This window comes from Hyaena hyaena, unplaced genomic scaffold, assembly GCF_003009895.1.
Source record: "Hyaena hyaena isolate Hyena2069 unplaced genomic scaffold, ASM300989v1 scaffold_214, whole genome shotgun sequence".
NCBI lineage: Eukaryota > Metazoa > Chordata > Mammalia > Carnivora > Hyaenidae > Hyaena > Hyaena hyaena.
The window spans coordinates 1,661,551-1,805,729 of NW_024080842.1; the positions used below are offsets into that span (position 1 = coordinate 1,661,551).

The following is a 144,179-nucleotide window of genomic DNA, read 5'->3' on the forward strand; positions in this document are numbered from 1 at the left end:
ACTAGTCATTAGGTAGATGCAAATCAAAACCACAGTGAGATACCCCTACACATCCATTACGAAAATAAAAACAAGCAAAAACAAAACATTAGGTGTTGGCAAGGATGTGCAGAAATTGGAACCCGTGATCCTTGGTGGTAGGAGTCAATGGTGCCGCCTCTGCGGAAAACAGGATGGCGGTTCCTCAGAACAGAAGACATAGAATTCCCATGTGATCCAGCAATTCCACATCTGGGTATTCACCCAAAAGAAACAAAATCAGGGACCCAAAAAGATACTTGTACACCATGTTCATAGCAGCCTTTTCACAAGAGCCAAAACAAGGGAGCTAGCTACCCAACTATCCATCAACAGATGGATCAACAAACACAATGGACTCCTATTCAGCGTTTAAAACAAAACGATCTTCTGCCACATGCTACAACATGGACGAACCTTCAAGACTGTGCTGGCAGTTCAGAGCCTGGAGCCTGCTTCAGATTCTGTATCTCCCTCTCTTTCTGCCTCTCCCCTGCTTGTGCTCTATTTCTCTCTCAATAATAAACATTTTTAAAAAATGTAAGGAAAGATTAAAATTGTACATTTTATGTCTCATGTGTATTTTACTACAATTTCTTTTTAAAGAGTAGATCTGTGTTTATGCCCCCACCTTATCCAGAGTGGCATCCAGAGGCAGGTGTCCAGGAGTCTCAAGGGCTGAGCCACTTGAGGTAGTCTGCTGTGTTGGAAAATGATTCCCTACAGCCCTTTTTAATCACAGCTCCATGGAGGCCCCACTGACAGCTAATCCCCAAGAGGCCCTCACCTCACTCTGCATCTCTTTGTACAATGTAGCAGGAAGACCCCAGTAGGGACATGTCCCCTACTGAGTAACCACTATGTGCCCAAGAGAGTACAACTGTTGTGCATGATTTTTGTCTATAAGTTTAGCATAAAATTGAACAATAGGTTTGTCACTGTCAGAAAACTACCATATATTCATAGCTCTATACCATCATGTATATATTCACATATATATTCACACATATATTCATATGTGTTTTCATATATTCATATCTATTCATACATGCATTCATATATGTATATTCATATATATCCACATATATTTATATGTATATTCAAGTATATTTTTATATTTTCATACATTCATATATTCACATATGCATTTATACATTCATCCATAGTCATATATAGATTCATATATGATACTCATATATATTCATACATACCTTTATACATGCATAAGTATATTCATATGTATTTACACATATTCATGTATATATATTCATATACACATTCAAATATATTCACATCTATACATTCATTATATATGCATATATATGTATTATATATTCACCCACAATGCATATATATTCATATGTGCATTCATATATGTATATTCATCTATTTTCATGTATGCATTCATATATGTATGTTAATATATTCATATATACACAATTCATGTATATGTGAATATATATGTTAATATATTCCTATATACACTCATATAAATATTCATGCATACATTTATATATGTATATTCATATATACATTCATATATTTTCTCATATATATATGAATACATATATACACATATACTCATATATATTCATATTCTCATATTCATACAGCAAGGGTTGTTTGGTTTTGGGCGGGGGTGGGCTCGGTAGCAAGGACAGGGCTGATCCGTCAACTCCGTTGGCCCCGGAGGTGAGAAGAGTCGTGGGGGTTTACGTGGATGATGGCGTCGGCCGGTGGCGTCGAGGTCTGTTAGGTGGTATCAGTCGGGCCTCTATCACGTGCGGGCAACACTGTGCCGCGGCCAGGGTCGGTGTAGACGTTTTGGCCGTGCTTCCCCCCCTCCCCTCCACCGGATCTCCACCTCACCCGCCCCCACCCTATTCAGGTACCTAGCGCGTCCTGGAGCGGACATTTAAAGACCCTTCGATCCCGTCCACCTTGGGTTGTGGTGTTCGGTCCCCTGGGGAGTCGTGGAGGCTGGTCTCTCGCTCTACCAGCAACTGCGCCGCCCACTCCTGGCCCCCACTGCCGCCCAAGCCCACTCCACTGTCCTTCCCGGATATATGAATATTTATATGAATATATATGAATGTATCTATGAATATATCTATGAATATATCTACAGATACATGAGCGCAGTACCATTTTTTCTCTTACATATGCACAGGGAAGTATCTTAATGTACATGACGTGTTAACACCACCTACCTTGGGGTGGTGGGAAATGAGGGATTTTTTTTTTTTCGTTTGTCCATTCCAAATTTTTGGCACTGAGCATGTGTTACTTTTGCAATGATAACGTGAAACAATAAATATGATTTTAAAAATACAAAGACCTATGATCTGCAGGACAGGGAGTGGCCTGCCTGCAGGTGCCTGTCCTCACCCCAAAAGTATCAGTCATCACCTACCTGAAATGACTTGTCAACCCTCAGGATTCAGCCTCATTTAGGGGGCAGTCCGGTGTGACAAGTGCCAAGGAGCCCTTTACTGTCAGATTTTTACAGAAACGAAATTTTTGTATTCAAATACATTCTTCTTTAAGTGGATGTCAAATTAAGAGGTGCCAAGAGGAATGTTCTGAAAGAAGAAGACGAATTTGTAAGGCTTTTTTTTTTTTTTTTGCACTAAGAAAAGAGGACTCAAGTTTTTAAAACAACTGTCATAGGCACGGAGACCATCCCTGTCCCTTCTGTCCCCTCACTGCATCCTGATCTCTACCCCCAATCCTCCAACGCAGCAACCTCTTTGCACTCCTACCTAGCCCACAATACACACACGCACACGCACATGCACACACATGCATGCAGGGTGTGGCTGCCAGCCAGCATGATCATGGAATCTTTATTAAAGAGGTCCAAATTACCAAGGTTTTACTACACTACTAAAAATAGTCATGCTTACTTAGCCTGCTTAATAAGCACACCATTTCTAATTTTTCTGCCTGAGTAAACTGAAACATCATTCCAGAAATACATTTTTACTGAAACAAGAAGACTTGTTTTTTCTTCTTCGATCATACATTTTCCCCCTTTCCCCTTCTCCCTCCTCTCCTCCTCTCCCCATCCCTTGTGCCCCCCTCAGCTCCCCACCCCTACCCATTTTTAAATTTCAAAACATAAAGGGGAAAGTAACAGTAATTTGGACTTGGCTTTCACACAAAATGGACCAATTTTTTTAAGTGTTGGTAATTTGTCCTGAAAATGGATATAGGGAGTCGGGCTGGGAGGCTTTGAAGAATGGGATTTTATGAGAGGAAAATGAGGCCTGAGTGTGTGGGAATGTACCTCCCCTCCGTGCCTGGAACAGTGCAGGCACGTGTAATAACCACAGCTAATAGCACCATTATTGCTATTATCACATTATAGTATTATTATTCATCAGAATCAGACAAAGCATATTAGCCCATTTAATTGAACCAAGGGCTTAACGTCCCGGTGACTTCACGGAAAGTGCTTGGCAAACTCCCCCAGACGTTTCAGCCACAAAGCAGCCGGCCACTTTGTCGCTTGCCAGCCTGTGGCAGGGCCCTGCAAAGGTTTCCCCCAACTCTTCCCGCCTGTGGCCTATCTGGGAACTTTCCAGGACACACTGGGATGGATGCATATCCCCACCCTCACTCCAGCCTTTTCGTGCACATACCTCTCTGTCCTTGTGGATAAACTCGACTTAATAAAGGGGAGATTTACACGGAACACTCATGCGCACAAACGCACACGGTGTGGCCAAGGACCCCTCCTCTATCCCCCAAGCTGGCACTCCTTTTGAATCACCCAGACTGGCACACACAATTCATGGTGAACACCTGGCTTCTTTTTTTTTTTTTTTTTTTTTTTTTTAATTTCTGAGAGAGACAGTGTGAGCAGGGGAGGGTCAGAGAGAGAGGGAGATACAGAATCTGAATCAGGCTTCAGGCTCTGAGCTAGCTGTCAGCACAGAGCCAGACGCGGGGCTCAAACCCATGAACTGCGAGATCATGACCTGAGCTGAAGCCGGACACTCAACCGACTGAGCCACCCAGGCTCCCCAACACCTGGCTTCTGAGCTCGGCACCCAGTGCTCCAAAGCTTCTTCACTCTCCCACAATCGAGAGAGTGGGTGAGGGCGCCATGGCCACCTCCGGCAGCCCCCAGTCTCAGGGAGACGGACCCAGGCCAGACAGGGAAGGATGCAAGTGGAGCTGCAGCTGCCAAAGGCACCCTCTGGCTCCTTCTCCCTGGGGCCCAGCCTTCCCTTCATGGAGCCTCAGTTTCCCCCTCTGCCAAATGGGCAGTGGGTCTGCCTGCTTGCCTCCTGAGAGGTTCAGTATCAAGGTCTGAAAGGACGCTGGGTGTGAGCAGTATGTAAAGCTTTCAGGTAGGCTATTGCTTCAGAGGCACAAAATTGTTCTTTATCAACAGCTGTTAGCTGGTCCCCAGGCTCAGCCTTCCTCCCCTCCAGATTCCTCCACAGTGGGGCTGCCAGCTGGCCCTGTGGGGAAGCATCTCGCTTTATTTCACTGGGGATGATGACACCCCCGAGGCCTCAGGACTGCTGTGATGCACCCCGATCCCCCACCGGATCAGGAGCTACCACCTGAGATTGCACCACCTTTCCACCCCGAAGTCCATTTCCACTGGGCCTGGGGCAGCAAGGTGCAGAAGGGCCCCACCGCAAGCCCCAGCCAGCCAACCTTCTTGGGGGGAGGGCGCAAGACCAGCGTATCATAGAAGTTAAGAGTACGGGCTCGGGAGTGAGAGGGAACCTGGGTTCTAATTTCAGGGCCACCGCATACTGCCACATTAACCTCTCCAAGCCCCAGTTTCCTCATCCACAAAATGCGGCTCGTTGTGAAAAGGTAGGTACAGTATTTGCCACAGTGCCTATGACATAGGCTCCAGATCACCCCTGGGTCTCCGCTGCCCGTTCCTCCTCCATCCCCCGGGACTCTAAAACTGGCACGTCTTAGGCAGTCGTCACTGGCACCCAGCTGTGAGGCCAAGATTCCCAATCCATGGTCCTCCCCAACCCGGGCTGGGAGAGGGAGTACCTTTGGGTGGAGGAGTTAAGGTCTGAGTTAAGGTCAGGTATAAAAGGCCAAGGGTGAGAGTATGATGAAAGAGAAATCAAGACTATCCAGAGTAACCTGGGAGGGCTTCCTGTTATCACAGGCCCTGAGCCTTGAAGGATCAGCAGGTTCGGAATGGGTGTGTAGGAATGGAGGTGAGAGAGTCCCGACAAAGGGAGCCCTGAGAGATATGGGGAGAAAAAGGGGGAGACAGACTAGGGGAGCCTTAAGTGCCAAGGGAGAGAGATAAGGCCTCTCAGGCAGCAGAAATCAAATCGGGACAGGTTACTGCCCCACTTCTACACTGGCAAGCTGAGTGCTCACGTCCTTAGAATCTGGCCCCAATCTACTTGCCCAACCCCCAACGCCCCACCCTGCCCTGCAGGCCACACCAACTTCAGTGTCTGCTAAACCCTCTGCTGCTCTACCTTCGGTTCTTCGTTTCTTTGTGCACGTGGTTCCTTCTGTTTGCAACGCCCTCCCACCCACCACAGCTGGGGGTGCACACATACACACTCCACTTAACACTTTTCATTCAAGGTGAAAATTGTGTTACTTGCCCTGATTATACATATGTTCGTTCTTAAAATTTTAAAAGTTCAGAAAACCATGAGGATAAAAATAAAGACCACCAAAAAAGACCACTATTTTTCCTTTTTTAAAAAATGTTTTTAATGTTTACTTATTCCTTAATTTACATCCAAGTTAGTTAGCATATGTTGCAACAATGATTTTGGGAGTAGATTCCTTAATGCCCCTTCCCCATTTAGCCCAGCTGCCCTCCCACAACCTCTCCAGTAACCCTCTGTTTGTGCTCCATATTTAAGAGTCTCTTATGTTTTGCTTCCCTCCCTGTTTTTATGTTCTTTTTGCTTCCCTTCCCTTCTGTTCATCTGTTTTGTATCTTGAACTCCTCATATGAGTGAAGTCATATGATATTGGTCTTTCTTCGACTGACTGATTTCGCTTAGCATAATACCCTCTAGTTCCATCCACGTAGGTGCAAATGGCAAGATGTCATTCTTTTTTATTGCTGCGTAATACTCCTGTGTGTGACTGAGTGAGTGTGTGAGTGTGTGTGTGTATGTGTGTGTGTCTGTCTGTCTGTGTGTGTATGCCATATTTCCTTTATCCATTCATCCATCAATGGACATTTAGGGTCTCTTTCTATACTTTGGCTATTGTTGATAGCGCTGCTATAAACATTGGGGTGCATGTGCCCCTATGAAACAGCATACTTGCATCCCTTGGATAAATACCTAGTAGTGCAATTGCTGGGTCATAGGGTAGTCCTAGTTTTAATCCTCTGAGAAACCTCTGCACTGTTTTCCAGAGAGGCTGCACCAGTTTGCATTCTTACCAGCAGGGCAAAAGAGATCCTCTTTCTCGCATCCGGGCCAACATCTGTTGTTGCCTGAGTTGTTAATGTTAGCCATTCTGACAGGTGGGAGGTGGCATCTCATTTGTATTGAGATATCTGAATACAATGTATCTCATTGATTTGTATTTCCTTGATGATGAGTGATGTTGAGCATTTTTTCATGTGTCAGTTGGCCATCTGGATGTCTTCTTTGCAGAAGTGTCTATTCATGTCTTTTGCCCATTTCTTCACTGGATTATTTGTTTTTTGGGTGTTGAGTTTGAAAAGTTCCTATAGATTTTGGAAACTAATCCTTTATCCGATACATCATTTGCAAATATCTTCTCCCATTCTGTCAGTTGCCTTTTAGTTTTGCTGATTGTTTCCTTCACTGTGTAGAAGCTTTTTCCTTTGATGAGATCCCAATAGTTCATTTTTGCTTTGGTTTCCTTTGCCTTCGGAGACATGTTGAGTAAGAAGTTGCTGCAGCTGAGGTCTAAGAGGTTTTTCCTGCTTTCCCTCTAAGATTTTGACGGCTTCCTGTCTTTTTTTTTAAAAAAATGTTTTATTTATTTTTGAGAGAGAGAGATAGAGACAGCACGAGCAGGGGAGGGTCAGAGAGAGAGGGAGATGCAGAATCTGAAGACAGGCTCCAGGCTCTGAGCTAGCTGTCAGCACAGAGCCCAACACAGGGCTCGAACCCACAACCTGTGAGATCCTGACCTGAGCTGAAGTCTGATGTTTAACCGACTGAGCCACCCAGGTGCCCCTCATGGCTTCCTGTCTTAACATGTATGTCTTTCATCCTTTTTCAGTTTTTTTCTGTGTATGGTATAACAAAGTGTTCCAGGTTCATTTTGCTTCATATCGCTGTCCAGTTTTCCCAGCACCACTTGCTAAAGAGACTGCCTTTACTCCATTGAACATTCTTTCCTGCTTTGTCAAAGATTAGCTGGCCATACGTTTGTGGGTCCATTTCTGGGTTCTCTATTTTGTTTCATTGATCTGAGTGTCTGTTCTTGTGCCAGTACCATACTGTCTTGATGATAACAGCTTTGAAATACAGCTTGAATCCAGGATTGTGGTGCCTCCAGCTATGGTTTTCTTTTTCAAGATGGCTTTGGCTATTCGGGTCTTTTCTGGTTCCATACAAATTTTAGGAATGTTTGTTCTAGCTCCGTGATGAGTGCTGGTGTTATTTTGATGGGGGTTGCACCAAACCACCATCAATGACACCCTTTCAGACATCCCTCCACCTGCACATATGTGAATGTACACATGTGCACACACTATTACATAAATAATACCCGGTCACATGTTGCTCAAGAAGCCACTTTTTCTGGTCAGTATAATATCAAGAACATCTATTCTTACCAAAAAAAAATCACAGTTTTGAAGGGCCACATATAGATTCGTAATAATTTAAGCATCATCCTCACCAAATGGGCATTTAGGTAACTTCCTATTTCTTTTATTGTGTTTCTATTATAACAGGCCACAGTAACATTCTTCCCCGTGCATCTCTGTGCATTAGTCAGCTGGCACCTTAGAGAAACTTCAAGAAGCAGAACTGTTGAGGGGGGACCTGGGTGGCTCAGCTGGTTGAGGGTCTGACTCTTAATTTCAGCTCAGGTCATGATCTCATGGTTAATGAGATTGATCCCTACCTTGGGCTCCGTGCTGACAGTGTGGAGCCTGCTTGGGAAACTCTCTGTCCCTCCCCAGATCTCTCTCTCAAAAAGTAAATTAAAAAACAAAAAAAAAAAAAATTTAAAAGGAAGAACTGTAGAGCCACAGGAATGTGTACATAAAATCCAACCCAGTTGTCTGGACTCTTGAGGGTAGAGACTGCCAGTTTCAGGAAGTGTAAAATACACATTTTTTAGATAAAAAATACATAAATATATAAACAGACAAACAATAAATTTGACTACTTAGGAGAAGGCCACAGCTATGGACACTGCCAGAGAGGACAAGGTTGCCCGTTCTCCATACTCTGGCCAATATTAGGTTTCATCTATCATCTTTGCCAAACCTGGAAGGGACCAAATATCTCAGTGCCACTTTGTGTGTGTGGCCTTATTTCTCCTTTTTTAGAAACAACATACAGATGGTGTCATGTATGTACAGTTCTGCGACTGGCTTTTTCCACCTGCCAATTTTCACTCCTTTTTCCACTTTCTCATACAAGGGTCAGGTAAAAAGCCACCTACTCAAGCTCAGAGACTCCCAAAGTGCCCCATCTGGGTGCCCACAGCTTCCACCCTTGCTGATGAGTTATCAGTGGGTGAAGGAGCAGGCAGAGAGCCAGAAAGTATGGACCTCAAGGTCGCCACCCAAGAGGCCAACGTCCCGGGCACAGGGATGGCTGAGGATGCACGACACGGCACAGACAAGGCTAGCTCATCCCGCCCGCCTCACGCCTGCTCCGCACTTCCCACCTGCGGGCCAAGCCTCCGTGTGGGTCTGCTTCACTGAAAGCCAGGGAAGGGTGACTTGTAAGCCAAACCCTCTTCTGCCCAGGCTGTAATTTCCTGATTAGGCGCCAGAGTCAAAACCCATCTGCCCACACGGATTGCTTCCTGCCATGTTCTCATCTCTGGAGCTCCCAGTGCCAAGCCGCGAGCCACTGGGCCGGCGGACTGCAGCCCCGGGCCCCGCTCGGAAGGCAGTTGTGGCTTGACTTTTAAAGTTCAAAAAATAGCTTTGAAAAGAAAAACTAAGGTTGCTGTAAGGCTGTAGAGCAGAGACGTACCTGTGTAGCCTGAGTTCAAATACTGACTCCACCCATTAATGACAATCGTGGCCAAGTGACAGTCCCTCTGAGTGCCTGCTTACCCACCTATACAATGGAGCTAACGATTCCATAGAAGACTGTTGCACAGCATTAGAGCAAGGTGGTAACAAAGCCAGGCTGCATGGTTTTGAATCCTGGTTCTTCCTCTTAGTTGTACAGACTTGGGTAAGGTTACATCACCTTTTTGAACCTCAGTTTTACCACCTGTTTCATGGGAACAATGAAAATACCTAAGTGTTGTGACAAGATTCAGATCATGCACGTGGAAGTATCTTGTAAACAGAAATAATGGCAACACAGAAGGAGGTGTTTCTACTGTCAACAAAGAGAATCAGCTATATCTTTGGAGCCTGGGCCGGAACTCTGCCTGGATTCCTCCTCCTCTGGGCCGATGGCAAGATGTGAAGAGGTCTTCTTACCTCAGACCGCCATTCCCAGCATCACGGTCCTGCTGGGGAAAGGAGGGAGTTGAGGGCCACATGTGCTGAACGGTGAGGCAGTGGGAGCCTCTGCTGGGAGCACGGCACTGTCCCATCGCCCGTTTCCAAAGACTGGGGTCAGCTCCCAGCTTCCCAGGAGTTTTAGAACAGACACTGCATCTCCCTTTGGTTTCTTCTCCACTTTCTTTGGAGACTTCATTTTACAAAAAGCCAGCCACACGTGGGTGCCCCCGCCCCCTGGGGTGCCTCTGCTAGAAGTTTCTGAGCTCATTTTGGGGTCCAGGTAGTGGTTTGTAAAGCCCTCTTAACATTTCCCAATTTTAGCCTGAGAGGTCTCTATTACACGGGACGATCTTTAGGCCACCTGAACACATGGTCAAATCTATTCATGGGGTTCCATTTTTAAAAGGTACAATCAGCAACCAAAAATTGTCTTTAAAGGATTCCAACTGAGGCACCTGGGTGGCTCAGTCAGTTAAACGTCCAACTTTGGCTCAGGTCATGATCTCATGGTTCGCGGGTTTGAGCCCCGCATCCGGCTCTGTGCTGAGAGCCAGCTCAGAGCCTGGAGCCTGTTTCAGATTCTGTGTCTCCCTCTCTCTCTGACCCTTCCCTGCTCATTCTCTCTTTCTCTTTCTCTTAGAAATAAATTTTTAAAAATAGAGGATTCCAACCATGACTTGCCTATCACAGAGAACATCAGAGAGGACCCGGTTCTCACCCCACGAGGACCTGTCATCCCCCTTCCACCGCTTTGCAGCCCTAACACTCCAGTTGGGTCAGAACCTCTAAGAGTCTTTGATTCTTGGGGGCACCTGGGTGGCTCAGTTCGTTGAGTGTCCAACCCTTTTTTTTTCTTTTTGAGAGAGAGAGAGAACGAGTGAGGAAGCACACAAGTGGGCAGAGAGGGAGAGAGAGAATCTTAAGCAGGATGCACTTTCAGCTCAGAGGCCAGTGTGGGGCTGGATCTCATGAACATGGGACCATGACCTGAGCCAAAATCAAGAGTTGGATGCTCAACCGACAGAGCCACCCAGGCACCCAGAGCCTCCAACTCTTGATTTTGGCTCAGGTCATGATCCCAGGGTTGTGGGATCAAGACCAGTGTCAGCCTCCACACCAAGTATGGACCCTACTTAAGATTCTCCCTCTCCCTCTCTCTCTCTCTCTCTCCCTGCCCCACCCCACTACCCCACTCGCATGCTCTCTCCCTCTCCCTTTGTGTACACACACTCTCTCAAAATAAACAGACAAACAAATAAAGTCTCTGACACTTAGCCCTCGGCTTTTACTTCCTTCTTCCCTCCCTGTCCCAGCTCCTGATTGTGTAGACCCATCAAGCCTGACTGGGCTCTTCATTTTCCCTGTTTTGCCCATTACCCTGACTCTCCATCATGGGGGAGATGAAGAAAGCACAAATGCTCCCCCTCCTTCTTTTCGGATCCAGACCTGGCTCTCCCCGGCCCTCCTAGTGCTGCATCACCCAGAGCCTGGAATACAATCTGAGCTTGAACTCGAGGATGGTGAGGCATGGGGCTGACCAAGCCCAGATGAGACTCCTGAGGGCAGAACGTGGGGGAAGAACAAGGCTCTCAGATGTTGACAAATCTTCTCTCTGTCACACCAAGCCCCCTTCTCCCCATTTCCCAAACCCTGCGGCCAGAACTGGCAGCCATCACCTCACCTTGCTGAGCAGCCTGCTTTGGAATTCAGAGCCATCTTCTCTCCTGAGAGCCGGGGAGACGAAGGAGCAGGCCTGGGCAACCTCGGGCCAGGGACAGAGACCAAAACAGGAGACAGACCACTGAGGGCAAAGCCTGACTGGGTGAAGGGCGCTTTGATTTAGGAGGCGTCCCGTCTCACCCACATTTGAAGAAAATACAATGTATGCAGTTCCCAGCTTCTCCGTGTAGGATTTCTAAGGGCTGTTGGAATAAGTAGGAGAGTTTATATTCTCACTCACTGCCTGCATCCCCATAGTATAGGGACTGCTTCCTGCTGGTGGAATCAACAAGCTGTTAAAAAGAAAAAAAAAATCCGGCCACCTTCCAAACACCTCCAGCCCCGGGTTCCAGCTCCTTCCCACAGGAGCTGGGGGAGGGCCTGAGCATGACCAGAAGACTCGAGCCCAGGTCCCCTCCATCCCAGGGCAGCTACCAAACCTCCAGGCTGGCAGGATGGAGACAATCAAGGCATCTGGGGACGGTTCTGCTGCATCAAAGGGCTGGGGGAACGGTGAGGAGGGTCCTGCTTTCCACAACCAGGCCTGGGCAAGCAGAGCACTTCTGCCCCAAGCAAATCAACTGAAAGCTGTGGCCAAGCCTGTTTGAGTTGGTGAGGGCCCAAGTGGGAATTCCAATCTGCCAGTGTTTGCTCTGCAGACGAATAGAGCCAAACAGAAATACTGCTTCGGGACTTTGCGCCAAATATCCGCTGGCTTGTTCTGCCAGCAGAGCTGGGCCAGCCCTCTGAACGTCACCCTCTCCCAGCTCTCCGCTCAGGGACAGCCTTCTGCTGGTGCCCTGAAAGGCAGCTTGCCCTCCCATGCCACAGCCCAGGGCCCCATACCTGGGGCTTCCCTGAGGGGGCCTGGGCCTTTGGGTCCCATGCCATCTGCCCATCCTGCTGTGCCAGGTCCCCATAGAGACCCCTTCACCACCAAACCCCAACGCAGCTTCCAGACTTCTGTTGCCTACTCTCAGCACCATACTGTCACCCTGACATCGGCGCCTTCCTTCTCTGTCCCGCATCAGCGTGGCCCACGGCAACCGGCCGCCCAGCAGAGGCAGAGCGGACAGCAAGCACACACCGGCCACATCTGACTGCATCTTTTTCATGCTCTCACACGCATTGCATGTGATCCTTAGAGTGGGTCCGTTTTTTCAGCCCATTTCTCCGCAGAAATAGCTGAGTTTTTCAGAAGATCAGACCTCCTGGCGCAAGGTCACCCAATTAAGGAATCCAGGTCTCCTCACTCCAAAACCATGGGACTTTCCAACTTACCTGAGGCTCATTTTTTCATCTTGTGTTCACTTCCAGAGGCCTAAGGCAATTCTTAGGATTCCTAGTGAGAGGAGGGGAATGTGTGTCCACATTCTCCCCAGCAACGTGGGCACACGGCATGCCAACAGTATGCACAACAGTGTGAGCAGCTGGCAGTGTTTGCTGTGTCCCAGGCCTGAGGCCCGCCTGTCCTACAGACAGGGCTGGGCCCCCAGAGGGGGCACTAGGCCTTCAGGTTCAGGCTCTGTGTGCAGTAGGCCCTGGCCTTCTCCTGCTCCATGAAGGGCACACATACCCTGCTTACGTCTGACCCACCTCCCAGGACACTGGCATCAAGATTTCTGCACCTCAGGGGGCGCCTGGGTGGCTTAGTCAGTTAAGCGTCCGACTTTCGCTTAGGTCATGATCTCGCGGTTCGTGGGTTCGAGCCCCGCGTCGGGCTCTGTGCTGACTGCCAGCTCAGAGCCTGGAGCCTGTTTCAGAGTCTGTCACTCCCTCTCTCTCTGACCCTCCCCTGCTCACGCTGTCTCTCTCTCTCCTAGAAATAAATAAAAACATTTTAAAAAAAAAAAAAAAAAAAAGATTTCTGCACCTCAGGAAACAGCGAGGCTATAACCCCCGCCCTCAGAGGGCTCCCCTATAGCACGGTGGTGGGCCTCACACTCCACGGCAAGCCTTCTTGGCATTTTTACACAATTCTCAGTTTGGCCCTGAGAGTGTGACCATTTGCGAACGGCAATGATATGAGTATCTTAGAAGACTCGTGCTCTTTGCCTCCAAACAACGGTCACTTCCTCAGGGAAATTTCCTTCATCCAGTCCGGCTGGATTACGGTTTCCCCTACATAACGGAGGGCCCCAAGAAGACCAGGACCAGACCGTGGGTTTCTTGTTACGGCACGCGCAGCGCCCAGCACAGCTCAGGAAATAGTAGTTGGATGTATGAACAAAACTCCGAGGAAGGGGTTCCACGTGCCCTTGTCCTGTGGCCTTGGAAGAGCTGTCACCCACACCCGGAGATCCTGGGCCCACCCAGGGGACCCTCTGTCCAGCCGCTCTCAACCTTGCCCATGTGTTTTCTTCTCTGACTCCTCCGTGTGGGTGTGAGGCCTTTCTTCCCTCAGCTCTAGGTGCCGCTGTCCGACTCCCGCTCCAACCAGAGCTCACTCCTCCCTCCGTCAGAGGTGGCGCTGCTAAAGGGATGGGCCTCAAGGATACGCCCCCAGCAATGGGAGCAGGGGGGTACTGCAGAGCAAGGGGTGTCAGCCAACCCTGCCCTCCCTGTCCCATCGGAAGATTCCATCATGGCTGCATCAAGGTAGTGCCAGGTCCTTGCCAACTCTGCTTGTCATCTGGCCAAAGAATGACACAGAAAATGCTACCTTTTAAAGTGAAGTGTCGGGGCGCCTGGGTGGCTCAGTCGGTTAAGCGTCCGACTTTTGCTTAGGTCATGATCTAGCGGTTCGTGGGTTCGGGCCCCGCATCGGGCTCTGTGCTGACTGCCAGCTCAAAGCCTGGAGCCTGTTTCAGTCTGTGACTCCCTCTCTCTCTGACCCTCCCCTGCTCACGCTCTCACTCTCTCTCTTTCTCCTAGAAATAAATAAAAAAAAAATAAAAAAAAAATAAAGTGAAGTGTCTTGGGGCACCTGGGTGGCTCAGTCGGTTGGGCATCCAACTTAGGCTCAGGTCATGATCTGCAGTTCGTGGGTTCGAGCCCCGTGTCGGGCTCTGTGCTGACAGCTAGCTCAGTGCTTGGAGCCTGTTTTCAGATTCTGTGTCTCCCTCTCTCTCTGACCCTCCCCTGCTTATGCTGTCTCCAACTCTCTCTCAAAAATAAGTAAAACATTTTTAAAACTTTTTTTAAAAATAAAATAAAACAAAACAAAATAAAACAAAGCAAAATAAAACAAAACAAAATAAAATAAAACAAAATAAAAATAAAGTGAAGCAGCCTCACTAACCATGGGGGGGGAGCAGCCCAAAGCGCCTGATCCTGCTGCTTCTTTGACCCTCATACGAGGTGCCCTGGCACAGCTGGTAGGCCACTCCCTCAGGTTGGGCCACCGTGAGCTCCCGGCCCACACAACACAGTCCTGCCAGTCACAGCTGCACCTGCTGGGGCACCGCGACCACTATGAGCCTAGAGGAAAGCAGAGACAAAGTCCCAAGCGGGGTCTCCGCGACAGCAGGTCCACAGCCAGTGATGTTGCTCTGCCTGGCGCTCCCCCACCGAAACGAGCCCAGCTTCGAGAGGTTCCAAGACCAGTGGTGTTACACAAGCTCAAAGGGGCCGCATACACTTACGGGGCTGCCGGAGGCCCTCCCTGGTCTAGGGGTCCAGAGGTGGCTTTCCCAGTAGCCTAACAAGTCTTCGGGGCTGACGTCAAGGGAGGAGACAACTGCTATGGCCCCTGGATGTGGCCTCGGGTCAAGGGCAATTCTTGAGCGTCCCTCTCCCCACTCCCCAGGCCTGGCTATATCATGTTGAGGGAGCAAGCAGTCCAGGCAATTGGTCTTCACAGTCACCTACCTAGCCCCACCCCCAGCAGCAGGGAAATACCATAATCCAAATTAACTGCAGAGAGGTCAATTCAGAGAGCTTGTGTTTTATGGCAGGGGCCCCATCACGCCCTGCAAGGCACCCTGGTGCCCAGGAGCCCATGCCCCCATACGTCTCATTGGCCTTTTCGGAGGACTATGACTGTTTCTTCTGCGGCAAGTCTTCAAGCATCAGGCTCAACACGTGTGCGATCTCGTAATACAGCTCCTGAAGCCTGGAAGTGGAGGCAGGGGAGAGGGGCCTGAGCTCGAGAGAGGATGTGGGGGTGCTCCATGCCACCTCAGCTCTGCCTACCACATGCCTGCACCCGTGGGTTCACCACACCTGGTAGGTGTGGGTTCAAGGGAAAGAAGGACTGCAGGCCAGATCAGGCCACTCTGCCTGTGGCCCCTGGAGTAAGTTACTTTATAACGCATGTGTCAGGTTGGGGACTATGAATCCTGGCTGTAAGTGAGGTGACTGTGTGGAGGTGACCAGACACTGCCTGGCCTACTCTTAGGCCAAAAGTGGATGTTGCCTGACCCCCTCCTTTGAGTTTCTCCAGTCCATGAAGTCCTCCAGGGGGCTTTTGTCAAGAAGCCAGCCTACTGTGTCCTTCCTTGTTCAAGAGCCCATGTAGCTCCTCAGTGCCACAGCCGGCTCTTTCCAGCTCGGTAACAGACAGGTATAACCCCAGCTAATGCACACGGAGCACAGCCCTGGGCCAGACCAACTCAAACCTCCACATGCTGTTCTTATACAATCAGCCCAGAAGCCTCTGGTGTGACAGGTGGGAAAGGGGCAGAGACCTCCCCAGAGTCACAAAGGAAGATAGTTGTTGGAACCAGGCCAGAAGCCTCAGCTCCTGCCTTGCCAACCAGTGCTCTTTCTTCTGACTTCTGTAAAGGGGGTCATGAGGAAGGGCCTGCAGAGTCTCAAGGACCAGTCAGAGCAGGCCTGGGAGCGGCAGGGGAGCAGAGGCCCCTATGCCCCAGGCCCGTCCACACAGCCCCTGCACAAACACGGAGTCATGCATTTCCCAAGAAAGGCCTCCCTGCACTCACCCTGCATGTCAGCCACCGCCCCCCTGCTCTCCCAGAGTATCCGCCAGGGCCCCCACCCTCGAGGAAGCCTGGGGGCCAGGAAAGGCCTAGTGTCCCTGGGCCAGCGTCAGCGGGGCTGAGACTGACCTGCAGATAGTAGTGTCCTGGTTGTCCAGGGTGGAAAAGTAGACATCGATGAAGGGCAGGCTAGTGCCGAAATCATCCAAGACCATGGGGTCAGTGTGCCGCAGGGTCTTCTTGAAGTTCTCTACCAGCTCACTGAAATTGCCATAGTTCCCTTTTTTCTAGAGAGGGAAGCATAAAGAGGGCAGTGAAGAGGAAGAAGTGATACCCCAAGCGGCAGAGACCCAGAGATGCTTCGTGAGGCAAAGGCCTGACGCTAGCCCCAGGATGAGTCTTGATCTTTGTCGCAGGTTCTCCCTGCCTCTGTCCAAGCCTCAACCCACCCTGACCACAGGAGCCTCATGAGCCACCATCACTGACGTGAGGACAGGTGACATAGAAAGGAACGAGCCTGAGTGTGACTCAGCATGGTCTCACCATGCCCTGGACAAACTGGGCATAGTCAAGACAAGCAGAGGTCTGCAGCTCAGAGAAGGGGCTGAGGAGGGAGGCTCTGACTACACAGCAGAGGGAGGGCAGGGGTTCAAACCCAGCAGAGCACTCAGGGCATGGCATGATTTGCTTGGAGAGCCTGGGCTGAGAAAAGAGGCTCTCTCCCAGGCTTTCCCCATTGTAGCATGTTTGACAGAGATCTCCAGCCCGTCATGCTCATCTCGCTTCTACTTTAGAAAAACCAGAGTTTAGGGCTCAGTCAATTGAGCACCTAACTTCAGCTCAGGTCATGATCTCATCGTTCATGAGTTCGAGCCCCACCTCAGGCTCTTAGTGCAGAGAGCCTGCTTGGGATTCTCTTGCTCTCTCCCTCTTTCTGCCCCTCCCCTACTCACACACTTTCTCTCTCTCTCAAAATAAATTTAAAAACTAAAAAAAAAAAAAAAAAAAGACCTAAATGGAAAGAAAAACCGGAGTTGAACAGTGTCTGTCAGGACCTCCACAGCCTCCCCCCACGGGGTGGACAGTGGCTGCCTGGTGTCCAGGGAGCCTCAGTAACAAAAATGCTCCAGGCAGAGGGCCTGGCAGTGAAGCTGTGCCCAAGAAGAAGGAAGAAACTATAACTATGGTACTCAATTCTCTAGGAGATCCAGAGAAATACAAAAATAGAGAGAAATAAGCCTGACTCTGGAAAATACAGGGTATAGGTACCTGCCTCACCTAAGACCAGAGATGTCTGAGGCCACCTGGCCAGAGGGCCCTTTGTGACCACTGCTTCAGCCCTGACTGTCCACAGAGCTGTTTATGCACCTGCCTGGGGAGATCACCTACCTGTGTCTCCATCAGCCTGCTGACCTCCTCCTGCTGCCGCTTCACAATCACCTGCTTCTCCTCCATGAGCATCACATGCCTCTCCACCATCAGCTCCCGCTCAAACTTTTTAATGGAGTCCTAGAGAGAGGGAACACGGAGGTAAGATAAAGCCTCTCACTGCATACCCATGCCCCTGTCTTTCTTCTTCCCTAGTCTTGCATTGCTGCTAAAGCCTTTCAGCAGGAGGATCCCCCCATCCAGGGCCAGCCCCCAGCTCAAGCTGCCATCTGCGGCTGCCATGACTCTCCGAGCCCCCGGCCTGCCAACCGCCATCCCAAGGCAAGGAAATGCACCGGCTCAGGGAGAATAGAGGGCCCAAATGGAAGCCTCCTCCCTGCCGCTAGAGACTTGGCCTGCAGCTCTGCCTGCCAAAGCTGAGCCCCCGGTCCTTACAGGTGCAGCTGAGCCAACCCCCAGTCCTTACAGGTGCAGCCTCACCTCAGTGTAAAAGATCATCACACCCACGAACATGCTGAGGAAGACGAAGGAGGCAAGCAAGATGAAGATGATGGTGAATGCCCGGCTGAGGGCCAAGTCCCGATTATCCAACTGTTCCTGTAGGTCTGTCCAGCCATCGACCTGCTCAGGCAAGGCAGGGCATGTCAAGTGCCAAGGTCCAATGGAGCAGGCCTCCTCCTCACCTGCCCTAGGGGAGCCCCAGCCCCACTGAGAATGCGGCCGGCTCTGCCTTCACATCAGTCTCTCCCCACCAGCCGCCATCCAGTGACTCCAGCCCACAGAGGGTGGCAGGGGATGCAAGTGCAAGGCACCACTAGGTACAGACACTGGAGGCCAAGGTGCCCAAACGCACCCTATCCTTCCAAAAAAGACACCGCATCTCTGCAAAGCCCCCTTTGGAAAGACCCCAGAGTCTACACTTCTAGACTTGGGCTTTGCAGGCTGATTCTGACTGGATGTGTGACAGCCTAGTCCCAGAAAGCCTACGTGACATGGCCATCATTTCTAAAGGAAACTTAATCCAAATGAGTTTTCTTTTGAGAACTCTTGACAAGTTTTACAACCGTGTGGGACAAATAGGAATGCTTTAGGGAGTCGCAAGATTAGAGAGAGAAATGGACCCCTGGTCACAGCCCTGGCCTCCGCTTCGTCCTACAAGGCCAGCCTTCAGCTTCGCCAGCCCAGCTGAGGACCTGAACATGAGTAGGACCCCACGGGAGGCCCAGCCTGTCCCCACACCCACATCAGCTGCCGCTCCCTTCTCAAGGCCCCCATCCCCACCACTGTTCCCAAACACAGTACCGTGGCCAAGCTGAAGAGGGTAAAGAAGGCCACAGCGAGGTTGCCCCAGTTATTGAGGTCACCCTTGTCTGGGACTCCAAACAGGCAGAAGCCCAAGATGGCGAAGATGAACATGAGGACGAAGAGCAGGATGATCACGGAGGCCACAGTGTAGGCCGTCTGCCCCACGGCGGTGATGAGCGTCTGCAAGGCAGAGGCACTGGGGCTAGGCCAGGCTGCCGGGCTGGGGGCGGCTCAGAGGACAGGCCCAGTGTGCCCAACCACAGCTGTCCCCTGCATCCAGTGCCAGCCCTGGCACACAGCAGACGCTCCATAAAGGCTTGGGTGAATGATGGATGAATGAATGAATGAACAGGAACCATGCCCAGACTGAGAGCTGGACCAGTCCAGTGGTGGGTGAACAATGCCTGGCCTCCACCCTCAGTCACCCAGGGGCAGACTGTGCGTGCCACCTCGGGCCTGGGTGTCTGTGCCCACCAACCCCTCCCCTCGAGCCCCGCCTGCCTCTGTGGCCTTCCCAAGGGGGCCCGCCCCTTCTTCTCAGCTGAAGGCCAGCCCTGACTATTCTTCCGAGCCGAGGAGGAGTCGGAGAGCTACCCTAGGAGAGGGAGTGATAAAGGCTAAGAGGAACGTGACTTCCCATTCTTCCTGGGTCCTGTTCCCCAGGCAGGTCTCCAGCTTGTGACCTCAGTCTTCCCCTATGAAGTGGGCATTGGGCTGACCTCACAGTATGTTCACTTCTCCAGGGGAGCACAGTGTACGGCTCTTTACCATTCATTCTCCATGCCCCCGAGCACTGCATGTAGTAGGAGCTCAAGACGTGCTCACTTACCTACACGCCGCCACGGACATCGTTTCCAGGCAGGTGGCTGTTCTCATGCATCACATTCCAAGACAAGGAAGCACGGTCTCAAAAAAGCAAAAAGCCTTGGCCGGCATCACGCTCCAATGCAGCAACTGAGCTAGGACCAGCTCCCAAGCCCCGTGCCTTGGGTCACCAACCTCAACCACGAAAGCCTCTTTTTCCAAGTGAAGAAGCCATTTACTGGCTTAACACTGGGAACGGAGGTGCCAGGGAGAGCCGGGCCACAGGACAGGGACGCGTTGGCAATCGGGGATAATTTGGGAAGCAGAAAGGCAAGTTGAGCCCCCGGCGCTACCCTGCATGTGCACTGGTCTGAGAGCTGGCTGCAGAGGGGAACGCTGCCTCTCCTTGGGGGAAGAAAGTCAGTGTTCGGGGATTAATGCCGAAAGAGGTGAGGTGTAAAGAATTGTCTTCCTCCCCGCGAGACAGAGATGGAGGTCCCTTCCCAAGAACTACCACCACTGGAGGGACCACAGCCCTCATGAGAAACACTGCGATGGGACCACGCAGTGTGCAGAAGAGGCCTGCTCAGGCGGCCAGGGAAGGGGCGGCTGGGAGTGGGAGAACAGAAACACCACGGAAGGGGCAGAGGACAGGCTCCAGCTGGGTGTCCGATGCCCAGGCCGGCCCGAGGCCCAGTGCACCAGTGGCCAAAGCCGAGCAGCCTCGAGAACAGCAGTGGAGAAGAGGTCATGCTCTCCAGAAGCCTTGACATGTGGGAACCCTGACAGCTGGCCTTGACAATGCTATTCAAGCACAACCCGGGCAGGCCCCCTTGGTCTGCAGTCCAGTCCCAGCAGATGCTTGCCCAGAACCCACAGGCTGGAAGCTCCTTCCCAAGGGAGTCCTTAGTGGCTGGCTTTGAATTCCCAAATTCTTTGGAGAAGCGAGTCCTAGCCCCTAGTCTAGTTCTCCCAAGTCCTGGGTCAAACCACGGCTACCCTCCTGGCCCTGGGGCATTCAGGGTATGGCAGGTGCCTAGGATCGGCCACTCTTGAGAAAGCCCTTCTGCGCAGCTGCTCTGATATGTGGAAACTGGTGAGGCCCAAGGAGCCAAAGCCCCAGCGTCTCCCAGGTTGTCCCTTTGGCTGAAATGCAGACGAACAGGGGCAGTGTGGCCCTCGGGTGCCCAGCTGACAGAAGCTCTCTGTGTGCAAAACAACAAGGAACTATTTCCTCGTGGTACAGGTTTGTTGCCATGTGGTGGAAGACAGTGTCATTTTATTTAATCAGAGGACAGGAGCCAAGAATGGGCTAGAGTGCCAGCTCTGGGCTCTGAGGCTATGACTCTGTTAAAGCCACGTTTGGGCTTCAACGAATATAAATTAGCACAGAGGTGCAGGTCCTCCCTCTGGCACCCCCAGCCCCACCTGGCCAGTGTACAGAGGATGTATAATCTAGAGTCGTTTCTGTCCCCCTACAGATCTGGGCTCCAAATCCAATGATATCCCAAAGGCCATAGATAGGCAAGCCACAGCCAAGTGGCTGTTCCCCAAGCCAGGGAACAACTTTGGGATACAAGGTTTTGCTTAATGACAGAAACCTCTGAGGTCAAACACAGGCAACATGTCTGTGTAAATATTCCATCTGCATGTCCTGGGTCTCTGCTCATGTCTACAAGAACCAAAGGCTGAGCAAAGGTCTGCAGTCACAAAGCAATCCAGGCTGGGCCCTGGGACAGACCTTGGTCGGCAGGGAGGGCTATCCTCTGTTCCCAGGATCCCTGCCCAGGAACGATGGGCTGGCCCTGCCAGGCCCTGAACCTCAGGCATCTTCAGGCCTTAGCCTCTGACCAGGCTGCACGACACAGCTCATGCCCTCAGCTTCACAAGGTGTCAGCGGGGTCACTGTCCCTCCCCTACTCCAATACCCAACACCTCTGATACTCCCCTCTCCTGTTTCTAGGACACATTATAGGGTTTCTCTCTAGCCTACAAACAAGGGGAGCCACTCTCCAGTTTGAAAGGAAGGCCATTGTGACTTGATTTACCCTTTAAAGATTCTCCCCAGCTTCAGGGACATCTGTGCCCCAGGGCTCTCTCAGTAGTGTGGGAAGCCGGTGCAGAGTCCTGATGAAGATGGGTGGTGATGGAGGAGAGATGATGGCTTGTAGGAGTGAAAAGATGTGGACAGGTCACTAACTACGTAGGAGGCCGTGCAAGAGGACTTTGAGACAGAGGCGTTAATGCCGACACTCAAATTTATGGCCTGGCAGTTGAATGGGGGTGGGGTGCACCCTTCACGAAAGGACACAATGCAGGAAGAGGAGCTGGGGTTGGGGAATGAGGGTTGCGGTCAGTAATGACTTCTAGTTTAGACAAGTGTGAGTTTGAGATGTTCAAGAGGCTGTGGGTCTGAAGGGCAGAGAGGTATGTGGGAAGGTGAAGACCCCTGAAATGTGGAAAAGATCACCCAAAGAGGAGGCGAAGAGAACTCAGGACACAGACCGGAGAAAATAGCACATTCGGGCCAGGTGAAGAAAGCACACATCTGAGCAGTCAAGTCGTGCTCAAGAGGCTGGAGGAAAACCGAGAGAAGGCAGCGACAGGGAGGCCAGTGGAAACGGCCAGTGGATTGGTGACAAGGAAGTTGTTGGCAACCTCAGGGCGATGAGTTCCTTTGGAGGGAAGAAGCCAGAGCACAAATGACAGGTAAGGCAGTCGGGACTAGAAGTACAGATACCTCTTTCCAGAAGCCTCGCCGCGAAGGGAAGGAGAGGAGGCTCGGCCTATGCTGTTCGGGAGGGGCACACAGGCACGTGACTGCATGAGAGCATGGAATGAAATGGGGATCTGTGGCAGCAGCGTGATCTATTCAACACCCTCCTCATCTTCTCCCTCAGGCCTGGGGCTGCTGAGTGTAGGGCCCAGGTCCCAGACAGACACGCAGGCTGGGCCAGGGGCACTGTGTCAACAGAGCAGGCTGACACACAGCCTGGCTGGTCAGATGGGTCCAAAGCAACCCCTCCTGGAGAAGCATGGATATGGGGCACCGAGCCAGGGCAAACACACTGTGCCCAGGATGAGCACGTAAGGGCAGCATGGGTCAGCTCTGAGGTTGTTTTCTGAAACCTTCTGAGCCAAAGAAAGACTAGTCACCCCACGACCAGTACTTCTAGAGGTATCTGAACAAAGTCATGAGACCATTCCCATCAAGAGAGGCAGCAGATATTTCATCATATGGGGGAAGCAGTGAGTGGCCAGAGCCACCAAAAAGCTGGGGACTCCTGGGAATGTAATTCAAAGGGTCTGTACCATAAGAAGTCAGTGCTGGGGGAGCAGGTCATGATCTCGCAGTTCTTGAGTTCAAGCCCTGCATTGGGCTCTGTGCTGACACCTCAGAGCCTGAGCCTGCATAGGATTCTGTGTCTCCCTCTCTCTCTGCCCCTCTCCCAGGTGTGCTCTGTCTGTCTCTGTCTCTCAAAAATAAACATTAAAAAAAAAAAAAAAAAGGCAGCATGGGAGAGAGGAAAGGTTCAGGTGGCCACTGGAGTCAGACTGGAGTCAGAGAAATCTCATCTGTGGCATCTAACTGCAGAGTGACCATGGGTCTCAATTTCTTCATCTGTAAAATGGAGCTAATAAGACTCTTCCTCAATTGTTTCAAGATTAAATGAGATAATATTGGTAAAGATCAACCTGCCATATGGTAGGATTCAGTAACTGGATGATGGTAGGAGAATTATTATTTTGTCTGAGGCTGGTGGACCGATAGGCCCTGTTGCCTGCACTAGACCAGCATGCCCCCAGGTCACTCACCCGGATGCCACGGCTATAGGTGATAAGCTTGAGGATGCGCAGGGACTGGATGCCGTCAGCAATGTTGAGGTAGGGGTAGTGCTTGCCCTTGAATTTGTGGAGAGCATAGGGGATGAAGATAATGACGATGATGATTACATCCAGCAGGTTATAGCCATCCTTCCAGTAATCGATGGGGTCCACGTACAGCTTCATGCAGAACTCGGAGCTATAGATGGACACAAAGAGGAGCTCAGAGACCTGCAGGGGTGCCAAGGTTGGAGAGTCAGGCCAAGCCTCAGAGCCCCATAGTCCCGCCCTCTCCTTGCCTGAGGCACCCAGTCACGTGTGTGCATTGTCAAGGGGGCGGTACTCCTAAGTCACCCACGTGAAAGAGAGCCGGGGCAGAGTCTCAAGCACACAGTAGACACACAGCGTGCCTCATTCTCCTCTTTCGGAGTCTTCACTCCCTGCAGCCCTAAGCCCAGGGCTAGGCCGGACCCAGGGCGCTTAAGAATGACGGACTGACTGGCAGACAGAGTGACCATCTAAGCCCTGGAATCAGCAACGGGACATGTCAGGTGACCTGAAGCTAAGCTTTCCCAAAGAGAAGATCCCAGGTTTTCTAGGCAACCTGAATATCCACATTTTTAGTATCAGAGATGAAATACTCAAGTATCTACTAATATGTATCAATCACACATCCTGAAACCAGTGAAGTGAACTATTTCTGAAGAACACTCTGCTTTTTTCCTCACTTTTATACTTTGTGAAATAATCTTATTCAAATTCTTCTCATGCTTGTACAACTCCAGTGCCTTTGATTTTACCAAAAACAACAACAGCTTCCCGAGTCATCTTTTTCTTTATCATCAGTGCATTGATTCACTGAAGCAGCTTTGTTGACTAAGCATCTCCCATGAGGCAAGCAAGCACTGTCTGGGCATGGGAAAATGCAACAGTGAACAAGACAAAAAACATCCAGGCCCTTCCAGGAAGCTTATGATCTGGTAAGGGAGACAGAAATGAATGCTCAAATACATAGACAATGTATCAGACAGGAAGGAAAAGGAGAAAAGGAAACAGCCAAAGGGGATAGAGGGAGTGGTCATGTCAGGAAGGGAGAGTCATGGCAGCCATGTTAGAAAAGGTGGTGGTGAGTGGAGGCCTTGGAATGGAGCCATCATAAAAACTGGGACAAGGTTCCCAGATGTCAAGTACAAGGGTCTTAAGGTGAGAAAGATTTATTCAAAGAACAGCAAAGTAAGCATGGCTAGAACAGAATGGGGAAAGCAGCACAGATGTTGTCTTTGGAGAGACACGGAGAGTGGCATCTAACTGCAGAGTGACTGTGGGTCTCAATTTCTTCATCTGTTAAATGGGGCTAATTGAGCTTGCAAGAAGAAGGACTGGGAGGTGGCTTAGGGAGGAGGTGACAGATAGCAGAATTATTTCTCACAGTCAGCCAGCAAGAGGTGAGGTTAGACTGGACTGGATCGGGGTGGAGGGTGGTGTGGCGTTGAAGAGAAGAGGCATGCCAAGGAAGCGCTTAGTAGGTTGACATCTCAGAACTCCCTGGGGCAGGGAAGACTCTAGAGCAACTGGGTAAGCGGGGATGCCTTTCCTGAGATGAGTTTGGGGTGGGTTGAAGTGGGCTGGAGAGAGGCTCTGGAGGGAAACAGAAAGGTTTCGGAGGGGCGCCTGGGTGGCTCAGTCGGTTGAGCCTCTGACTTCAGCTCAGGTCATGATCTCACAGTTCAGGGATTCAAGCCCCACGTCAAGGCTCTGTGCGGCCAGCTCAGAGTCTGGAGCCTGCTTCAGATTCTGTGTCTCCTTCTCTCTCTGCCCCCTCCCTTGCTCATGCTCTGTCTCTCTCACTTTCTCAAAAATAAATAAAAACTGAATGTCCGTTTTGTAATTTTTTTTCTAGAAAATTATGTCAGCTAGGTTTTCAATTTATTGGCATGAAATTATTAGATTTCTGCTATCTACGTTATATATAATTTTCCTTTTAAAACTCTAATATAATTGAGGGCTTCTTGATTATGCAATGAATAAAGGTATTTTATAATTGTTTTCTGAGATCTAATTTTTGGCTTTGTTGATACCTTCTATTGAATCTTAATTTTCTATTCATTAATTTTTGCTCTTTACTATTTCTTTTCTACTTTCCTTCTTTTTTCTTCTCCTTTTCCTTCCTTTTTCCTTCTTTTTGATTTTATTCTGTTGCTCTTTTCCAACAGGTAATTAATTTTTTAAGTGGAGATATAATTCATGTACCATAAAATTCATTATTTTACAGTATAAAATTCAGTGAGGGTGTGAGTTGTATTTATAACTTTTGTTTTTGTTTATAGGAAAATATATATATAACATGAAAATTATATTTAACCCCTTTTAGGTGTACAGTCAATGCACTGGAATTAAGTGCATTCACAGTATTGTATAACCATCACCACTATCCATTTCCAGAACTATTTCATTCTCCCAAGCAGCTCTGTAGCCATTAAACAGCAACTTTACACACCCTCTCCCCTATCTCCTAGTAAACTCCATTCTTACTTTGTATAAATTTGCCGATTCTAAGTACTTCATGTAAGTGAAACCATATGATAATTTGCTCTTTTATATACTGTATACTAAGTTTATTTCACTTAGCATAATGTATTCAAGGAGTATCTGCGTTGTAGCATGTATCACAATTTCATTCCTTTTTAAGGCTGCATAATATTCCATTTCATGTATACACCACATTTACTTTATCCATTCATTGGCCAATGGACACATGACTTGCTTCCACCTTTTGGCTACTGTGAACAATGCTGCTATGAACACTGGCATACAAGTAACTTCTTGAGTCCCTGTTTTCAGTTCTTTAGAGTACATACCTGGTGGTATTGCTGGAGCATACGGCAATTCTATGTTTAATTTATTGAGAAATTGTTTTCTAAAGTGGCTACCTGATTTTACATTCCCACCATGCACAAGTGTTCTAATTTCTCTACATCCACATCACCAACACTTGTTATTTCCAATTTTGGAGTTTTTGTTTTTATAACAGCTATCCTAGTGGGCGTTGTTTTCATTTGCATTTTCCATTTTTTTAAATATTCATTTTGGAGACAGAGAGAGAGAGACAGAGCATGAGCAGGGGAGGGACAGAGAGAGAGGGAGACACAGTACCTGAAGGAGACTCCAGGCTCTGAGCTGTTAGCACAGAGCCCAACACGGGGCTCAAACCCATCGACTGTGAGATCATGACCTGAGCTGAAGTCAGATTCTCAACCAACCGAGCCACACAAGTGCCCCCTTTGTGCATTTTTTTATATTGGGTTGTTTATTTTGTTGTTATTACAGTTCTTTTGTTGCCCGTGCTTTTGGTGTCAGGCGTAAGAATCTACTGACAAATTGAAGGTCATGACCATTTTCCCCTATGTTTTCCTCTAAGAATTCTATCTTTTATACTGATGATAACGATCCATTTTGAGTTAGTCTTTGAATGTGGTGTGAGGTAGGTGTCCAACTTTACTCTTTGCATGTGGATATCAAGTTGTCCCAGAACCGTTTGATGAAGAGGCTATTTTTGCCCCAAATGAATGGTCTTGGTACTCCTGTTGAAAATCAGTTAGCAAAAAAAAAAAAGAAAAAAGAAAAGAAAAAGAAAATCAATTAGCCGTACTTATTTGCTTTTATCTCTAGGATCTCAATTGTATTCCATAGGTCTATGTGTATGCTTATGTCAGGATCACACTGTTTTAATTACAATATCTCTGTAGTAAGTTCTGAAGTCAGAAGTGCACGTCCTCCAACTCTGTTCTTCATTTTCAATACTATTTTGCCTACTCAGGGCACTTTGCACATCCATATGAATTTAAGAATATACTTTACATTTTCTTTTTTTTTAAAAAAGGCTATTGTAATTTTGATAGTGATTGCATTGCATTTGTAGATCACTCTGGAAAGTCTTAGTAACAAATCTTAACAAGTCTTCTAACCCATGAATATGGGATGTCTTTCCATTTAGGTAGATCTTATTTCTTTCAACAATGTTCTATAATTTTCAGGACATATATCTCTCATCTCCTTGGTGAAATCTAATCCTATGTATTTTATTATGCTTTTCATTAAGTACTTTGGATGCTTTTTATTTTTTTATTTTTTTATTTTTATTTTTTTTACAAATAGTTTATTGTCAAATTAGTTTCCACATAACACTCAGTGCTCATCCCCAAAGTGCCCTCCTCCATGCCCATCCCCCCCTCCCCCCCACATCCCTCAGTCCTCAGTTTTTGTCAGCATTCAAGAGTCTCTCATGGTTTGCCTCTCTCCCTTTCCCCCACCATTTCCGCCCTTCTTCTCCCCCTTGGTCCTCTGTCAAGTTCCTCCTAATCCTCCTATACGTGCAAACATATGGTATTTGTCCTTCTCTGCCTGACTTATTTCGCTCAGCATAACACCCTCAAGGTCCATCCATGTTGCTACACATGGCCAGATTTCATTGTTTCTCATTGCCATGTAGTATTCCATGGTATAGATAAACCACATCTTCTTGATTTGGATGCTTTTTAAATTAGTATTTTAGAGAGAGAAAGAGAGAATGTAAGCAGGGGAGGGAGAGAGACAAAGAATCCTAAGCAGACTCCACACTCAGCATGGAGCCCAGTGCAGGGCTCAATCCCATGATCTTGGGATCATAACCTAAGCTGAAATCAAGAGTCAGATGCTCAATGGACTAAGCCACCTAGGCGGCTCTTGGCCTCATGGATGCTTTTCTAAATGGAATTTTCTTAATTTCCTTTACAGATGGTTCATCGTTAGTATATAAAAATACATCTTATTTTTGTTGTTGATCTTGTGCCCTGCAACTTTGCTGAATAGTCCTAATAGTTGTGTGTGTGTGTGTGTGTGTGTGTGTGTGTGTGTGTCTGTGTGTATTCTTTAGGATTCTCTATACATAAAATCAAGTCACATGCAAAAAAAGATAATCTTAATTTTTCCTTTCCAATTCAAATATTTTTTTTCTTTTTCTTGGTTAATTGCTCTGGCTAGAACTTCCAGCATATTTTTTGGTGAAAGTAGGCATCTTTGCCCTGATCCTCATCTTAGTTAGATTAGAAAGATTTTCAGTCTTTCACTACTCTCACGTTAACTGTGGATTTTTTCATAAATACCCATTATCAGTTTAAGGAATTTCCCTCTATTTCTAGTTTGTTAAGTTTGGGGTTTGTTTGTTTGTTCTTTATCATGAAAGGTTATTGGATTTTGTCAAATGCTTCAGCAAGAACTGGTGCAAACATAGATTTTTTACCTTAATTCTGTTGGTGTATAGCATTGGTTGACTTTCATATGCTGAAGACATTCTTGGGATAAATCTAAGAATGAATCGTGGTTTTATGATCATGGTGTATAACCCTTTTAAGTATGATGCTCAATTCAGTTTGTTAGTATCTCCATGAGGATTTTTTTAAATCTATATTCATAAGGAATACTTGTCTGTAGTTTTTTTTCTTGTGATATCTTTGTCTGGCTTTGGTATCAAGGTAATCTTGGCCTGATGTAATGAATTCAAAAGTGTTCCATCCTCTTCTATTTTTTGGAAGAATTGGAGAAGGATTTGTGTTCATTCCTATTTTTCAATTTTTTTATTTTTTTATTTGAGAGAGAGAGAGAGAGAGAGCAGAAGAGGGGCAATGGGAGAGAGAGAATCCCAAGCAGGCTCCCCAACACAAGGCTCGATCCTATGTCTCTGAGATCATGACCCAAGCCAAAATCAAGAGTTGGACACTCAATTGATTGACCCACCTAGATGTCCCCATTCTTCTTAAAATGCAGGAGAAAATTAACTAGTGAAGTCACCAATATCTTTGTTGGGAGGTTTTTGATTAGTGATTCAACCTCTTTATATAAAAACTAAAAAAAAATAGCTTTCTATTTTTTTCTCAAGTCAGTTTTGTCATATGTTTCTAGGAATTTGTTAATTTCATCTAGGTTGTCTAATTTGTTGGTGTACAACTGTTTATAGCATTCTCCTATAAACCTTTTTATCTCTGTGAGGTGAGTAGTATTGTCCCAACTTTCATTTCTATTATTAGTAATTAGAGTCTTCTCCTATTTTCTTTAGTCAATCTAGCTAAAGTCATCAATTTTGTCAATCTTTTCAAAAAATGAAACTTTGGTTTTGATTTTCTCTATTCTCGATTTCATCTCGCTCTCATCTTTTTTATTTCCTTCCTTCTGCTACCTTTGAGTTTGGTTTGCTCTTTTTCTAGTTCCTTAATGTCTAAAGTTAGATTGTTAATACAAGATCTTTTTTCTTTCTTAATGTAGGCATCTACTGGAATGTATTTCCCTCTGAGCACTGCTTTTGCTGCATCCTGTTTTATCATGCTTTTTACATTGAAGTATAATTGAAATACAATATTAGTTTCAAGTGTCCAACAGTGACTTGACATGTATATACATTGTGAAATGCTCACCATGGTAAGTGTAGTTACCATGTGTCACCATACAAAGTTATTACAATATTATTATTACAATGTTATTGACTTCCAGTTTCATTCCATTGTTGTCAGAAAAGATACTTTGTACAATTTCAATATTTTTAAATTTATTGCAGCTTGTTTTGTGGCCTAACATATGATCTATCCTGGAGAATGCTCCACATGCACTTAAGCAAAATTATTGTATTTTCTTGATTAATTGACCCTTTTGTCAATACATAATGTTGTTTCTTGTAACAATTTCTGTCTTACTATTTTATCTGATTCTGGTACAGACAACCCAGCTCTCTTTTCATTTATACTTGCATGGGATATCTTTCCTCATTCTTTTACTTTCAACTTATTTGGTTTTTTTTTTTTTAACGTTTATTTATTTTTGAGAGAGACAGAGCATGAGTCTGGGAGGGGCAGAGAAAGAGAGGGAAACACAGAATCTGAAGCAGGCTCCAGGCTCTGAGCGGTCTACACAGAGCATAATGCAGGGCTCGAACTAGGGGACTGTGATATCACGACCTGAGCTGAAGTTGGATGCTTAACCAACTGAGCTACCCAGCACCCCTACTTTCAACCTATTTGTATCTTTGGGTCTCAACTAAACCTTTGGTAGACAGCATATATTTGGATTTTAAAAAAATCATTCTGTCCTAATTGGAAAGCTAAACTCCTCTGCATTTAAAGTAATTACTGAGAAAGAAAAAATACCTCTGCCATTCTATTTGTTTTATATATGTCACACTTTTTTGTTCCTTAATTCCTCCAGTACTGCTTTCTTTGGTGTTGTTTTTTTTTTTTTTTTTGTAGTTTACCACTTTGATTCCTTGCACATTTCTTATTCTGTACATTTTTTAAATTATTTTCTTGGTGGTTACTCTCATGATTAAATTAAGCTCTTAAACTTGTAACAATCTATTTTTAGTTAAGACAACCTTAGCTTCAATAGTATATAACTGTGTTTCCTTAAAGCTCCATTCCTCCCCCTTTTGTTTTTGTTGCTACAAAATACACTTTTTAAATTTTTGTAATGTTTATTATTTTTGAGAGAAAGAGAGACAGAGTGTGAGTGGGGGAAGAGCAGAGAGAGAGGGAGGGAAACACAGAATCTGAAGCAGGCTTTAGGTTCTGATCTGTCAGCATGGAGCCTGACACAGGGCTTGAACTCATGAGCCATGAGATCATGACCTGACCTGAAGTCAGAAGCTTAACCAAATGAGCTACCAAGGCTCCCCACAAATATGTTTTTATACATTGTGCACCGATTTACTATAACTGTTTTATGCATTTATATTTTAAATCATATATATACATACACACATATATACAAACATATATATACACACATATAGTTACAAACTAAAAATACAATAATACTGACCTTTATATTTACCTATGTAGTTACTTCTATCAGTGGCTTCAAGCTACTGTCTAGTTTCATTTCCATGTAAAGAACTATCTTTGGCACTTCTTTTTTAATAACTTTTTTTAAATGTTTATTTTTGAGAGAATGTGAGCAAGGGGGAGGCAGACTGGGACAGAAGATCCAAAGTGGGCTCCACGCTGACAGCAGTGATATCACACTGAGCAGCCCAATGTGGGGCTCGAACTCATGAACTGTGAAATCATGATCTGAGCCAAAGTCAGATGCTCAACTGAGGGAGCCACCCAGGTGCCCCAGGGCAATCTTTAGCATTTCTTGTAGAAGAAATTCTACAAGCTCTTATGTATCTGGAAATGTCTTAATTTCTCATTCATTTTTCGAAAGACAGGTTTGCTGGATATTGAATTCTTGGTCAACAATATTTTTCTCTCAGTACTTTAAATCTGTCGTGTCATTTCCTTCTGTCCTCCAGTTTCTGAGGAGACATCAGCTGCTAATATTATTGAGAATTCCTTATATGTGATAAACTGCTTCTCTCTTGATGCTTTCAAGATTCTCTTTGTGCTTGGTTTTTGAGAGTTCAATTATGTGTCTCAGTGTGGAATTCTTTGTGTTTGTCCTGGGAGTTTATAGAGATTCTTGGATGTGTATATCCTTTATCAAATGTGAGAAGTTTTTGGCTATTATTTTTTTCAAATTTTCTGTCTCTTCTCTTTCTTCTCCTTCTGGAACTCTCAATATATATATGTTGATATGTATGATAGTATCCCACAAGTCTCTCAGACTCTGTTCATTTATCTTCATTCTTTATTCTTTCTGCTCCTCAGACTAAGTTCAATAGATCTGTCTTCAAGTTCAGTGATTATTTCTTCTGCCTGCTCACATCTGCCCTGGAACTCTCCAGTGAATTTTCAGTTATTGTACTTTTCAACTCCAGAATTTGCCTGGTTCCTTTTTATAATTTCTATCTCTTTATTGATATTCTCTCTTTCTTGAGACATTGTTCTCCTGGTAACCTTTAGCTCTTTTCCCCTGGTTTCTTTTAGCACAGTGGACTTACTCAATTTTTCTTTCCTTATACTTTAATTGTTGATGAACCCAGGCAGTCTGACTGGTAGAATTTGCCAGTCAGGATTTTGCTGACTGCACACTCATGGTGTAGCTCAGCATTCTCCTCTGTCCTCTGTTTCCCGGAAATGGGCAGGTGGATCCAAAGGCTAGGTCAGAGTCAGGTTTCATCTCTTTGGCAAGATTGTATGTTCTGTTCTTTCACACCAGGCATATAAAGTGTGGCTGTCTCTCCTTTTATGACAGTAGCAGACACTGATGCTCATGGCCTAGATCCATTACTTCCCTGGGAGCTGAAAATAGTGATATTCTAATTCTGTCATTTCTTTTTATTAACTGGGATACTTCTTTTTTATTATAAACATGCTTTATTTTATTTTTTTTAGTGTTTATTTTTGAGAGAGAGACAGAGCACAAGCAGGGGAGGGGCAAAGAGAGAGGAGACACAGAATCTGAAGCAGCCTCCAGGCTCTGAGCTGTCAGCACAGAGCCTGACATGGGGCTCGAATCCACGAACATGAAATCGTGACCTGAGCCAAAGTTGGGCGCTTAACCGACTGAGCCACCCAGGCGCCCCCACTAAGCTGACTTCTAAAAATGGTTTTAAAATGTTTTGCATTAACTCTCCCCAGTCTCCCCCACTTAGTCATAGTGTATCTTCCCTGTCAGAGGATAGACTCATTATATGCTGGGATCTCTCTTGTTAACCCACAATCATGATTAGTTCTACAAATAATTATATGTTTAATGCTCATCTGCATCCTTTTTTTAAAGAAATTTTTTAATGCTTATTTATTTTTGAAAAACAGAGAGACAGAGCGTGAGCAGGGGAGGGGCAGTGAGAGAGAGAGGGAGATAGAGAATCTGAAGCAGGCTCCAGGTTCTGAGCTGTCACCACAAAGCCCGACATGGGACTCGAAACCACGAACTGTGAGATCATGACCTGAGCCAAAGTCGGCCACTTAACCAACTGAGCCACCCAGGTACCCCTGCTCACCCACATCCTAATGTTGATGCATCTCTAGTCCTTTTGGTTGGCTGAAACTTATTCTTCACCAGATTTCAAAGGAAGGGCTCAAGGGAACACTATCACCCAGGTGTTTTAATGATCAGTTACGATTTCTCTGTGTGGATGATACTTGGAAGTCAGTTATACTGCATGTAGAATTCTTGGTTCACATTTTCTTCCCTCAAATATCTTAAATATGTTACTCTTTTTTTCCTTTAGCATTATCAGAACAAAGTCTGTCAAACATTTTCTTTTCCTTACCAAACTGAGATGCTCACAATGTCCTGCACCTCTTTCCTTTAGAGTCCAGTACTTTTACTAGAAAGTCCTGGTGTTTGTTGTTCTCAATCCACAGTCTCAGCAGTGTGTGCTCTTTCAGTATAGAATTTCAATTCTTTAATTTCAGGTAACGTTTCTAAATTATAGGTTTATGTTTGTTCTGTTCCTTTGTTTTTGTTTCAAATTCAGGGACTCCTATTATCCTTATGTTGGATCTTTTCTTCCCCTGTTTTCAATATTCATCATTTTCTCTTGAACCCTTTTTATTTCTTCATTTCTTAGGGATTTTTATAAATCTCTTCCATTAATCTAATATTTCACTTAAGCTATTACCTGTTGTGTTTAATCGCTCTTACTTGCATCTTTAACTTTTTTTCCTTTGAAAGAGAGCACGCAAGCAAGAAAGAGAGCAGGGAAGGGACAGAGAGAGAGAGAGAGAGGGAGAATCCCAAGCAGGCTCCATGCTCAGCATACAGACCAATGCCAGGCTCAATCTTACACCTGTGATATCATGATCTGAGCTGAAATCAAGAGTCTGACACTTGTGTTCTGTGGGTTTGAGCCCTACATCAGGCTTTGTGCTGACAGCTGAGAGCCTGGAGCCTGCTTTGGATTCTGGGTCTCCCTCTCTCCTTGCCCCTCCCCCCTTCATGCTCCCTCTCTCTCTCAAGAATAACCATTTTAAAAATTATTTTTTAAAAAAAGTCTGACACTTAACCAACTAGGCCACCCAGGTGCCCTAAATCTTCATTTTTGAAATGACTTTTATTTCTAATTCTTTCCTGAGTTTTGTCACTTTGCCTGTTCTTTCCTATCTCGTATCATTTTCTTAAACATCTACCTCGGTCTGAAATAACATGCTCCAGTTCTCATCTGTTTTGTGGACATATCTTCGTGGTGGGCTTCCAGTATCTACAGGGGTATTATGCTTCACTTTATTCTCTTTTCTCACTTCATAATTCTCTGTGGGATTTTATCTCAATCTCTTTCTAGTATACTCTCTTATATGATATTAGTTTTCCAAAACTTTTATTTTTTAAAAATCTTTATTTTTGAGAGAGAGAGAGCACATGTGCAAGGTGGAGGAGAGGCAGAAAAAGGGAGTCAGAGGATCCAAAGCAGGCTTTGTGCTGACAAGAGAGAGCCCGATGCAGGGCTCAAACCCATGAACTGCGAGATCATGACCTGATCCGAAGTCAGATGCTTAACCAACTGAGCCACCCAGGTTCCCCTTCCTGAACTTTTAGAAGGTGTGGTTCTAACTTCATAGCTCCCTCTTCTGTTTTTGTGTTGTGTTTCAAGGTGTGGTAGCTTCAGGTCATGATCTCACAATTCCATGGGTTTGAGCCCCACAGTGGGCTCTGTGCTGACAGTGCAGAGCCTGCTTGGGATTCTCAGTCTCCCTCTCTCTGCTTCTCCACCACTCACACGGTCTACTTCTTTCTCAAAACAAGTAAAAAATAAACTTTAAAATATTTTTTAAAGATGTGGCTTGGTTTAAGATTTCTTTGTTCTGTTTCCCTCCTCCAATTTTATCTGGACCTTTTCCTCCTTCATCTCTGGGTCTCTATCCTGTTCAGTTTTTATTCCGCTCCCAATATTTCTCCTATGTGGGCAGGGTGTGGGACAGTGCTCTCCCTGAAGGGAGCCCTGGCTGGTCAGTCTTCAAAGTTTACAAGTCCAGACTGTTCCAGACCCTTCAGAAACTATCAAGAACCTCTTGCACTAAGCCAGTTCTAGAATGAGCAATACCCTACCCACCATCAAGTGTTGTTCTCACATCAGCCCATCATACTCTCCAATGAATATTTATTGAGTGCCCTCTGCTTCCTCTCCTTCAGAGGCTAACACTGTGCAGTCGTGGCTCTTAATAAAGATACCTTTTTAACCAGTTTGGATTTCAAGACTGCCCATAGGTTTTTACTTCTGCTCTCAAACTGCTCCAATTTTAAGAGGAAATTCAGGGAGATTAAAAAACAATGTCACCACTGCTACTGTTGCCACCATCTTCCCACATTTTGGAGTAGATTTTTTAAGCCTGTAGAATTTTTCTATGGAAAATTTTCTTGAACAAAATGCCTTAAATATCTTACAACATTTTTACAAATAAAACACGTGAAACAGAAGAAAATAGATCCATTTTTGTCTGCTTACCTCATAAAGGGCGAATAAGTTGTATCTTGTATTATAATCAGTCCACAAGACCACAAAAAAGGCATTCAGGGAGATGATACTAATCATAATTATCTTAAAGAGACGACTCGTTATAAGTCTCTTCACAAATGCCTGACATTGAGTATCTTTCCTTCTGTCAAAAAGTTGAATAAGAGGTACAATTATCTTACAACAGAACTAGATCCCAAACATTACACATTTTTGTAGGGATGAGGGTCTGCTCTCTCCCCTCTGTGAATATAAATTTAAATATACTTTCACATTGCAACACAGCATGAGACTCCTGGCTGGCTCAGTCAGAAGAGCATTGACTCTTGATCTTGGGGTCATAAGTTCGAGCTCCAGGTTGGGTGTGAAGATTACTTAAATATTATTTAAAAATTGCAACACAACACTAACTGAATAACCACTAAAATATGTATAATGATCCATAAATTGTTCTGTCTCCACTCAGCCACTTAGTTCCTTCACTTTAGACCTCTGGGCAGGCAGTGGGGGGCGGGGGGGGGGGAGGATGGGGACAGGAAGAGTTACCACTCCTTCTCAAGCAAAACAAAGCATCGTCTACATTTACTCATTCAACACATGTTTATCAAGTGAGTACTACATGCAATATAGCAGATACTGTGCATATAAGGTGAACAAAACTCAATCTTGTCAGTCTAGTAGGAAAAACTGGTAATAATCAAATAATCATCCAGACAAGTATTCACAAATTAATGGTAAAAAACAAACAAACAAACAAAAAACTGGACACTTGAGGGGAAAAAAAGGCAAACACACAGTCAATTTATGAAATAAATACAAATGGTAATGAATGTTCAGTAGCATTACTAACCAGGGGGATGCAAATTAGGTAAAACCATTATTTTTGCTTATAAAGTTAGCAAAGACTTAAACGTAACAGCATTTAATGCTGATAATAGTATAGTGTGATGAGGCATTCTCATAAACTGCCAAGAGGAATTGGCAGTAAACTGGCCAGCTCCTCTGAAAAGCCTTAGCACTGCAGGTAGCCTCTGATCCAAGGCACCTACCTACCCCAAAAGAATACAATCTAGAATGAGGTGACTTTGGCCAAACACATGCATCCCAGCATTATTTACAGTAGTGGGAACTTGCAAACAATTTAAAAGTCTAACTTAAAAGAGTGGTTAAGTACACTATGGCATATCTATCTCATGAAATATTATATAGATACTAAAGCATATCTATGCATTTTTGATGGTTTGAACAAAATGTTGATGATCCACTGTATAGCAAAAGACGAAAACAAGATACAAAATTCTCTACTCAGAATTATCTCAACTGTACAAAAATGGGTAGAAAAAACTAAATAGGAAACATGACAAAATGTCGCTAGTATCTGCCTATGGAAAGTGAGCTTACAGGTCATTCTTTTTCTTGGTTATTTATATTTATCTGTGCTTTGCAATCTTTCTCAAAGAGTATGTATCCTTTTTCCCATTATATGTAACAAATGAATATACTCTCCTAACAGTAAATACAGAATATATATACTATTATAATCTATAAAAACAACATGTATAATTTTTCACTGTCTGATGGAGATCAGGTCTATTACCCCCCCCCCAAAATCTTCAAAATTTCTAACACAGTAGCTAATGAAAGTAAAGTAAAAAGAACAAAAAGGTAAAAAGTAAAAAAGGAGAACAGAGTCAAGTTCAGTATACGCATCAAGTAAGAGCACAAGTGAATGTTGACTTAAATAGCCAATCATGGTATTAAGGCCAAAGAAGCAAAGTGTTTGGCTAAACCTCCATCAACCTCACCAGCCAGAGAAGGCAGATTCTCAAGGGCACGAACTTTGTTTTGGGCAGTGGAAGAGTGTGTACGGGAAGAGGCTAACAGAACATTGATACCTTGCCTCCAAACTGCCATTCACACATTTCTTAACAAGCAATAGAAATAAAGAATATTTACTGAAAGCTCCCGAATCTCGAATAGAATTGTATTGATATGGTATCCAACAGCGAGCTTGAAACGACTCTGGTCTCCTTCGGGTAATGAAATAGTTGAGACATTGTCCCCCCCCAAATTTTCAATTTTTATTCTTTGCTTTAATCATCCAAAAGAAAATCTCTGCTTAGAGATTCCCTTCGCATCTAGATCCAGACAGGCCACCAGGCAGGGCCCACAAAAGGAACCCTTGCTTTATGAGGTCATTGTTGGGCATTCCAGTATATGGCCAGTCTGTGGTTCTCTGGAGTAAAATCCTCCCTAGCTGATCTATGCAGAGAGCCTGTCTTCCCCGGGAGACAAAGCGCCTCAGTTCAGCCAAAGGGTTAGGAGTACACAGGAACTATGAAGCTCCAAGCTAAAGCAGACTGAAGATACTTCTTCAGAAGTATCCCCATCTGACAGACAAAGTCCCTTAATGTGTTAGAATGACTTAAGGGTCATATAAGAGGGAAAAACAAAGTTCTCTGGGTTCTAGGAGCCAAGAGCGTAAATCTAGGCACAAGACTAGACTGGAAACACTAGGAACGACAGAAAAGATTTCGATGAGTTTGGGGCTAGAACACAAGAAAACAGAGAAACAGAGCTTAGCCATGCCCAGCCCTAGCTAACTGCGGGATGTAATGTGCGCATATGATCCTCCTAAAGAAAGCTTAGGGGATGAGCCTGTGGGGTAGAGATACTTCATGTGCATGAGCAATAGGCTTCTTGCTCTGTTCAATTCTTAGGATTAATATATTCACCGTGCTTTCCTTTTCCTAATCCCTTTGGTTTCCAAGGCAAATCTAGACAGAGCAATCTCGAGGTGCCCTGTGTGGTGCTAAATCTTTAGTGGCTAAATTGGTCAAATTTGTGGAAATCGAAGTGCTTGATCCCTAAGAAAAGGAAGTAACCACTTCAATGCCTCTGTTGTGACAGGCACTCTAAAACAAGTGTACATGACTGTTCCTGGTAGGAAAATACTCTTATAGGCAACCAATACACTGAACTGGGAAATAACATCTGATTCATTCAGATTTCTTTCATTTAAAATCATCGACAGTGAAACATGAAGAAACACTCTTATTAATGTCCCCAAGATTCATACTTCAGCTTCATCTCCTTCCTCTACAGTCTCTCCCTCAGGGCTCAGCTCCTGCTAGACCTCCTGCTGCCATCTTTGGTCGTATGCCCCCTAAAGTCTTCTGGGCTTCTGTCTGACATTCCTATTGCAGTCTCCTGGAGAAGCTGCTGGGAGACAGCCTGGATCAGTTCTCCATCTGAATCTGTTCCCACCTGCCCCATACATCAATGTGCCCACTCCTGCTGGGGGACACAGAAGGTCCTTTGCAGGTGTGTGCTGCAGGAGTCTACAAATGAATGGCATCAGGGCTCCCCATGCTCACTCAAGTAGCTGAGTGTGGTGCAATTCTATCCCCGGGAACCCCAGTGGTATTACCTCCATGCCTTCCCTCTTGAAGCATCAAACCACACTTTAGGGGAGAAACAGAGAGGAGATGAAGAATGTAAAGAAATCTTTCATGATGCTCACAGGGGTAAAGAAAGATGGCCAGCTGCAAGCAGCAGAGAAAAGTCCATTTGTTCTTAGTATACATTATCATCACAGCTAAGCACAGCTGAATGTGGTTTCTGAAGTCATGGATGAAGACATCTAGCCTGGGACTGCAACTCCAGCCAGTGAGCAGAATCAGAGGTGACAAATTCCTCCAGGGTCCACGGAAATCATCCATATTTTCTCATGGGCAGATGGGCAGAACAGCCACCCTAGGATGAGAAGCCAAAGGGCTACCTCTTCTGCCCCCCTGGCAGCAACCCACACTCGGCCCCACTTGGGCACTCACACAGCCGAGCACGGCAGCTTGGGGATTCAAGTCTTCTGGCCACGAGTCATTCCTTTACTTGTCCCACGTAACTGGCAGTGAAACAAAAAGTTCCCATATTCTAGCCAAACCCTTTCACAGCTCTTGCTGTTTTGTAGAAAATTTCACAAAACTCAAAGTTATATAGTTCAACCAGCTTATTTTCGAACACTGGATGAGAAAGCATAGAGCCTTGCCCCGTACCTCTACGAGTCCTGCAATTGTTCAGCACTCTAACGGGAGGCAAGTTTGTGTCCAACTACAATATACCTGCTTTCTGTCTAGAGCAAAAACAAGAAGAATCATACTTATTCTGCTGATCCAAAGATTTCCTAACTCCTACCAGCACTAGAAAGTAACCTTTGTCACAACTTTCATTAACTTCAGTTTAGGAAAGGAACTGTCAAACATGCTGGCACCTGGTTTATTACCTATGGAGGTCATACAAGGGTAGAGTTCACGTCTGTTTAACTCCTCTCTTCTCCAGGGATCATTTAGAAAGAAAATGGAGGGAAACCGAAGTTGACTCCATCAGAGAAACCACTGCCATCACACAATTGTTTCGAACAGAAGGGAGTTTGGGAGCCTTCAACTTGGACAGTGTCTTTTTAGGCTGAAATGTCAGTTACTTAAAGAATGTCTGGAGATTCATTCTGTTGGAATTTACCACAATGAGTATTTCCACAGCCTTCTCATATGGGATCTCTGATTCTCTATAGTTTGTGAGTTCCAGCAGATGCAACAATGCTTAACAAGGACCTTATGTCAAACCCTCATGTAGCTGCTAATTAGCAGATGCATTCTTGGGTCTTCACCACTGCAATTACAAGCCATATCCTGCTCTCTCCACTGTGCTAATATGTGGTGCATGTTAACAGCCAACAAGCTGAGACCCTCAGGCTTACATTCAAAATAAGAGGAAAGGTTTCCATTCAGGGTACAGCGAAACAAGTTAAATGACACCAAAGGGAGCAAACAAAAAAAATCAGAAGCTGAGATACTCTACAGGACACCTGATCCCATTTATACAACAAGTCAATGACATGGGGCAAAGGAGGAAAGAAAGGAGAGGAGCTTGCTCGCTCTAGACTGAAAGAATAAAGAGAGCACATGTGATGGGGAGACTTCACATGGATCCTAATTAGAACAAAATTACTGTCCAAAGGCATTCTTGACTTTCCGAGAAATTTGATTTTGCCTGGGTATTGGGTGATAACAAGGAATCATGGTTTATTTTGTTAGGTATGATAGTGGCATTATGGTTTATACAAGAAAATGACCATATTTTCTGGAGATATTTACTGAAGGATGTAAGGGCAAAATGACATGCTATCTGAAATTTTAAGTTTTTAAGCTATTTTAAAGCTTTTAAATGCTTTAGCAAAGAAAAGAGAAACAGGGGATTATATGAAGTAACTGATGTAAATTCTTGGTAACTGTTAAATCTGAGTACATAAGGGTTTAATGTACTATTCATTTTATTTTTAAATGTGCTTAAATTTTTTCATGTTTAAAAATTCATGTGAAAAAACTGAAGCACTGAGCTAAAAATCTTTGGTAATAAAATGTATAAAAGTTCCTAAAGCTAGAATATAGGAAAGACTTTATAAAAAAAAAAAACAAAAAAACACATAGTAGGGCACCCTGCTGACTCAGTCGGTAGAGCATGTGACTCTTAACCTGGGGGTTGTGAGTTTGAGCCCCATGTTGGGTGTAAAGATTACTTAAAAAATAAAAATCTAAAAAAAACAACGGCTTTGCCTTTTCCTCTATAAAAAATTCTAAGAAGCACAAGTTCTGGATTTCACAGCAGCCACAGAACCGGGGTGGCCCTTATCTCTCTTCCCTCCCTGCACACTCCATATCCACAGGGTGAACTGACAATACCTGTCTCACCCAGACCCAGAGACCCAGCCAAGAACTGGCTTTCCAGATTTTTCTGGTCTCTGAAATGAGGCGGACTACAAAGATGATCCCTGTTAAATCCTGCTACCATAATGCTTCAAGGGATTAACACGTGTTCCTTGGACAGGAATATATTCCGATGACAGATATATACAGATATACATATATATATGTGTGTGTGTGTATATACATATATATATGTTCTTTTTTATATGTTTTCTTTCTTTCTTTCTTTCTTTCTTTCTTTCTTTCTTTCTTTCTTTCTTTCTTTCTTTCGAGAGCACGCCAGAGGGGCAGAGAGAGAGGAGGGAAAGAGAATCCCCGATGGGGGCTCAAACTCATGAACTATGAGATCATGAGCTAAGCCGAAAACAAGAGTCAGATGCTTAACTGACTGAACCACCCAGGCACCCCTATATGTAAGTTCTTTCAATCTACATTGTAATCTCATTAATAAGTACATTCCTAAGTTCCTTCAAAGAACAGTATTGCAATTTTTAAATAAGAGATTACCTTATATTCCATTTTACTCTTGTCAGTGACACCCAAAATAAATAGAGCTTCTCATTAGATAAAAGCTCAGTAACTTCTAACTCAGTGGCTACAGACCCTCAGTTCAGGAGTTATAAATAGCAAATCATTTTTAAAAAATGACCCTTTGTTCCTCCTTAACTCGGTAAGTCAAATAATGAACTGGCAAGTTGGTCGCTGTGACAGTGAGTCCTTACACTGCCCCCACGTTGCCAGAAACCATGGATACGACAATTGTTCTCTACTTCAACTCCCTGTCAAAAATGATAAAACAGAAGAAAGCTTACCCAATTTTTGTGACTTCTGTAATCTAACTAATGAGTAAAGTAGCAGCTAAAATCCAAATCAACTTTGGCATCCTAAGAATTATTATGTGCAGTTAAAACACTTCACCTACAGGGTTCACTGTTCTTCTACCTTATAACTATTCTCCAAGACAATGCATTGGTAAAGTCACCATAATCACTTGGATTTCTGGGTTATAAAATGTATGAATACTCCTCCAACACCCATTCTTAAGGAATGCTATTCCTCGGGGTGCCTGGGTGGCTTAGTCAGTTAAGCGTCCCACTTAGGGACATCATGTCACAGTTCATGAGTTCTAGCCCCACATCGGGCTTTGCGCTGACAGCACAGAGACTGGAGCCTGTTTGAGATTCTGTGCCTCCCTCTCTCTCTGCCCCTCCCCCACTTTCTCTCCCCAAAAATAAATAAAAACAAAACAGAGAAAGAATGCTATTTTTCTCTTTGAATATTACGAATATAATTACCTGGGTTGGTTTACCCCATGTATACAATTAGAAATAATGAAAAATGCCTCAGGGTCAAGTTTAAATCATTTTGTAATTAAACACAGATTGTACAAGACTGGGCAAAAGGTGAGCTTAAATTTACACCTTAATTTGTTCATGTAAATTGCCTTCAACATACAAGACAGCTAAGATGTGTACAGGGTTTGATGTGCATTTTGGAAGAAATCACACAGAAGCAGCTGCTTTTTCAATAAACTTGGCGAGCTTCACATCTCTCTTGGTCAGTCCACCACAGTCATGCGAGGTGAGGGTTATCTGCACCTAAGAGACACAAAGGTAGTTTTTATAACCCAGAGCTTGCAATGCATGCTACTTATCTTTGGGGGTTCAGAAATCAATCTATTACTCAACATTCACATTTGAGAACTGGGGAGATTAAATGATTTACAAAATATTACATTATGAATCATCACAGCATTTCCAAAACCCAGTAAACCCAGGGGCAGAGCCTGCTTCAGGCTGGGCCCAGCAGCAGCCCAGCGATAAAAAGGTCCTCTCATGTGAAGGGCAATTCAGCTGCCAGCATCTCAAATCTTGTCTCTCAAAAAAAAAAAAGAGAGAGAACGCAAGACTAAGGTTCCATTCTAACTCCCATTACTTTAATTACATGACTATTTTCAGGCCACTGAGAAAAACCAAGCTATCAAATGTAATATCTTAGCAACTACGTTCAGAAAAGTCCATTTCAAAATTAGGAAAATGGGGTGGGGGTGGGGTGGAGGAACAGAATGTCACTTCTTGAAAAACCAATTAAAAAGCAAAGGCAAAATTATGGACAAAGAGAGGCAACTAGGAAAGAAAAGTTTATTGTGGTACCTACATGCTCTGAATTATTCCAATAAATCACAAATACATCAGGAAATTTTCTCTTTTTTCAAAGAGGACTTTTAAAGAGAAAACAGAACTGCATAGAAATCTAGAGGATAAAATAGATATTCCAAATGTCATAGCCATAAAGGCAAAGACATGGGGGGGGGGGGGGGCAGTGATTCTTCTTACTGTGCCCCTAAAAATCTACTTTAAAATCTTTTTCAGCCTGCTCTTTGTCTTAAGAAAGCCAGTTCCCACTTAGAATACAGAATTTAATAAACAGTTATTATTTAAGGCACAGTTCTTGAGCATATTTATTTCAATAAGATAAATGAGGCCCTATCTTTCTTATTTGCTACCATTTCTTTCACAAATTTATCTGCCTGGCTGATTTTCAAGTTTAATCCAGGAGCCTAATTTGGCCCAACTTGCTCCTCTTAGTTTCAAAAGAAGACAAGCATGAAAACAGAGCTTTGTCATTGCTCTCTTGAGCGACCTAAAAATTTGTTACTAATTTGCCGTAATACACAGGGATTCTCGGCAAAAGAGTAAGAGGGCACTTTCCTAAGCACAGTGACTCTTGGCTGCAGAGGATGACAAGGAAGAATGAAGTTTCCTAAACTCCAAAGCTAAGGTGATCCCCAAATAAGGCAATTTAGTTACCTTGTTGTACACATTGAACCATTCCGGGTGATGATTCATCTTCTCGGCTTGCAGGGCAACTCGGGACATAAAGCCAAATGCCTGCATGAGATGGAGCTGAAACTGATTAGTGGCACTGCCCTCTACTCTGAACCTGAGACAGAGAGAGACCAGAGCAATTCAGCCAGATAAAGACAAAGCTAGGATCCTTAAGGAAGCCTGGAGAAATCAAATATGAAAGGGACAGCTTTCCAGAGAGCTGAGGGAATGGTGTAGCAGGACCATGACCTGCTGCTCAACGGTGAAAAACAATCAGGTTCAAATAAACAAACCAGGAAATTGGTCTCACCCAGTGACCTGTCTGGACTGTTTAATTGTCCTGGGGACAAGACTCTCCAAAATAGCACGGGAATAATTTCCCTTCAACCTAGTGCCCTGGATCTCACTACCTGGCCTCCAACCTTATGGGCTACTTTTCCTCACCACTGCTTTTGTGTTTGGTGGCTGGGTTGCTAACTAAGGCAATGACCCCAAGACTATGGAAAAATAACTTTCAAGTGTGTCTTAAGCAAAAGCACTGGCAGATACGAACAACTTCCCCATCCCATCTCCCAGAGAAGAAAGGAAAGATAAAAGACTATTTTTTGACGTCTAGAATGAAACAGCAAAGACTGTCTGGCCTGCTCTAGGTGTTCTCGCTGCTTCCCAGCACGGCCATGAGGAACTGAAAGCACCCTTCCTCGGGGCACAGGGCGGCAGATCCGGCCACGGGCCTAAGTGCAGACCTGCAGGGCTCCATCTTCCTACCACAGGGAAAGTGCACACCTAACTGTGCTAACCAGAAGGCAAACTTGTTCTGAGAGGAAGATGAACTTTTTTTCTTTTGCCTGTTTTCCAATTTTTATGAAGGTAATCGCAAACAGTATGAGGGTCTGTCTCTCATGTGTCTAGAAAGCAGAAATACTCAGTAAGACTCGAAGATAATGGCATATTAACTACAAATTTACAGTAGAATTCACAGGGCAGTACCCATTGTAGCCACATAAACAAATATTTAACTTTATTACCCATACCCAGAAAAACCAATCTGATTATTAGCTGAGCTATATTTTTTAGATCGCCAACTGACAGAAGAGTGGATTTCTAAGTTAATAGTGAGAATTACAGAAGATGCCATTTTAAACCATTCTGTGTCATTCATAATGGTGCCTATCTCGGAATGATCTTATTAAGGATAAAGACTCCCATTTTGATACCAAAGGCCTGAAGGTTTTACCTGTCAGGAAACAGAAAAACCTTCAAGCAAAATCCACTTAACTACATGTGGAATTATTAGTGGAAAACAATATTCACTACCTCTTCTCATTTCATAATCTGATTCTCTAGGTTATGTGAGGGGAAGGAATAAGTCAAAAGTGAAAGTCTGTTTTACTTATTTAAATACAGGGCACCTGCATGGCTCAGTCAGTTGAGCACTGGTCTTGATTTAGGCTCAAGTCACAATCTCATGTTTCATGAGATCAAGCCCCTTGTCGGGCTCTGTACCAACAGCACATAGCCTGCTCTGGATTCTCTCTCTGCCTCTATCTATGCCCCTCCCCTGCTCGCACTTTCTCTCAAAATAAATAAACTGAAAAAAAAATCTTAATTATTCAAATACAGAATTAACCTGCATTAAATGATGTGTAATGAGAATTTTTAGTCTGTTTGCCTATAATGCCATATTCAGACTTCCAAATTTAACCACTACCCCTGAGAGATAATAATACAGTCATGAAGGGCCTGGGCTTTTGAACCGGAGAGTGCTGAATTTAAATTCCAACTCTACAACAACAAAGAAAATCCAACTCTACAACCTGTCACGTGAGCCTTAGTTCTCTGGTCAGTAAATTGGGGATAATAATAAAAAGCAGCATGTAGGGGCGCCTGGGTGGCTTAGTCGGTTAAGCGTCCAACTTTCGCTTAGGTCATGATCTCGCGGTTCGTGGGTTCGAGCCCCGCGTCGGGCTCTGTGCTGACTGCCAGCTCGGAGCCTGGAGCCTATTTCGCAGTCTGTATCTCCCTCTCTCTCTGACCCTCCCCTGCTCACGCTCTCTCTCTCTCCTAGAAATAAATAAAACTATTTTTTAAAAAAGCAGCATGTAGTCATCCTAATTAAAAAAAAAATGAGATAGAAGATATAAAAGCACTTAGCACAGCTCCTGGCACCAAGTAAGAGATCAAAAATGGCACACACTGCTATCATATAGTGCTCTGGCCAAACTGTATATGATAAACCTGACAGAATGTAATGACAGGTGAGAATCGCAGTCTTGAGAATCAAGATTCCAGTTGGTGCCTCCCAGAAGAATGGCACTTCCCTTTTCTCACATGCCATAAATAAGGACTTGGACCCATACACCAGACAAATAGATAACATATAAGGAGTGACACCCTGAAGCACACTGACTGGGGAAAAGAGCTTAATGACAAGAAATTAGGTGGGCAAAATCAGTTACCCAAGCTCTTAAGCCCTGTGGCCACAATTTCTTTGAACTGTGTTATCCTAAAGGTTGAAAGTGCTGTTTACCATCCCCTACTATTTCCAAAGAACCAAGTGGATCAAGAGGATGATTTGAACACAGTCAGAAGTGCTCCTCAAATTTTTTATCACCAGCATACTATCAGCTTGGCAGCAAAATCTACTCTATCACAGATATGACTTAAAAGAGAACATTCATATCCTAAGAGGTGCAGTGACCAAAGAAAAACCTTCTATCATGTCTACATACGGTGTAAAAGAAAAAAAGAAGAAGAAAAAGAAGACACTTCCAAAGATCCTCCAAATTTGTGTATTCCTCGGCCTTACATATTTCCTTTCAACTGTCACCTAATATTTGCATTTAATTAAATATCACAAAGCCCAATAAACCATTTACACAGCATCTACTCCTAATTCTTCCCTAGGGAAAGAACACTTGCTCCTGCTCTGGGAGCAAGAAGACAATTTCATAATCCTTCTTCCATATCACAGAACCAAATAATAGCCAACATATTTTTAAATCCACAAATGGAAAACATGCATAACGATACTCATTCAAATTAAAGTAAAAAGGATTTCTGCAAGGAAGTGAAATGAGGGGAGAGGAGAGGAAAAAAGCAAAACCTCAAAAGGGAATTCTGATTATCTGGCATTAATAAAGAAGGAATAGGAATAAACAGCAAAACCGGCAGATGGTGAAAAGCATCTGTCCCTTCTTTCTAAGATTTCTTTTTACAGCCCTAGCTATTTGTTACCAGAATGCCAGTTGGAACCTAAAGGCCTTGAGCCAGCTAAAAGTACAGGCTTTCTAAAGCCATTCCATCAAAGAAAACTGCAAAGAGCCCAAGGCAGAAGAGACACCACTAACAATCTAGTGAGATGCTTAGACGACAGGACTGAGAAGATGGGCAAAATGAACCAGAAATCACTAAGTGCTTATAAGAAGTAGAAAAAAGTACAGAAGACAAAGTAGATCTAACATAACAATAACTTTTTTGAGTAAGAGAACAATAAGAAACATAGAAAGAAATCAGAGATATAATTCAAAAATTTGTCCAGAAATAAAAGATTTAAATCTATTGGTTGTAAGAATTCAACCATTTCTACACATCCCAGTGAAGTCAGTGAATTTGAAGATTAAAAAAATACTTTTGGCATCTAGTCAAATCCATTTATACAAATGAAAATAATCTGGCTGACTTCAAACTTCCACATGCCAACATTCAACACAGAAGTCAGAGGAGCAATACCTACAAAGACAAGGAAATCAAAGTGCAAAGGATTTTATACCTAACTAAACTGTTGTTCAGACATAATGCAAGAGACATGATTTTTAAAATACAGTAATTCAGGGAATAACTCCCCTTCATCCTTTTTGTGGAAGTTTTTATTAAAGGATGAAATATAAGTAACTACAGATAGATAGAGAAATGATACCAAATGAATAGGCAGTAAGCAACAAATTGACTCAGCTCTAGGAATATATTTAAAACAACTGTTTAACTGAGGACCATGGGGGAGAAGACGGGGGTAAATGGTGGGGGAAAGGGAGGGAGGCAAACCAAGAGAGACTCTTGAATGCTGAGAAACAAACTGAGGACTGATGGATGTGGGGGGGGAGGGGAGAGATGGGCATGGAGGAGGGCACTTGTGGGGATAAGCACTGGGTGTTATATGGAAACCAATTTGACAATATTTGTAAAAAAAAATGACAAAAATAAATGAGTTTCAAACATTCAAAAAATAAACAAACAAATAAATAAAAAGTAGAAAAAAAATTAAAAAATAAAACAACTGTGGGGACTGTAGTCATGAAACAGAAAGCAATGTTATAAACTATTAGAAGAGATGGAAGAAAAAGGACAGACATGGAAAAGGTAAATGAAAGTTTAAAAAGTCTGAAAGCTGAAAGATCTGAAATACATTTAAAGGTATAAAACATAAGCACTCAAACTAAAAAGAAAATGAAACAAAATTGCATGGTGAAGGAAAAGTACGAGAAAGTAGAAATTTAATTTTGATATTGCTTAGTGGGGAGATCACTATCTAAAAAAATCCTATCTAAAGGGGTGCCTGGGTGGTTCAGTAGGCTGAGCGTCTCACTTTGGCTCGGGTCATTGATCTCACAGTTCATGAGTTCGAGTCCTGCAGTCCTCTTTGCTGTCGGGGCAGAGCCCACTTTAGATCCTCTCTCCCCACTGTGCCCCTCCCCCACTGGTTCTCTCTCTCTCTCTCTCTCTCAAAATAAATAAACTTTAAAAAAATAAATGTAATCTAAAGAAAAGGAGGATTAAGTTTGCTGTGTAAAATTCTAGGTATAATAGCATCCACAAGAAGAACAAAAATAGGTCAAAGAAAACACAATTAAAATGAAGCAAAACAAAACACAAATCCATATCATGATTTAAATTAGGGGAGAAAAAATTATATCAGTTCTGTGTCATGTTTTACAAGACCAAACATCTTTCCAGTCATAAAGATCCATAATCCAACTGAAAAGAAGAGCACACTGGGGCACCTGGCTGGCTCAGACAGTGGAGCATGCAACTCCTGATCTCAGGGTCATAAGTTCAAGCTCCACAGTGGGTGCAGAGATTACTTTATTTTTTTTAATGTTTTATTTATTTCTGAGAGAGAGAGAGAGAGAGAGAGAGAGCGTGAGCAGGGGAGGGTCAGAGAGAGAGGGAGACACAGAATCTGAAACAGGCTCCAGGCTCCGAGCTAGCTGTCTGCACAGAGGCACGAACCCACGAACCGTGAGATCATGACCTGAGCGGAAGTCAGATGCTTAACCGACTGAGCCACCCAGGTACCCCAGAGATTACTTTAAAAAATAAAACTTAAAAAGAAAAAAAAAAAAGAGAAGCATTCAAATGAGTGTCCAACTCTTGATTTCGGTTCAGGTCATGATCTCACAGTCATGGAATGGAACCCCTCACTGGGCTCTGGGCTTGGCGTAGAAACTGCTTAAAATTCTCTCTCTGACTTGCCAAAAAAAAAAAAAAATGAAGAAGAAGAGAAAACTACACAAATCACAAAGCAAAACTCAAATGCTGGAATTAAAGACACAGGCTTTAAAATGAAATTTTTTTTTAACATATAAAGTGTATCTTCAATGAAGATTGAATAATTATGAATATCTATACTACAAACAATATAGCATCAAAATCAATGAGGCAGAAATGACAGGACATATAATACCAAAAGAAACATCTATAACTGGAAACTTTAATTCCTATTTCTTAATCCATGGCAGAGTAAACAAACAAAAGTAAGGGTATGTACTACTTAAATACATCATTTTTAAAGGAAGGTCCAATTAATATACCTAAAACTTTACACACTGAGAATATAACTTTAAAATATCTACTGGACATTCACAGAAATTGAACATATATTGGCCCACAAAGAAAATCTCAATAAATTCCAAAAAGTAAAAACAGTGCTGACAACATCCTGATTACATTAAAAACAAAACTAAAAGACAAAAGCAGCAAAAAGTACTACCTAGGAATTTTTTTTTTTAATCCTCCTTTTAAACTCTTGATTCAAAGAAGAAATCACAACTGAAACAATAGAAATTAATAATGTATGCACTACATACAGGATATGTGTAAAGCAATAATCAAAATAAACATCTTTAGGGGCGCCTGGGTGGCTCAGTCGGTTAAACGTCCAACTTCAGCTCAGGTCATGATCTCATAGTTCATGGGTTCGAGCCCCACGTTGGGCTCTGTGCTAACAGCTCAGAGCCTGGAGCCTGTTTCAGATTCTGTGTCTCCCTCTTTCTCTGCCCCTCCCCCACTCATGCTCGGTCTCTGTCTCAAAAATTAAATAAAACTAAAAAAAAAATTAAAAAATAAACATCTTTAAACACTTAAGAAAATGAAAGAATACGATAAGTTAAACTGATAAATAAATAAAAATCAACAAAGGAAGGAGAACAAGAATGAGAATAGCAGATGTAAATGAACAGGAAAATAAATGGCAGAACTAATAAATTCACAAGCTGTAAAAATTATATAAGAGAAAATAAGTTACTTCAGAGCACCTAGGTGGCTCAGTCAGTTGAATGTCTGCTTCAGCTCAGGTCATGATCTCACAGTTTGTAAGTTCTAGCCCCACATCAGGCTCACTGCTATCAGCACAGTGCCCACTTCCGATCCTCTGTCTCCCTCTCTCTCTGCTATTATCCCCGTGCTCTCTCTCAAAATAAATAAACTTAAAAAAATTTTTTTAAACATAGACAAAAATAATTTTTAATAGAAACAAATATTTATACAAATAAATTTCAAACCACAGGTAAAATAGTTCTTTAATAAAAAAAAAACTGATCCCAGAAAAGAAAAACATACAAATAAATAAGAGCAATACCAAAAAGTAACAGTTTCCGGTCATTTCAAAGAAAAATTCTACAAAATCTTGAAAGCAGAGTTAACCCTAATACTAACTAAACTGTTCCAGAGCACAGAAAGAGAGACATATCCAAATTATTTTTATAAATTACCATAACATTGCTCCAAATTCCCACAAAGATAGCATATAATAATAAACCGTAGTTTGAGATCACATTAGGTAAAATCTTAATAAACAAAACCTAACAAAACACCATGAGCAAATAGGATTCATTCTAAGAATGCAATGAATGCTCAATATAAGAAATATACTGATATATTTCACCATATTAACAAATCAAGAGGAAAAGCATATGATGACTTCTATAAACTCTGAAGAGATAATCGATAAATTCAATATTTCTTATGTATTAAAACAATGAAATAAGAATGTATGGGCCTCTCTGTTTATCAACTGTTTTCTTTATTTATAACAAGTAAGAAGTACAAAAATTGCTTTATATTTGGAGGGTAATATAGGAGCATGTAACCACAGCGTCAAAATGTACATACTAAAACTGGCTACATGGGTAATCATCATTGTTTGTTCATAATAACAGCAATTAGAAAGAACCCAAGTTGGACCCCTCTTTCAATAAAGGAATATAGTCTCAGTCCAAAAGGTGATATTAGTATTAAAAGGGAAATACTACAAGATTCCCATTAAAGTCAAGAAGATTCCCAAGTAAAGTCAAGCCAGGGGGGAAAAAAAAGCCTTTTTATACTAACAACAACTAATTAGAAAATATATTAGAAGAAAAGATCCCATCTAAAATGGCATCAAAAATTATCTAGGAGTAAACGTAACAAGAAATGTATGAATGCTATAGGCAGAAAACTTTAAACCACAAATGAAAAATGTGTAAATCTTACTACATTAAATTCTTTGTCTGTATGAAAATAAAAACCAACAAATAAAATCAAAAGACAAACAAGAGCTGTACTTGCAGTATGTATTTCCTTAAGATGTAAATAATTCCTACAAATTACTATGAAAAAGATCAACCACCCAGTTTTTTTTTTAATGGGCAAAGGACATAACAGATAACAAAAAAAATCAAATGGTTCTTAAACATAAAAACTGCTCAAAGTCACACATGATAAAAGAAGCACAAATTAATACTAAGTTTTAAGTCAACTATATCTCAGGCAAGTTTTGGGGTGGGGGAAAACTTGTTAATTCTATCAGTTTGGTAAAGATCAAAAAGTCTGAAGATACAGGAGAAAAGGCACTCGTGTCGCAGGGGAACAGAAACAGATCTCATTGGAAGAGACTTTGACAATATCTATGAAAATTAACAATGCCCATGCCTTTCAGCTAGACAACTGCACTTCTAGGAATCAGTCCTGCAGATACACTTTTACATAAATTATAAGAATGGACACTGCTACACAGCTTGTAAGAGCCATAGATTTGAAAAAGCCAAAGGTCCATCAGTAAAGAACTGATTAAATAGATGAAAGTACATTTACACACTGGAGTACTATGCAGCCACTAAGAAGAATGAAGTTAACTATCCTCTGACATGGAAAAGTCTCCAATGTACATTACTAAATGAAAAATAAATGCTTATCAATAGCCTGAATTGTACAAAATGAGAAGAAACTGTATGCATTAACATCTCCACAATCATACATTAGAAACTGGTAACAGTGAATAATAGGGGTAGAGAAGGGAAACTGGATGGTTGAGAATCAGGGACAAGAAAGAAGTTACTAGACTCTTGGGTGCCTTCTGAATCTGTACCACGCATATACCTATTCTATTTTTGAAAATTAGTTTGGGGGGAAAAAAACAAAGATGCCATGCAAATGAAGCTCTCATTCTAAAGGGAGCTGAGATACTGCAATGTATGTAACATGGTTCCTATTAAAATATTTTGGCTCATGTAAACTTCTTAACATATGCCTACCTGTGTAGGTGGGTTTTTAGTGCCAATTTACAGCATAGTTTGTCTATGAGCCATGTTCTGTTGAGCCACGGCCATTTCAAACAAACATATGGCCAACAAATAACATATAATGGCTGATAATAGTTTCAGTCTTTCCTCTATTGCAAATTACAAACATTTTATGAACAAGTCAATGAATGCATGATGAAGTATGACTTTTTAAGTCACTCTGCCATGTTAAGGAATGTAAGCATTACAATCACAGTAAATTAGGCCAATGAAGTTTGTCATTTGGAAATCTCCAAACCATCAGCAATTAAAAGATTTCTCTGTGAACCCCAAATCAAGTATTCTCTGGGAACTTTAATTTTTCTTAAAGTTCCTTTTGTTTCATTTTATTCCATGAAAATATGAAAGACTATCAGATGCACGAAACCAAAACAAAAATCCTGTATCAATCTGTGAAATGCTTAAAAGCACCCTGAATTTAAAAAGCAGCTTCAGTCCAAATAACATGTATCATTTATTAAAGTTCTAAGACTTAACTTCTAGCACATACTTAACAATACAAATCTTTCATTACTCAGAGCAATTCTCTTTGATATATGTTCTTTAAATCTGCTGCCTTTTATATTTTGATTATAGACTATTTTAATTATGCACTAAAAAAGAACATATCTCCCACTAAGAAAATGAGCACCAGCGAGTCCAAAGTAATTTCCCCAGTACAATCTCCATTAAGCCTCTAAATACTTCCTTTACCCATTCAATGAATTAGAACTCTATTGTTTAAGAATCACCTTTACGTTTGTAGGCCTAGAACTCTTCTTTTATAAAACACAATTGCTATGGAAGGAAATGATATTTACGTCTGATTAGAAATGAAAACACTATTACATAAATCAGTTTGGGCATTTCTTCACGTCTTGAAACATGATCGGCAATTTAGTCTAATTGGTGATCAAGGAAACTATCTTGTGATCAATTAAAGTAATTACCAGATTCCGGCAATACAACCTACCTTAATTTCAGCTAGAGTCTGCACTTCTTCAACTTTAATTAAAAATAATGAAAATTATTAAGCAAAATGCACAGCAAGATCATTGCCAAGCACGCACATGTCACAGGACGGGACCTTCCCTTGGTGTTGGTGACTGATCCATCACATAAACACTGCTCGGTGCACCAAGGAAAGGCGTCCTTTGCCCCAGAATATTACGTGACTCACCATGCCTTTCTCGTGGAAACCACTGTGAACTGTTCTAGCCACTGCAAAGGGAACATCAGATAGTAATTTGCAAGCAACAGAAGAATACCTTCAACTAGTGACATGAGAATTGTGAGGAACAGACGCAACCAAAGAGGTTGCTTTTTTTCTCCATAATGTCACTCTTATTTTGAGCACACAGCACACTGGTCAAGTGCAAAAACGTTAGGGTCAGAGACCTAGATTGAAATCCTAGTGCTGCTATTCACTAGCTATCTGATCTCAGAGAAATCACTTAACATTTGAAATGAGCCTCAGTTTCTTTGTACGTAAAAATGTAATTCCTGTAACATACTTTGCAGTGTGCTGGGCATTCTATCCGGCACTCCATTAATGCTAGTGCTTATTATCATCAGCAACACCTTAATATTACAGTGTCTAGGGTCTGGAGAGGAAGAATTCCTTTCCAAACCTAGTATAAAAACAGCTGGAAGACCAAAGAAAGTCACCCTTGCAAATATGAGAAAATCAGAAACATACTGAAAACTGTTTCTCATAGAAAGATTTCCAGTGGAACTGGAAATCTGTCGGTGAGCATCTCAGCCAAGCAGGTGATCCGTGTCTCCCTGAAGAGCCAGACTAAATACCTTACCTGAGGACCACCCCCTAGGCAGTCCATATGTGTGGTTGGGGACAGACACAACCCTCACCAGTCCCACGCCAGTAATCGACCTGTCTTCTACTTGATCCACCACAGAGTGCAACAGCTCCAATAACTCAAGCCAAGAATATCCCACTCTGAACTTAAACCTGGCTTCCTCAGACACGTGAGACAATGCCCACAAGCTACTGAAAGAGCAGCCCACTCTACACACTGCCCTAAGCCAAGTCCGTGCCCCTTCAGCTGGTGGTAATAAGTATACTACCTGAGAGATAGCAAGCTCACTTCTCCACATTACCTTCAAAAGATGTGCTCACAGAACCTTAGCACTGCAGACCCTTAAAAAAAAAAAAAGAAAGAAAGAAAGAAAAGAAAGAAGTTCTTAAGTCACCACTTTTGGCAATTACTCTAATATCCTAAACAGCCATTCGGAAAAATAAGACAGCTTTTAGCTAATTACATGGTACTAACTTCAACATATACTGTTAAATGAAGCAAGGTGCAAAATAGTTTTCTTTTGCACAACTAGGATTTATAATTACATTAGTAAATTCCGCCTAAATTCCCAGGCTAGGAAAACTACTCTTTGACAAAGGACTACTGAAGAGTATCCGCTCTTCTCCAAGCAACAGAGTTTAACCAACATGTCTTACTTAAGAGCCCATCATTTCTGTCCCGTTCTTAGGGAAAGTCCTCTGACTAGATAGACATCACATACCTGATGTGTGCCTAAAAAGCTTTCTAGACAAGATGATCACAAACTGAGAATATCTTTTCCCTGAAAAGACATTACTCATTTCTGAAGTCCTCTGCACGTAAGCTTAAATTACATCTCCCCGCATCCTCATCAGCTACCATGGGGCATGCCAACAGCTCAGTCTGATGAGCTACTTCTAAAATTTCTCACAGTCCTTCAGTTTTGCCCTCTTGGAATCAGCACATTTGACCATTTCCTGTCTATCCTTTCCCCCTAAAGCAGAGTGAAACCCGGGTTTCAAAATCACCCAAGGGGAATCCACCAGAGAAGCCGTTTACTTGGGGCTCCCTAATGTCACATAGCTTCTGATACCTCACTGTTCACTGCGGCTGTTCATTACTGCCAGCCAGTTGCTCTGGAAAATCCCCTTGGAGGTTGTCTTTCCTAATCAGCTGATAATCCCTATTTGTTCACTTTCAGAAGTCTCATGAGATAAGAGGTATTACAAAGACTACCCGAGTGTTTTGTTTTGCTTTGTTTTAGCAAACAGAATTTATGAATTAAATTCTTAAAGAATTAGAATTGACGCTCCTTAGCATTGTCATCATTGTAAAATTTATAAAAATTCAAATATATATAGAAAAATGTCCCTAGGCTTCAACTTTATGCATCCAAACAACAAAGATATAGGGATTATCTGGCCAAATACATTTTAAAAAATCAAACCATAGGCAAAATGGCAGTCTACTCCCTACCTTTTCTTCTTTTAAGAGGTGAAACAATGTAATTCTAGAGTATATCTGACATGAAACTATCCTGCCTTATCACTGTACCTAATTTTCAAAAGACAGAAGGCAAAAACACTTCTGCTCCAACTGGAGTATATAAAATTAAACTGAAAGTCAAGAGCCAAAAGGGCTGAAGGAAGAGAACAAGGGCTCAGAGCAGAAAGAACACCTACTCCCCCAAACAGCATGGGGAGGGGTCGGCGCGGGGAGGAGGACTCAAAAATATTTTAAAGAAACAAAGCAATGCCTAATTTAGCTTAATTGTACAGAAAGTAAGTTTTCTACAAGCAGTACACATTTTGTAAAACAGGGCCTCATCTCACTTGACACCACAAAATATCTGATGGTATAAAAAGGTCTGTTACAACATCAACAAGTTCATACTTAGTCTTTCCTTTGCTGAGTTCTAAATGGAATCAATTCTACTTTTAAGAGTTTTTTAGTATAGTTTTGGCAACATTTGCTAATGTTTCCTGTAAGAAAAATACATCACCCAAATACAAATATTCAAGCCCAATCAGGGATCCTGATAATTCAGCAGAGGACGCCCAGTGACAGACAGCTGCAAGGGGTCGCTGCAAGCAAACAGCCTGCCAGACCCACTCAGAAGAGAACAGTGCCAATCCAGAAGAAGCCCGGTGAGGAAACGGACCATCTCTTAAGGCATCTGTATTTATTTGTTTCCAAGTGCACACATAGGTTGTGAACTTGGAAAGGTCCCTGAACCTGTCAGAGTCTCCAGACACTGAGCTAAAGCAAACCCCAAATATATTCAGTATTTATCATCAACCTGTTATGCTGAGGCTTAAAGAAAGATCTTCCTACGGTGAACAGATTGAAACGAGAGACCTTCATGTTTCTGTGTTTTAAATCGTATTACTAAAGAATTAAGAAAAATCTCAGGGCTTGAGACACAGAGAGAGTAAAACAGACTTAGCACTTACCCTGTTTTTGGTATCAAAAGACTGAGAAGGTCTTGTGGATGGTGTCATTTCGTCCTGAAAAGTCTAATCCCAGATCTGTCTCATTCTATGGCCTTGAGCGAATCCTAATCCTCTCTCCTCTCTCCTAGTCTCTGTAAATCAGAGGCTCTACTACTTAACTTCACTGTGTGAGGAGGTCTCATAAAAACATGCAGGGTGCTTTGCACAGAACACATGCTACCGTGGAGCACTGAAAAGGTCCCAATCCGCTTGAATCCTACACAAAGGAATTTTGCACCATTTTTTTAATCTAAAAAATTTGCTCTGTGTGGCCAAATGAACTTAGTTGCATCCTGAATATGACTGAAAAAAATTTAAGTCTCTGTGTTAAAAATTCACAAATAAGGCTCACGATTCAGGAATCAGTAACGAGCAGAAGAAACATTTAAAAGAATAAATGCTTACTTAGGTCCATTCTTCTTGCGATATTCCTATAGAAATTACCTTGGCTTCAGCTGTCGATCAAGTTGGATTGGGGGGGTTGGGGTATTGTTTTTAAAATAATTCCTAATACCCTGAAAGAAAAAAAAATGCTTTGTTTTCCTGAATGTGTATCACTGGGGAAGTCTGTTTTCCCTCTTTAGAGCAGGCTCCCATTCTGTTCCACCACAGAGCGGCTGCCTTGTCTGTGCACGTGAGGGCTGATGGGCGGGCAGCACACGGCGACGCTCCGTCTCTGCACCAGGACCCGCACGGCTCACTGGCAATCCTACCAGAGGAAGAGCACGCAACTGGCTCTAAAACACTGGGACAAAGAAAACATATAGACACGGACGGAATGTGAGTGCTCTGCCATTTGATGCAACTGCTACAGAGAAATGCTTCCCTTTCGTTTTTAAAAGTTTATTATTTCCTACCTTATGCAAATCGTACTTTATATATTAGGCAATAATATTTTAGAAATACTCAAGTCAAATTAAAGGCTTCAATAGCCTTGCCAAAAGCACTGTGATTTTCCTATAAAAAAATTATTCCAATTTGTTGATCTTACATAGGATGAAACATACTGTAACAATCTTCATAATTTATGTCCTGTTGGGACACAATGATTTAAAGTAACATAATACAGAGCCGCATCATGGCTAATCTAAACCACCTGACCAGATAAACACCAGCTTCCCTTCTCTCTTCAGCAAGGGCATTTCTGTTTATTGTCATATCATTTCCTCATTCTAGGAACATGCAGAATAAAGGCAGCCAACCTGCATTTCAGTGGGAGGCTGAGCTGGCCTTTCCCATGTCAGGAGGTTTGCGCGCACACAGGTATCAGTACAATGTCAAGGGCTTACAAGACAGAAAACAATCCAAGAATTCCACCCTCAAAATCATTTACAGCGAAGCAAATACGGATTCATCCAGTACAATCTGGACCAGGTGTGGTGTTATAAACCACAATCTTTGGGTTTCTTTTTTTTAATGTCGCTGAAGAGGTAATTCTTTCAAACAAATTATGGGGCTTACTATGAGCCAAATTTTTATAAATGCTTCAATCATGCTTCTTGCTATGTTCACAGGCCCTCATGATGTGATTAACTAAACTGAAACACCCCAATTAACCAACGTCTTTTTGGGGTGAGGAATCTTGGTAGGAGAGAAAGACAAAGAGCCCCTATGGCGCTAACCATGGCCATTCCTGGTGCACAACTACTCAGGCAGATTTCAAATCGTGAGGTTTCTCCAGGGTCCAAATCCCTTCAACCCTTCTCACATATGCAAACCTTACTGGGCAAAGGGAGGTTTTTAGGGGGACTTAAGGGAAGGGTTTAAAGTTTCAATCGGGAAAGAAAAAGCACAGGAACACATGTGCATTCAGCAGATAACAAGTCACTGAAAATATTTTAAAACAAAACAAAACGCCTGTCTGACCAAATTTTTATAAACTTGGTTGGGGAAGAGGAAAACAAACAATTGTTTAAGGATGGTTTCAAATATTGCTTTCTGCTCTTACTGAGAAATTTCAAAGCTTTTCATGCTCCATTGGAAACAGCTCTGCTTCACAAGCTGTTCTTGTCGGTCCTGCCAAAGAAATGGTCTGATACACTTTATTGCAAGTTTATCAATTTGCTTACCCAGGCAAGTATATATATATATATATAATTATCTCTGCCTATAAAGACCAGTGTACAATAGGATTCCTCCAGTGAAAGCCATGAGATGATTAAAATATGGTTGGATGAGATGGTACAGCAGATACCAGGCATGTGCATCCCAACCCCAGCACCACCTAAGTGGACACTGCAACCTTCTAACTCAGTGCCACCGCCCCAGCATGCGCAGAACCTGAGCCAACTGGACCAGCCCCATTTTTCACAGGGGTCTGTGAATGGGGACAGCAAGTAGGTACATTTCGGTCACAACCTGGAGTCTTTTGACTTGTGACATTAAATGGAAAATGCAGTCTGTGAAATTAAACAGCAAGTATCCTTTTTCAGACAATAGACATTCATTAATGGGTTTGAATTTAACACTATGCATAGTTGTAAAAATTTAAGGTGACAGGTTATAAGCCTGCAACAGTACTGGTGACATTACAAGTTAGTGCTATCAAGAGTGAGTTCTGGGGGCGCCTGGATGGCTGAGTCGGTTAAGCCTACGACTTCAGCTCAGGTCATGATATTGTGGTTCGTGAGTTCAAGCCCCACATCGGGCTCTGTGCTGACAGCTCAGAGCCTAGAGTCTGCTTTGGATTCTGTGTCTCCCTCTCTCCGCTCCTCCCTCACTCGTGCTCTGTGTGTGTCTCTCTCTCTCAAAAATAAATACACATTAAAAAGATTTTTTAAAAGAGTGACTTCTTGTAAAAAGTGGGTCTTTTTGCCTTCAAGTACTCACACCTTGAACTAAGAGCCCACTTGCTAATTCCTGTTCTCATGATGTCTACACTATACGTACACTTTCCTACACTTCCAGAAACACTTCAAAATCAGCTCACATCACTCTGAAGTCATGAGGACTTAGGTCACTATGGGTTATTCAAGACTCATGCATGGAGAGGGTTCTCTGATGAAAAAGAGTCATGTCAATGAGCTACAATCTGTCCCCAGTGTCATAACTTCTCACAACCCTGAACCTTCATTGCTTTATTAATCTGTATATCAGGTTAATAAATGAATCTGCATACCAGAGTTACCCCAGCAATTACATTTTTTAAGTTTTATTTATTTATTTTGAGAGAGAGTGAGCAAGCAGGTGGGGCAGAGAAAGGGAGAGAGAATCCCAAGCAGTCTTGGCACTGTCAGCGCAGAGCCCAGCACGGGGCTCAATCTCAGGAACCATGAGATCATGACCTGAGCAGACTGAGCCACTGAGGCACCCCCAAGCAATTACATTTTTAGATCTATGCCCTAAGGAAACTCTCACATCTGTACACAAAGAGACACAAAGATGCTTGTGAAAGAACTGACAGTAATAATGAACAGTGCCAAGAATCTAAAGGTCTATCAATAGGGGAATGGATTAACTTGGCTAATTTATTTAAAATTTTATGTAATTTTTAGAGGAATAGAACACTGAAAAACAATCTACTCTATGAGAAGGAGTGCAATGGATAGAAAGAGTATTAGTTGAGGAATCCAAAACCTGGGCTCTGTACCCAAACCCTAAGCAAGCTACACAAAGCGGCTAGGTTAAGACTCCATTTGGACACAAGGAGATGATGTGTACCAATTACACAGCACAGCTCCTTCACACACCATGTTCAATAAAAAAGAGTATCACCTAGGGGCGCCTGGGTAACTCAGTCAGTAAAGCATCTAACTTTGGCTCAAGTCATGGTCTCATGGCTTGTGAGTTCGAGCCCCGCATCGGGCTCTGTGCAGGCAGCTCAGAGCCTAGAGCCTGCTTTGGATTCTGTGTCTTCCTCTCTCTCTGCCCCTCCCCCACACTCTGTCTCTCCTCAAAAATAAACATTAAAAAAAATTTTTTTAAAGAGTATCAGCTACTAATAATAATAGCACATCGCCATCTAGCAGGTTCATCATCCCTACTTTACAAAGGAGAGAGAACTGAGGCTCCAAAGCCTCCAAGTGTTTGTGTTTAGGACAAACCCCTGATGTCAGGTTATACTTTTTCCATTTCTTTCCTTTACTTAAAAGCTGGTTATACAAAAATAAGTTTCCTGTACTTTTTTATTTTAAAAGTTTAACTACAAGAGAAAAATTAAACATAACAGAAAAGTTAGGAAAAGAAAAACACGGGGCACCTGAGGACCACCAGAAAGAGCATGGGACTCTTGAACTCAGGGTTATGAATTCAAGCCCCCACCTGGGTGTAAAGATCACTTAAAATAAGTAAAATTTTTAAAAAAGAAAAAGGAAAAACGATTATACATTTTTTCCCTATGCCTTTCCCCCACAACTGTCGTGGTAACATTCATTTATTGGGTACCCTGAACTTTTTTACAACATGAAAACATCCTATTCATTTCCCAGTTAGCTCCAAGGTCTTCTCTACTTCCTTTTGGAAGCCACAGAGTCTCAAAGAGAATGGGTGATCTTCTCTTTGAGGAACTATTTCCTGTAATGTTTGGGAGAGACATGTAAACCCAGATGTCTTTTCAAGCCAGGCCTTCTGACCATTAAAGACTCTGGATTCTGTACCAATACACGTTGTGGAGTTTCAGGGGCAGAACTAGAAGAGCAACTGTGTAATTGGGGGTCTAAGGAATAAATAAGTTGTTTTTTAAAACCTTTTTTTCAACACCCAGTGAAAACATTAGTATGAGAAACTCCTTTTTAACTGAGGACCCATTAAAGCAACCAATTAGCTCAATGTCTTGTGCCAAAACCATGACAAATGAACCTGTAAGAACAAACACTCCACCCACCAGACTTGAAACGACAGGGACAATGTCATCAAATCCACGGCATGGAGGCAGTGTGCACTGTGGAAAGATCCCCAGAGTAGTACTCTTCTCTGGGACCCAAGTTCTTATCCTCAAATATTTCTTCCAGCTACATCTGTGACTGGGGCGGGCCACCCAACCTTCACACTCTGCTCCCCTATTCGTCCAAGAGAAGACCGCTCCCTGAGGGGATGTGAAAAGGCCAAGGAAATCAGGATGCAAAACTGCTGTATGTGCTTTTATCTTCTGTGCTTAGAGAAAGAAGTACAAATCTCAAATGATCTGCATCTTAAGCTTTCAAAATTATGATACTGGTAGACTATCATAATGAGGTCAAAATCTTCACTACCCTGTTGGTCTGCCTCATCTTCCTCAGGTACCAAATACAAACTTGGAGGCCATGCCTGCCCTGGTGTTCCTAAATGCCTTCTTCATCGAAACCTTGAGAATTGTGAGCAGTTGTAAATCCGGGGTTATAATAAAACAAAAAACATACTGAGCTGTGAATAGGAGAGTGGCATGGGGTCAGAAATAAATTCGGGGGTGGTTCTGAAAGACAGGTCCGATCTAGGGAGCCATGTTTCATGAGACCAACAGGCCTGGAGCTGGCAGGGACCGCACCGGTTACCTGGCCAGATTCCCCGGGGCTCAGAAAAGCATGCACTGCAATGTTTAGTCTGACTTAAGTTTCTTTACAAAAGAGATCTTCTGCTTTAACTTTAAATTCTGATGCGCTCGTGCAGAATGTTATGGAAAAGTGCCTAACAGTCCCGCGGTACAGAAAGTCCAGACCCTGAGAAGGAGGAGAACATGTGCTTGGGGTTGAGGCCTAGCACTCCCACCTTAGGTACTTACTCCTCCCTCCCAGCCTGGACTTTCCCACCATGGCAGGAAGGCGGCAGACCAATGATGGCAGGGTTCCTCTCACTGGGTGATGTGATGACCAGAATACAGAGAAAGTGTTGCATTCCTCGATGATTAAAAAAAAATTCTTCTCTCACACCATGGACTTGAGGTCTCTCTAAGCCAGCAATCAAACTATTTAGGAAGTGAGGGTTTATCTTGTGATGGCAGTTAGGAAAGAATGTGGAGTTCTTTGTCTGGCATAAATGACCTATTTGGGACCTCAGAAGTGTTTTTGAACCGATCTAGTAAAACTCTAAGGTAGTTAAACATCCAATTTATCTTTCAGTTTTATATATTGTGAGAGCAGACCCCAAGTCACAATGATCTGTCTCAGCCTCTCGAGCAAGAGTACTTTAGAACCTTCTTATGTGTGTCATCCGTTGTCTTCCTTACATGTACTGAAGCTGTGGGGCCTGGAGAGCGTGTCTACATGTTGTGGATGCTGCACAGGATTTTAGTAGTCTCTGCTTTTTGGCACGGAATGAGGTGAGGCACTCTGCACTGCTCTTTCTCCTGACTGCCTCAGATTTCAATGAAAACCCCCTTCAAAGACAACGAAGGTTCCTATGACTCAGCAGATGACCCACACACATTACATGGGCATACCTGGTCATAGACATAAAGTTCTAAAAATTCCAGAATCTCAGGGGGAAAAAATGAATATAAGAAAATCAGTGACTATATTAACATAAACTTGTAATAAAGTTAGAAATCCTGTCTTGCCACCATCTGTATACACTTTCTAAGAAAGCAGGGCAGTAGTGTCCATTGACAGCTAAAAGAGAAGGTTCTAGTTTGGTGTTTTTTCTTGAAATTCAATACTATTCAGTACTTTCTTTAAATACATTTCCTTTAAACAGTAAATATGGTCAGGTATATTTCAAATACAGTATTTTTTTAAAGACGAAAAACACCATAATAATGGATTCAACTTAAGAAAAATCTGCTCACCGCTAACAATACAGAAAATGAAGGTTAAACTACTATAGCTGGTATTTACATTCCATTTAAGTAAAGACTTTGGCTTTTACAAGATTAGGTAGGCTCTACTTCATTGAAAAGCTTAAAAAATTAAAGCTGAACAGAGATTTTTTTTTGATGCAACACATTTCTTTTGCCACTTGTAATTTTATGAGTTAGTAAAAAGTAAGTTTCATTACATCAAAACAAATGGGAAATGGTTTGTGTTTTAATGCAATAATTTAAAACCTAGTAATAAATTCCTTTAATAGCATTCTAAATATGTACATTAAAAGTAATTAAAATTTTTAGGGGCACCTGGGTGGCTCAGTCGGTTGAGAGCCCTACTCTTGATTTTGGCTCAGGTCATGATCCCAGGGTCGTGGGATGGAGCTGCCTGTAGGGCTCCAGACTGAACATGGAGTCTGCTTACGATTCTCATTCTCATTCCCTCTCTCTCCCCCCACCTTTGCCTCTCTCTCCCTCTTGCGTGCTCTCTCCTCTCTTAAAAGATAAAACACTTTTAAAAACGTAATTAAAATTTCTAAACCTAATGCTTGAATTTCAGACAACATTCTAGCATTCCTAACTTCACAACCTGCTAACTCTATCATCTCCCGCTGCCCAGTACTATCTCAGCACCAGATTCCCAGCCCCTTCTCGAACAAAAATTAAGTCAGAGGTTCACTTCATTAGGTTCGTTCCATTAAGTCAGAGGTTCAAACTTCAGTCCAAACTCCACCCCTGAGCTACCAAACTGTCCCACCCAACACACAAAACCACCACACAACCATCCCTGCTCCAAAGCGGGGTACTTCTCGAAGGGTGACAACACTTGACAGCGAAAATCAGCTGTAAAACTCAAAGTGCCACCGATATCCATACCATTTATAGAGGCAAAACGGTTACTCAGTGAAAAAGCTACTCCAAGGTATCTCTGCTGCCATTTCTCAGTGAGAAAATCACTTTTAAAAGCTAGTCAAAGCACCGTAACAGGCGAGGCTAACAGAGCGGCAGCAAGCCTCGTCTCTGGTACCCAAGGTCAGTGGCAACAGTGATGGATCCTGAGACGTGCATTGTGATAAATACTGAAAGGCAGCAACACGGTAGGCACGGAGGCTACAGAACTGCAGACCAAGAAGCAAAACCTCGAACCACCACAATCACGAAGCTAAAACGTTTCCTCGTGTGAGAAACAGAACCACCGCTAACAATTTTCGGAAATAATGTTTGAGTCTTGGCTCAATTGGATAATTTTGTTCTGCACCAAAGACAATTCCATTCAAATTCCCAATGTCTACGAGGAGATCCATACTAATTTCAAGACATAGTTTCCTCCCAAGCCCAATGAAATGAAAGGCAGAAACCAGCCAAAGGGGGGAAAAAGTACTATATAAGACGGTTTGCCATTTTATGAAAAACAAATGAAGAATTACAGTCACATCACACTGATAAACTGAGAGGCTGCCAGTGGTTTTCAGGGCAGATGTAACATTTTAACAAATGTGATTGTTTGTGAACGAAATAATTCTGATCAAAAACTTAATTGCAGCCAAAGCAAGCCCTGGGCTGTGTCACCATAATCCATTCTGACAGGAAGCAGTGAGTGGAGATTCCTACTGTGAACGGAGCACATGTGAAAGGTCAGCTCTGGCCTGGAACTTCAAAACCGTTAACGTGTAAAACAGTGTGCATTAGAGCCCGGAACGGCTAACCACTGGATTAGCGGATGTCCGCTGTGTGGGTCTGATGTGCTTTTGGCAGGTAATGGTTAATTTGTAAATAGGCAATGTATTGTAACTTTCTTCTGTGCCTCCTCCCAACATTGGCCAGCAGAGCCCATTTTTAATTACAGACCTAGAGTATTACAGTATTAGATGTATAACACGAGCTCGTTGTAGCAAAGTTTCTTATTTTTAAAATGAAACTTCTTTTTTAATAATTCAGTGACGAAAAAGTTGTGTGTATTTTAAAAAATAAATGTCTGTTGATGCAATGAATGAAAAATGTCTCATGCGAAATCGATTTGTTCATCCAACAGCAACTATATTAAAACAGCCAAAATTTGCCAAGTGAGGATTCCATAGTTAGAAATATATACTTTGCTCCTATATTATCATCTGGGAAAACAATTACACAACACTGTTTTGCACAGCTTAAAACAAAATTCTAAATAAAAATGCAGGGAGTACCAGTTTTCATGTCTCAACATGAGATGTTACTTAGGAAAGAACCAAACTAAATAGTGCCTTATAAGCCAATGCATGCAAAAGTGCTTTGTACATATGTAGTGCTATAAAGTCGGCCCATTTGGCTGCAGATCAGCCATTTCCCCCTATCTAAACCACTTAAAGTAACATGGCATTAATGAGTGATAAAAGCTGGCACTGTGCACTTCAAGGATTATTTTAGGATTTAAGTCATTTCTGAGTTGAGAGGAAATAATACTTCTCTTTGAAAATAAGCAGGTCTTGTACAATAAGTTTTATTTCTAGTCTCAAAATCAGCCTTGTGAGGTTGTGTCTTTGGCCACTGGACATATGGAGCTCCCGGGCCCTCTGTAGGCTAAGTCTAGGGATCGTGCAAGTGGCTGCATGGCAAGGTAGCCTCATCGCCAGCCATCTCGTGATCTCTATCCCCTTCAGAACATCAAGTGACACACTTAAAAACAAAATCAGGGGCGCCTGGGTGGCTTAGTCGGTTAAGCGTCCGACTTTCGCTTAGGTCATGATCTCGCGGTTCGTGGGTTCGAGCCCTGCATCGGGCTCTGTGCTGACTGCCAGCTCAGAGCCTGGAGCCTGTTTCAGTCTGTGACTCCCTCTCTCTCTGACCCTCCCCTGCTCATGCTGTCTCTCTCTCTCTCTCCTAGAAATAAATAAAACATAAAACAAAAAAACAAAAAAAAACAAAATCAGCCATGAGCTTCTAACTGTGATGCAAGATGGAGGAGAAAAAAAGAATTGTGTGCAGCAAAATTTCTTATGTTTCTGCTTTCCATACAGGATCTGAAACCTTTAATGTATCTGGAAGATTCGGCATCTCCTGAACAGTGTGACCCTGAAATTACAGGCTATACACGTGTGCCAATCTGCTGCTCTAGACCAAGCCCCTTCCTGGACTCTGGGCCCTGGAACACAGTCCCTGGCCTCCCTCCACCCCATCCCTGGAACTTAGTGTGGAAGGAAAGGAGAGGCCAGGAAAGCCAACCAGAAGGACCTGGTAAAGTAAGGAGGTAGAGGAGGAAGCAATCGAGAAAGCCCATGTGAGAGCTAGTGCTACATCATATTTTCACACCTCTTTTCCACAGACATCTGAGTAGAAACAATGTCAATCCAAATTCACAAATGGGGCACCCACGTTACCCTACAAGCCGAACTTCTCCTAGGTATACAAATACAAAAGGGATGCCATAATCCACCAAAAAAAAGATCTTACAAGGCTCCAAACTGGTCATTACAGTACTTTTTATACTGTGAAGTGATTCATTACACCAGGTAACATACTCAACGTATATAATTTTAGCCTCACTCCTAGTCATATCTTCCACTCACCACAACCTTTTCAGCATAATTATTCTTGGCTATCGTTCCACTTCCTCAGGGAGGCTCAGGCTCAAAGCTTACAAAGATCCCCCCAGAAAGATGACCAGCAAAGCACAATGCTCCCCACGGAGCTCCGACCTAACACGGCATGCCAGCTCAGGGTCATGGCCCCCATCCTGAAGGGGCTGTGTGCTGCTCTACCCGCCATGCCGACTCTCTCTCAGGAGCCAGAGGACTGCTCGGGCAATTACAATTACAGACTAGAGAAGAGACGTTGCTTCTAGACGTTGCTTCTTTCTTAACTGGCATATATTTGTTTATATGTCAAAATACTAAATGTCTGAAAAGCTGAACTTATACTTTAATTCAGTTCAGGACTGTGAGTTAGTTTTCACAAATACAAAGAAATATGTTAGCAGTTTCTTTTTAAGGACCCACGTTCAAATAGGAGGACACCGAAGAAATTAACCATTCAAACCTTATTTGTAGGAGCAGATCCTCTGTAACTTGTAAATTATTTTGATTTACAGTGAATCGTTATTGTATCCATAAATGCTGGAAAGTTGGTGAACAACATGATATAATGACACCCCAAAATAATTTCAGAAGTGCAGGTGCACAAATCATAACATGTGGGAGATGACTCAAAGGATAATGGGGAATAAAACAGTTTAGGAAGAGGCACATAAAGGAGGGAAAGGGGTAAGGGCACGCACCCCAATTTTCCAAGAAGTCTTTAAAACCGAACTACTCATTTATAGGCAGATGCAGTGGAGCAGTGAGGCATGGGCGGCAGAGTCAACATCTACGTTTAAACAAGCAAAGGCAAAATGCTCCATAATTTACAACAACCCAATCACATTGCTCATTCTTTTGAGGTTAAATGCTACTGACATAAGCTACACCTGAATCCAATCAGCGCAGAGACGTTGAGAAGATTCACACGAAAGGACTAAATTTGTCACAAATGGGTTGGTTTCCGATCTTAATGTAGCCAAGTTGCTTTACTCTGACCTCCATTGAACAAATCAACTTAATGGGCACTAGGAGTGCTATAAAACTTAACAATGGAGTGATTTTTAACTTTTAAAATATAGTTATGAAGCAAAATGTTGGATAGCTTCTACAATACTGGAAATCAAATTAAATCTAGATGTTTTTTAACAGTCTTGACAGATATAATCCTAGTTACCATGTAAATTTATGGTAAGCTGCTGTGATATTAGCCACAGGTGCTACTTTTAATATATGAGCCGCATCTGGCTGGGAATAGAATTTCTCAGAGGACTGAAAATGACCTCACTATCAGACAATGGAAGGGAAAAAAACAAGACCACTGTGGCATATAAAAAGCTGAAGATGTGGTCCACAACTAAATATTTCACATAAAATTCATTTTAACTCTGCAGCTATAGGTTAAAGGATATTATGCTTTCAATATTTAAGAGGCGTAGATATATTTCAACCAAATAGCCAAAAGATGAAGAATTAAGACAGTTATGAATGCCCTGGCTACATATATAATACTGGTTTTCCAACCTTTGATCAATGTCAGAAAAATGATGCACTAAGACTTGAAAAGAAAATTCTTTCATGGTTCCCAAGAACACGACATGATTAGACACCACCAAGCATACCAAACCAAGATGTAACAATTACTGATCTCTATGTAGCAGCAGCTCTCCAGCGCCTGGCCAACATCAGTGGCTGTGTTTTTAAAGTCCTTTGGAGTCATTCATCATGCCCAAGAGAACATTCTCATCAGGTGAAGTTTTTAAAAAATCACTACCAGTAATTACCACTCTGAGTTTAAAAACCACCAATATCACCCATAGACAAATACAAGGAGAAAACGCAAGCTTGCCTCACCTCTCTAATTTAAAAATACAAAGATGAATATGTAGAAAACAAGGAATTGTTTCCTTTTAAGAAACCCTTTCTGAACCATTTGAAAGCCATCATTTGCCAGAGAACTGGCAAGTGTGGAAATGTGATAGAGGATTTACAAAGATTTAATTTCCTATGAAATAACTCTTCCTGAATTAAACAAGCCTTCTTTATCTGAAAAAAAAATCTCTAAAAGAGAAACATTTCTATGAAAATATTCCCTACATCACTGCACTAAGCTGTGAGAATGGTAGCTACAAAGCCCTAGAACATAACATTTTCCTTCTGACCTTCTCAAGTAACTTGAAAGGGCTTGATTTTTTAGCTTCAGTAGATCAACTCAATCTAGGCGATGATTTCTATTTACTTTTTTTTAACAAGTAACTGGATCTATGCCTGATCTCCAAGGACATCAAGACCCTGAGTCTCTTTAACAAGAAGAAGCTGGTATGAATCCCTGATGCTTTTGTGACCAACTGGCAGCACGTACATGGATCATTTAGAAAAGGCAAGCTCACTACACCTCATCTGTGAAATGGTTAGTTACTGTAGAAAGCGACTGGGTACATTAAATATGGCCTTTCTGTCCAATGGAATGGTCTATATATCCCACCATCAAAAGTCATAAAGGAAAATATTTTACTGACAGAAAATGTTCACTATACATGAAGGAAAAAAAGCAACTGAGCAAAAAACACCTACAATATGACCCCAAATATATATACATGCATACGTACATAACTCACAAAATACACATTCACACAGACTGCTTTTTAAGTAAGGAGAAGGATTAAAGATATATTTTCCTCTCAGTAGTTTTTTGTGCTGTTCAAATCATAAAACAGAATATGCAATCAGGGACAAAATGTTGTATTCATTAACAAGCTAAACACACCACACAAATATAACAGGGTGCCATCATTCCCAGGAGAGTGAGAGAGGCCTGGCTGATGTCTGTGGGGTATACAAGTAATACATAAATGTTAAATCCTTCTGTTGAAAGCTTGCGAGGTTTTTTTAAATGTTTGTTTATTTATTTAGTTTAGAGAAAGGGAAAGAGGAAGGGGGACAGAGAGAGTCCCAAGCAGGCTCCATGCTGTCAGCACAGAGCCTAACACGGGGCTAGAACCCAAGCATAATAAGATCATGACGTGAGCGGAAATCAAGTGTGGGAAACTTAACCAACTGAGCCACCCAGCTGCCCCTGAAAGCTTGCTGTTAAAACAAACAGGAAGATAGAAGAAACTCGTCCTCAAGCTTACAGAGCAGAATCATATTCATAGACGTTCAGCATTACCACGGCCCTCTCCTCTACACATATGTATCCAGAGCTGTATGGTCAGGGACTCAGAAAGCTGGAGTCTCTCAGGGCGGAACAAGTTTATCTTCTCTACACAGAGAAGTAAAGTTGGCAAGTAAAGTTTTTAGCTGCTCTCTGCAGACCTTCTATCTGGAAGTGACCTCCCTCTCCAGACAGAGACTGACTTCCAATCTGCAGTTGACTTAGGGCAAATAGCCGAATGATCAAGTATTATAAATTAATGCTATCAGGGCAAGGCATAGGAAACCATATAGCAATGTACAGGTCAAAATCCAAACAGGAGCTGGTTTCCCTTTTCTCCAAAACATGCCAAGAACATGCGGCCTCATTCAGGCCCTCCAAAATAGGTATTTTTTTTTCCCTAAACAAAGAAACAGACTCAATTTTGAACTCAGCAGCAGAGTTGGTCATTCAAAGGTCTAAAACATTCTGAAACAGAAAGTTAATCCACATCCTGAATTATTCCACAACCCTTCAAAATACAGATTCGAGTTAGATAAGAACTTCGGCCTTAAGGCAGGAGCCTGGCCTTGAAAGGTTGGTTCCTTCCTCTGTTAAGTCTGAGCAGGGTCCTTCACTTCCCTGCTTTGACCATGACCAAACTGAGTTACAACACCTAACCCGGCAAGGCTGCCAAAGAGCTTCAATGAAATGATCTACATTATGTCACGGGTCCCTAAAGACAGCCTTTATCACCTACTAGAAGCACAAATACTCCTTAGTTCATGTTTGTGACTCTCCAAATTCACAAAGACAACTGATGTGGCTACATTTCAGGTAAATTATGCAACCCTAAGAGTTATCTATACAGGGGGCGCCTGGGTGGCTCAGCTGGTTAAGCGTTGGACTTTGGCTCAGGTCATGATCTTGCAGTTCATGAGTTCAAGCCCCATGATGGTCTCTGTGCTGACAGCTCAGAGCCAGGAGCCTGCTTCTCCCCCCTCTCTGCCCCTCTCCCACTCACGCTGTCACTCTCGATGTCGCTCAAAGGATAAATAAATGTTAAAAAAAAATTAAAAAGTTACCTATACGGAATGACCTTAAAGCAACATTTTTCGTCTCATCAAAATCTGTGAAAATAATTCCTGAAAAATGTATCCAATAAATGTTTAAACTTCACTGCCTATAACACCACCAAGTTATTATTTTTAAAAAAGTCATCCAAAAGTGCTAGACCAGTAGTCACAGAAAAGGAAAAAACAAAACAAAACAAAAAACAGATCTGGGATTAAAAGAATTGTCTTGAGGGGCACCTTGGTGGCTCAGCTGGTTGAGCACCCAACACTTGATTTTGGCACAGGTCATGATCCCAGCATCATGAGATCAAGCCCCACATCAGGCTCTGCATTGAGCATGGAGCCTGCTTGAGACTGACTCTCTCTCTCTCTCCCCACCCTTTCTGCCCCTCTCCCCCAATCGCACTCCTTAAAAAAAAATTAAATTAAATTTTAAAAGTCTTGAAACAGAAATGAGTGCCTAATCTATAGCAGGTAAACAGGCCTGTAGCAGTCTCCCAGTGGGATACTTTGTGACAGAATGGAAGAATTTGCCAAGGGCCCTCAGGACAACGAGATTCACAGAAGACAAAGGTTGTGAGTGACTGACCCTGTGGAGCCAAAATTCTAAATGCTAACCTCAGTCTCTCATTATTGGAGGGAATTTATTACAGACGCCACAAGTAGCCCACTTCCTTCTCTGATACTTCAAAACTGCAACCTGAACAAAGACACAATCAATGTCGTTCTTCTGGGAAGTGCACCATGGCATTACAGATCACGCCATCTTATAAAAATACACAGTGGCCAAAATCACTAGTCACTGTTAGGAACCATATGTGTCCAAGACTAAGGAAATGAGGGAGGAGGAAAGTCCCCAGTGAGAAAGGATTTTAGGTAATAACCTGTAGGAGACAAAGAGATGAAAAATACAACTCTCTGGGGCTAAGGGCATGCTAGGTTCACCTATGATGAACCCAACGAAGGGACCTCATGTATTCAAAATATACCTGGGTCTATTTAAGTTAAAAAAAAAAACAAACAAACAAAAACAAACAAACAAAAAAAAAACAGGTAACACTGGCCTGGGTACTGTGGGAAATGCACACAAGCACAACCCAAGTCTGCCCTCAAGGGCTCCTATCTTAGCTGGAGAGAGACAAAGATGAGTAGCTACAATTCTCTGTTGCATGATCTAATCTGAACTTAGTCACATGCTAATTCTGCCACTGGTTCATTGTTAAGGTGAACAAACCATTTCACTCCCAGTCCCTGGTTGCCTCATGCCTTCTAGCTCAGTATACTGTTCATAGATTCAACAACCAAACAAGGCTGAAAGAACACCACAAACAAAATAACCCAGGGGCTGAAATCAAAATAGAAGAGCAAACAAGAGACTAACGTCTATGGCTACAAAGATCTGTATACGGCATGTGAGCTCCACTTCCTGTCTAGGCTGGCCTGCACCCCCATATTATCCAAGCCATCCTCACTATGGTCATTATTGACATCCATGCCACTTAATACAGTAGTCATCCTTTGGTAATACTTGGGAGTCTCAGCAGAACTGATTCCTCTCTCCCTTTTAAAACATCGTCTTCTTGGAGTGCCTGGGTGGCTCAGCTGGTTAAGCGAACGACTTCGGCTCAGGTCATGATCTTGCATTGCAGTCTGTGGTTTCGAGCCCGGCGTCGGGCTCTGTGCTGACGGCTTGGAGCCCGGAGCCTGCTTCGGATTCTCTGTCTCCCTCTCCCTCTCTCTCTGCCCCTCCACCACTAGTGCTCTGTCTCCCTCTCAAAAATAAATAATCCTTAAGAAAAAAAAAATAAAAGTAAAGTAAAATAAAACATCATCTTCTTTAGGAATCTGTGATACAACACTGGCCTGATTTTCTTCCTATTTGACTCATAACTCTTTCTCAGTCATCTGCCAGCTCCTCCTCTTCCTTCCAGCTCCTAAAATGGACTAAGTTCTGAGCCCTCTTCTCTCCTCACACTACAGTTTCTGCCTGAGTGGTCTTGTCTACTACCTTGGCTTTCTTCCACACATACCTAAGATTCTCCAGTTTCCCACAATCCAGACCTCTACTCTAAGTTCCTAACTCAGACATAAAACTATCTTCTTGAAGTCTCCCAGCAACTCACAACGAACAATGTTCAAACCAGAAATGTTGATCCCAGCACCCCCATCTCGTTCCCCTTCCACACCTCCTCAGCTCAATTAAAGCCACTTTTGACCACCCAGTTCCTCAGGTCCTAAATCTGGAAATCATTAACACTCCTACTCTTCTTCCTCACCACCCATTACCACCCCTCCATAATCAGAGGACCTTGGGTTTTCTCTTTAGAAGAGCTGTGCGGGGCACCACTGGTTCCTGTTCATATAAGCTCCTAAACACAGCTGCAACCTCTATAGCACTCTGCTTGCCCTCTGTCACTGCTCCAGGCCACAGTCGCCTGCTGGGCGCACCTTAACGGTGAGGCGTCCCCTGGATGAACACACAGCCTCCTTACTATTCTCCTGTGGCGTCGGCCTCCCACCCCTTTCCACTCCATCCTCTAAGTGTTCTCACTGGTCCTTTCAAGAAAAGCCCACCCACTTACTTCCACTTCCTTTTCAAAGCCTCGCGATCGCCCTCACACTTCCCAGCATACCTCGCACTCGCCCCTCTTGCCCTCTTCCCGGCACCTTTGCATGCTACTGTCAGGGCGCATGTGCATGTGGCCGCAGACGCTTTCAAGCGCCAGTGGCAAAAAGAGGCAAACGCCACCTTCTGATAAGGGACTGTGTTCCAAAATCATCATAAGGTTTCTGAATGTGATGATGAAGCATAGTTATGCTGGTGAATTTGAAATCATAGATGACCACATCGGTGGGAAAATAGTGAACCTCACCAGCCGGTCAAATTGGTGAGGAGTGACCAGCCCTGCATCTGATGTGCAGGGATCAATACATCACAAATATCTAGAAATATGACTGAATAACCTGCTCCCATCCATCTGATTTCATTGTACTGACAACCTCAGCTGGCATCATGGGCCGTTAAGAATCAAGAAGGGGCGCCTGAGTGGCTCAGTCAGTTGAGCGTCCGACTTTAGCTCAGGTCATGATCTCACAGTTCGTAGGTTCGAGCCCCGCGTCTCGGGCTCTGTGCTGACAGCTAGCTCAGAACCTGAAGCCCGTTTCAGATTCTGTATCTCCCTCTCTCTCTCTCTCTCTGACCCTCCCCGCTCACGCTGTCTCTCTCTCTCTCTCAGAAATAAATAAAAACATTTAAAAAAAATTTTTTTTAAAGAATCAAGAAGAAAACACGGGGGTGGGGGGGGGATCCTGGGATTCTTTTCCTAGGAATATAATACAAATGTCCAAATAAAATGCCTCAATGGACAAAGGGGAAAAAAGAAAGAAAATGTATCAGCTTCCTTAGAGAGACCTTCCATGATGGCTATCCTCAAACTTAATTAGGTCTTAACCATTATTCTTCCTCATAACATCTTTTCTATTGGAGAGGCAACATCCAGGCTGGCAAATGTTTCGGGACCGCCTAAGGTCAAATCCCAAACTCCAGTGCTTACTAGCTGTGGGGTTTATGGAAAGTCACTCCATATAAATCTCAGTTTCCTCATGTATAAAATGAGGAACACAGTCTCTACTTCACAGGGTTTTGTGAAGATTAAGTCAATTCATGTAAAGGACTAACAACATAGTGCCTGGCCCAAGGTTCAAGTGTCCATTAAACATTAGCTACTAGGATTTTCCTTCATGACACTTACCGTAATTTGCAATTATATATTCATTGCTTTGTTTATGCTCTCCCTCCACTACTATATGTAGTATGCTCCATGGAAATGGGGACAATATCTGCTTTGTTCACCAATGCACCATCAGTGTCTAGCATAATGCCTAGACTACAGTAAGTGCATAGTAATTGCTGAGTAGTGCTGTGTGCATAAGTGTCAGGAAAAACTTTCTAGATGTGGGTGAGTTATGGATATACTGGGGCAAGATAAATGGGATGGAACAAAGGAGGTAAAGAAGAGCTTAAATAAAGGTAGAAAAGAACTGAAGCAAGATGCTGGGGATCTTGGCTCCAATTCCAGCACAGCCACTGTTTCGTGTTCCCTCCCTCCCTCCAGTTCCCCACTTCTTCAATGAGGGGGATGGCTAGGTGACCTCTCAGGTAGCTTACAGTTCTAATCTCTAACAGAGTAAAGAGACCTCTGGCAGAGAAGTAATGAGAGGTAAGTTTAGGGCCAGACTGTCAGCAGCTTTGAAAACCTCTGAGAAGATGATGTCTTGTAAGATAGAATAGGAAGGAAATGGGATTTTCTGAGCAGAGACCAATTTAGTCACAACAAAGCAGCATGGAGGGCAATGAAAGCAGGAAGCACCTAGAAGTAAAAGGCTGTTAGAAATCTCCTGAAGGGGACACCTGGGTGACTCAGTCAGTTGAGCATCTGATTCTTGATTTCAGTTCAGGTCATGATCTCACGGCCTGGTTTGTGAGTTGGGCTCCGTGCTGACAGAGTGGGATCTACTTGGGATTCTCTCTCTCTCCCCCTCTCTCTTTGCCCCTCCCCAACTTGTGTAATCCGTCTCAGGAAGGGAGGGAGGGAGGGAGGGAGGGAGGGAGGGAGGGAGGGAGGAAGGAAGGAAGGAAGGAAGGAAGGAAGGAAGGAAGGAAGGAAGGAAGGAAGGAAGGAAGGAAGGAAGGAAGGAAGGAAGGAAAGGGAAAAGAAATTTCCTACAGAAACTCAAGGAAGAGACCAGTGAACCCAGAGCAGAGCACAGTCTTGGCGAAAAACACTGAGTTCTTACCAATCACTAAGATAACTTCTTCAGTTACAGATCTGGGTGCTCAAGAGACCAGTGGTACAAGCAAGTTGGAGGAAAGAAAAGTAAGAGTCTGTTCTCAGATACTCTCAACCTGAAACAACACTAAACCCCGGGGAGACACCACCACAAGGACCCACCTTTCCAGCCTTCAGTCCAGCTCACTAAGCCAAATGCAGGGCCTTCATTTCCCAAGTGCATTTCAAATAAGATGTGCCCTCTTTCTCCCTGTCCTTGACCTGGCCACCAGCTAACCCCTCCCCTAGCTCCTTCCCTCAAAAAACCCATCAGGCCTGTTTTGGTTTGTTTTTTTGTTACCAGTTGACCACCTTCCTCCAATTCCCTTTCCCCCCAACCTCCATCTCCAGTAACAGCAGGTCTGATATTTTTTTCTGTAAGTCTTTTTGGTTTTCAGGTTCCACATATAAGTGAGACCATACAGTATTCATCTTTTTCTGATTTATTTCACTTAGCATAATGCCCTCAGGTGGCAAAATTTCCTCATTTTTTATGATTGAATAATATTCTGCTGTAATATATACCACTTTTTTTTTTAGTTTAGTTTAAATCTAGTATGGTTAACATATGATACTATGTTAGTTTCAGGTGTACAATATAGTGATTCAAGAATTCTATACATTACTCAATGCTCATCATGGTAAATGGACTCTCTAATTCCCATCACCTGTCCCACCCACCAACCTCCCCCCTGGTAACCATCAGTTCTCTATAACTGAGTCTGTTTCTTGGTTTGTCTTTCTTTCTTTTTCCTTTTTTCATTTTGTTTCTCAAATTCCATGTATGAGTGAAATCATATGGTAACTCCTTTGACTTATTTCACTTAGCATTATACTCCCTAGTGCCAGCCATGTTGTTGTAAATGCCAAGATTATGGCTGAATAATATTCCTGCGTGTGTGTGTGTGTGTGTGTGTGTACACTATATATATACATCTTTTTTATCCATTTGGCTATTTTAAATAATGCTGCAATAAACATAAGGGAGCACAGATCCTTTCAAATTAGTGCTTTTGCATTCTTTGGGTAAATACCCAGTAATGCCATTACTGGATTGTAGGGCAGTTCTATTTTTAATATTTTGAGGAAATTCCATACTGTTTTCCACAGTGACTGCACCAGTTTGTGTACCAACAGTACAAGAAGATTCCCCTTTCTCCATATCCTTGCCAACACCTGTTGTTTCTTGCGTTGTTGATATGAGGTGATATCTCATTGTGGTTTTGAACTGTATTTCCCTGATGATGAGTGATGTTGAGCATCTTTTCATGTGTCTGTTGGCCATCTGCATGTCTTCTTTGAAGAAATGTATGTTCATGTCTCCTGCCCATTTTTAATTAGATTATTTGTTTTGTGGTGTTGAGCTTTATAAGGTCTTTGCATATTTTGGGTACTAACCCTTTATTGGGTATGTCATTTGCAAATATCTTCTCCCATTTAGTAAGCTCTCTTTCGGTTTTGTTGACTGTTTCCTTCACTGTGAAGCAGCTTTTTATTCTGATGTAGTCCCAGTAGTTTATAGAAAAATGTAGGGGTGCCTGAGTGGCTCAGTTGGTTAAGTGTCTGACTTCAGCTCAGGTCATGATCTCGTGGTTTGCGAGTTCAAGCCACATCAGGCTCTGTGCTGACAGCTCAGAGCCTGAAGCCTGCTTCAGATTCTGTTTCCCTCTCTCTGCCCTTCCCCTACTCACTCTTTGTCTCTCAAAAATAAACATTAAATAAAAGAAACTGTAGAAAAATGTTGCTTTGCCAATTTCAGAGAATTTACTGCCTGTGCTCTCTTCTCAGATTTTAATGGTTTCAGATCTGTCTCACATTTAGGCCTTTAATCCATTTTTAGTGAATTTTTGTGTACAGTGAAAGAAAGCAGTCCAGTTTTCCCACCATCATTTGTTGAAGAGACTGTCTTTTCCCCATTGGATAGTCTTGCCTCTTTTGTCAAAGATTAAGTGATCATATAATCACAGGTTTGTTTCTGGGCTTTCCACCCTGTTCTATTGATCTATGTGTCAGTTTTTGTGCCAATATCATACTATTTTAATTACTACAGACTTGTAGTAGAACCTGGAATCTGGAATTGTGATACCTCCAGCCTTTTCAAGATTGTTTTGACTAATCAGGATCGTTTGTGGTTCCACACAATTTTAGCATTATTTGTTCTAGTTCTGTGGAAAAAATGCTGTTGTTTCGTGTTTTGTTTTGTTTTAAATAAGGTCTATGCCCAAATGTGGGGCTCGAACTCATGACCTGGAAATCAAGAGTTGCATGCTCTACCAGCTGAGCCAGCCAAGTGCCCCTAATGCTCTTGGTCTTTTGACAGGGATCACATTAAATGTGTAGATTGCTTTGGGTAGTATAGACATTTTAACAATATCTGTTCTTCCAACCCGTGAGCATCAAATGTCTTTCCATTTGTTTATGTCATCTTCAATTTCTTTCATCAGTGTTTTATAGCTTATACTGAACATGTCATTCACTTCCTTGGTTAAGTATATTCCTAAGTATTTTATTATCTTTGGTGCAACTGCAAATGGGATTGCTTTCTTAATCTCTGTGTTGCTTCATTTTTGGTGTAAAGAAATGCAAAAGATTTCTATACATTGATTTCATACCCTGCAAACTTACTGAATTTATCAGTTCTACAAATGTTGGTGGAATTTTCAGAGTTTTCTATATATAATATACACCACAACTTTCTTTACCCATTCATTCATCAATGGACACTTAGGCTGCTTCCATGTCTTAGTTACTGTAAGTAATGGGGCTATGAACATAGGGGTGCAGAGAGCTAAATTAGTGTTTTCATTGCCTTTACACATATTCTCAGAATATATGTTATTGGATCATATGGTAGTTCTATTTTCAATTTTTTGAGGATGACCCATGCTGTCAAGACGCTATACCAAACTATGAGACTTTTAAGGACAAACTCAAACCCCTCCTCCCCCTTCTCCAGGCAGCCATGCTGGAGTATGCTTCCTTCAGTTCATTAGTACTTCACAATCTACTGATCAACTTTCTTGTACAATTCAGATGTGCCACCACCCCAACAAAATTGGAAGGTCCTGGGGCATCTGGCTGGCTCAGTTGACAGAGCATGCAACTCTTGATCTCGGGGTTGTGAGTTTGAGACCTACAATGGGTGGAGAGACTGCTTAAAACTAAAATCTTTAGAGGCCCCTGGGTGGCTCAGTCAGTTAAGCATCTGACTCCCACTTTTGGCTCAGGTCCTGGTCTCATGGTTTCATGGGTTTGAGCCCCTCATCGGGCTCTGTACTGACAGTGTGGAGTCTGCTTGGGATTCTCTCTCTCTCTCTTTCTCTCTGTCCTTCCCCTACACAATGCTACCTTTGTATCTCTCAAAAGAAATAAATAAACTTGAAAACAATTAAAAAAAATAAGATCTTAAAAAACCACACACACAAAAACTGGAAGGGCTTCTGGGCACAAACGGAATCACATACTTCTTCTACACCGTCCTTCCACGCTCAGAGGGGAGCCAGTCCCTCCGCGGTTGGTTGCCAGCTCAGGACCTGGCTGCATGCACTGGTCCCACCACAGGGAGGCTCTGTGGCTCTCGGTGGGAAGACCACGTGGCTCCCACCCCGGCCCTGACGGGGTCTGCTCCTGGTGCCCAGTACGCGTCCACAGCCTGGGCCTCAACAGCCGAGGACAGGGCGTTTGCAATCAGTCTGATGACTGATATGGTAGAAGGCCGCAACCCTGCCTTGCTGCTTGGGAGCACAGAAGCAAACAGATTCATTAGTGGCATTTGCTGTTTTGATAGGATTGATTCTAACGATACAATTAAATGACCTCTGATTGCTCAACAGTGATACCTGGGTTACTCTCAAACAAGTACAGCTTTGTTTGTTTTAGCTGGTGAACAGTGCCTTTCTCAGGGAAGTGTTGTCAAACCCATTTAAGGTGGTAAGTGATCCAACAGGTAGTCCTTGGAAAAAAGACCTCTCCTAGAAAAAAATAAAAGTAAAAACAAAAACAACTTTCTGTATCTCAGTAGGATCTAAAAATGTTGCTGCAGGAATCAGAGATGGGAGCCTGACACCCACTGTGACATGACCCAGTGTGACCAAAAACAATCCCACCGTCTCAGTCAGCTTCAGGGTCCTTCTGTGAAATTCCGTGAATTACTTAAAATGTCCTATTACAACCTGGATGAGAAGGGCAGGCAATATGACAGTTAATTACCTGCAAAGCAGGGGAGACCACGTCCCGCTCTGTTCTGTTTACGAGGATAAAGGAAAAAGAGCAGAACACAAAGAATTTCAAGGCATGGAAGAGGCCCCAGAGCCACCTGTCCACACTGGCGGGCTAAGTCCCTCCTAAGGGCAGAGGGCAAGAGGTCCCGCACACCCCCAGCCACAGAAACATTTGCTCCTAGGGAGAGCTGCCTGGCTGCTGAGGCCGTTCCTTCACGTACCCCGGACCCGTATTTTGAAAAAACTGAACCGAAGCTTCTATATCACAGCCCTAATGCACCAAACCTCTACCAACAGAACTCTTGCTTTGCAAACCTGAACACTGTCTTCAATGGCTGCACTGAAGCAATGGGCTGCTACACTCAAGAAAAACAGAAACAGAACAGAAAAGAGCAAGACCGAAATACACTGAAGTTATTATTTAAGGTCGCCTTTAAATTATTTTCTGTAATGACTGAGCCAGCAGTCCATTGTTATTAATTCATATTCAACTTGTTTAAGCGGTCCCAGCAATGCAGGCGGAAAACAAATGCCTCGGTAATTTCCTAACTTTTGAGTGTTATTTTCTTGTCAGTTAAATTTAAAGCAACCCATTTCTGACCACATTATACCAAGTTAATCTCATCTAAAGTGCTTCACAAACCCTAAAAGCTACGCTAAGGTTTTATACTAATGAAAGCAATTTACATGAATGAAATTTATGTCACTGTATTTCATGAAAAATTTTTTATTTTATAATAATTATAGTACTTATATGATAACATCTGTGGATATTCACAGTCTAAAGCTGGCAAAGATTTAAACCCACAACCTTTTCCATGCATCATGTACATTATCTGTGAAAAGCAATAAAAAAAGCAATGAATGCATTAATCATACCAATATCATCTGCAAAGCATAAATCTGAAATACCTTTCACGTCAGCTCAAACTGCTTTTTATTTTTTACACACCTGATTTTACGCCATCTGTAAAAGGGCAAGACAAAGACTGCTGAGGAAATTATATTTCTTGGCTGTTTGACTTTCACAAAATACTCAGGCTAAGTTCTGTAAACACAAGATTTACTATATGATGAAGAAAAGCGATGCAGTTAAAAGTCCATTTTTATTAAAAGACGGTGTCGTGGGCACAGCATTTTCACACTGCGCTGTGGAGTCATATTTGCATTTGTGACACCTGTTTTACATTTCCCCATGTCTATTACATGCGTTTTTACAAATACACATCAGGTCAAAACTTAGTTTATGAGATAAACAGCAGAAGCGAGACTCCAAATGATACTGTTTTAGGCTCTCATTTCCCTACCCTGTAGGACACAGACCCTGATGTCCCGGCCACCGCCTGACATCAGCATCATCCTGCCCACGGCTCCTCAGAAGCCCAGGAAACACTCCAAAGCAAACACTAACATGGAAATACCACACAGATATTTTAATTAGCTCCTCAATTGTTAGGTAAAGTTTACTGAAATGTCTCTCTGCTCTCCATTCCAGTGGCACTGAAGGACACTTCCTCAGGTTTCTAGTCAGCTGTGGCTACAAAGCCCCTAGGTGGGCACAAGTTAAGCACAAGCTACTCTGTGGGGTAAACACGAAGGTTTTCACTCTACCTGGCTCCCAGACACAAAGACATTAGCCTCTGGGCTAAAATCAAACGACACTGTCTAACCTATAGATGCCTCAGCCTCAGGAACATCCTCCTGGGAGTGTTTCCCTACCCTCAACAGGCCGAGCAAGTGGCCACCTTCAAGAGTGGTCAGACGTGACATTTATAGCACTGCATTACTGACTCAGAGCTTCGACGCACACCAAGTTGTGGCTTACAATAACACACAATGAAACTTGAATTAATTTGTTCACAGTGAGAACTGGTAAGAGTCCCATCCCAGTGAAGAGAATTAAGATTTTCATTAACACTTGTCTTTCTTCTGGAATCATCAAGCTTCTGACTTCACTGAGTGTTGCAAAATGTTAACCATGAGCCTATTATCAAATTCCTCTATAAAACATTTTTATAAAGTAAGTCGGCAAGAGTAACTTTCCAGTGCTCTGTGGCAGGAGCAGGCAGGAGCTAGGGGGAACAGGAAGGGAAACATTTTACAAACCCCAAACTCACACATGGTGCTAGTGCCGCTGGATGCACGAAATGAGGCTCCCCAGCACCTCCACCCTCAGGGCCCAGGCCATTAAGAGGGCCCCTCCCCACTCCCCACACTCTTGATGGCAGCAGTCACAGCAACCGAATATGAAGAACGCCATGTGAAAGCTGTGAAGCTTGGCTCCTGCCGCACGCCATACCTGTGACACACCGCTAGAATGAAAAGGGCCATTTTCTGTAGGTCAGAACCAGCTGAGTGTCGGCCAGTTCATGATTTGTTCTAACAAAATCGAATGCCCTGAGTGCGGGTCCACGGGAGAGAGAAAAGAGAAGGTACAGGAGCTCCTCTAGGAAGGCAGGGAATCACACTTCTTTCTCACAAAGCACAGTTCCTTGCTCCAGAGTCAACTGGAGACCCCTTGGATCCTCCACGTGGAATTCTTCATTCGCCCAAAAGACATCAAACCAGGTCAGGTGTGCCACAGCCACCACGTACCTACTGCTGACACTAAGCTTCCGTCTACACTGCACAAGGGTGGGAGAATCAGGACAGCCCTCCCAGGGGGCTGTGCTGCGGCCCAGCCGGCCCCGGAGGGCTCCACCTGCTGGCTTCTGGAGAAGCTGTTTCCGGGGTTCCAAAGCCTCACCTGCACCTACTTCCACAGCTTCAGACTGCATCTCATTCTGTAAGCCACCTACTTGTCCACACACACGGCAACGCCTAACGAAGTTTACCTTTACGGGACGCTCACATGGCATTTCTAACTGACATTCTCTTCTTTCAACACAGTCGCCCCTGCAGTTGCCAAACATCTAAGAGTCAGTTTGTCTGTCACTCAGAGACCTCTCCCTCCTTAAGTCTACATGAGCAGAAAAAAAGCACAGCTCCCTTACGAATGCCAACCCCACCCCATGTGAGTCCAAGCACCCGGAGTGTGGAAACTTCCGGCCTCGCGTCCTGGCGCTGCTATGCTCTGACCGCTCAAAGGGTCCCACCACGCCTGTCACACTGACCACCAACTCTCAACAGGCTGCGCCTGTCAGCAACAGAAACCTATGGCCACGTCATCCACCGACATGGTCAGAACCCCTTGGGTATTCTGCATTTATACTCTCTAAATATTTGCACCCGTCTCAGCTATTAAATGAATGTGGACTACTTGGAATTAACCATATCCTAGAATAAAACTACTAAGAAAAAAAAAAGTTCTAATGTATTTTGCTCGCTACTTATTATTATGGTAAAATCTAGAATAACCCGGAGCTTTGAGAAATAGGTTTTTCACCCAGGGTCACTAAAAATCTTTCTGAAACGTATGATTCATTTTCTACGGTAATTAAAAAAAATGAATTCTAAAGCAAACTAGGAACACCATTATACATACTCTGCATAAGCAAACCACTTAAAAACTGTAACACCTAGGGGCGCCTGGGTGGCTCAGTCAGCTAAGCATCCAACTTCGGCTCAAGTCATGATCTCACGGTTCGTGGGTTCGAGCCCCACGTCGGGCTCTGTGCTGACAGCCAGCTCAGAGCCTGGAGCCTGTTTCAGATTCTGTATCTCCCTCTCCCTCTGACCCTCCCCTGCTCATGCTGTCTCTCTCTCTCTCTCTCTCTCTCTCTCTCAGAAATAAATAAAACATTAAAAAAAAAAACTGTAACACCTAACCTAATGTAACCTTACTCCTGAGGATTTATTTAAGTAAAAAGACTACGTAAAGAACTGAAAAATGTTCATAACCTACTAGGAGGATTAAAAAGAATGTAATTTTTACCTGTATGTTCAGCCAAGACTTTTTAAAATACATGCTAACACCCAACGTGGGCTGAACCGCGTTGAGGGAGAGAGGGGACCAGTTCGGGGAGCAGGTCCTCTGGTTTACAGAGTTGAGGCCATGGGGAGAGGCCACGGGGAGGTACTGCCACTGGCCGGAGGGCACGAGGCACAGCGGGCCTCCCGAACTCTCACCAGGGGTGGGGCTGCAGCCAGGGAGATGTCATCTCATCAACAAGTGCCTGGGCACATGGAAATGCCTGCTCACAACAGAAAATTCTAGGCCGACATCCTCATATATCCACTTGGCATCCATGCAGCACAGTATCTAGACGATAAATTTCTAGATCAGGACAATGGGTACGTGCATCTTATAAGCAGATACACACTGCCCAACTGCCTTCCAAAAAGGCTGTACCGACTTGACACCTCCACCTCTTCACCATCCATTGCCCACATCAAAGCTGCACCTCCCTCCTTACGAGCTAGATTCCAGGCTCCAAAGTTTTAATTCCAGCCTTGCACGTGCCCTTATTTCCCCTGCCTGTCAGTTCCTAAACTGCACTCGTTTGGCACACGTACAGCCTTTACTAAGCCCAACTCCGTACCTACTCAAAGCCTGTGCCCAAACATGGGCTGTGCTGAACATGGCTGGACAAAACACACAAAATCTTTGCTTGTAGCATATGATCATCAATCTCCAGGGACACTGAAAACTACCCTGAAACTGACCACATTCCCCAAATTAGTGGCCTGTCTTCACCTCCAAGATGGCTACTCCACTCTTTTTCTCATCTTCCCAGATTTCCAACACTCCTCCCACTCCCACTCAATCCCAATTGATAACCTCACTGAAAAAACAGAAGCTATCAGAAGAGATGGTTCTACCTTTACCTCCCAGCACAAATGTAGCAAGCGGCCTATGTCTATATGCACACATCCTGCCTTCTTTCTGAGGACAATGGACACACCAGGTGCCCTGTGCCTCTTGTGCTCTCTTGCCACCCAGGTCCGTGCTCTCATCATTACCGCTGCTGACAGTTCTCAAACCAGCATCTCCATCCTGAGCTCCAATCTCACATACCCAACTGCTGACCCGATAACGCAACCTGGGGGGCTAAGAAGTATCTCATACCTGCCATGTCTAAAACAGGGTTCTTAACTCCCTACCCTGACTCCCACCCATCATCCTCAGGTCAGTAAATGACGCCCTTCACCCTACATCTTGCACCAGAACCTAGAGACCATGCTTGCCTCTTCCCTTCCCCCATAGCCAATCTAACAGCAAGTCTTGATTGTTCTCTCTTCAAAATGGATGAGGAATCCTACATTCTCTCCACTCCACTGGTACCTCCACAACCCCCCATCACCACTTACCCAGCCTACCACAGTGGTGTCCCTAGTGGTCTGCCTGTTTCCACTCAGGCCCTCCTACTGTCTACTCACAGCACAACAGCCAGGGCAATCTTCTTAGAATATAACCAAATCGTGGCACTTCTCTGCTTGAAATCCCAATAGCTTTCCTACATAGACTAAAATCTGAACTCCTCACCATACGGGCAAGGTTCCAGTGCTCTGGCCACTCCCTCTCCTCAGCCACGTCTCCTACCAGTCTCTCCTTTCTGCTTACTCCAGAATACTAGCCTTCTGGCACTTCCGCAGTCAGGCCAAGACCGTGCCTGCTTTAGGAATTTTGTACTCGCTTTTCTCTCCTTCAGGAAAGCTGTTCCTTTGGGTGAGCTCCTTCGCGTGATTCAGGCCTCAGATGTCCCCCTAGAGAGGGCCCTCCAGACCACTCCATCTTAAACAGTCTGTGCGCTCCCCATCAGCCTGCATTCCAGTATCCTACTTTACACTTCTTCACGGCACTTAGCTCTACTTGAAATGATATTATCTACTCATTTGTAGGTATCTTCTCCACTAGAATGGGAGCTACGTGGGCTTAGAATTGTGCCTGGCACAGAGAAGATGTTTAATAAATATTTGTTGAGTTAATCAATATTATCTTTACAATAAAAATTAAGCTGCCGTTAAAGTTTTTAACTGTATGAGCAAGTGCTACATTGTGGGCAAACTATCGGTGGAGAAAGACTAGAAAAGAAGAAAACCTAGATGAAAGGAGTTGTAACGGGAATTTTTTTTTAATTTACAACATCTGATTTTAGTGTTTTACATTAATGTTTTATAATTAAAAACCAGTATCTTTTCTGTCCTAAATAAAAGGTAAGTGAGGTTCTATCAGTGCGAGAGGGTCACCACTCTAAACATCGGTTGTGAAAAAGAGAAAGGGCGACTCCTGATGTCTGAGAGCAGGCCTGGCACTCACACCAAGGCCTTGGGGTTAAACACAAACATCAATGCCAGACAAGGCCACTCTATAACTGTGATGGATCCAAACAAAAACAAGACCACACTGCAAGGTTATGTGAACACAGACGAAACGTGAACACTGACGACACCACAGAATACCACACACCCTCCTCTCCCAGCTAATGAATGACTTCTCTCCAGATCTCGGCTTTGGCCCCACTTTCGCCTCACTCTCCCTACTGGTAAGATGTATTCAAATACTGAAGCACAGAACTGCCCATTTTCTCACAGCATCTAATCAGACCAAATCATCTTTCCAAGACCATCCTCCTGAGATGCTCCACAGCCCACTGGGGTGTGCAGTCTCCCTCACTGCAACAAGGAAGTAAGCCCAGCATGCTCGACGGAGCCCAAGGTGTGTTCCTGGTGACTCTGGGCTGGTGGGCACTGACAAGTGTCATAACATCAGATGCAATTACAGGCCATTGTACATGCCGAAATCCTAAAAGACCTGGCTAGAAAACTGACCCCAGGATATAATCTCTTGTTCTCTGAATACATTCCCTGACATTGGTTAATTTTCTTGTCATGTGCCTCTTTTTCCTAAAAGCTGAGTAAAGGGAAGGGGGGGGAAATGTCAAATTAATACAACGTCCCAATGAATAATGTTACAATTAATCAAGGACGCAATGCACAGCTTCCCTTCCCTCCCATATCTGAAAGTCACCCCCAAGCACGGGGGCCAGACGACTGACTCTTGGGCAGAGCCTGAGGCAACACTACTCAAGTACTTTAAGCCACATGTTCAAGCCCAATAAATTAGCCCAGGCTTAAAGAAGTCAGGCTGTACACATGTAAGAATTTTAATAAGCCTGGAAAATGCTACCTAGAGCTTATGCGCAAGCTTACTGTACCAAGGGGATTCCCTGCCACCAGCCACAGAGTGCTAAGCCCCTGACAAGAGCTGTCGAGCACATGGGGCAGCAGGGACAGGGAGTCAGCTTGGTCCAGGTTTCCTCAGGAGTTGAAGACTCAAAGCAGAAGGCTGGCAGCCAGATGGATGGAGAGCAGAACAGGGCACAGAGCTCAGCGGAGCCAACGGCATTTACTAGGAAAACATGTCGGAGGTTTCGTTCGTGGAAATCTAGTCCTCACACACCCTTCCAGAAACCAGCAAACACTGTAATCAATGTCTGCATTTATCAAATGCCTGTTTGTCCCCCGAACTGTGTCAGGTACAATAGAGAGTTATTTAAGCAAACATGGTCTCTGCCTTCTAGATGCTGACACCTAATATAAACAAAAACAATAAATCTGTCCAGAGGATTACCAAACTAACTGAACAAACATGAAATAGTCAAAAGCACTGACCCTATATAAACGCAGTGGAGTGAGAGCTACAGGGTAAGTCATGGGAGATGACTCTCTAAAGAGGGTGGGGCCCTAATGGAACAGTTACCTTGTTAAGGCTGAGTCTCCAAGGGGGGGTCAGCTTTTCAGAAAAGCTGCCAGGGCTGGCTCTTGAGCTGGGGGAAAATGGGCCATTCAGAGAAGAGGGTGCAGCTCGGGGGTTGATTTAGACTGAAATACACATACAGGGAGAAAGAAAACTTGACAAGCGTCCAAGAAAAATAGGGGAAATCAGTCAAACAGGTGTATGTTTCTCAATCGCTTTTACTCTGGTCCTCTTCTGATAAATATAAAAAATTCACACTATCTTATATATACATATAAGATATATAAAATATATATATTAGTTTATTTATTTTGAAAGAGGGGACAGGCAGAGAGGGAGGGAGACAGAGAATCCCAAGCAGGCTCCACCCTGTCAGCTCAGAGCCTGAGGCAGGGCTTGAACTCACAAACCATGAGATCATGACCTGAGCCAAAATCAAGAGTCAGACGCTTGACCGACCGAGCCACCGGGTGCCTGCTGCTCACACGATCTTTTATTTATTTATTCTTTTTTAAATTTATTTCTGAGGAAGAGAGAGAGAGAGAGAGCAGGGGAGGGTCAGAGAGAGAGGGAGACACAGAATCTGAAGCAGGCTCCAGGCTCTGAGCTGTCAGCACAGAGCACAACGTGGGGCTCGAACCCACGAACTGTGAGATCATGACCTGGGCCAAAGTCGGACACTTAACCAACTGAGCCACCCAGGTGCCCCTCACATGACCTTTTAATGTGATTTAGAATTTGAAAGGAAACCACATATCCTAACCAACACCAAATCACTGGTTTCAGAACCTGATTTTCCAAATGACAAAACAACTCCCATCCCAAACATCTGAGAATCCCGCAGTTAGGTGGTAGCACCTGTCAACAAGGACACAGCATCTGCCACTGAATTCTTAAGGAAGAGAGGATTTGGACCCTGGATCCACATGGGACCCAACAACCAGTAGTATTTAAAAAAGGCGCAGCCCAAGGTGACACAAAGAGACCAGGGCACTAGCAAGAACATGTAGTAATTACCTGATTAAAGTTTTTGAAGGAGAACTCTTTGTAGATGGCATCTCTCTCATTTAATTCTGACCATCCTGCTGCTTTAAGGTCACGTATAACTTGGTTCCTCTCCTCTGCTGTCAAAGAGTGAACGTCTGCTGCCTGTGAAAAGAACTCATTTAATATCTGCAATGCAGAGGTTCAGTTTAACTCCAATAAACTCTTGGCTCTTTACCTTATGGAGAGATATAGGAAAGCAAATCTTTTTTTTTTTTTTTTTAAGATCTCAAAGTACTTTATTTTAAAACAGTTATTATAAAAGTGATACAAAAAAACCAGAAGACACAGTCATCCATTTATCACTCTGCCACCCTATTATAAGTACAGCTAGTAATTTGTCACCCTTGTATTAGATGCTTGGTGTATTATTTACATCCATGATCCTACCCATTCATACACTTTCATATCTTGCTTTATTAATTATATATTTTCTCATGTTTTTCATTATACTCATTACTAATTTTTATGAGTATATAATGTACCATTTATTGGATATATTGGCTATCTGCATCTGTTTATTGACTATTTCCCTATACCAGGGGTTGGCAAACTATGGCTCTGCATTTGTAAATAAAGTTTTATTGGAACAGAGTCATACCCACTTATTTATATATTGGCTATGGTTATTTTTGTACTAGAAATAGCACATTTGAGAAGTTTTAAGAGAGACTATGGTTTGCAAAGCCTAAAATATTTCCCTTCTGGCCATTTACAGAAAAAGTTTGCTGACTTAAACTTTTAAGTGGTTTACAATTTGGGCTATTACAACTAATGCCACTTAGAATATCTTTGTGCATATAATTTGTTATACGCTAGGCAACATAATTGGGAGGTATTAACAAAAGTGAAATAACTGGGTCTACTTAACAAAGATGTTTTTAAGGCTGACACTGTCCCTCACTATCTAATATTCTAGCTAGAATAAGAATGGACAGCAAGGTCCTGTGCTCTCATAGGCGGCACTTCTCTGGTCCCTATTAATCAAGACATATATGTAATTTTATAGTTGGAATGAGCATATTTTTACTTTTAACTTAAAGTCAGCAGTAACTGTCACACAAATACCAGCTGAAAGAAAACTTCTACTTTCTACTGGGGATTTAAAAACAAACTGAGTAAACTCTCCAGGTGTCAAGGTGTCCATGAAAGGCCATTCCAGGCGAGTTGTAGTGGCCAAAAGGCACTAAGTAGGATGAATAAGAAAAAGCTGACAGTCTCAATAATGTATAAGCAGTGGCGGCAACGAACAGTGAGGCAGCTATGAGTTGGGGGACAGAAGTGCTCGACCCCTGTGAATACATCCTAAGCATAAATCTGTATATAACTATCATTAAACTGTATCCAGATAAGAGTTCTAGGGCAACTACCCTATAGTTAGGAATAAAAAAAAAAACAAATTCTATCTGGGAAAGTTTTATTCCTCAAAAAGAAAAATGGAATGGGGCCAGCTAAGTCAACCCTAACTATCTCTGAGATAAAGGATGAACCAGGCTGACGGATCTCAAACCCAATCCCAAAGTAAGCATCAGGAAGTATAGGTGTCATCTTCGAAGGGAAATATTCTGAGGGTCTGGCAGCATAAATCCATCAGTAAGTTTATAATAGACTATTGTGGAATCAGACTCCACTATGGCCAAAGTAAAAGACATTGCCAAATCTGGATCACCTTGCAATTTTCGAGATGCCTTCAAGATCTCCCTTATCCTGTTATGGCTGAGGGACGCGCTGATGGGTGTAGGCAACACAGTCTGTAATCCTTCTCCTTCTATCTCAGTACCGACAAGGCAGATGAGCTGCAGATCTGGTAAGCCCACACAACTGACTTCATGCCAACTTTTACTCTCCATCAGGTCGAGGTAAACCAAGAATGCTATGTAAACTTGGCTGGCATCTCCTATATCTAATTCCATCATTTCTAAATACTTAGGGTGGGTGCCCATCCAGGCGTCCTCCGGGGCCCACGAGTGGGCGCCGCCGTCGCCAGGGCGCATGCCGCTGCAGCCCGGCGTGGGCTCGGGGCCGCTTGGGACCTCCATGCCAGGCTCGGCTGTGAGCCGCTGGTGCACCGCGCCCCGCGCCCGGCCCTAGGAAAGCAAATCTTAAGGGCAACAATTTGGAACCATCTTTGGTTCCTCTGTTCTTAAAAAATAGACAAAAACAAGGCTAACTATACAAAATCAGCTGCCTCCATAGTTAAGTTGTCTCACCACACCTTCTTGGTGCCTCAAACTTCACAATTCTGTGTCTCTGGTTTATTACAGATATAACCATTACCCATTACCACTGGTCGTCTTACCAATGACCATTACGGATGGCCAGCATTCGAGGACATGGTAACCTGAATAAGCACACCCACACAAGGAAACCCTGCAAGTCCACGGTCAGGTCTAGAATTAGAACTCAGGGCTCTAAGTTCTGGGTCCACTGCTCTTTGGATGGTCCAGTGCCACTGTAGTAGCCTTCACTGCTTATTCACACGGGTCTTCACTCTCTAGGTTCACTATGCTCTTTCAGATGTGATGAAAAACTAACCTCCAGTGGGGGGGGGGGGGGAACAAATGCACACTTAACACAGGATATTGGATAATAACTTCTGGGAGTCCACAGATCCTCTGAATTACAGGTAAAAAGCCCTAGCCTCAGTAGAGGGAGCTTTTTCAGGGCATCAGGAAAACAAATCCCTCCAGTCAGGCCAGAGCAGTGTCTTTCTTGGTCCTACTCACCCTGGTGATGAAATCCACAAACCCAGAGTCCTGCTGGTTAACAGGCCCACGCTTCCCATGCTTTGTTTTTTAATTGAAAGAACTCTAAGCATCATGGCCAGAGAAAGAAGAGAAAAACACTCTAGCGCCAAGTCAGAGGAGCATAGTTCTCATTCCAACATAACTGTCAATCAATACCTCCTACCTTACCTATCTGCAAGGCTTACTCATGGCTCAGGTGAGAGAGGCACTGTCACCCAGAAAGATAAGACTATATTAGGACTTCTCATCAACGGCAACTGGGGGCTGAGTTGAGCCCACTTCAGAAACCCTGAAAATCTTTTATCACTGACACTGATGTGACTAACATGGCAGAATAAATAAACTTGCTTTAAGATAACTTATTCTAGGGGCACCTGGGTGGCTCACTCAGTTAAGCATCTGACTTTGGCCCAGGTCATGATCTCACAGATCATGAGTTCAAGCTCCACATCAGGCTCTGTGCTGCTGACAGCTCCGAGCCTGGAGCCTACTTTGGATTCTGTGTCTCCCTATTTTTCTGCCCCTCCCCAGTGCATGCTCTCTCACATGCTCTCTCGCTCTCTCTCTCTCAAAAATAAACACTAAAAAAAAATTTTTTAAGTAACTTATTCTAAGAAGAGGAAAAATGGTTGCTAATAAACTAATTTTCTCGTTTCTCTTCCTTGCTAGGTCAGCTATCCGTCCCCACAACTAACAAAAGAGAAAAAACATTTTTTACCTCTTTATTAAATAAAAACATTTAAAGACTTATTATCAAATCCATTTACTTTTAAGAACCAAAACATCTATGCATTAGTTTCACAGTGACCTACTACAGGAAATAACCTAAAATTCTTATTGGTCACCTAAATATGTTGTCAACTCAGATCATTAGAGACAAAAATTAAACTTTCTCTGTCCACAGTGAGCAGCTGCAAAGAAAACTATTAACCATACTGTGGGTAACGCAGCAGTCAACTGACGCAGGGGAACGTGCTGAGCGGTTTTCGTCCACATTCTCTGCCATGCACACACACACTCGGTGAAGCCAGTGGTATGCACTCTGCGCTCAGCACAGGTGTCTGCGCAAGAACAGGGACGTGTCCAGGACTGTGAGGTGGAGCCACCTTGTCTATAGCACAGACGGTCCCCCTGGAGACACGCCTTCTGCAGAACCCTTTGTGGTGGACTTAATTTTTTTTTTTTCTGCAAGAGAATGGGGAGAAGGACAGGGAGAAACATAGGATTCTGTGTCTCCCTATTTTTCTGCCCCTCCCCAGTGCATGCTCTCTCGCATGCTCTCTCGCTCTCAAAAATAAACACTAAAAAAAAATTTTTTAAGTAACTTATTCTAAGAAGAGGAAAAATGGTTGCTAATAAACTAATTTTCTCGTTTCTCTTCCTTGCTAGGAAACATAGGGAGAAACATAGGATTTGGAGGGAACAAACTTGATTCCAGGCCTAGCTTTGTTACCTTCAGCTGTGAGATGCTGAACAAATCACTTAGCTTCTCTGAATACTAGCGTCCTCCTGTCTACAGTGAGGGCATTACAACGTCTACCTGCCGACATTTTTTGAGAGTTAAATGGAAGCGTTCTCGAATGTGAAGGCACCCAGCATAGAGCCTGGCAGGGGAAGCCAACAAATCATGTCTGTTTATTCATTCCTCGGAACCCCATAATTTTACTTAATCATCAGCACTTCGGGTAGAAGTAAGCCTTAGCACACACTTAGGTGCCAGTAAGCACTCAATTTGTGTTCTCGTCTTAATGGGCACGAAACAGAGTGCTCATCTTCCTCCATCTTCCTTAAATTTCTCTCGTTAAACACCTTCAAACTGCCAAGGCGCTCTAACAAGCAAGGGAAGAGTAAATCAAGTTTAATGTAACATTTTCCCACTAGGTGGTGCTGCGTGTCAAAACTTGCCATCAAGTTAATTTATCCTGATACATTAATTTCTAACTCAAGAAAAGTGACGGAATGCCCCGCAGAAGACGAAAGAGGAACAGACTTGTCACGACGAAAAAAAATAATTTATTAATAATTCCTGCAAAAACATCACACGCAAACAAGTAAGTTAACTCAGCGGGTTTCCGGCGAGCGCGCCCTGCCGGAGCCGGTCCCTGCTCTCAGCGAGCGCACAATCTAGCGACACAGCGTCTTTCGTCACTTCAAGTGACCTGAAGCATCAGATAGTTTTACAATTACTTTTCATACTTTAACAAAACTCTTGCTCGGGGGGACAGCAGTTTCGTAGACGACGGGATCTGTAAGCCAGGCGGAGACGATGGTGCGGCGCCCGTCTCCCGCCAGGTGCCCCGCGCCCGCACGCGGCCCCCCAAGGACCGAGGCCTTGGGGGCCGGCCCGGGTCCGTCCCCCCGCCTCCCACACCGCCGCGGAGCCTCGCGCTGCTCCCGCACCGCGGGCGCCGGCACTCACCGTGGCCGAGAAGCCTAGGGCCCGGCCCCGCAGCGTCACGAGCAGGAGTCGCAGCGGCCCCCGCGCCCCCAGCGCCACCGCCATAGCGGCCGGTCGAGGGCTGCCCGGCGCGCTGCCTGCGCGCCGCGCTCAGGCGTCTGCGGGGTCGACTGGGAGCCGGGGGCGGTGCGGGAGGCCCTCAGCCGCGGGTCAGGCAGTCCCGCAGGAACCCGCGCGGCCAGCCCCGGAAGGCCCCAGGAGCTTCGGGGCCGCAGACGGCGCCGGCAGCCGACGGGCGGGTACGGCAGGTCCCGCTTGGTGCCTGCACGGGGCCCGCTTCCCTCCGGTGCGGAGGACTGGGCCGCGAGCTTGCGCGCTGCGCTGCTTTGGGCGCTCAGGTGTGACCTCCGGTTCGGCTCTTCGGTGTCCGACCGGCTGGCCGCACGCTCGCTGACAGCCTGTGCCGGGCTCCCTCTTGGACGGTGGGGCGAAGAGCCGGCGGCAGGACGTGGCGGGCGCGGACGGGAGGCGATGAGCTGTGGGTGGTGGGTGTTCGGGCGCCGCTCTCCGTCCTGCCTGGAAGGCCGGGAAGCACTGTGGTTCCGAGCGGGGCTTATAAGGCAGGGAGCCGTGGCTGCGAACGTAGACTCTGCTGTGTCTTTTTGCCTAGCTGCTGAGGCCTTGGCACCCCGGCTCCTCTGTGATGGCCCAGATAGGACAATCTGTAACCTGGTTCATAGTGCTCTCTGAACAGTAGCTCACGGTACGCACTCCAGAGATGTAGTGGACAGATTTACTTAATTTTTTTGGCGAAAAGGGGTATTTTTTTTATGTATGTGTGTATTTGCTAATATTTTATTATTATTCCTTTTTCGTTGCCTTTTTCTTTTAAGTTCATTTGTTTTGAGACGGGGGAGCGGGGCAGGCGAAGAAAGAGCGAATCCCAAGCGGTTTCTGCACTGGCGGAGCTCAATGCGGGACTCAGACTCACAAACTGCGGTAATGACCTGAGATCAAATCCAGAGTCAGACGCTCACCCAGCTGATCCATCCAGTCGCCCCAGTTGCCTTTTTTTTTTTTAGATGTAGTGGTATGCGTCATAAAATTCACCCTTTAAAGCGTATTTCAGTTTTTTAGTACATTCACTTGTACCTTTTTTTACTATTTTAAGAAAATTAATCACCAGTTCTGCAGAGGATTTAAAAATATGAGAGTCCAATTGAGTTCAACTTAGGAGTTGCTAGCAGTTGGTTTTAGTTCCCATATGGAGGTGGGGGGGGGGGGAGGGGTGACTTTTTGCCTTAAAATATGCTTGACAAAAACTCAAGGGAGTAATCTTCAGACCCTGATGAAACACCACTGATCTCAAGATATTCGACTAAGGCACTCTAGTTTCCTTTGCCTGATGCCTCAGGTGGGCAGAGACTGGGGGTGGAATTAAAAGTTGCATTTCCAGTACCTAATTAGGGGTATACAACCATGAAAAATATTCTACAAACTTGCTTACTGAAGTGAGAACTGCAGGGGGTCCCTCAGTGGCTCAGTTGGTTAAGCTTCCGAATTCAGCTCAGGTCATGATCTCAAGGTTCATGAATTGGAGCTCCATGTCCAGCTCTGTGCTGACAGCTCAGAGCCTGGAGTTGCTTAGGATTCTGACTCTCTCTCTCGCTCTCTCTCTCTCTCTCTCTCTCTCTCTGCCCCTCCCCGCCCCTCCCCCACTCACGCTCTATCTCTCTCCATTTCTCAAAAATGAATAAACGTCCAAAATTTTTTTAAGTGAGAACTGCAGAATGAACTGGTAGGTGTGAGGTAACAAGAGAGTCCCATCATTTTCCTTCCCTAAATCCACCGGAGGAAACTGGCATCTCGGGTCTAGTTACAGAAAGCAGCAGCAGTAATGCCAGTAGGACCCAGGGGAAGTGCTGTCTACCGGCAGCAGCTGTGAATACTCTGCATTCCTGTGTAGGTCTCCAATTAGTAGGATTTAAGTTCTTTAGCAAAGATTGAGCACGTCCTGTATCGTGGACACTCTTGGGAAAGGCAGTCTCCTCCTTACAGTCCTTTATCTCTACTCAACTACGAAGAATGGGCCTTGGGCCTAGGAACACTTCCTTACCAATACTCATAACGAGCCCATATGGCCTGTTCTGGGCTTATCACCTTATGTGAGAATATCCTTCCCTGTTCCAGACTCAGTATGTACTCCTTTGTTCAGATTAAGCACTAAATCAAATATCCCTGGGGCATGCCTCCCACCCCGTTTCAGTATTTCACACTCCACAGGTAGGGGTGACTTGTGCATAAGCACTAGAGGGGCACTCGGGCCTTTAGCTGCTGCAGAGGACCCAGTGGCCATGAGGGACCAAGGCACACTACCGGAGCTGATCTTGGCTATGTCTGTTCTGTGAGCGAAAATGCTGTTCATCCACTGCTTCTATTTTTTTTTCTTGGCAACTGATACTATATAGTGGGCAGAAGTGTTGGGACTTCTGTCCCTGGTGACTAGCATGATCTTTGCTGTCTTCCATGTAGTTGACTCACTGCCCTCCCCATCCCTGGCATGGGTACCAGTGCACTGTGTTCTGATGGACAGACACTGTGTTTGGCTAGGGAGGTTTAGCAGCTCTTAGACCTTCCTTCCTGCCTTCTACTTCCCTTTCCTTCAGTACCAGTGCTTCCCAACTGATCTCTCTACACTTGAACCTCCCGTCTAGGGAACAGCCCTGCTCCAGTTTCCCTCCAAAGAAAACCCAGATAGCTTGTCTTGGCTAAGTATTAGAAGCAAAGCCATGGACCTGTTGGTCATCCTAGGAGCCATTCCTCATACCCCAGACTAGAGTAGGGCCCCATTACATTTCAAAGACATGAAAACAACTGTATCTTTGATGATCTCCAGTCTGGGAGTGTCCCCCTAAGGAATTGAGACAATACACAACCATTAAAAAAAAAAAAAAGGTTAAGTAAGTAATGCCAAATCTACTCAAAGACAGAATGTAATCATGGTTAGGAAAACTATTGGCAACACTGAAATAGTTATCATTTGTTAGGCAAAACAAAATAAAAAGACCAAAGTGCTACATGATGACTATTTTGCAAATGCAACTATAGGAAGCAAAGGGGAAAGACCAGAGGGAAATGCATTAGGATGGTCCTTCCGGCCATGGCATAGAGGCAGGGCAAGGTCCCAGCCCACCTAGAGTCTCCTCCAGTCAGCATGAAGCTGGGTCCCACCGCTGGAAGCTCCCTGACCAAGAGAAGTTATTTGAGGCCTCATTTATTGCCCTTATGTAAAATAAGGAAATTTAATACTAATGTCAGTCAGTACATAGAGCTATGTACCAATAAATGAAATGGTATGTAAAGCACTTAAAATAGTACCTGGAATGCACACGGTAATACTTGAGTGTTAGTTACTATTAAAGATGGAATCACTAAGTTTTTCTTAAATTTTTAAGTATATGTACACATACACATAAAGGTTCAAATCTCAGCTTCATCAACTTACTATGTGTGTAACCTGGGCAAGTTACTCAATCACTATGCCTCAGAGTGCTCATTTGTAAAATGGAAATCATAATGGTACTGTTTTGAACCAGTGTCCGCTCCTGTGAGTGACCACTCCAGCCAGAGCTGCCCACAATCTAAAGTTATAAACTCCCGTCCAGCATAACATTCTGAAAGGTGACTCAGCTACAGTTCCACTTCCATAGACTGTAGGGTGCATCAGAAAATGAAATACTCTAAAACACTGTAAACAGCATAAAAGTTATTTATCATTATGTAGTCAGATGTCTTATATCTGAATTTAAGGGATCTTTTAGAAAGAGCTTCCCCAAAAGTTGGAATAAATTACATGTGCTCTCTCTTCTACGCGTGGTCTAAACTAAACCAGAATCAACTTGTGGGCAAGAACGGTGTTACATATTTCTTTTGGCTCTCATTAAAACTAGCACAGTGCTAAGAACATATTAAGGTTCAATTAATGCATGCCGGTTAGGGAATTGTGACTAAAATTTGAGTTACGCTTTAGCCTAGAACTGATAATAAATAAGCTTTAGTTTGAGGATAACATTTACTTTCTCCTAACATCTGCCTTATACAGAAACAGCTTAAAGCACTCCATATTCTTTCGGTGAAATGAGCGATCTCAAACGCCAAAGTAGTTGACTCCTGTTTTCCCATCAGTTACTCAGAAGGTCACACTTATGAATTCTAGTTATTCTTCCTAACACAACACTTTCCTGCTTACAGACTGAGAGCAAAATTGCAAATGAACAGAAAAACAACCTTCGTAGACATTTATAAAAGGAATCAAGAGTTTTCTAAAACTATAACGTTAAAGTCCTATTTCTTCCTTCTCTGAAGCATACTGTCATTCTACCCACCATTCCACCTGAACACAGCTTTGCATTTCAAACTAGATTACTCTCTTAAAATATTGGATTACTGAATACAACGTTGAGTTCTACTGAATATTTTTGCATCTGCTTATTGCAGTATTAATTAAAACACCAATTTATAATTTTTAACACATTTAACAGTTCAACAAATGCATGATTCTTTTAATCTGCCTGAAGTTGTAAGAGTACACTTCACGGGAGAAAAATGTATGAAAGTGCAGCACTGATTTCTGAAATTCCTCACTCCGACTTCTCTTTTAGTCCATCACTACTCCGCATGTTCCTGCTCTTGTCCTGGAATCAGCCACCGAATGCTCTCAGTTCGAATGGTAGCATACATAATAAAACTGATTAAGAAGAATAAGGAAAATACAAGCAGCCAGTCCACACTTTTTATCAAAGTGCTGGGAAGAGGTCCTATTTGGTCAGCTTGAGTTACCACCACATTTTTCTTGGCTTCTATACCTGAAAGAGAAATCAGCTGTTGCAAATCAGATAGAAAATACACTTGCCACAAATCTTTCTGAAGTATTTTGCATTGCATGCAAAAAGATATGCAGTCTTAAAATAAACACGACCACTAGTATATCTGGGATGGGTTTCATTTAGCCTGTTGGTATAATCTGTAACTTGCCTTTCTCCCACCACATCAAAGAAGCAGGAACCCATTCAGCAGTTCAAAGCCTAAACACTCGAGTTACTGTGAACTCTTCAGAAGGGTCTTAGTGCATTGTAAGGGTTATATTTTCTTTTTTGAGACCAAAATTCGACAAGTAACTGGTAAAGCTCCCCTCAGGGGCCTACAGAATGTTCCCACGGGTTCAAGAATGCTAAATTCAAAAAGCTTTTAAATAATTTACTGAAAAAAATTGTTAGAACTACCCACCGAGATCAGTGATTACCAAAGATGCTGTGACCCTTCGATCTCATTTGAGTTCTAGGTTTCCTTAGAGCATTGAGCAAAATGGTTCCCTCTGGCCATTTCAATCTGATTGATAATCAGGGGTCTGGTGCTATAGGACCTGAATAGATAACTGTCTGATAACTAGCCTTATACTCCTATGAGGTAACTGACCTCTTTGTTCTTTAGTATTAGATATAATTAGACGCAACTTAATATATATGAAAGGCACGATATAACTTATTTTTATTTCCACTGAATTTACTTCAGGAAGAAGTGGGATGCTCATAATTAAGTCATTGAAGCTTCTGAGGAGCAAACGTTTCCAAAGAAGAAAATTTCTGCATTATACAGTTTTCAAACTTCTACACAATGAAAAATAAGGTCATATGTTTTGGCAAATAATTAAAGAATTAAAATAACATCTGCAAATGGATGAATAAATGGAACACCACACGGCAACACAAAAGAAGAAAATACAACCATCTGCAATGATGCCAATGAATCCCACAAACCTAACGGTGACTGAAATAAACCAGACACAAAAGAATCCATACTGGGCACCTGGGTGGCTCAGTCGGCTAAGCGTCCAGCTTCGGCTCAGGTCGGTATCTCGCAGTTCATGAGTTCAAGCCCCAAATTGGGCTCTGCGCTGACAGTGCACAGAGCCTGATTCAGATCCTCTGTCTCCCTCTCTCTCTGCCCCTCCCCCATTCATGCTCACTCGCTCTCTCTCAAAAATAAATAAATATTAAAAAAAAAAAAGAATCCAAGAATCCATATTCTATGTCTCCATTAATATAAAGTTAAGAAACAGCTAACACTAGTCCTTGGCGTCAGGAGTCAAGGTGGCGGTTATCCTTGCGGGCAGGAGCAGCAGTGCTGAGGGAGGCTGGTAATGTTCTCTGTAGATCTGAGTCCCAGTTACCCAAGGTATTCATTCTGTGAAAATTCATCACTCACCACACCAATGATTGATGCACATTTTTGTGTAAATATTATACCTAAGGGAAAAATCTATGTAAAAAGTTACCTACAGTTGTATGGTATGTGATTTATAGATCAATAAAGTTGTTTTGTAAAAGGTTTCGGTACTCATTTAAAATTACCTATTCATGTTAAGCTTGCCACACTGATTGAGGCTTTTTTTTCTTTCTTTATTTATTTTGAAAGAGAATGTATGAGCGGGGATTGGGCAGGGTGGGGGGGGCAGGGCTGAAGGGAGGGGAGCGCAGCAAGACAATCCCAAGCAGGCTCCGTGCTGTCTGACGCGTGACTTGATCCCATGAATTGTGAGATCATGACCGACGCCAAAACCAGGAGTCAGAGGCTTAATCAACTGAGCCACCTGGATGCCCCTGATGGAGAGACTTTTAACAGAACCAGAGCAGTTCATTAGAAAAGAAGGTTTACATCTGAAAGCCAATCTTGACTCCTTCACTTAAGAAGAGCAGATAGGAACCCATAGAAGGCATACACCCCCAGCAATAAAATCCTTTCTACAGCATATTCTTTCTACATACCTGTCTGGTTAAAAATGAAGACTTTCAGTGTTTCCAGTGTTCGGTCTGTATGATTAAATCTAGCCATCGGTTTAGCTCCTTGAAATAACAAGATGTTAGGAACAGCTACAGTGCCAAACCTGGTAGAAAGGCTGAGAGAAAAGAAGTCAGTGGGAAACCTGAATTAACAGCAGGTTTTCTCACACAATTACCTTATCAGAATGGTTAGCAATAAATGAGAATGGATCAATTTCCTGTGACCTATAGGTTTCTGATAGTCAAACTATATGCTTCAGCCATTTCTGACCCTTCTCCTTATGGGTTGAGGTTGGGAGCATTCCTGTTCTGCTGAGTTGCTTTCTATTACAATAAAGAACTACCCTCAACACTATTTTTATTCCACTACTTTTTTAAAGTTTATTTATTTTGAGACAGAGAGAATGAGAGAGCAAGCGAGCAGAGGAGGGGCCGAGAGAGGAGGAGAGAGAAGAGAGAGAGAATCCCAAGCAGGTTCCACACTGTCAGCACAGAGCCAGATGTGGGGCTTGATCCCATGAACTGTGAGATCCTGACCTGGGCCAAAATCAAGAGTCAGACACAACCGACTGAGCCACCCAAGTGTTTTTCCAGTATTTTTTTTTTTTTTTAAGTAAACTCTACATACATCCAACATTGGGCTCCAACTCACAACCCCAAGATCAAGAGGTGCATGCTCTACTGACTGAGCCAGCCAGATGCTCCTACTTATTCCACTATTTAAATTGCTAACTGCCAAAAGAGATCAGACTAGAAAATTCTAATTCATGGACGAAGCACACTGTGTCAATTTACTTGACAGAAGAAATTTCAAACTCTCCAGTTCTTTCCCTCATACAAGAGTCAACTTATGGTAAGCCATAGTTTGCTAAGTCTGCACAAGGAAATCTGTGATCTAGCAGACACACCAGGAAGTACACAATTGGGGCAGGATGGAATATGACCGGAGTGGTATTGTTTCACCTTTACGTAATACAGAGTAGTGGTGTATAAGCTCAGGAGTCAAAACACTCGGGTTGAAGCCTCCGTTCTGCCACTGAACCAGCTGTATGAACTCGGGGCAGACTATGTAACCTCTTGAAGCCTCAGTTTTTCCCTGTTTGTAAAATGATCGTACTCAGGATTTCTTCTTTTGTAAACATGCTGTAACTTAAATATTAACATATGAGGCAAACACATGTCCCAGGCCATATAACAAAAACAAGCACCCCCTACTCTCCATGATTAAGGCAACATAGCAGGCACTGAGAAGGATGCATGAAGGAACAAAGCAGATGATAAAAGCCTGCAGGGAATGAGGAGTGGGGGGCGGTGAGATCCAACCCCAGAGTACTAAGCTGCTGCTGGGAGCCAGCCCTGCCAGCTTGGGGGCAGGGAAAGTTCCAGTCAAAGTCTGACACTAACCTAGACCGTCCTTCCCATCAATCTGCCCCCTACATATCCATGTAGATATTTCCCTCAAACACTTGTGAGAATCACTAATTTGCTGCAATGTCTTTCTTCCTAAACAATTGAGCGAAACACTGGCAGTTACGTCACCCTCACTGAAGCTCAGGGGAGAGCAAATTTTCACTCAAAAATTTTACTCAAGGGGAGCCTGGGTGGCTCACTCGGTTAGGCATCTGACTTTGGCTCAGGTCATGATCTTACTGTTCCTGAGTTCAAGCCCTGTATCGGGCTCTGTGCTGACAGCTCAGAGCCTGGAGCCTGCCTCGGATTCTGCGTCTCCCACTCTCTCTGTCCTTCCCCTGCTCACACTCGGTCTCTCTCTGTCTCTTTCTATCTCTCTCTGTCTCTCTCTCTCAAAAATAAATGTTAAAAAAAACACTTTTTTAAATTTTTACTCAAGTTTTACTCAACTTCATTTTTACCAACTTGACCATGTTCCAGACTTTCCAAACTGATTCACACAGAGTCTCCTGTGACCTACACGCTAAAGGGCATGTTATTTCGAAGAAGAGGAGTACACTGGACAACCCACACGCAGTCACGGCACTTGGGGGAAATACATAACATCTGAACATAGTTCTTTATAACGTCCCTCACTGAACATCTAAAAAAGACAAAAGCCCACAGAATAACATATAACAAAAGTAAATTTCATTTTAAAGGGCTAAATTAACTCATTGCATCAATTTACTGACCGTTCACTAAGAAACATGCATGCAAGAATCAATGTAAACAAGAGGAAAGAAGAAAGGGGGAGGGAAAGAAAGAAAAGAAACCAATAAAAGTGAAGAAAAAACTCCTTAGCGGACACAGAACAGGGTTCTGAGTCGGGCTACCAGGTGGAAACCTCAACTGGGGCTGAGTCTCAGGAGGGTCACACTTGTGACATTAATTTTGCTAATTCAGTCTGACCAAGACCCTAAATAATCCTCTGGCCACTCCCCTGCCATCAGAGGGAGCCACCTTTAAATACCACCGTGCAGACAACAGTCCCTCCTCTTAAGGGGCCTCCCGAAAAGGAGGCATCAGCTCCCTGAGGACTCTGACAATCCTCACCACACCAGCTCATCTAGCCTTCCCACCACCCCACACCTACCTGCTCTGCATCTAACTTAAGTCTCACTTAACCAATGATGACCTCCAAATAACCACGACCCTCATCCAGAAGGATGACACATAAATTCTACCGAAGGAATGTACCTGCTGTGCTGAGACGCATCCAGTGCCAAAAAATTAAGAGCTGGAAATGCCCGGGGCAGAGAATTAAAATGAGGGGCCAAACTGGCAGAAAATCGGCACCACGGGGTGTAAAACAGGACCAGGGTGCAGTCACTACCATTTGGGTTTAGAAAATCCATAAGGTCCTGTGGTAAAAGAAACAAGTGTCAAAGTCAGCAGTCCATGTGCATGTACCTTCCTCCGGAGGGATGTCTGAAAAACTGGAAACATCGCTGCCTCCAAGGAGAGGCGGAGGGACAGCGACCCAAAGGAGACTGTGGGGCATCCCCTTAAGAACCTTTTGGGTCTTGAACCATATGAATCCATGAATCAGCAGAAAAGTATTATGAAATAACAAATTATACACTTGCCTGTAAGCTTTCTCGAGACTACTAGAGAGCAATTTTAGAATTTTTCATAACTCATCATTCAAATACTAAGTAGTTCCAGGGCCACTGTCCCGGGCTCTGACCTGTGCCTCTCACACAATCTAATGGCACGATTAATGCAATGTCATCTTAACCATCATCTCAGCAGATCGAAGTCTGTAGTAAGCAGTGGGATCAATGTATTTGGCCAAAGGCTAGTTCAATTCAAGGGTGCACCATCTCTGCCGCCACCCTCACTCACACTGCTGAAAGTGCGCCAATCTGGCCACGTGTGTGCCACCCAAGAAACAGTCCCACAGAGTGCCGAGGGGGGCAGTGAGTCCACTCGGGAGGGGCCATGGATGTTCAATGTACCACACATCCCCATCTAAAATAAGCAGCCACGCCTTGCGGAGCTAGGGTTTCTTCTCTTCCGCAAGCAGCCTGAACTCATGCTGCTGTCTGGCTCAACAACCCCACTGAAGCAGTCAGTCAGTCGTTATCCCAGTGTTCTCTTTGGAATCATCCTTTATGCACCGAGCTGGAAATGCGTGGCTGGGATGGGGACAAGAGTCTCAGCTCTCACTCCGGAGAAAATACTGGAGTCATGTTCTTTGGAGGAAAGAAACTGTTCATTACTAGAATGTGCCTCCCAGAGGTATCACTGGGCTAAACAATGCTAAATCACAATTTGATAGTTCAGATATTTTTAAGTTGCCTGTAATAAAGACCTCAGGGAGGAAGGAAACTGTCAGGATTCCGATGCCAAGTGCCAATCTGTGCACTGAGATTTTCATCATGAGGCTTTGGTGGTGGTGAGGACACCCCAAAGCGAGTAGGCTTAAGCCACCTAAAAAGCATAATCAACACCAGTCATAACTCCTCCTGTCCCTACAAACATCAGAGAGAGCAAAGTCAATTTTCACTGATGCAGCCCCACTTACAACACGCTAAAGACTGTGTCCCTCTGTTTCAAAGTTGATACGAGTTATGACGTCATAAAATCCAGGTGCCGAAAAGGAGAAAAGGGCTAAACCATTTTTCCTTACCTGTGACATATTTAAAATTTTCAGAGTGGAGTTCTCCAATCCGGTCACGTTTCTCTCCTCACAGTTCACCTTGGGGGATTTCAGACTCTCGGTGTTGTTGGAGTCCTCGGGCGGGGCCGGGTCGGAGTCGGCCACTTCGGGCTCCGGGTAGTACTCCTCTTCTCGGTCCGGGAAGCTCGTCCCGGCGCCGTCCAGAGAGAACAGGTGCTCTCGGAGACTGCAGCTCGAGTCCTCGTCCCCTCCGGCCCCGCAGGTGCCGCCGCTCGGCTCGGGGCCCAGCTTGTCCTCCACCTCCCCAGGGATCACGGACAGCATCAGCACGTGGTCGCCATCCGCGTCAGGCCCCAGCCCTGCGCCCGTGGCCCCGGCTGACCTGTCCTGGCGCACCGGATCGCGAGATGGCTGCTCTTCGCCCGCCACAGGCTGCTCCTTCGCAGGCAAGTGACCACTTTCCTCTGCAACTAAAATGTGCCAGCAGGTTCACGTTCACATCACTCCAGAGCACATACCCCCGAAGACTTATAGTTCTCCTCAAATAAGAAACGTTCCCCTACAGAGAAAAACAGTCACCTGGCCATGAAACCATCAGAGGGCCACCCCCCTAGATTCCAGATCATGAAGAAGGTCACCAGGAGGTAGTAGATTAATGAACGCCAAATATAAGGTGGACACATATACAGCTTCACGCAAAACCTGCTACTTGCCTAATGGATTATAAGCAAAAACATTCCAGGGCAGACATCCAGTTAGGAAAATATAACACAAACACTAACAATGTCATTGGTTTGAGGAGAATATCTGACAAAAGACCGATGCCTAGATAGAAGATTCTCCTATGGCAAAGCATCTTTGCACGTGTTATAAAAGTTCTGTGAGACGGGCAGCACAAGGGTCACCATCGGCCCCTAACAGGTGACCAAGCTGAGGCACAGAGAGGTAGTGCAACGCCCAAAAGCACACAAGCTAAGAAGCAGCAGAGCCAGGTCACGGAGTGAAATGTTCTGGCTGCTACTCCAGATAGGGCCTTACCCTCCCCTCCCCCCATGACCCAACCCCCCAGGGCTACTGTGCCACACAGCCTGAGAACACTGCATTAGGTGGATTCCCCAGCCAGAGCCCGCTGCCCTTGGGCTACTGCCTGTAGGAGTGTCAGGAGGTGGGCCCCTCGGTGCAGGGACAGCTGCAGGGGGAAGGGAGACATTCCTCTCACTTTGGAGCCACTAGCGAGAGCGTGGGTAAAATGCTCAGGTGAGGGAAGTCTAGGGCAGTCTTCTACATCCTCTGAGCAATGTCCACTCACTTCTGTAACAAGGACTCCTGCCTTCCAGCTCCCATGAACTCAAGAGCCATTAGACTCTGTGCCAGGCACCAACCAGGGGAAACAAATGAGCCCAGCTGCACTCAGACAAGCTCACCATGTGGCTGGGAAACCACCAGCCATGTGATGGGCTCTGCCATGACAACAGCACGTCCCCACAGGCTGAATAACCAACTGGCTTCAAAGTTGGGAAGGGGTCTGGGAGCTTCCTAAAGTATGCACATTTGTGTAAGGTCTCGAAGAATATCCCAAGAGATTTGTAGACTTATCTACCAATTTTAAAACATTCTCTGAGAATTCGGCTTCTGGATAAGTTGGAGTAAAAGGGACCACATTTACCCTCCTTACTCAAACAACCCAAAAAAGGGCTACAACTGTGAGTTTCAGGAGACTAGAGAGCAGGCAACGAAGGACAGGGATCCGGGAGAAACAGGAAGAGAAGTGAGGACAGCCCTACAAATGCTCCAGCTTACCACTGGAGGCAGTGCCGGCCATGGCTCGGTGAGGGGGACGCAGGCGGTCCAGGAGACTCAAGTTGAGGATACAGTACCAAGGGTTCACAGGGACCAAGAAAGTTAAGAGTCTGTGGGACGGAATAGTGGCGATGGGCAAGCAGCAGAGAGAGAATTCCAGACTGCAGAGAGACCCTCCCTCCAAGGACACCAGTCAACATTTGCACGAAAGCTGCCAAAGCTGGGGAAAGAACTACTCTAAACGGTTAGAAGTAACAGTACCCAACGCTCACAAGGAGTTGAGAAAAGGACCTGTTCCCGCCAGCTAGCCTGGAAAACCTCACGATTCACGGAGAACTGAGGAGAGTACACAAAAATAGTGGCACACGGGGGCGCCTGGGTGGCTCAGTCGGTTGAGCGCCTGGCTTTGGCTCAGGTCATGATCTCACAGTTCTTGAGTTGAGCCCCACATGGGGCTTTCTGGTGTCAGCACAGAGCTCGCTTCAGATCCTCTGTCTCCTTCTCTCTCTGCCCCTCCCCTGCTTGGGCCCTCTCTCTCTCAAAAATAAATAAAAATTAAAAATAAATAAAATAAAACAGATTGCTTCTTTTATTTCTTTATTGGGGGTGGGCAGAGAGACAGGGGGAGAGAGAATTAAAAGAGACTGCTTCTTGGGGCGCCTGGGTGGCTCAGTTAGTTGAGTGTCTGACTTCGGCTCAGGTCATGATCTCACGGTTCGTGGGTTTGAGCCCCATGTCGGGCGCTGTGCTGACAGCTCAGAGCCCGGAGCCTGCTTCAGATTCTGTGTCTCCCTGTCTCTCTGCCTCTCTCCCCTGCTCACACTGTTGCTGTCGCTGTATCTCTCTCTCTCTCTCAGAAATAAATAAAACATTAAAAGAGACTGCTTCTTAACCTCAACAAGCTGATTACAGTTTGAGCACACAAAGGTGAAAAGTACTGCATTATTGACAGAAAGGAAGATGTTTGGAGAACATGGGTAGGGGCACCATGTCAGTGCTCCCCAGGTCAGATCCTTCACACCCTTCCGATTTTGTTCAAAACGCTCTGAACCAGCCGCAGGTTTTTCACAATGGTTTCTGAGACAGGGAGCCACATGGGAAAGGACCAGAAAGAGCCAGGGGTTCGAGGGCCAGCAACCCATTCTTTCTATAGGAAATACTGCGCTTATTTAAAAATGGAGAAAATACCAATGAAATAGAGAAATTCACAGGGCTACTGTGCAGATTAAACGAGAAAAGATGTATGTAGTCCCTGGCACACGGTAAGCACCGCATAAATGGCTGAGGGGATGATGATGATGATGATGATGACGACGACGACAAGGACTGATGTTTACAATTCAAAGAGATGCAAAGGCACCATAACTAAATTCTATTAATCCCCCTGCTAACTGCATTCTGGAGTCCTCCCATCCTCACTCACACCCCTCTGGCCGGCCCACAGCCATTTCTTATCTGGACAGTTGCTGTAAGCACCCAATTGGGCTCCACGGTTGGCCCTCTCTTCTCTCTCCAGACCCTGCTCCTCACAGGCAACGTAAGAGGAACTGAAATCTAAAGGCAAATCTGATCATGTCACAAAAACCCTTTCAGTGGCTTCCCCTAGCCCTGAGAATGAGTCTACAGTCCAAAGCAGTGATACCCAGGCAACACATGAATTGGCCTCTGTCCACACTCTCAACAGGTGTCACCAGGCATTTCTGGTCCCTGCGTATTCACGATCTCCTCCACCTACTTGTCCCAAGGGCTGTTTCCCTGCCAGGAAAGCCCTCTACTCACTCTCCTTCTGGCTAATCTGACTCATCTTTGAGAGTTGTTGTTTTGTTTTTTTTTTAAGTTTATTATTTATTCTGAGAAAAACAGAGAGAGTGCAAGTGAGGGAGGGGCAGAGAGAGAGGGAGAATCCCAAGCAGGCTCCCAGAGCCTGAGGTGGGCTTCGAACCCACAAAACTGTGAGATCATGACCTGAGCTGAAATCAAGAGGAGGATAGTTGGGGCGCCTGGGTGGCTCAGTCGGTTGGGCATCTGACTTCAGCTCAGGTCATGATCTCACAGTCCGTGGGTTCGAGCCCCACGTCGGGCTCTGTGCTGACAGCTCAGAGCCTGGAGCCTGCTTCAGACTCTGTATCTCCCTCTCTCTGACCTTCCCCTGCTCATGCTGTCTCTCTCTGTCTCTCAGAAATAAATAAACAAACATTAAAAAAAAAAAAAGATACGTCCATCTAAAAAAAAAAAAAAAAAAAAGAGGATACTTAACTGACTGAGCCACCCAAGCGACCCTCATCTTTCAGATCTTACCCTAAACTTCACCTCTTTAAGGTGAACTTCACCCTCCCCAACCCTCAGACTAAATGGTCTCCCATTACATCCCATCCACCCAATAATGCCCTGGGACTCTCCCTGGAGCACTGAACATTTTCCACTCTTGAAATGTACTTAATTATTTATAGTCATTTAATGCCTGCCTTCCCCATCATACAGGAGAGCGGACCTGTTTCTCTGTCTGGCTCACCATGGTACCTCAAGTGTCCAGCAGAGTACATGACATAAGATGGGTGCTCAGGAAAAATCTGCTAGCTGCCTAGTGAAGACAGGCACGGGCGTGCTGAAGCCAGGAGTTGGTTCCTGTGCTTTGACACCTGGCTAGCACTGCTACCTCTAGGTGCAAAGCTGCCAGTGGTGTCTACTACAGACCAAAATGCCTTGGATTTTCAGCCACCCTGAAAAGGTCCCAGCTGGTGAAAGTCCCTCTGTCCTCACCCTACTCACGGCCTGGCCATGGTGACCAATGGCCCATCGTAAGGCTAGTGTTATCCTCAGGTCTGCATGCACGTGACCCGGACTGGCAGGTGGGCTCCCACACTTTAACACTAAGTCCCCTGTGCAGAAAGCACACTCAACTTGGGCAATCTGGGATCAGTAAAGGGGCCACCAACGTATGGGCTGGGTGTGAAGAAACCGGAAGCAAGGGTAAGGAACTCCAGGGCCAGAAGGACCAGAGAAGGAGCCAGTTACCACCCACAAACCCTAAGAATTCAGAAACAGTCACAGAACCTCACAGAACAGTGAGCTTATTAGCCTTCTAGAAGATATGACTTCTCATGGAAGGACAAAGCCAACCAGTGATAATCCCTGGGGGAGGGAGCTGAGAGAATCAATATCCTGACCTCACCTTCCCCTCATTCCAACCCACAGGAGGCCAGAAGGCAAGAGAGCCGGTTTTTATGCCATAAAAGACAGCCCCTCAAGGCACAGCACAGGGTAGAGAAGGCTAGAGAATGACCTGGAAAACAAACAAAAGCTATCCAGCACATGCTGTCCCCTCTCTGAAGCTGGTGGTTAAGTGCAGTGACAGGGAGGTGGAGTATAGAGGTTTGACCATCAGGTAGGCAGACATGGGCTTGAAACATGGTTCTTTAACTTAGGGATTTTGGAGACTGTGGCAAAAGACTTAGTGATGCCGAGTCTCAGTTTCCTCATCTGAAAAATGGGGACCACAGCAACAACTACTTCATAAGCATTTGAAGATTAAATAAGATGATACTCATAAAGCACTCAGCACAGCACCCGGCATTTGAAGATTAAATAAGATGATACTCATAAAGCACTAAGCACAGCACCCGGCATTTGAAGATTAAATAAGATGATACTCATAAAGCACTAAGCACAGCACCCGGCAATTGAAGATTAAATAAGATGAAAAAAATAAAGCACTAAGCATAGCACTTGGCACATAACCAGTACTTTCATGAAAAACAGCTGTGTTACTATTCAGTCTTCTGCCTGATACCCAGCTACCCTGCCGCCTTCCAGGACCCCAGAAAAGGAAAGACCTACCTACTCCTGTAGCGAAATACAGGCAAGGCCAAAGGATCTGGACCTTAAAAGAAGTAAGCAGTGGTGTGAGGCGGCCCTGAGGGTAGGCCCCACTCCTGGCCCCGGCCATGCCTCCAAAGTGGCTGCCTCCCCACCTGAGATGGCCCTGAGAGCATGTCAGGGCAGGCGGTGGGTTACCCTGGGAGTGTCCTGTATCTTTCTCATCTGTCCTTCACAAAGGCACCTGAGCAAGAGCGGCCTTCTTAAAAAAGTGATCAGGAGACACCTGGGTGGCTCAGGCGGTTAAGTGTCCCACTCTTAACCTCAGCTCAGGTCACGATGTTGCGGTTGGTGAGATCTAGCCCCAGGTAGGGCTCCGCAATGACAGCACAGAGCCTGCTTGAGATTCTCTCTCTCCCTCTCCTTTGCTTGCCCTCCCTCTCTCTAAATAAGCATTAAAAAATGCTTTTAATTAAAAAAAAAAAGCGATCCATCAGGGTGCAAAAGAAAGCGTGGATTGTGCAGGCAGGAAGACCAGCTCTGCCGTATCTCCACTCATAACACGGAGGTACTCTGGGAGCCTATCTCCTGGGGCAGGTGCGAGGACTACCTGAGACAAGACACAGTTCGCCTCCTAGCAAGGGCACCATAAATGGCGGCTAGTTCTCATGATTTTTATCATTCATAATAAAGGCTATGCCTCAGTAAGCGCTAACACACGGTCACTCCCGCCTGACTGACGCCTGCTGCGGTGGCCGGAACGGGCTCCCCGCCAGCCCGGACCCGGAGGCCAGACCGCCAGCATAAAAGGTCGCGACGACGCGGGAGCGGGCCCCCGAGCAGGTGAAAGAGCGTCACCCGCATAGACCACCACCGCGCCCGGTCACTTCACTCGCGGCCGCCTGCCGCCCCCAGCCCGCACTCACCCTCCAGGCCGCAGGCAGGGGGCCCCAGCACCCACAGCAGGAGCTGCCACCAGCCGACGAGCCGCATGGCGCGGGCCAGGCGGCTGCCGGGACCACCACCCAGGTCGCAGGGCAGCCGGCGCACGGCTACGCGCGTTGCGCTCCCAACCCCCAAGCGGCCTGGGGGAGGGGAGCCGGGAGCCGGGAGCGCGAGCGCGATCCCGCGCCGCCATCTTCGCCGCTGGCAGTCGTCGCGGACGCCATCTTGGAGTCGGGCGGCCTGACTCTCACTTGTGCTCCGGGGCCTGTGGCGTGGGACTAGCGGTTGGTTGTTCACGAGCCGGACATCTCAGGTCGCCTCGAACTTTACTGATCCCTGAGTCCTGGACGGGGTGCCACTAGAAGCGTGCGGCCCTCTGTTCGCGCGCGAGCCGATCTGGCCGCCAGCAGCACACATTCATTCCCCCAAAAGACCCAGAAGCCTCTTCCTTCCAATGCCCCGAATCTCCAGCCTTACCCCTGCTTCCCTACCTACGGTTGCCAGGTAAAATACAGGATGCCCAGTTAAATCTGAATTTCACGGAAACAACGACTAGTTTTTCACTCTAAGAAACACACCGATTCCCAAATGTAACTCGGTCCCGTAATTTTATTTGCTACCTCTGGTAACCCCAACCCTAAGTGCTGTGAACTCTGGGCGGCGGGAAGTTCTTGTTGCGGGGTTGGTTTTAACCAACCCACCAGCAGGGCAAGCTACCTCCCAAGACCGGATCCTGGAAGTGGTTGGGCCCCCTCTAGCATACAGCCGGAGAGGTCTAGAAGGAAGAAGGCCTGGTTGGGGACGGGAGGTGTGCCACAGAGGAATGGGGTTCCGCATTCCAGAGCTAGGCAGGGGCCGGAGCAGGGAGGGATCTAAGAGACAATACCCGGAGGAGATGGAAAAAATGACTCTCCTTGTCAGCATTTAAGGGGGAGAGCCTCCTAAGTTTTGAGCGACCAGCACTGCTGCATCAGTGCAGAGAGTGCAGCTCTGAAACTTATTTTAAGAGGTTGAAAACAGAAATAGATTTCAGAGATCTTTACGTGAAACCAGTGGTAGATGCGGCAACGCTGAAACCCAGGCTTTTTAAGCTCTATGGTGAATCCCGGCTCCAACATCTATCGCAGTATATGGTCAGTCAAGCAAGTTACCTAACTTTTCTTAAGGTTTAGCTTCTTGAGGCGCCGGGATGGCTCATTTGGTTGAGCATCGGACTTCTGACCTGTGGGCCGGGACTTCTGACTCAGGTCATGATCTCACCTTTGGTGAGTTCAAGCTCTGCACCGCCCTCCATGCTGTCAGTGCGGAGCTTGCTTGGGATTCTCTGTCTCCCTCTCTCTCTCTGCCTCTTCCCTGCTCATTCTCTCTCTCTCTCTCTCAAAAAAAAAAAAAAGTTAATAAACCATTTGGAGGAAAAAAAGTTTAGTTTCTTCATCTGTAAAACAGGATGAAATCATACAGGGTTATGTGGATTAAAGGAGATGTAAAGTGATGAGCATAGTGCCTGGTGCTCAGTGAACGCATCAGACTGGTAGCCATTATTATTTGGATCATACAGTTCTAGTGTAGTAACTGTAGTCCGCTTGTGCCCATCAAAGATTGTTAAACCAGAAAGATGCATCATCAATCTGACCTCATTGATGATTCTTACATTCTAAATAGGCCACCAGGGTTTTGCTGTAGTAAATTCTCAAGTGTCTGTGGGTCCAGGAGGATCTGAGACAATGGACAACATGGAGGAAAGAGCCAACAGTTCTTTTTTTTTTTTTTTCTAATTTTTAAAATGTTTTTATTTACTATTGAGAGACATGGGCATGGGAGGGACAGAGAGAGAGAGAGAGGGGGGAGACACAAAATCTGAAGGAGGCTCCAGGCTCTGAGCTGTCAGCACAGAGCCCACCACGGTGCTCGAACTCACAAACCCACAAACCGCGAGATCATGACCTGAGCCAAAGTCAGACGCTTAAGCGACTGAGCCACCAAGGCACCCCAAGAGCCTACAGTTCTAAAGCTGATCACTATAGTCATCATTTGGCTAAACTATCTCCTTTGCCTCTTGTGTGTAAGAGCAAACTTTTCCTTTTTTATTTTTTTTTTATTTTTTTAAGTAAGCTCTAGATCCAACATGAGGCTCAAACTCACCACCCAGAGATCTAAGAGTCGCATGCTCTACCAACTGAGCCACCCACCCCAAACCTTTCCTTCTTTAGTTTATTCTCTCCCATACCTTTCATACCTAATTTGAAGGTGCATAAAGGCCAATAGGACAGAGGATTAAGAGGGGTACAGATTAATAAAAAGGAGAGTGATTTGATTTGTCTGGATGCTCCAAAGTGGATGCCCTGTGTTTTCTACTCCCTTTTTATTATGTCCCCTCCCTCCCTGTGTCTGTGCTTTGGCTGCTTGTTTGGACAGATACACTTGCAGATGGATGTTAGAACTGTTGTCTTCCATTAAACACTGTATGTACGATAATGACAACACAGTGAATACTATCAACAGGATAGAAGGCACATTTGGCTGTCTCACCACCAGGTGGCACTTGCACTTATTGTCAGCAAGAAAATTGCGGCGTTCACGCTGGTCTCGAAACCTCGATTTTACTTTCATTTCTTGGGGGGGGGGGGGCGGTGACGAGTTGACATCATCCTCTTCCTCTGGCTGAAATGAACTCTATACACCAACACCATTTGGCCTGCAACTGTTCATTTGTATGAATGATAACAATTTGATAATAACTGGAATTTTTATGCATAACTACACACCTGCATGCTTGGTGTTTAGTTTGTCCCTCTTGATAGGTTTGCCTAATTTCTTTTTAATCTGATGAGTCATGAGAGAGTCTCTCTCCCTCTCTCTCATGAACAAACAAGAGTTGCCTTTTTTTTTTACGTTTATTGATTTTTTTTAATGAAATAGATTCTTTTATTACCCAGGTGTAGCATAATTTTTCAGGAGCGTGTATTTTTACATAAAATGAGATGCTTTTTTTTCTTTCATAGTATATCGTCAAGTTGGTTTCCATGTAACACCCAGTGCTCATCCCAACAAGTGCCCTCCTTCATGCCCATCACCCCCCATCCCCTCCCCCCACCCCCATCAGCCCTCAGTTTGTTCTCAGTATTCAAGAATCTCTCATGGTTTGCCTCCCTCCCTCTCCCCAACTATTTTCCCCCTTCTCCTCCTCCATGATCCTCCATTAAGTTTCTCCTAATCCTCCTATAAGTGAAAGCATAGCGTACGTCTATTGATTTTGAGAGAGAGTTGGGGAGGGGCAGAGAGACAGAGGGAGATAGAAAATCCCAGGTAGGACTAGTCCTGTCAGCAGGGAGCCCAACTCGGGTCTCTAAACCCCAAACTGTGAGATCATGACCTGAGGCGAAACCAAGAGTTGGATGCTCAACCTACTGAGCCCCCCAGGCACCCCTGTTTACCTTCCCTGTAGCAAAGTTATGTTTTCCAAAGACTGCCACAATACTATCCCTCATCTCACATGCTGTTCTACAGAGTAATTTTGCCATTGCCCCATCAATAGGCAGAATCAAATTCCCCTTCTCTTAAATCTGGGCTGGGCCTGTGATTCACATATAACCAACAGAATGCAATAGTATATGAAGTGATCCTGTATAACTTCTCTTTTTTTTTAATGTTTATTTATTTTTGAGAGAGAGAGAGAGAGAGCTTGAGAAGGTGGGGCAGAGAGAGGGGTTGACACAGAATCCGAAGCAGGCTCCAGGCTCTGAGCTGTCTGCACAGAGCCCCACATGGGGCTCGAACTCACAAACTACAAGATCGTGACCTGAGCCGAAGTCGACACTTAACTGACTGAGCCACCCATGCTCCCCAACTTTTTATTTTTTTAATTGATGATGCTGTCTGACAGGACTTTGTTTGTTTGTTTATTTTGAGAGAGAGACAGTGCTAGTGCAGGAGGGGCAGAGAGAGGGGGAGCAAGAGAATCCCAAGCAGGCTCCACACTGTCAGCATCAAGCCTGACACGGGACTCAAACTCAAACTCATGAAGCTGTGACAACTGACTGAGCCACCCAGGCCCCCCCTGTATAACTTCTCAGGCAACACAGCTTTACCATTTTGTGTTGGAAGATTTGCACTGGAGTCCTGAGCCACAGAGTAAGTATTGGACTATCTTAACACTGCCATGTTCTGAAAAAGTTCAAATCAGCTTGCACAGAGAAGCCCAGACATTCTGTGGAGAGAGATGCCAACCATCACTAACTGATCCCAGTCCTATTCTGTTCCATCTCCAGCTACCCCTGGACTACTACTGCCTGAGAGACCATGGCTAGCAATGCCCAGTTTGAAATCTTCCCAAATTTCTCACCCACAAATAGAGAGATTAAAAAATTATTATTAGGGTGCCTCAGTGGCTCAGTTGGTTGGGCTTCTGACTCTTGGTTTCAGCTCAGGTCATGATCTCACAATTCAGGCCCCAGGTCAAGCTCAGTACTGACAGTGTGGACTCAGCTTGGGATTCTCTCTCTCCCTCTCTCTCTGTCCCTTCCCCACTCACTCTCTTTCTCTCTCAAAATATATTTTAAAAAATTAAAACTGAAAAATAAATTATTGTTGTTATAAATCATCATTTGGGGGTAATTTTTTTCAGAATAGATAACTGGATCTTTATTTTGTAACTTAATAACTTTTAATCTGAAGAAAATATGTGAATCAGTTTAATAAATCAATACTTCAGGAATATATTCTTATACATATTCTTCCATGTTTCTTTCTCTTCTTTATTATTTTAATGTTGTATTTTGATAAACTTAAATTGACCCAATACAGCCATTATTATTGAATCAATACCAAATATTCTGTGCAGTTATAACAAACTGATAAAACTGAGCTCCTTCAGTAATTCACTATCCTCCCAAGAGAGAGTTCTGTCCTCACAGGGTAGATCAGAGTAATGTATAGTAGTTAAGAAAACTGTAACAAAAATCCACAGGCGTTTCCCAGCTTTGTCTACTCAGGGCATATATCCTAAATTTTATTACTAATGGAAATCATGCTTTAGTGTGATATATACGAGGGGCTACCAGGTATAATCACAAGTATAAACATCAACCCTAATAGGAGACGTCTGCTTTTCTAACATGAGTACTAAGCCCTTAGCATTTCTGTTTTCACTCAGATGGTTTTCTCCCAAAGATATCATTCTTATTTGACTTATGAGGAAACTGAAGCACATAAGAAGGAAAAAAAAAGTCTTGATGTCAAATAGGCAGGCTAGAATACCAGTCTGAATTAAAGACTTTTATACTCCAGCATACAACTCATTTCATATACTGTTACACTGTTAATCAATACCTTTGTAATAGCTCATGTAAATAAATACTAGGTTTAATTAAGTTGGTGGTATACAACTAATGAGAAGGATCCTATTGGAAGAGGTTGAAGATATAGGAGAGAGAATAACCTCTGAGAAGAAAGTAGAGAAGGGGGTCTGGAGAGGGATAAACCTGAAATAGTAAAAGGAATGGCTCCTCCATTGTAATAGGAGGAAAGGATGAATGCAGATAAGCTGTTTTCTCTGTCAGGCAGGAGGCTGAGAGAGTGCCTGTGGTGGTATCTAAGTATCTTAAGAGTAGAGAGTAGAAATCTGAGATAATTTAAATTTAAAAAAGGCATGAGATCTGACCTAGGATACAAAAGAAGAACCTCCTGGTAGCATTGGGGATCCAGGTATGATTGGAAAGTGAAATTTTATAGTGGCAAATGACACAGTTAAGCATTTTTATCCATTTAGCATTTAGCAGTCTAGGGGTAAATGGTAGCCAAAATTAGCCCAGAGGTAGTGTTTTGTCAGGCTTGAGTGATGGAAAGACCAGGGGCAAGTTCATATGTTAATTCCAGTACAGTTAACATAACAGTGCCACGTTAGTTTCAGGTGTAAAATACAGTGATTCATGAGCATAGTTGAGTCTTAACATTATCTTGAAAGGGAAATTTCATGAGTTGGCCATTCCTTAGGTACATGAGTACTTTGTATAACCTAAGTGAGTAATAATATTTGGATCCCTACAGTATTAACACTTGATGATGTTATAAATAATACTGTGTTAATAAAAACTTAAAAAAAAATTTTTTTACATTTATTTATTTTTGAGAGACAGAGTGAGACAGGGTGGGAGCGGGAGAGAGAGAAGGAGACACAGAATCCAAAGCAGGCTCCAGGCTGTGAGCAAGCGTTCAGCACAGAGCCTGACTGACGTGGGGCTTGAACCCACAAACTGTGAGATCATGACCTGAGCCAAAGTCGGACACTTACCCGACTGAGCCACCCAGGCGCCCCAACAAAAACTTTTTTAAAAGTAATAACTGAAGAAAACTACTGTGTTATAGGGGCTCCTGAGTGTATCAGTTGGTTCACCGTCGTCTTTGGCTCAGATCCTGGATCCTGCTTCAGATTCTCTCTGCCCCTCCCCCTTTTACACTCCGTCTCTCTCTCTCTCTCAAAAAAAAATTAATATTTTTAAAAAAAATAATAACATGAAAGAATACTATTATAAATAATGTGAAAATAACATTAAAAATACCTATCCAAGCCATTACCTAATAGTCACTTACTTATTTACCTAACACGTTATTCCTTCTATTTTCAAATCATTGAGTCTAATTTTAGAAACACTTAAGCATACAACAGGTTTCAGAAGTTCTGTTTAGGAAATGCTAAATCCTTAAGCAATAAAGAAATCCTTAAGGGGCACCTGGGTGGCTCAGTTCATTAAGCGTCTGACTTGGGCTCAGGTCATGAATTCAGGTTGGTGAGTTCAAGCCCCAATCAAGTCCCACATCTGGCTCACAAGGCAGAGCCTGCTTGGGATTCTCTCTCTCTCTGCCTCTCTCTCTCTCTCTCTCTCTCACCCCCTCTCTTCCTCTCTCAAAAAAAAATAATTAAACTTAAAAAAAAGAAATCCTTAAATTACGATTCACCTTACTATGTTTGATAGTCTATCCAATGTAGTATTTGGAGATACTGATTCACTAATCCTGCCTTCACAATATTAAAACTCACATCAAAATGTGATTATAGGGGCGCCTGGGAGGCTCAGTTGGTTAAGCTTTTAATCTTCTTTTTTTTCTAGTTTGAAATTTTATTTATGGGAATAATTTAATAATGGATTTAGTTCTTTAATAGATACAAGCTATTCAGATTTTATATATTTTGTGTTTATTTTAGTTTAAGATGTATTTATCTAGGGGCGCCTGGGTGGCCTAGTCGGTTGAGCGTCCGACTTTCGCTTAGGTCATGATCTCGCGGTTCGTGGGTTCGAGCCCCGCGTCGGGCTCTGTGCTGACTGCCAGCTCAGAGCCTGGAGCCTGTTTCAGTCTGTGACTCCCTCTCTCTCTGACCCTCCCCTGCTCACGCTGTCTCTCTCTCTCTCTCCTAGAAATAAATAAAAATATTTTTAAAAAAGACGTATTTATCTAGAAAACTTTTCATTTCTTCTAAATTTTAAACTTTATTTGCACAAAGATGTTGATGAGAACAACTTATTGTTAACATCTGTAGGATCTGTAGTAGCATCCTTTTTTTTTTTTTTTTTTTTTTTTTTTTTTTTTTTACATCCAGGTTAGTTAGCATATAGTGCAATAATGATTTCAGGAGTAGAATCCAGTCATTCATTTCCTACATATAACACCCAGTCATATGTTGGAAGACCAACAAGTGTCTTCCTTAATGCCCCTTGCCCATTTAGCCCATACTCCCCACCCACAACCCCTCCAGCAACACTGTTTGTTCTCTATATTTAAGAGTCTCTTGTATGTTGTCTCCTCTCCCTGTTTTTATAATCTTTTTGCTTCTCTTCCCTTATGTTCATCTGTTTTGTATCTTAAATTCCACATATGAGTGAAGTTACATATTTGTCTTTCTCTGACTAATTTCACTTAGCATGATACCCTTTAGTTCCATCCATCTGGTTGTAAATGGCAAGATTTCATTCGTTTTGATTGCCAACTAATGCTCCGTTATATATATATACACCACATCTTCTTTATCCATTCATCCATCAGTGGACATTTGGGTTCTTTCAATAGTTTGGCTACTGTCGATAGTGCTGCTATAAATATTGGGGGGGGGTGCCCCCTTGAAACAGCACACCTGTATCCTCTGGATAAATACCTAGTAGTGCAATTGCTGGGTTGTAAGTTAGTTCTATTTTTAGTTTTTTCAGGAAACTTCGTACTGTTTTCCAGAGTGGCTGCACCAGTTTGCATTCCCACCAGCAGTGCAAATGGGTTAAAAGGGTTCCTCTTTCCCCATATTCTCTTTTTTAAAACTTTTTTTTACATTCACTTATTTTTGAGAGACAGAGTAAGACAGTGTGTGAGCAGGGGAGGGGCAGAGAGAGAAGGAGACACAGAATCCGAAACAGGCTCCAGACTCTGAGCAAGCATTCAGCACAGAGCCTGATGTGGGGCTTGAACCCATAAACCGTGAGATCACGACCCGAGCCCAAGTTGGACACTCAACCGAGCCACTCAGGCGCCCCTTCTTTCCCTGTATTCTCGCCAACATCTGTCATTGACAGTATTGTTAATTTTAGCCATTCTGACTGGTGTGAAATGGTATTTCATTTTGGTTTTGATTTGTATTTCCCTGATGATGAGTGATGTTGAGTATTTTTTTCAAGTGTCTTTTGGCTATCTGGATGTCTTTGGAAAAGTGTCTATTCATGTCTTTTGCCCATTTCTCCACTGGATTGTCTTTCAGGTGTTGAGTTTGATAAGTCCTCTATAGATTTTGGATACTAATCATTTATTGATATGTCATTTGCAAATATCTTTTCCCATTCCATTGGTTGCCTTTTAGTTTTCCTGATTATTTCCTTCACCTGTGCAGAAGCTTTTTATCTTGATGAGGTCCCGATAGTTCATTTTTGCTTTTGTTTCCCTTGCCTTTGGAGACATGTTGAGTAAGGAGTTGCTGTGGCTGAGGTCAAAGAGGCTTTTGCCTGCTTTCTCCTCTAAGATTTTGATGGTTTCCTGTATTTCTTTTAGTCTTTCATCCATTTTGAGTTTATTTTTGTGTATGGTGTAAGAAAATGGTCCAGGTTTATTCTTCTCCACGTTGCTGTCCAGTTTTCCCAACACCATTTGCTGAAAAGACATTTGTCTTTATTCCATTGGATATTTTTCCTGCTTTGTCAAAGTTTAGTTGGCCATAAGGCATCCGACTCTTGATCTCAACTCAGGTCAGGATCTCACAGTTTGTGAGACTGAGCCCCACGAGTGGCTCTGCGCTGACAGCATGGAGCCTCCTTAGGATTTTCTCTCCCCGCCCCTTTCTCTCTCTCTCTCAAATAAACTTTTATTTATTTATTTATTTATTTATTTATTTATTTATTTATTTATTTTAATTTGTTTTTGAGAGAGAGATAGAGACAGCATGAACAGGGGAGGGTCAGAGAGAGAGGGAGACACAGAATCCGAAGATAGGCAACAGGCTCTGAGCTGTCAGCACATAGCCCCACACGGGGTTCAAACCCACAAACCGTGAGATCATGACCTGAGCTGAAGTCGGACGCTTAACAGACTGAGCCACCCAGGCTCCCCTAAATGAACTTTAAAAAAATTGTGTCTATAAAAAGAAAGGCCAATAGGCCAAATATCTTTTGTTTTAAAAACAGCACATGCAAATAAAAATAAAAAGCAAAAAATAAAATTAAGTAAATAAATAAAAACAGCACATGCAATTTTTAAAAAAGTAATCTCTATAGCCAACATGGGGCTCTAACTCACTATCTAGAGATCAAGAGTAGCATGCTCAAGGCACCTGACTGGCTCAGTCAGTAGCACATTCGACTCCTGATATTGAAGTTGTGAGTTCAAGCCTCACATTGGGCATAGGGCCTACTTAAAATTTTAAACATTAAAAAAATAAAAATAGTAGCATGCTCTACCAACTGAGCCAGCCAGGTACGCTAGCAGTTCCTGAGAAGAAAGATAGAATCATTCAAGTTTTGGAAGTATCTTTATAACTAAGCCTCCCCAGTAAAAATAACTGCATCAGCTGGTGTTCCTCTTCCCCTGTTCTTTTGCCACTTCGGCTACCTTGTAGTTTAAAGGAATATCGTGTAATATTGTCTGGTGTTCTGCTGAAAGATACCAAAATGCCCACATGAATGGGCAAACTTTGCAAATTAAAAACTTCAGAGCTATCTCTTTATTAAGATACTTTCATTGTTAAAAGATCTTTTTGGATGTCTAAAAACAAAAGTTAAAATTATCATACTAAAATCTGCCAAGTGCTGAGGCATGTAGCTGGCTCAGTCAGTGGAGCACACAACTCTTGATCTCGGGGTCATGAGTTTGACCATGGTGAGTGTAGAGTTTAATTAAAATTTAAAAAATAGAGTGTCTGGCTGACTCACTTGGTTGAGCACCGACTCAGTCTCATCTCGGGTCATGATCCCAGGGTTGAGGGATCAAGCCCCGTGTCAGGCTCCACACTGAATGTAGAACCTGGTTAAGATTTTCTTTCTCTCTCTCCCTTTGCCCTGCTCCCCCACTTTCTCTCTCTAAAAAAATTTTTTAAATAAATAAATAAGCCATATACTGGGTTAAGTATTTTAGTTTGGCTATATATCCCATATAATTTTTGTAATATCCCTGGTACAGATACTATACAAATTTTTAAATGAAGAATATAAGTAATTTGCCAAGGGTCCCACATTAAATGTCAGAATTTGAACCCAAAGCCAGACTCTGTCAATATGCCAAATTTCCCAGAAGCATTATTCTCATTAATTCTCACTATGAACCAATTTCTGAGGCTTAGAAAGATTAAGCAATTTGAAAAAGGTCAGACATTAGTGAGTGATTATGCAGATCTATCTCTAAACCCGATGTGTTTAACTACAAACATAAAAAAGTAGCATGTACTATAAATATCAAATTAAGAAAAGGAACCAAACAGGTAACTGAAATAGGCAGCGAGTGCCCTGGAACACTTTCCTGGGACCCAATATAACTATAAGGAATCAGGCTTCAAACATTTCACAAAGGCTGAATCAATAACATCTTCATATAAACACAATGTAATGAAAATGCTGCTTTGTCAAATGCCATGAAAACAATGGCTCTTTATCCAAATGCTTCTGCTCTCATCCTCTCATCGGAAAGCTGCAAAGCTGCTGTGGGGTGCTATCGCAAGGGCAAGGAGGACAGACAAAAAAGGCTCAGAAGATGCTTTAGGAGGTAGAAAAGTGGCTGCAGGAAAGATGGCTATGTGCAGAGAAGCACTGTAATTTGAAAAGAAGTATGTTTAGCAGTATCTCACCCTCGTGAAGTCTGCTCAGAGGGATACCCTAGAATCAGAAGTTTACTAGGGACAAAGGCGACAGGGAACGGGAGGGGAAGGTGGAGGAGGAAATGAAAAGAAGGAAAAAAGAAGAAGAAAATAAGAAGACTTATATTACCTGATTTCAAAACTTATTATAAAACTAAAGAAACCCAAACTGTGTAGTATTGGCGTATATATTGGCATAAAAATCAATGGGATAGGGGCACCTGGATGGCTTAGTCGGTTAAGCGTCCGACTTTCGCTTAGGTCATGATCTCACGGTTCGTGGGTTCGAGCCCCGCGTCGGGCTCTGTGCTGACTGCCAGCTCAGAGCCTGGAGCCTGTTTCAGAGTCTGTGACTCCCTCTCTCTCTGACCCTCCCCTGCTCACGCTCTCTCTCTCCTAGAAATAAATAAAACATTAAAAAAAAAATCGGATAGACAAGAAAGTCCAGATATAAACCTAGACATAAATCAACCATAAGGTTGATTTTCAATAAACATGCCACAGTAATTCAATGAGGGAAAGGATGGGCTTTTAACTAAAAATTTTTGAAATGTTTTATTTATTTTTGACAGAGAGAGAGCAAGTATGAGCAGGAGAGTGGCAGAGAGAGAGGGGGCCAGAGGACCCGAAGAAGGCTCCACGCTGACAGCAGTAAGACTAATACAGGGCTTAAACCCACAAACTGTGAGGTCGACCTGAGCTGAAATCAGTTGCCCACCAACTGAAATACCCAGGCACACCATAGGATGGCCTTTTTAACAAATGGTGCTGGCATAATTGGACAGCCAGTCAATATACGGTGAGTTTTATATTTAAAATGGGTGAGATTTTTGGATATGTAAATTATATTTTAACTAACAGACATAACAGCTAAAGAAATTTTTTACAATCATGGGACAATAAGGGCAATTTTAATACTGTCTGGATACTGGATGATATTTAAGAATTATTTATTTTTAAAATGCAATAATAGTATCATGTTTATGTGTTTTAGAAAGCCTTTAGATAAACGTATTGAGCAATTTTAGAAAGACATGATATGCTTTGGAGAATTTGCTTCAAAATAATTGGGGGGTGGCAGAGAGTGGGTGAGGATATAGATGAAAAAAAGTCTAATTTTTAATTACTAAAACTTGATGGTCACATTGAGTGTCTTTATATTCTTTTTACTAAAGTTTGTATATTTCCAAAATAAGCATTTTTACACAAAAATTTTAAAAGGACTTTTTGGGTTTTGGTGTTTTTGTGATAGTTCTACAAGCTGTTTACCCGAAAACACCATAATCAATTTCACTCATCCGCCATTCTGCACCAGGGTTACTAAGGATGCATTACACTTTTTAAAAAATTTATTCATTTATTTTGAGAGAGAGCATGCATGCATGCAAGGTGAGGAGGAGCAGAGGGAGAGAATCCCTAGCAGGTTATACATCAACAGCACAGAGCCTGATGCAGGGCTTGATCTCCCAACTGGGAGATCATGATCTGAGCTGAAATCAAGAGTCAGATGCTTAACCACCTGAGCCACCCAGTCTCTTGTAGTTTTTGTTTATAATATAGAGGGAACACAGCAGCCATGTAAGTAGCTCTCATCAGGATATAAAAGCCAACATCATCATGATTTATGAATGATCTCTTGCCTGGTACTTCTGAGTTTATATAAGCATCACAATTTTAAGTATCTCCACTCCCAATGTGGGTCTTGAACCCATGAATCTGAGGTCCAGTCATCTACTCCAACAACTGAGTTAGCCAGGCACCCCAACCTCCACGTTTTCTTTTGGCGAGAGTCATCCCAAACCTAGCCTAAAGTTTTGGACTAGGCAGATGGGTTGTAGTTTTACGGTTTCCGTACTGAAGCGAATTAGCTAACATGACAGAGAAAACATGTTAAAGTATTAGTTCAGAATGAATAAAACTTGGCATCCCATGGTGTAGTCAAGGTCTACTTATTAAAGCCTAGGTTTTCTCCTGGTGGTTCCTGGGGGCAGGGGCTTGTGTCCTGCCCAGCGTGTGAGCTGCCACACTGTACAGTGGATGCTCAGCAGTTACAGAGATCTGTTGGATTTACTAGGCCAGCTGAAAGTCTGAGAAAACTACTAATAAGAACTGGCTTTACTTAAAGTATCAACAAATTCTCTACATTCAAGAGTACTTGATAGGAAATAACAAGTGTTGGTGAAGACATGGAGAAAAGAGAATTGCTGTGCACTGTTGGTGAGAATGTAAACTGGTACAGCCACTGTGGAAAACAGGAGTTCCTCAAAAAATTAAAACGAGAACGACCATGCAATCCAACAATCTACTTCTACGTATCATTATCAAAAGAAGGTGATAACACTAACACAGAAAGGTATCTGCACCCCCATGTTCACTGCAGCATTGTTTACAATAGCCAAAACATGGCAGCCACCCAAGTGTCCTTCAATGGATGAAAAGAGAAAGACAATATGGCACATGCAAGGACACACACAGAGAGGAATATTATTCAGTCATAAAAAAGGAAATTCTGCCATTTGTGACAAGGCAGATAGACCTTGAGGGCATTATGCTAAGTGAAATAAGTCAGAGGAAGACAAATACTGTATGATTTCACTTATACATGGAATCTAAAACAAAAAATATAAACAAGCTCACAGGTACAGAAATAATATTGTCAATTGCCACAGGTAGGCGGGAAGGGGGCAAAATGGGTGAAAAGAATCAGTTCAAAATAAATAAATCATGGTGATGTAATGTACAATGTGAGGACTATAGTTAATACTATATCATACATTTGAAACTTGGTAAAAGATATCTTCGGGGCGCCTGGGTGGCTTAGTCGGTTAAGCGTCCGACTTTCGCTTAGGTCATGATCTCGCGGTTCGTGGGTTTGAGCCCCGCGTCGGGCTCTGTGCTGACTGCCAGCTCAGAGCCTGGAGCCTGTTTCAGAGTCTGTGACTCCCTCTCTCTCTGACCCTCCCCTGCTCACGCTGTCTCTCTCTCTCTCTCTCCTAGAAATAAATAAAACATTAAAAAAAAAAAAGATATCTTCAAAGCTCTCAGCACAAGAAAAATCATGCAACTATGTATGGTGATGGATGTTAACTAGACTTATTGTAGAGATCATTATGTTGTACATCTGGAACTAATATAATGTTGTATGTCAGTTACACCTCAGAACTAATATAATGTTGTATGTCAGTTACACCTCAGTTTAAAAAAATTAAAAAGCAATGGTGCATGGGAGACTCAGTTGGTTAAACATCAGACTTTGGCACAGGTCATGATTTCATGATCTCTGAGTTCTGGCCCAGCATCGGGCAAACCCCACTTTTCTCTCTCCCTCTCTGCCCTATGTGGGATTCTCTCTTTCCCTCTCTTTCTGCCCCTCACTCGTGCCCTCTCAAACAAAAAAAAAAAGGTAGTAATAATTTTTTTAAATAGTTCCTTTTTGCCTCACACCCTTCATCAGCTATAAAAGCTGTATTTACCTTCACCTACAAAGGGGTAGAAATAACCCTATTCTAGAAAAAAACCTTTTCATATGGCAGGGGCCATTTTAATCTGTCATACTTGGCACCCCCCCACCATACATACCTCCCCCACCACACACACACTCCCATGTTCCCTAGCCTAATTAATAGTGTCACCCTCGGGGGCGCCTGGGTGGCTTAGTCAGTTAAGCGTCCGACTTTGCTTAGGTCATGATCTCGCGGTTCGTGGGTTCGAGCCCCGCGTCAGGCTCTGTGCTGACTGCCAACTCAGAGCCTGGCGCCTGTTTCAGTCTGTGACTCCCTCTCTCTCTGACCCTCCCCTGCTCACGCCGTCTCTCTCTCTCCTAGAAATAAATAAAACATTTAAAAAAAATAAAAAAAAATAGTGTCACCCTTGTCATCTTTTTTTTTTATTTTTAGGATTTTAGCTTTAAGTAATCCCTACACCCAGCATGGACTCAAAAATTATAACCCCAAGATCGAGAGTTGCACATTCTACCCACTGATTCAGCCAAGCAACCACCCCACCCCAACTCATTATCTTTGATACTCAATACTGACACCAAGTCTTATTAACTGTGTCTTAGACCATAATCTGTCCTCTCTCTCTTCTGCACTGCCCAACCCTAATCTTGTATCTCACCCAAATGAGACTTGACCACTGGGCCTGCCTCTAATCTTTTCTCCCAAGCCAACCCAAACTACAAATGTTAAGTCATTCCCTTACTTAAAACTTTCCAAAGGCTCACCACTGTCCTCAAAAAAAACTCTAATTTAAATTGATTTTCTGGGGGCGCCTACATAGCTCAGTCGGTTAAGCGTCTGACTTCGGCTCAGGTCATGATCTCGTGGTTCATGAGTTGTAGCCCACATCAGGCTCGTGCTGACAGCTCAGAGCCTAAAGCCTGCTTCAGATTCTGTGTCTCCCTCTCTCTGACCCTTCTCCCGCTCACACTCTCTCACTGTCTCTCAAAAGTAAATAAAAACATGGGGCGCCTGGGTGGCTCAGTCAGTTGAGTGTCCGACTTCGGCTCAGGTTATGATCTCATGGCTCTGGAGCTCAAGCCCCATGTTGAGCTCTGTGCTGACAGCTTGGAGCCTGGAGCCTGCTTCAGATTCTGTCTCCCTCTCTCCCTCTCCTGCTCGCACGTGCTCTCTCTCTCTCTCAAAATAAATAAACGTTTAAAAAATTAAAAATAAAAACATTAAAAAATATTTCATTTTGGGTTTTTTAATTTTTAATGTTTATTTCTGAGAGACAAGAGCATGAGTGGGAGAGGGGCAGAGAGAGAGGGAGACACAGAATTGAAGCAGGCTCCAGGCTCCAAGCTGTCAGCATAGAGCCCAACTTGGGGCTCAAGCCCACAAACGGTGAGATCATGACACCTGAGCCACCCAGGTGCCCCCATTTTGGGTATTCTTATAGCACCCCCTCAATTTACTGCAGGAATAGCATTAATCATATTGTATAATTGTCTGTTTACTTGTCTGAACCTTTCATAAGACTACAAACCAGTTGTCTAGGGCACTCATAATAGTGTTTGACCCAAAGATGGCACTCAAATCTTTAATGAACTAGTAACAATTGTTCAAAAGAAATAAAGGGGGGAGGGGCACCTAGTAATGACTTAGTTTCAAAAACATCAGCTTGGGGGCGCCTGGGTTGCTTAGTCAGTTAAGCGTCCGACTTTCCCTTAGGTCATGATCTCGAGATTCGTGGGTTCGAGCCCCGCATCGGGCTCTGTGCTGACTGCCAGCTCAGAGCCTGGAGCCTGTTTCAGAGTCTGTGACTCCCTCTCTCTCTGACCCTCCCCTGCTCACGCTCTCTCTCTCCTAGAAATAAATAAAACATTAAAAAAAAATCAGCTTGGTTTCATGTAATCTGTAGGATTTTGCTTCTTCATTCTACTCCAGTTTTAGCCCCACAACCCTTTTCTACAGGGATGTTGTAGATACTCTTACTAAAATCCATCTCCTTCCATATCTGGACATGTCTGCCAAGTAGGAACACTTTCCAGTGCCTCTTGAAACCATATGCAGCCATGTGACCAACGTTTAGTCAAAGAACTCTGAGAAATGACACTACTTATTAAAAGGGCCTGAATTTCCAAAGCCCCTCTTCTCAGTCCAGCTAAAATAAAAACTGAGTAATTGGGGTGCCTGGGTGGCTCAGTTGGTTAAGCGTCCAACTTCAGCTCAGGTCATGATCTCACGGTCCGTGAATTCCAGCCCCACATTGGGCTCTATGCTGGCAGCTCAGAGCCTGGAGCCTGCTTTGGATTCTGTGTCTCCCTCTCTCTCTGCCCCTGCAGAGGGAGAGAATCTCAAGCTGAGCATGGAGTCCTACGGGGGGCTCAGTCCCATCAATCCCATGACCCTGGGACCATGACCTGAGTTGAAATGCAGTCAGATGCTAAATGGACTGAGCCACCCAGGTGCCCTGAAATTAGGGATTTTCAAAACTAATAAATATGTTCCTTGATGAGAAAGGATTGATATGTTGTTACATGAGGCAAATTAACAAAACTATTAAGTAAAATACAAAAAATGACAAGGAAAAAGAACTTGTTATCTATTGTGACAGGTCACATGGAGCTACAAGGCAGCAATTGGGATGACTGCTACCCTACACACTTTTTTTTTTAAAGTAGGCTCCACACTCAACATGGGGCTTGAACTCAATAATCCTGAGACTAAGAGTCTATGGATGCTACTCAGTTGCATGACTGAGCCAGCCAGGTGTCCCTACATGCAACTTCTTACCCCAAGGAAAACTAGCCCAAGGATAAAGGGATGATGGATCGTAGACAATGTATCACAAACCAATTTCTTAGTGGTCACAAACCAGCCCAGACAAAATGGACAAATGTATTAAAAAACATGCAAAGTTCATATGGAAATAAATACCTAACACAAAGGACTAAAGATTTTAAGAGTAATGAAACAGACAACAGAGAAAAAAAAGTCTGACTTTCCCTGTCACTCTCCTTGCTAAGAAGCGACTTCACAGCCACTGGCATGGAGACAAAATGTATAGTTTCTCCATAGTGATATTTATCTCAGTGCCAGTACAAAACTACCTACTACTAAAAGCAGAGCCCCATTAAAATTTTTTCCAATGGTGAGGGCACCTGGGTGGTTCAGTCGCTTCTGTTCAACTTTGGCTTAGGTCACGATCTCACAGCTTGTGGGTTTCAAGCCCCACATCAGGGTTTGTGCGGACAGCTGAGCCTGAAGCCTGCTTCGGATTCTTTGTCTCCCTCTCTCTGCACCCAACCCCATTCCCCTCTGGCACACAGGCGCTCTCTCTCCCAAAAACATATTTAAAAATTAAAAAAAAAATTTTTTTTTCCAATAGTGAGTACATGGCAGTGGTTAAGAGTCCCTGCCTTGCATGGGTTGATGCTCTCTACCTCTTACTGGGTGCACAATTCTGGGTAAATTGTTTAACTTCCATATGATTCAAGCTTTTTAAAAAAAAATTTTTAAAGCAGTGAAAGAGGTATTCCAATTCCTTTGATATCATTCAATAAAACTGCAGTGATTTAATAAAAGTATGTAGTGTTTATGATTTATGTCAAGTACTATACTAAGGCCATTACTGTTGTACCCTATTATACTTTCACTCCAATGGGGCTTCGTGTTTTGATTTTTAGAAAACATTTATGGGTGGTATTAATTTTGAAGCAACTATCCTTTAAGGGTGACTTCAGACCACATTGTAGTCTGTTTGCCAACAGCTTATCTCTGGCATTTGTGAATCACTTTATCTATGCTACTCTAACCGCTCTTACAGAAATCAGGCATGAAAATTCACATGGACTTAACAAGATACTGGTGATGCACATTTTGAAACAGGACAGATAGTATGATGAAACCTTCATAAACCCAGAATAAAGAAATCTGGGTGCTAAGAAAAAAAATGTAAAGTGGCAACACACCTTTCATTCTATGAGGACTTTCTTAGCAAAACTGTAATATTTTATATATTCTAAAATTCATGTTTTTATGTCGTTATGAAACTATCAAATGCCAATTGATTCCTATTTTCCTAAAGGTCATTTGTGATTCTCACATGCCATTGGCGACTAATGGGATCAAAACCACAAGTGTGTTACTAATATTCAAGGTATAAATTCTGGGTAGTAAATAGAGACTTCCTTCTCTTCATTGTACACATTTCAGCTGGCTGGCTTTTTCAACTGAATAGGACACTGATTTGCTATCTGACAATTCCCAGAGAATGAGAATTTTGGCAAGTATAATTATAATGAATAAGTTTTTACTATAAAACTCTCTATAGAGACCTACAGAAAATGTGGTAAAGACATAGTGAATAACTAAGTAATCCTTTAGCCACAGCAAATAATCCAGTACTACAATGGTGTAGATCTCTTCCCAGATTAGGAACAGCACACCTAATCACCATCGGATTCTCATGTAGAAGTCAAAGTGCTTCAACAATGTGAGGAAAAGCACACACAAAAAATGCTTTGAAGTATGATCTGAAGAATATCTAGTACAATTCAAAAGCAAAAAACAGCCATCATTTGCTCCAGTTTTGAAATTCAACTTCAAATTTCACCTGTTGTTTTCTACTCCAGTATATCCTTCTAAATGAGGGGTCAGCAAATTTTCCTGTAAAGGAATAATCAGTAAATATTTTAGGCTCTGCTGGCCTTATGTCACAATCACTTGGCTCTGCCAATGTATTACAAAAGCAGCCTTAGACAATCTGTAAACAAATGAGAATGACTATTCCAGTAAAACTTTTTTTTTACCAGAAGAGGCAGTAGGTCTCAGCTTGCCAACTTGCATTCTAGATGATCTCCAGGCATTGAAGAAAATAAAAAAAGGTAAATTTATGTTCAAAAATCAGGGGAAAGTGTTTTCCTTTTCTATCTCCAATATTTAACAACTACAAAATATGCACATGCTGTTCTCCCTAAGGTTAACATTCAAACAACAATAAATTAGGCACATTTAATACCTGAATTTTTTTAACTAAAAAAGATCAACCATTTTTTAAACTAAAGAGATCAGATTTAAATATAAGCCTTTGGTGTAACTATTAGCCTGCTATAGCTTAATAATGGGAAGAAAAAGCAAAGAACAGGAGATCCATGTATAAATTAGAATTTTAAATTACAAATATATGAATACTACTATTTTGAGAAAAACAAAAGCACAGGGGGGAAGATTTCAGAAAGCACACCTAAGAAAATACAAGATCACAGTCATGATAAAGGTATACCATTTACCATTCTTCTACTTGACAAATACTGTGCTAATAAAGCAGTAAACAGAGTTGGGGGTTTTTTTTGTTGTTGTTTTTTTTTTTTTCAAATAGTTTATTGTCAAATTAGTTTCCACATAACACTCAGTGCTCGAGTTGGTTTTAAAGTAATGACTTTATTAATAAATATACATCCATATGATGATGTAGATACAAATCATGAACACTACTCCATTCCCATACACATAATTGCACACGAGTAGCTCAAGTTCATGAACATAAAAACATACACAGTATCTATTCAGACTTTTTACAGCAGAGGACAACGTGCTTATCAGTTAATTGGTAATTATTTTCTCTGTAATTATCTGTGGAAAAAAGGAACTGTGAAACTTAAAGAATCAAAGTGGTCTGATTACTATAAATCACACACTTGATTTACTATATAGCATTAAATTTTCCCAAAATTAAATACATTGTATGTGAGAGCACAGATATATCTACTTGGGGGGAGGAGGAGGTAAAAGCAAAGGAAAGATTTAGATACATCCTAGAGTTTAGAGCATATAGTTAAGCTATAATAAAAACTATAATAGCATCAAAATATTTTATGTCCAAGGAAAAAAATGTTTTGAACTGTTGTGAATGTTTATATTATGAAGGGACCATAAACTTTTACTGCATATAGAGACAATGACTGACAGAGCAGCAGTTATTGTCAACATCCCCTGAATTCTTCTTTTTAAAGCTTCTTAGACTAGAAAGGAGAAGGTTTTTTTTCTTTAGCTCATACACTGGTTTTTCTTATATTGGCTGGATCACCTTTAATCTAATAAATGGATCCAGATAACTGTTTTTTCCTCCTTAACTCAAAGAAACTCTATTACTTCATGAAACTATTACATGTAAATTCACACAAACATCAGTTTGGAATGAATATTACTTTTATTAATTTAACAGAGATTTCCTTAAAAAGTAAATAAAAAATATCAAGAATATTTTAGTCTAAATGAACACTGGTTTAAAAAATGTCCCCAAATATTAAAAATTAATCAGATGCTTATTTTCTTCCAATACATTGTGCCAGTATTTTTAAAATATCCAGTGCAAAACTCCAAAGATAGTATCAAAATCATCCCATACTAAAGATCAGTTATGCAAGGTTATATCTCTGAAAAAAATGAAAACTTTATCTGTATTAGCTGCTTACTTGTTAATATAATAAATAAGGCATGTTAAAAAATTTTTCAAAAAAAAGGAAAGCAAACTTACTTGAATAGCAGATCATTTTCTGACCAACAGTTTTAATACAGAATAGTGAAACCTATTTTGTGAAGAACAGAATTATACAATATAAAATTAGCAATTTACCTTTCAAGGAACAATCACACAGTTGAAAGAAAAGGCCAGTTTTCCCCAACTGATTATATTAAAGTATAGGCAATTGTTTAACATGCTATTTCAGTGTTTATCATGACAAGAAACAGTGTTACAAAAGATGCACAATGTAGGCTTTATAGAGAAGTAAAAATATTGTATATTTTAAGACTTCATTCATGTTATCACTCTATGTCATTCTCTTCAGCATGGCACCAATAAACTGTTCACAAGGAGAAAAGGAAGTGGAATCAGGAGATGCTCACCACCAGACAGATCTAATACTCCAGGTAAATGCTTACCTGAACAGAAAATTCAGCTTTCCGAACAACGTTAACCATTCACAACTGTAGCCAACTGCCCCTTTTTTTTCCTGGGACATAACTCCTGATATTAATAAACACTGTTATGAACAGAATTCCTTTAGTTGCTTTCACCATTTCATTAACATGTATACAAAATTCATTACACAATAATACACCTGCTTTATCTTCTGACACACAGCACAGCACCACTGAGTAGATGTGCTGGAGACTGGGGCAAGAGGCAGGGCAGGGGAATGAATGAAGCAAAGAGCAGACAGAAAGGGAAGGGTATGTACAACAAATCAGGGATAAAAGTAACCTGAAAGGGAAATGTCAAATGAACATAGTATAAAACAACATGTAACCAAATCCTTGACAGTGATATATAGGTAGAACATTTAAACAACTGCTTTCAGGAACTCAAAAGAGGATTTCTAAGCAGCCAATTGCTGAACATCATCTTGAGAAACAGCTAAATGACAGATACATTATCACAAAAGTGGATTAGATGAACACGGGAATAAATATGTAAGCATTTGTGTGTGTCAGAAGTTATACTGTTCTGAGTAAATTATTAAGTTTTATATTTTAAGCTTCTGTAAGGAGAAACTCTTGTAGCAATTTAGCTGCCAGAATGTTAGAACTGATTTATAGTCATCATTATTGTTCTCTAGGGTTTGTGCAAAGCTAAAATTGTTGAGGTCACTGTCTTAGATGCCAGTGCACACAAGTCCCCACATACAATGCAACACCTCTTACTGTAAAGAGCAGCATAAGTCCAGCTCATTGTGTCAGGCATCACTGGAACACCTGAAGGCTTGCTGCTTTTTTCCTGATAAAAAAGGTATGAAACATGACATCCATTTGCAAGCAGAGTTTGCAATAACTGAGAGCAAGCCCAAACAACACAAAGATGCGCCCTTTTAAAACTGTCATGATTTTAAAAGTTTTTGGGTCCTGCAGATCTACACTATAATCTCAAAGGCATTTAAAAACACAAATACATACATTGTAACTTGAAAGTTCAGTTTTTTTTTCAAATCTGAAGTTTATAACTGTTTATCTTATTTAGAACAAACTCAGAATAAAATGTATATTTAAAAAGAGTATTACTTTCAGTAAGGGGAGAAGAGAGACTTCCCTCTGTCCCTACCATACACACCTACCCAACAGTTTTTTTTCTTTTCTATCTTGCTTCTAAAGCAAATATTGTTGGAAAAAATTTTCTTTTGAAGTGGTCTCATTGACGCCACTATTAGATTTTTTAATTAAACTAAAGTATTTTTACATGTTTCATGCATAGATGGATTCCTACAGATTTCTTAATATTTGGGTTCTGACAGTCAGAAAATTGCATTTTGTTTATACCAGTTTTACACTCTACCTTCAATTTGTGTCCTTTGGTAGACAGAAACCTGAAACCACAGTAAGTGCAATGGGACAATTTCTTGGGAAAACACTAAAAAGCATTTTGAATAAATGAACATTAATAAATGTTTTAAGTATAATGCTTTAAAACTAAACATATGAAAGGCAAAATGTAGTGACTACAGCTACATGCAAACCTTAAGAATGTTTCTTTCTCTATTATATTAAATATGTTATTCTCAGGATGCATTATATGTCATCAAAAATGTAATGTGCAGTTTTTATTAAAAAGTTTAATTTTTCTGTAAGTATGAACTGTTTGTAGTGTTTGGTATATATGCTCTTAGGCAATTAAAAAATACACAACATATCACTGCTGGAAGGCAAACACTAAAGAATTCTTTTAGGAATAATGGTTAAATCAATAAAATAAAATAAATAAGCTTCTGCTGCTTAAACCTAGAACATTAAAAGTAAAAATTTTAACATCTGAACTCTGTGTAAATGCCAAAGCATACAAATATCTGTGTCCTGTCTCATGAAAAAAAATGTTATGAAAACTCACAGCCATTACCGCAAGTAATCCTGAATCATTAGTTCGCTTTGTTCCATCAGTTAAAAATACCTTAGATATTATCTTTAATATATTGTAGGCTTAATTCACAAACTAATAGGAAAAATGATTTCAGTTGTTTAGCACATAAAGCATCAATGTAGAATGGCCTAAAAGTAGTCATGACATATGAGACACAACCATAACTGTAAAGGAAAGGAAAAATGACTTAGTTAGATATTATACTTGAACCTATATACAAACACAATGCCATTGCTCATGCCCTGAGTGCATCTGTGAGCATATGGCAGTTTCTGAGCAAAAGCAAGAAAACAAATCAAACGGGAAAACAAATTTGGAAAGCCCAGGCTACATAATCATGTATGTCAAAATAAAACCAAGAAGCTTTGGGATTATTCACAACCTTCCTTCTAAACCTGGCCCTCCTTTCCTGCCTCATTCACTCATTAGGTGGCTTAACTTCACTACTAGTTTCCTCTACCCCATGGACTGCTCTCCCGTGCATCATAGGGTAAGGAAAAGCTGCTGTGCCACAGCCATAACCAAGATCGGCAAGACGGGATAGAGCTTTAATGCTACCTGGAGGTCTCCCTGGGCTGACTTTGTATCCCGCAGCTTTAGTTGTACCCAAAGGTCTGCCTGGACTTGTCTTAAATCCAGCTGCTTTGGTGGTTCCCAGGGGTCTGCCTGTGCTGGTTCGGTATCCTGCAGATTTGGTGGTTCCCGAAGGTCGGCCACGTTTACCAGATCGGTTGAGATTTTTCTTTTTCTTTAGTTCATCTTTTATCTCTAGACTTCTGCCACTTGTAGTCTGCAAGTGTGTTTCATTTAAGGGGTCTTGCCTCTGACAAGCCATTGGTTTGTGGCTGACTGTGTGGCTATATTTGCTTTGCTGGGAGGAATATATGTCAAACTGATCGGCAGCTCTCATGGCATCTTCATTGAGGCAGGAAGGCTTGCCAGGCCCACAGAAGGCTGGATTACTGCTGGCAACAGGATGCATCATTTTCTACCAAAAATAAAAGACAAATGTGCATAAATACACATATATAAATATATACCTGTATGACAGCATTCAGTGGGAAAATAGTCTGTCTTCCAAGAGCTATGTAGGCTACCTAAAATTAGGCTGACAGGCAGGACTCCAGACCACTTATAAACAAACACACATCAGCAGATTCAAAGATAAATTTGTTTCCCTCAAATTAATCAAGGGTATGGACATATGTCATACAAGACACCTGTAATACTGAACTCAAATATAATACATTAGTAGCCATATGTTCTTTGCTTAGGAAATGGAAAAATGGTAAGTAGAGAATAAATGTGTTACATTTTATTGGCTCTTTACTTCTAGATTATGAAACCCTAAAAGGATAACAACAAACACAAGAACTTTTATTAACAAGATTCTTTTTTTCATTTGCCTAACATTCTTAGAATGTCACTCTTTAGCTTTTTATTTTATTTCTCACATATACTCTTCTGATTTGGCCACAGTTTCTACAAGGTGGACACTTCCTCATTATAATTTATTACTGAAATATAATCCTCAGTGTATGCTATACTTTACAAAACACAATGTGTCAAACAAAGAACAGAATCTCTCAGGTAGTGACTCCCTTTAATCTATCTCCTCATTCCCGAAAAAACAACCAACCAAACAAATCTATCCAAACAGGAGGCAGTACTAATATAAAAGGTGAACAGAGGTTTCTATTAGCTAAAATCAGTCAACATTTACACAATTGAGACTTTTACTACAAAAATATGGGTAACAATCATAACAAAATACTTCCTATTTTGAAAGTATAGTTATCAAGACAAAAAATTCAAGTGCAACACTGCTTTCTCCCTGATCATAAATATGGATCTTCTTCCCTTACAAAAGCCCTGTTACTAATTAACAGTCTAATCTCTGTTTTGTCTTGAGGACATCCCTGTGATTTTTTTTTCTCTTTATAAAGGATATATTATAACCACCACCATAACAAATCACCCCTTTAACACCCATGTCATTTAGACACACAGAAAATGAGTTTATAGAGACTAAAGTATTATGTTTCAATAAGGTAAGAAAGATATGGGTTCCATTCAGATTTAGAAAGAGTCACAGGCGTATAGTAAGGTCTAGCTCCCAAGGTGTTATACGTTTGTCTATACCATACATATAAAACCGTACCAAAACCTCAGTTATGAAGGCAGAAAGAAATGGGAATCAAGTCACAGAACTGAATTCTGTTAAATCACAAAATATATGCTGAAAATCAACAGATAAAAAAGAGCTACTGAGCAGCTAGCTTAAAGTCTTAACTAGAAAGAAAGAATATCTACAATGAGAAGCTAACTCTATGACAGAAGTCTTATAGATTTGAGATCATAAAACAAGATTTGAGTTAAACACAAATATTAAAAGGAGCAATTCTTCACTCAGTTTCAAGGATATAATGAGAAAGAGGTTATTAATTCACCTCACCAGCTCAAATTCTTACTTCAGCTCAGAAATAAAGGGAGATCATCAAGATGTGTTCCAAATGTAGTAATATTAGCTGAAAGTTGAGTTTTTGAACATTTTCTATGTGCCAGGTGATAAGTTTGGCACTTGGCACATTATCTGATTTAATCCTTCCCACTACTCTGAGGAACATACTATTATCAGCTTTATTTTACAGAAAATGAGGAATTTTTAGCTATTTGCCAAGGTCACACATTAGGAAATGGTAAAGCCAAACAGGAATTCAGATAATCTGACGTCAGAACCAACAATTTTAGCAATGATATACAACTATATCAAGGCATTTCAATAATAACACTATCATTTAGGTCAGATAATTCGGGGGGAGGGGGGTCCTGTGTACTTTAAGATACTTAGCAGCAGCATCCTTAGTCTCTTCCCACTAGATGTCAGTAGCTACACTCTCTTTTTCCCAATTTGACAATCCAGTTTCTCCATACCTTGCTAATACTCCCGGGGCGGGGGGAGGGGGGGGCAAAACCCATCCCCTACCATGAGAATCACCCAGGTATATTAAAATGAAAACATAACACCCACTTTAAAATATTCCTGTTTGACTTTTTATTCACCTCTTTAGCTTCTACCTCTGCAAAAATCCACAAAATCTTTCTGTTAAGAACATCTACAGTCAAACAGATTTGTTTCCGAATCTGAAGAAAAGCTAATGTTGGCATATGTGAAGGCACTAACCACATTCCTTTCTCCTTCAAGTTCTAAACTAATTGAGAAATATAAACAGGAATTAGATAAGAATCAAAATACTAGTATATTGCCAATAAAGTTGGACTAGAGACCACATGCATATACAAAGAGAAGCACAAACCTCTGAGCTGAAGATTTTAAGAGAAAAAGTCACCCACATTTCAATTTTATTATCCAGAAATCACCCTGCTGAAAAGAAAGCTCTAGTGAAAACAAGTAGAAAGGTACAAGTTCTCTTACACAAGTGGCGCTGTCAGTAAAGGAAGAAAATTTTTTTTTCCTTCAGTTTAATGCAATACTTTACAATTCATGCCTTTTAAGTTTCTATCATTGATTTACCAAAACCTTTCCTCTGGACCTTACTTCCCTTAACTTCACTTTCTCTTAATGTATGAACATTCACCATATATTAGCATTCAGAATATAGAGTCTCAGTTTACATTACATTAAGCTCTTAACGGCAAGATGCTACCATGTATCTTCTGCTCAGATACTGATCAACACAGAAGAAAAATACACTATTTAAAAAGTAGACCTGTAGGGGCGCTTGGGTGGCTCAGTCAGTTCAGAGTCCGGCTTCCGCTCAGGTCATGATCCTGCGGTCCTTGGGTTCCAGCCCCTAGTTGGGCTCTGTGCTGTCAGCCTGGAGTCGGCTTCAGATTCTGTGTCTCCCTCTTTCTCTGCCCCTTGCACACCTCCACACTGTCTCTCTTTCTCTCTCAAAATAAACATTAAAAAAAAAAAAAAAAAAAAAGGTGGGGCGCCTGGGCGGCTCAGTCCATTAAGCATCTGACTCTTGATTTAGGCTCGGGTCATGATGATGCAGTTTGTGGGATGGAGCCTGCTTGGGATTATCTTTCTGCCCCTGACTGTACACACGCACTCTCTCTCAAAATAAGTAAATAAACTTAAAAAAATAAAGCATGCTTCTCCAATTCCTTTAATCTTCTCCAGGAATTTAGGCATTTGGTTTGTATTATGTTAATTTACTTCTGACACAGTTCACATTTACTGAGAGCCAACTCAATGCAAAACACTATTCTAAGTGCTCAGACACAAACAGGAGTGAAGCTGTTTATTCCAATGGAAAGACAATAAGACACTGACTTAACATTTCTTTCTTTCTTTTTTTAATATTTTTAAGAGAGAGAGCATGAGCATGTGTGCTAGCGGGGGAGGGGCAGAAAGAGAGGGAGACAGAATCCCAAGCAGGCTCCAAGCTCTGAGCTGTCAACACAGAGCCAAGAACACGAGGCCCAAACTCATGAACCTCAGAGATCATGACCTGAGCCAAAGTCGGACGCTTAACTGTCTGAGCCACCCAGGTGCCCCTTACATTTCTTTTTTCTTAATAAATTTTTTTATTTTTGAAAGATAGAGTGAGACAGAGCATGAGCAGGGAGGGGCAGAGAGAGAAGGAGACACAGAATCTGAAGCAGGTTCCAGGCCCTTACATTTCTCAGGGCAAGTCTTCTATATGTTCTATATTTTCCTTCCCTGCTACTGTCAAGAAATCAGTACAGTGATCTGCTTATTCAATAAATCATTAAAAAGTTGGATAAGAAATTCACTATCACAGTTACTAATGTAAACAGTGAACTAAAAAGGAAAGAGCTACAACCAATCCTTTCTACTTTTGTTTTCAACTTTTTAAGATGGGAATCAACAGCATTAGAACTTTGTGTGCATAATCATCTACACACATACACACAAAGGATATACATGTTTTATGCAGTATTTACATAAACAGGCATTAATTAATCCTACACTTAATAATGTCTCCTACTCTGACTTCAGGGCTTGTCACCATACTGTTCTTTCTTGTAAGACTCTTCCCAAGTATGCGGGCCACATTTCTTAAAAGAGTCAGAATGAATACTCTTCTAGAAAACTTCAACAGAAGTTTGGACTGAATGAAAGCCAACAATAACACAACAGAATGTGTAGACTATCCAAGGTTAATTATTTTTTAAAATGGTTCACTGAATATAAGGGAGTCAACTACGAGCTTCTGTGTATTTTAAATGTACCTAAAATACAATTTTTAAAGCACACAGTAAAACTTGCTATCTTGAAGTTGTTTTACTGTGTTTAAACCCAAAAGTCCTTGGGTGAGCAGTTCTTTATGAAAGAATTCCTTTCCCTTCCCTTGAATGTGGCAGTCATTACTGCCAACATAAAGAACTCTATTTTTAGTAGCTTCCCAAAGCTTTAGTGAAGCTTTCTAAACATGGAGAAAATCTTCCTTTTAAGAAATCCAAGTTATGCTCTCTTCCAAATATGAAACATCACATAATTCTCGGAGATCTATTTCAGGTCATTTGGGTTGTAACAATTACATGGACTCTTTTATGTTTTTTGTAATTCTAAATTAAAGTCCATTTGTGACCCGCATCACTCAGAAGGTCTATTCAGCTACAGCCAAAACAAATGCCAAAGCCATGCATCCTGTCCCACCACGGAAAGTTTTGATACTAGGACAGATCATATATAACGGCCTTCTTTGTCTTCTTTCTAACCCTTATTTGTGCCCAACAGCGCAGTTTTCCCGGTGCCAGAATCCTTATCTGACTCAAGACGTTTAGAAATGTATTACCAGTTGTGCCCGAAAGCGATTATTAACGTATTAGCAATAACAACTTTGCAGAAGATACAAGTCCACACTAGAGAAAGAGTCCTGAGCCCTCCGATAATCAAAATTCCCAGCCCGCTGTCCGTGCACTTGGGAGTTCCGCAAGCTGCAGAAGTCCACAGGCCACTGCATCTAGATGTCCATCTCGAAGCCGGCCGACTTCAATTTAAAGGAGGACAGGAAGGACCGCTAATTCCGACCTCTCAAAGAAAAGAAAGGGTGACCCCTCCCCCCCCGCCGCAGGAGGCATTTCCCCCAATAATGGCTCCACGCCGAGGGACGAGCAGACTACGTCCGGGGCCCCTCCTCTCGCTTCGGGCTAGGCCAGAGCCCCTCCTCAGACGAGGGTCGGAGACCTCTTCGCACCCGCAGGCGAGGCCCCCGTACTGGCCGCCTCCTTGCCGCCTCCACGAGCTCCCGCCACCCAGATTCGGCTCCGAGCCAGACTGGCAAACCCCCGCGCGCCCACCTACCTCAGTCGCTGGTAGCCCGGCCCCTCAGCGCGCCCAGGGGTTGCCCATCAGCGGGGAACCTCACGCCGGCGCCGCTCCCTTCCTAGCCCGCCGCCTCTGCACTACGCGAAGAGCCCAAGTCAGAGGGGCAGACTGCGTGGGCGGTGGCGGCGAAGTGGACGCTGGCTTCCAGCTCCCGCCGCAGCCACCACTCCGGCTCCTGCCCCAAACGCAGGAGGAAGAGGCCGCCACAGCCCTGTACTGCGAGGGGAAGCGTGCGCGAGCTCGCAAGGATCGCGCACGCACACGCACACGCACACGCACATCGCGAGACCCAGTCTCCCGCCGACGACCAGCACGCAGGCTTGGAGAAAGTAGCCGGTGGAGCCAGGCTGCGCTTGCGCGCCGTGGGGACGGGCAAGAGGCGGGGCTTAGGCCCGCGCAACGCTGCGGTGCAGGCCGCGACCTACCGTTGAGCTGGAAACCCACAGGGAGGGATTTAACTTCCTTACGGGATTGATTTTTTTTTTAATGTTTTATTTATTTCTAGGAGAGAGAGGGAGACAGCGTGAGCAGGGGAGGGTCAGAGAGAGAGGGAGTCACAGACTCCGAAACAGGCTCCAGGCTCTGAGCTGGCAGTCAGCACAGAGCCCGACGCGGGGCTCGAACCCACGAACCGTGAGATCATGACCTAAGCGAAAGTCGGACGCTTAACCAACTAAGCCACCCAGGCGCCCCAACTTACGGGATATTTTTTATCCCGATTCCAAGTAGATGTTGGAACTACTACTTGACCCCATTTCTCAGATTAAAGGACTAAGTGATGGGGTCAGGATTTGAACTCTGCTGTCTTGTTCCAGAAAGCGTGCCTGTTAGAAAAAAATTTGTTTTATTTATTTCTGAGAGACAGAAACAGCTTGAGCAGTGGAGGGTCAGAGAGAGAGGGAGACACAGAATCAGAAACGCTCCAGGCACTGAGCTAGCTGTCAGCACAGAGCCCGACGCGGGGCTCGAACCGTGAGATAATGACCTCAGCCGAAGTTGGACGCCCAACCCACTGAGCACCCAGGCAACCCCAGAAAGGGTGCTTTTAATCAATGTTGGCAAAAAGATGAATGCCTAATTGTGTTAAGTACTGTTGAAAGCATGTTACAAGGGCTCAGCTTCTGCCCTTTCGCTGCTTGTGGACGGGTAGGATGAGACCTCCAAGTGCTACCAAAATGGGAAATATTCAAATAAGTTGAGGTGTTTGGGGCCTCAGACCTAGGGCTATGTGACCATGAAAAGCATTTTGTGGAACATCCTATAATGTAAAAGTTTTTTACACTCAAGACTTCAGAATTGCCGTATTCTTCATCCCACTATCACAGGGACAAGGACAAGTAGTTTGCTTTCAAAACCCCCCCCCCCCCCCCCACTTTATGTAGTTACTGTAGTTACTTACCAGAAATTTCTGGTAGATCAGTCACCCCCATTCAAGGCACTTAGCAGAAGCGATTAATTTATTTCCCTAGTTGTTCTTGCTGTGAACTTGAGTATGTTAGGAGAGGATCCAGAAACAAAGGCTGCTGAGAAGACTTTATTAGGCAGTGCAAAAAGACTAGAGGTGCTGTTTTTTTTTTTTTTAAATTTATTTATTTTGGGGGGAAAGCACAAGCGGAGAAGGGCAGATAGAGGGGGACAGAGGATCTGAAACCGGCTCTGTGCTGACGGGCTGATGTTGGTGAGCCTGATGTGAGGCTTGAACTCAACAAACT

General features: G+C 43.2%; 5 protein-coding genes across 10 annotated transcripts; all 5 read right to left on the reverse strand.

The window, feature by feature from the left end:
* Positions 1-15,252: 15,252 nt before the first annotated feature.
* CATSPER3 (cation channel sperm associated 3) lies at positions 15,253-38,306 on the reverse strand. Of its 3 annotated transcripts, none has more exons than XM_039242244.1 (8): positions 37,910-38,306; positions 35,945-36,098; positions 23,581-23,820; positions 18,958-19,140; positions 18,136-18,276; positions 17,656-17,775; positions 16,396-16,553; positions 15,253-15,440 (listed from the first exon to the last, which is right to left on the reverse strand). In XM_039242244.1, exons 1-8 carry the CDS (start codon positions 38,008-38,010, stop codon positions 15,362-15,364), a joined length of 1,176 nt encoding a protein of 391 aa, XP_039098175.1. In that variant the 5' UTR covers positions 38,011-38,306; the 3' UTR covers positions 15,253-15,361. The 3 variants fall into 3 exon arrangements, with proteins under 3 accessions (XP_039098175.1, XP_039098176.1, XP_039098177.1); XM_039242245.1 differs by lacking the exon at positions 37,910-38,306 and adding an exon at positions 37,759-37,871; XM_039242246.1 differs by lacking the exon at positions 18,958-19,140 and having other exon boundaries at positions 37,910-38,300.
* A 4,758-nt stretch (positions 38,307-43,064) lies between these two features.
* PCBD2 (pterin-4 alpha-carbinolamine dehydratase 2) lies at positions 43,065-95,298 on the reverse strand. 3 transcript variants are annotated; one of them, XM_039242270.1, is made up of 4 exons: positions 95,018-95,298; positions 89,825-89,956; positions 44,526-44,621; positions 43,065-43,313 (listed from the first exon to the last, which is right to left on the reverse strand). In XM_039242270.1, the coding sequence occupies exons 1-4, from the start codon at positions 95,099-95,101 to the stop codon at positions 43,218-43,220; spliced, it is 408 nt and encodes a 135-aa protein (XP_039098201.1). In that variant the 5' UTR covers positions 95,102-95,298; the 3' UTR covers positions 43,065-43,217. The 3 variants fall into 3 exon arrangements, with proteins under 3 accessions (XP_039098201.1, XP_039098202.1, XP_039098203.1); XM_039242271.1 differs by having other exon boundaries at positions 44,526-44,606; positions 95,018-95,293; XM_039242272.1 differs by lacking the exon at positions 95,018-95,298 and having other exon boundaries at positions 44,526-44,658; positions 89,825-89,889.
* LOC120238503 (tRNA-splicing endonuclease subunit Sen15-like) lies at positions 90,801-91,890 on the reverse strand. Its single transcript, XM_039242269.1, has one exon. It carries the CDS (start codon positions 91,888-91,890, stop codon positions 91,396-91,398), a length of 495 nt encoding a protein of 164 aa, XP_039098200.1. The 3' UTR covers positions 90,801-91,395.
* A 4,197-nt stretch (positions 95,299-99,495) lies between the features above and the next one.
* Positions 99,496-112,664, reverse strand: TXNDC15 (thioredoxin domain containing 15). Its single transcript, XM_039242268.1, is given in 6 exon segments — positions 99,496-99,861; positions 101,821-101,951; positions 104,485-104,648; positions 105,920-106,380; positions 112,453-112,636; positions 112,638-112,664. Coding segments are annotated over 6 exon segments (1,164 nt in total). The 3' UTR covers positions 99,496-99,664.
* A 19,989-nt stretch (positions 112,665-132,653) lies between these two features.
* CUNH5orf24 (chromosome unknown C5orf24 homolog) lies at positions 132,654-142,762 on the reverse strand. 2 transcript variants are annotated; one of them, XM_039242298.1, is made up of 3 exons: positions 142,444-142,762; positions 136,701-137,130; positions 132,654-135,011 (listed from the first exon to the last, which is right to left on the reverse strand). In XM_039242298.1, exons 2-3 carry the CDS (start codon positions 137,125-137,127, stop codon positions 134,971-134,973), a joined length of 468 nt encoding a protein of 155 aa, XP_039098229.1. In that variant the 5' UTR covers positions 137,128-137,130; positions 142,444-142,762; the 3' UTR covers positions 132,654-134,970. The 2 variants fall into 2 exon arrangements, with proteins under 2 accessions (XP_039098229.1, XP_039098228.1); XM_039242297.1 differs by having other exon boundaries at positions 132,654-137,130.
* Positions 142,763-144,179: the final 1,417 nt, after the last annotated feature.

Bases quoted from the DNA above. Each gene is read 5' to 3' on its own strand.
- CATSPER3 (XM_039242244.1), bottom strand. From the start codon at position 38,010: ATGTCTCAACTATTTCATTACCCGAAGGAGACCAGAGTCGTTTCAAGC. The intron at 23,821-35,944 runs GTAAGCAGACAA...GCACCCCTGCAG, and splicing joins ACTTATTCGCCCTTTATGAG to GTCTCTGAGCTCCTCTTTGT. The intron at 16,554-17,655 runs GTAGGTGATCTC...TTCCCTCTCTAG, and splicing joins GCAGGCTGATGGAGACACAG to AAAAAAGGGAACTATGGCAA.
- LOC120238503 (XM_039242269.1), bottom strand. From the start codon at position 91,890: ATGGAGGTCCCAAGCGGCCCCGAGCCCACGCCGGGCTGCAGCGGCATG.
- PCBD2 (XM_039242270.1), bottom strand. From the start codon at position 95,101: ATGGCGGTGGCGCTGGGGGCGCGGGGGCCGCTGCGACTCCTGCTCGTG. The intron at 44,622-89,824 runs GTAATTACTACA...AATCAGTTTCAG, and splicing joins CCTTCAAAAACTTTAATCAG to CTCCATCTCATGCAGGCATT. The intron at 43,314-44,525 runs GTAACTAAATTG...TGTGTCTCTTAG, and splicing joins GGTTCAATGTGTACAACAAG to GTGCAGATAACCCTCACCTC.
- CUNH5orf24 (XM_039242297.1), bottom strand. From the start codon at position 137,127: ATGATGCATCCTGTTGCCAGCAGTAATCCAGCCTTCTGTGGGCCTGGC.